At 44.8% G+C, this 130,814-nt stretch overlaps 1 protein-coding gene across 4 annotated transcripts; it reads left to right on the forward strand.

Moving 5' to 3' along the window:
- The first annotated feature begins 12,750 nt into the window (after window positions 1–12,750).
- Window positions 12,751–100,536, forward strand: GPR160 (G protein-coupled receptor 160). Of its 4 annotated transcripts, none has more exons than XM_073626173.1 (3): window positions 12,751–12,898; window positions 58,939–58,997; window positions 99,328–100,535. In XM_073626173.1, exon 3 carries the CDS (start codon window positions 99,373–99,375, stop codon window positions 100,438–100,440), a length of 1,068 nt encoding a protein of 355 aa, XP_073482274.1. In that variant the 5' UTR covers window positions 12,751–12,898; window positions 58,939–58,997; window positions 99,328–99,372; the 3' UTR covers window positions 100,441–100,535. The 4 variants fall into 4 exon arrangements, with proteins under 4 accessions (XP_073482274.1, XP_073482275.1, XP_073482277.1 ...); XM_073626175.1 differs by having other exon boundaries at window positions 12,796–12,894; window positions 99,328–100,536; XM_073626174.1 differs by lacking the exon at window positions 58,939–58,997 and having other exon boundaries at window positions 12,758–12,898.
- The last annotated feature ends 30,278 nt before the right edge of the window (window positions 100,537–130,814 follow it).

Below are 130,814 nucleotides of genomic sequence, written 5' to 3' on the forward strand. Positions count from 1 at the left end.
TGTTTACCAGATAACCTTTAACTGTCAGAAAATAACCCTCCCTGTCCTTAACTACTTTCAGTTCAGAAAAGGACAATTGTTCAGACATACAGAGGGCAACGCCTCATTTTTTTCCATTGCATTAGTTTACTAGCAGGTAGGAAATTGTTTATGGAAATATTTTGGGGCAAAAGATTGCAGGAGGTGAGTTTCCCATAATGCTATTATGTCCAAACCTATGGACTGATAATATGTGAAAGCCTTTTTACGCTTCAGCAGAGAATTAAGACCTTGAACGGCTTCACAGCCTGGTTCCCTACTGTGCATGCGCGAGTCGCGCTTCGCAATCCCACTGGTCCCTGCTGTCTTCTGGGACCTGTGTGTCTCCCAGAAGACAGCGGGGGGGCGGAAGAGGCACCGGACAAGGCGTAGATATCCGCGGATACTGTGGCTATCTATGCCCGGAAGTGGGAGCAAATACCTGAATTATGCAGGTATCTGCTCCCCCCTGAAAGGTGCCAAATGTGACACCGGAGGGGGGGAGGATTCCGAAAAGTGGAAGTTGCCACGAAGAGTTAATCCAGCTCTGAGCAATCCTCTTATCTTTTTTCAGTAAGATAAAAATGGACACACAGAGAAATGGGTGTCCATTCTTCCCCCTTGCTGTGACAGACAGGTGATTTCCTTATCTCATGAACTAGCGTGAGAGAGGCATTCTGTGTACTTCACATGCCGCTCCTTTCTTCTGCAGCTCTCCCAGGATTGGCTGTTCCACACCTCAGCATGATTGGACACAGAATCTGGATTTTTGTGGGGCTACAAACAGAAAAAATGGGAGATATTTGACAAGTAAGGATACATACAGGAGGCATGTATATCCTTAGAGATAAGCACTATGGCAGTCGTTTTTCAATGATGAGAGTGGGTTTACATCCAATTTAAGAAGGATATATAAAATACAAGACTGAAAAATAAAGAGTAAAGGTTAGATGGCAACCAAGCACTGAAAAAAGAGCAGTAAACAAAATGAACATAGTTAAAAAAACACAAGATAAAAACCAACGGTATAAACAATTTTAGTCATCAGACTTCCGTATGTGGTCTGGAATGTGTACAATTCAAGAAGTGAGAGGAGATTTACCAAGATACCCCTGCCAGCACTAAACGTAGGTGAAGGTAGATCGTAGAATAAAAATGAACCGGTATGTCCATGGAGGAGAGGACTAGTATCAGTAGATTCCACAAAGGTGGATCATAAGATGCTCCCCACTGGAGACCAGGAAAATACAGTATTCACTGGAATAGGCAGCACAGTAAGCAATGTTCCTTGCAGCATGTGTTTCAAAGCAAGCAGACAGATGAGCTGGGAAGGAAGTAAGGAAACAACTTTATATTGTATAGGTTAATCTCTCCCCCTTTTCGAACACATCAGCCCCCTGTCAGGCAGATTACAGTAGACATAGTGACTTATTGGGAAGATATGGTTCCTCATTTACCCAAATTCCACAAACATGGAAATTTCCAATAATCGTGGCATGCTGCTGTTGCTCACGTGACCCCCACATTGATATGTATTGAAAGGAAACCGACCATAGGGTGGGTGGACAGGATATGAACTCAAAAGGAAATTCAATACTGACATTAAGTAGAGAGATGAGATAAAGGTGGTAAATTGTTGTGAAATGCACACGCGACAATAACAGCAACAAGTGGATAGTTCAAAGTTCTTCTTTTCGTTTAGGCTAGATGTGCCTGTTTGAGAAGGAGGCCCTACCTCTTTCACCTATGCTGTGTATGTACATTTATGTTCTCTATGTTGCCAGTCGTAGCCCCTGCGTGGGGGGACTAGGTGTGTTTGTATTACTGTATATTTTTGATATACCTACAATTAAAATTATTGAACACGAAAAGTTCAAAGTTCTTGGAACATTTTTTATTTTAATTAAAAAAAAAATTGCCTTTACAAATCACTTTGAATTAGAAGACACTAATAATGAAATATTAACACCCTCATGTAATGTTATTTTATTCTGAGGGAATTGAATTTATATTTTAATATTTTTAGTGAAAATGTAACTCATTTTGTAACTGCTGTTAACAAGATAAAACTTGGTGGAAGAGTTGCTTTCAGTGTGTAGACTATATTGGAGAGACTACTACTGTATGTCACAGACTGTGATACTTCCCCCTTCTTCACTCACTCACAGAATCTTCTGTGCCCAGACACTTTTTGCAAGTGTTTAAATTATTTATGTAACATGTGCCAAGCACCTGTGGCTTCAGTAAGTGCTTCAAGTTTTACTGAGAATTAAATTAAACCATGCAGAGGTCCCCCAAAGCTTACAGCAAAGTCAACTAAAATGTAAAACTGTGGTTCATAATCTGTTTTGGTTTAGGTACCTTGCATGCATCTGCCAACTCCTTGATTAAACATGTTCATTTTGTTCAGAAAAAATAGGGTGAAATGTACTACACAAACAGCTTTTTATTTGATGTGATTATCAACCTCAAATTGATTGAAAAGTGTATTTTATATATTTTCACATTTTCAGCTATGCTGAATGCTGAAAGAGGCCCAACAACTTTTGAAAAAAAATAACAAAGTTACCAAAAAAGTATTATTTTTTCCCTTTAGGTCGGTTCATGCTGGAATGAATGCGTTCCTGTCCGTTCCCACACATTCTTGTTTTGACACCCTATTAACTTCAGTGAGTTGCTAACCATATTGGAAAGTGGAAAACATAGTGCAAGCACTTCATCTTCAGATACTGCCGCACCAAACTGCAGTACCATGTGGTTTGATGGCTGCAAACTGGAGAGTTTAATAAAAGACCAGTTGGATTCATGAAAGACAGAAGTTGTCAAACAAACCTAATTTCTTTTTATGAGGAGGTAAGTAAAACCTTGGACAGAGGGGTGGCTGTGGAATGGTATACTTGGATTTTGGGAAAGCGTTTGACACAGTTCCCCACACACGGCTCATGTGTAAGGTAAAGTCTACAGGCTTGGAAAGATCAATTTGTAAATGGATAGAAAACGGGCTAAAAGACAGAATTCAGAGAGTGGTGGTTAATGATTCTTACTCTGGTCTAAGGTTATCAGTGGTGTACCCCAAGGTTCAGTGTTGGGACCCTTACTTTTTAATACCTTTATAAATGATATAGGGTCTGGGATTAAAAGTACCATTTCCGTCTTTGTAGATGACACTAAGCTATGTAGTGGAATAACATCCTTACAGGATGTCGCCAACTTACAAGCCGACCTCATTGCACTAATTGGGCAACTAAGTGGCAAATGAGGTTTAATGTTGATAAATGTAAAGTTATGCACTTGGGGCCTAATAATATGCATGCATCATACATACTAGGGGGAGTATAACTGGGGGAATCCATAGTGGAGAAGGATCTGGGGGTTTTGGTAGATCATAAGCTCAATAATAGCATGCAATGCCAAGGTGCGGTTTCCAAAGCAAGCAAAGTCCTTTTTAAGAGAGGTATGGACTTCAGAGCGAGAGATATAAATTTGCCTCTGTACAAATCATTAGTAAGAACTCATCTGGAATATGCAGTTCAGTTTTGGGCACCAGTTCTCAAAAATGATATCGGGGAAATGGAGACAGTGTAGAGAAGGGCAACCAAACTGATAAGAGGCATGGAGGAGCTCAGCTATGAGGAAAGATTAGAGGAAATTAATCTATGCCCTCTTGAGAAGAGATTAAGGGGGATGTGATCAACATGTACAAATACATAAGTGGTCCATATAGTGAACTTGGTGTTGAGTTATTCACTTTAAGGTCATCACAGAGGACAAGGGGGCAGTCTTTATGTCTAGAGGAAAAAAGATTTCATCTCCAAATACGGAAAGGTTTCTTCACAGTAAGAGCTGTGAAAATGTGGAATAGACTCCCTCCAGAGTTGGCTCTGGCAAGCTCAGTAGATTGCTTTAAAAAAAGGCCTGGATTCATTCCTAAATGTACATAATATAACTGGGTACTAACATTTATAGGTAAAGTTGAGCCAGGGAAAATCCGGTTGCCTCTTGAGGGATCAGGAAGGAATTTTTTCCCCTGCTGTAGCAAATTGGAGCATGCTTTGCTGGGGTTTTTTTGCCTTTCTCTGGATCAATTGTGGGTGAAGGATTGTGTATATGGGATTGTATTTTTATTTTTTTTTTTGGTTGAACAGGATGGACTTGTGTCTTTTTTCAACCTGACTAACTATGTAACTATGTAACAAACCCAGCACATTTGGGGTTCCCATAACAATGAACTGACACCCGCATGCGCCTCGCAAGGGCAGTACATTCACGCTCAGTGCGGGAAACACGCATGGATTGCATCTTTCCCACAGCGCATTCTGGTGTGAACAGGTCCTCAAAGTGGAGTTCCGGTCATAAATATTCTTAAAATTGTCCCCTCCTCCATCCTAACATCTATCTTTACTAGCCAACAGCTGTATACTTGTCTATCTTCAGGCTGCCGCAGTCCAGGCACATGATCCGGCTCAGAAAAGGTGTTCAGAGCCCAGTGTGCATGAAACCAAAAAAGAATTCCATTTAAAAAAAGAAACTCCTTGATACATCATATTATATAGTATAAACAAATTCATTTTACAAGACAATTTTATCAGTATTTTTTTTAATAGTCGCCATGCATTAGTGAGTTCCTTTCCTACAACTTCATTCTTATTATAGAGATGCATCTTTTAATAGCAAATGTGTTTCTAAATACATTCTAAAATATTGTTAGTATCATCAAAAAAATACAGTTTTTTTTTTTGTGGATTTTTTTATGTTAAATTCCAGTCTTTAGAAATTGTAAGACTAGGTTCACATCTATGCATGTGCCATTGATGCGTTTTCAGCTTGTTTTGCTTTTTTTCATGCATGTTTTTGATGCATTTTTAAATTAATTTTGTGTTTTTTGGGAAGTGATGATGTTGCTATGAGGAGGTGTCTGTAGCAACTGCAAATGCACCAAAAATGCACGTACATGCATTTTTAATGCACTTTTGATGCAATTCTATTGAAGTCTATGGAGCCAAAAACGCACCACGCTGCGTGTAAAACAGTCCCTGCACCTTTCCAAAAAATGCATTGCAGGAAACTGGATAAATGTGAATGGGACCCATGGAAAAGAAAGTTAAATGGATTGTAGTGTGTTTATGTGGATCTGCAAATGCACTAAAAACGCATAGATGCAAACCTAGCCTAAATGTCCCTTTTGGAAATTATACATATTTGCCAACCATGTACCATTTTTTCCCCAATGTTGATCTTTGCAAGGTGATTTTAAAAATGGATCCATCTTGCTCATGACAACTCTCCAGAATACATGACCTCTAACTTGTTGTGTTACAGATATAATATCAGCAGGAAAAGACCAACAAAGAAGCTAACCCATGAATATTTCTTCAGTCTTATCTGTGTAGCAACTACTGTATTTGGTTTTGTTATATCTTACAGTAGAAAATGGTATTTGCTCTGTAAAGTTACGCAAGGCTTGGCTTTATTTAGTAATGCATTATACAGTATAGTGCTTAACAGTTCATAGTAACTGTACAATAATCATTAAACTCTTAAAAAATGAAATGTCATTATTTTCTAGGGGTCACTGCATGTTGCACAGCATTATTTGTTCTTTCATTGTATAACCAAAGGTAAGCTGTATTTGCTCCTGAAAATGCTAGTTGCCTGACTCCCTATCCTAAGTATCCTGCCTAACCTGTATAAAAAAAAAGATATGTGTACTTACCCATTTTCAATCCGCTCCAGTCTAAGGACCACGGCTATGGAACGCTCTACCTACTCACATCCGCATGGAAGAAAACCATCAGGCCTTCAGAAAGAAACTCAAGACCTACCTCTTCTAAGAAGCTTGACAACACAGGATGGATCCAGTGCCTTGAGGCAATTCAGTTCGCAACTGCAGCGCTATACAAATCATTCATTCATTCATGATCCTGTGGCTCTGTGTAAGGGAGCACTCAACAACAGGGGTGAATTTCGGGTGCCATAACCCAACCATTGGGGTCCTCCCTCCACTCCCCTGCAGCAGCTGCTCACTGACACACGGAAGCCAGAGCTGTAGCAACACATGATCAGTCCAGAGCAGAATAAAATAGGTAAGTAGATACATCTTTATTTATACAGGTTTGGCAGGATAGGTAGGAGGAGGGGGAGTGAACAGTTTTAAGAATAGTTAAAGAGCTTTTCTTCCACTTTAAGGATGCCATTCATGGCTAGAATTTAAGCCGATTCAGCACGCAGGCTAAGCAAAAGAAATTTGTGCACTTATGGCCAGCTTTACTTAGCTATAAAGGGCTTCCAGTCATGTTGGAACTCCCTGATCAGCCAACTTGTTATGAATCAGCAACTCGGGAAGTAATGAAGTCAAAGGACAGCCAAGGCCCCTTTCTGTTCCAAACAGCAGGGGATCATCTTACAGCATTGCTGTATGGGCAGCCGGGAGTAAATGGACTCCGTTGTCCGTTTACACTCGACTACTCCTGATCCGCTCGGCTTAAACGGAAGAGGACCCGATTGGACCCGGAAGTAGGCGGGTGTAAACAGGACAAAAATTCAATTTACATTTGCCTATCCAGAGGGATGAATGGACCTTCCGATCTAAAAAACTGACATGTGGACCTGATCGGAACACCTGTGGGAAAGGGGCCCTAGTATTTTCAGGAGGGCGTAAATTGGAGCCTGCATACAGTGCCCTGAAAAAGTATCCATACCCCCTGAAATTTTCCACATTTTGACATGTTACAACCAAAAACGTAAATTTATTTTATTGGGATTTTATGTGTTAGACTAAATAATTGTGAAGTGGAAGGAAAATGATAAATGGTTTTCAAATGTTTTTATAAATAAATATGTGAAAAGTTTGGCGTGCATTTGTATTCAGCTCCCCTGAGTCAATACTTTGTAGAACCACCTTTCGCATGCATCTAAACACGAAGTGCATTTGCGGGTGCAAAAGCACCTTGCGATTTCTTGCTCGACCAACCAAGCCTTCAATTTCACCTCATGTGGCCACAAAAAAGAAATATTGTGGCCAGGAATCTTCTTTTCGATTTTCGATTGTATTTTTCACATGATTCTTCCATGATTGATTAGAAATTTGTTTGTTTTTAAAAAAAATTCTAACATGCCAGATCACTCAAATTCAATGACTGCACGAAATTGGCCGTTGCTGCAGCTCACTAATGGTCCGAAATTTAACAAAAACTCTTAATTTCGATTTTTGAAAGAAATTTTGTTGGAATTCGACCCATGTATGGCTGACATTAGTTTGTAAAATCAGATCAATTGGGATCAAGTGACGTTCAGTGTAGTTTAGCTAGCAGGCTCTGCAGGCAGAGTCTCTATTGCCTTCCCCTGGCTTTTAGTAAGTTCCGGAACTTAGTAGGTGGGGGTATGATGATGAAAGCATGTCTATTCAAGGGATCTCTCCACCTTCTGGTTAAGGACAGGCCAGAAGGTGGCGAGATGGCCCTTAAATTTTGTAGAGCCTGGCCATGTGGGGAGAGATTCCAGGATCCAGAGGCCTCGAGGGGACCCCTAATGACCGACATTTGTTCAAGAGACATGCTGGACATCTGACCAGCATCAGATCAACACATGCTGCCAATGGCTGTGAGGCCTGATCAGTGTATTCTGGTAATAGTGTCCCCTTGTCAGAATACAAAGGTACAGCAGGGGAGATCGCTGCACCAACATTGCTTGTGTTGGTACAGCGATCTGTCAGTTTTTTTTATTTTGTTTAACTCCCTGGATTGAATGAAAAATAAACTTGCAGTGTGTACCAGACTTAACTCTTCCTTCAACTCTATGCACTGCAACATGTTGTGACACTGTGGTGACATGCGTTGAGTAGAGAGAAGCCTGGTTGTCCTCCTACTTCCTCTTTGGTGACGGGAGCTATCAAGGAAGAATTAACCCTGCTCATTCCTCAGCATAGGCTCAATGACCTTCTGTTCATTCCTGTGACTACATCTGTCTACATTACAATAAAGACATTTTTTTTGGCCGCGGTGTGCGGCTGCCTATTCCATGTTTCCTTGTTTGTTGAGGTGGCAAGCCAGGCAGCACCTGTGGGGTTACCTTTGGGATATCCTTGGCTCACATGGACCTGTAGGGTTACCTGCTGTGGGATCTCCTCGGCTCACCTTGACCTGTGGGGTTACCTGCTGTGGGATCTACTTGGCTTACCTGGACTTGTGGTGTTACCTAATGTAGGATCTCCTCGGCTCACCTGGACCTGTGCGGCTACCTGCTGTGGTATCTCCTTGGCTCACCTTGACCTGTGGGGTTACCTGCTGTGGGATCTCCTCAGCTCGCCTGGACCTGTGGGGCTACCACCTGTGGGATCGCCTCGGCTCACCTGGACCTTTGGGACTACCTGCTGTGGGATCTCCTCGGCTCACCTGGACTTGTGGGTTTACCTGCTGTGTGATATCCTCAGCTCATCTGGACCTGTGGGGTTACCTGCTGTGGGATCTCCTCGGCTCACCTGGACTTGTGGGGCTACCAGCTGTAGGATCTCCTTGGCTCACCTGGACCTGTGGGGTTACCTGCTTTGGGATCTCCTCAGCTCACCTGGACCTGTGGGGCTACCAGCTGTGGGATCTCCTTGGCTCACCTAGACCTGTGCAACTACCAGCTGCGGGATCTCATCGGCTCACCTGGACCTGTAATGTTACCTGCTGTGGGATCTCCTCGGGTCATCTGTACCTGTGCGGCTACCAGCTGTGGGATCTCCTCGGCTCACCTAGACCTGTGCAGCTACCAGCTGCGGGATCTCCTCGGCTCACCTGGACCTGTGAGGTTACCTGCTGTGGGATCTCCTCGGGTCATCTGGACCTGTGTGGCTACCAGCTGTGGGATCTCCTCGGCTCACCAGGACCTTTGGGACTAACTGCTGTGGGATCTCCTCGGCTCACCTGGACCTGTGGGGCTACCTGCTGTGGGATCTCCTCGGCTCACCTGGACCTGTGGGGCTGCCTGCTGTGGGATCTCCTTGACTCACCTGGACCTGTGGGGCTGCCTGCTGTGGGATCTCCTTGGCTCACCTGGACCTGTGGGGTTACCTTTGGGATATCCTTGGCTCACATGGACTAGTAGGGTTACCTGGTGTGGGATCTCCTCGGCTCACCTGGACCTGTGGGGTTACCTGCTGTGGGATGTCCTTGGCTCATCTGGACCTGTGGGGTTACCTACTGTGGGATCTCCTCGGCTCACCTGGACCTGTGGGGCTACCTGCTGTGGTATCTCCTTGGCTCACAAGGACCTGTGGGGTTACCTGCTGTGGGATCTCCTCTGCTTACCTGGGCCCGTGGGGCTACCTGCTGTGTGATATCCTCAGCTCACCTGGACCTGTGGGGTTACCTACTGTGGGATCTCCTCGGCTCACCTGAACCTGTGGGGCTACCAGCTGTGGGATCTCCTCGGCTCACCTGGACCTCTGAGGTTACCTGCTGTGGGATCTCCTCGGCTTATCTGGACCTGTGGGGCTACCAGCTGTGGGATCTCCTTGGCTCACCTGGACCTGTGGGACTACCTGCTGTGGGATCTCCTCGGCTCACCTGGGCATGTGGGGTTACCTGCTGTGTGATATCCTCAGCTCACCTGGACCTGTGGGGTTACCTGCTGTGGGATCTCCTCGGCTCACTTGGACTTGTGGGGCTACCAGCTGTAGGATCTCCTCGGCTCACCTGGACCTGTGGGGTTACCTGCTGGGGGATCTCCTCGGCTCACCTGGTCTTGTGGGGCTACCAGCTGTGGGATCTCCTCGGCTCACCTAGACCTGTGTGACTACCAGCTGTGGGATCTCCTCGGCTCACCTGGACCTGTGGGACTACCTGCTGTGGGATCTCCTTGGCTCACCTGGACATGTGGGGTTACCTGCTGTGGGATCTCCTCGGCTCACTTGGACTTGTGGGGCTACCAGCTGTAGGATCTCCTCGGCTCACCTGGACCTGTGGGGTTACCTGCTGTGGGATCTCCTCGGTTCACCTGGACTTGTGGGGCTACCAGCTGTGGGATCTCCTCAGCTCACCTAGACCTGGGCGACTACCAGCTGTGGGATCTCCTCGGCTCACCTGGACCTGTGAGGTTACCTGTTGTGGGATCTCCTTGGGTCATCTGGACCTGTGGGGTTACCTGCTGTGGGATCTCCTTGACTCACCTGGACCTGTGGGACTACCTGCTGTGGGATCTCCTCGGCTCACCTGGACCTGTGGGGTTACCTGCTGTGGGATCTCCTTGGCTCACCTGAACCTGTGGGAGTACATGCTGTGGGATCTCCTCGGCTCACCTAGACCTGTGGGTTTACCTACTGTGTGATCTCGGCTCACCTGGACCTGTGGGGTTACCTGCTGTGGGATCTCATCGGCTCACCTGGACCTGTGTGGCTACCTGCTGTGGGATCTCCTCTGCTCACCGTGACCTGTGGGGTTACATTTTCTGGGATCCTCTTGGCTCACCTGGACCTGTGGGGCTACCAGCTGTGGAATCTCCTCGGCTCATCTGGACATGTGGGGTTATCTGCTGTGGGATCTCCTCAGCTCACCTGAACCTGTGGTGTTACCTGCTGTGGGATCTCCTCGGCTCACCTATACCTGCGGGGCTGCCTGCTGTGGGATCTCCTCGGCTCACCTGGGCCTGTGGGGCTACCAGCTATGGGATCTCCTTGGTTCACCTGGACCTGTGGGACTACCTGCTTTGGGATCTGCTCGGCTCACCTGGATCTGTGGGGTTACCTGCTGTGGGATCTCCTTGGGTCACCTGGACCTGTGGGGTTATCTGCTGTGGGATCTCCTTGGCTTACCTGGACCTGTGGGGCTACCAGCTGTGGGATCTTCTCGGCTCACCTGGACCTGTGGGACTACCAGCTGTGGGATCTCCTTGGCTCATCTGGACCTGTGGGGTTACCTGCTGTGTGATCTCCTCTGCTCACCTGGACCTGTGGGGATACCTGCTGTGGGATCTCCTTGGCTCACTTGGACCTGTGGGGCTACCTGCTGTGGGATCTCCTCGGCTCACCTGGACCTGTGGGGCTACCAGCTGTGGGATCTCCTCGGCTCACCTGGACCTCTGAGGTTACCTGCTGTGGGATCTCCTCGGCTTATCTGGACCTGTGGATCTACCAGCTGTGGGATCTCCTTGGCTCACCTGGACCTATGGTGCTACCAGCTGTGGGATCTCCTTGGCTCACCTGGATCTGTGGGCCTACCTGCTGTAGGATCTCCTCGGCTCACTTGGACCTGTGGGGTTACCTGCTGTGGGATCTCCTTGGCTCATCTGGACCTGTGGAGCTACCAGCTGTGGGATCTCCTTGGCTCACCTGGACCTGTGGGGCTACCAGCTATGGGATCTCCTTGGCTCACCTGGATCTGTGGGCCTACCTGCTGTAGGATCTCCTCGGCTCACTTGGACCTGTAGGGTTACCTGCTGTGGGATCTCCTCGGCTCACCTGGACCTGTGGGGCTACCTGCTGTGGGACATCCTCTGCTCACCTGGACCTGTGGGGTTTACTGCAGTGGGATCTCCTCGGTTCACCTGGACCTGTGAGGTTACCTGCTGTGGGATCTCCTCGGCCCACCTGGACCTGTGGGGTTACCTGCTGTGGGATTTCCTCTGCTAATCTGGACCTCTGGGGCTACCTGCTGTGAGAGCTCTTCGGGTCGCCTTCTGACCCCCACAGCTCACTGGACTAAAAAAGGAAAAGCACACGTTCAGCGTCCGCTGCCGCTCTCCCTATTCATGTGCCCCTTTCAGGATGCCGGACACATGAAATACTATGGCGTGGATATGTATTTTGAAGCACGTGATTAGAGCCAGAGGTTCTAATAGGCTTCAAAATAGAGTGGGCTAGGGGTGCAGAGCATTGCGTCCCAATCCCACCCTGTTGTTTGAAATAGCGAATTAATTTTTGCTATTTTCACACTAAGGTTCCTCCCTGCCAATCAGGAGGCATGTCAGTGACAGTCGGGGATGCGCCTGGCTGCATTTGATGGCACAGAAGCTGTATTTGATGGGCACAGTGACTGCATATGATGGGCACAGTGACTGTACTTGCTGGGCACAGTGACTGTAATTGATGGGCACAGTGGCTGCATCTGATGGCACATTGGCTGCATTTGAGGGGGACACAGTGGCTGCATTGGATGGCACAGTGGCTGCATTTGATGGGCACAGTTGCTGTATTTGATGGGCACAGTGGCTGCATTTGCTGGGCACAGTGGCTGCAATTGATGGCACAGTTGCTGCATTTGATAGGCACAGTGTGGCTGCAATTGATGGGTTTTTTAGTCATTTTTGAGAATTTTTCAGTTTGTTTGCGCCTCCCCAAAAATTTTGAGCACCAGCCGCCACTTTTCAGCATTCATCTAGAGAGGAGTGCAGAGGATGCCAAGTTCATGTCTAGTGGTGACTGGTGAGGTGCCTGCTAAAACATAGACAGGCTGTATTTTCATTCCCTCATCTCTATGCACTGTTATGGTATAAACAAGACAGCTAAAAAAAAAAAAAAAAACATTGACTATGTGTTTTTGCATTAAGCCTATGCTGATCTATGTAATAAGTGTAACTCTAGGAAAAGCTTGTTCCTAGTGTGTGACACAGACAGGAAGCTCCTCGGACCTCATTGTATACACTGGGAGTGGGAGAAGAATGGGGTGTACACACAGGACAGGTGGATGGGGGGCGGAAGGTTACAATAGGAGAAGGAAAAGGTGAGCTGTCACACCTGTGCGGGGACCGCCCCCCACACACACAGCTCCGCCCACCCCAGCACATCACTGGGAGCGCCCTGCTATAGTAAGGAGGGGCGGGACGAAATATGTCCGTGTATCTCGGGTACGAAAGGCAGAAGGAGCCGGAGCACGATGTGACAGGAGCGGACACCTTGCTGTAGGTAAGTGACAGGCCGGACTGGGGGAGGTGTCATGTATGAGGACCGAGGTCAGCACAGCACAGAGGAGGACGGGGGTTTCTTGTACTCGGCTCTGGGCTGCCAACATCGAGCGATGTGTTCCAGTAGATGTGAGGAACCTGGAGAGTGCAAAATCTGGTGCAGCTGTGCATGGCAGCCAATCGGCTTCTAACTTCAGCTTGTTCAATTTAACCTGGAAGCTGATTGGTTGCTATACACAGCTGTACCAGATTTTGCAGTCTCCAGTTTTAGTAAATCAGCCCCACGGTGTTTTACCCACCTGCTGACAAATGCGATACTGATTTACTAAAGGAGGTGAGGATCCTTCTAGAGTAAATTGGGTGAATCTTCATACCTTGGATAATTTTGAAGCTTGGTTCTCAAAGGGCTTTAACAGGCAGTGTTAGAGATGAGCCTGGACATCCTTCCAATGCCTTTCTAACCCAAACTTCAATATTTTTTTTATTTTTTTTTTGTACCTTGGGTTGAGTGTCGGAGGGGGGGGAGGGGGGGGGGTCGGTCTCTTACCCTGGGCTGAGCATCGGGGGAGGTGGGTCGGGCTCGTACCCTGGGCTGAGCATCGGGGGAGGTGGGTCGGGCTCGTACCCTGGGCTGAGCGTCGGAGGGGGGGGATGGGTCGGGCTCGTACCCTGGGCTGAGCGTCGGAGGGGGGGGGATGGGTCGGGCTCGTACCCTGGGCTGAGCGTCGGGGGGGGGGGATGGGTCGGGCTCGTACCCTGGGCTGAGCGTCGGAGGGGGGGGGATGGGTCGGGCTCGTACCCTGGGCTGAGCGTCGGAGGGGGGGGGATGGGTCGGGCTCGTACCCTGGGCTGAGCGTCGGAGGGGGGGGGATGGGTCGGGCTCGTACCCTGGGCTGAGCGTCGGAGGGGGGGGGGATGGGTCGGGCTCGTACCCTGGGCTGAGCTTCGAAGGGGGGGGATGGGTCGGGCTCGTACCCTGGGCTGAGCTTCGGAGGGGGGGGGGGGATGGGTCGGGCTCGTACCCTGGGCTGAGCGACGGTGGGGGGTCGGGCTCGTACCCTGGGCTGAGCGACGGTGGGGGGTCGGGCTCGTACCCTGGGCTGAGCGACGGTGGGGGGTCGGGCTCGTACCCTGGGCTGAGCGTCGGGGGGGGGGGGGGGTGCGCGTTTTTGGTCGGGCTCATACCCTGGGTTGAGTGTGGGGGGGGGGAGGGCTCATACCCAGGGTTGAGTCTACTACTTTAAACCTGCTGCCACCTTCATTCTAAGTCTACTAACCTGTAAAGCAAAAATATCTATACTTGCTTATTCTGAGGACACTCTTGTCACGTGATGAGCTCCCTGGAACAGCTGACAATGGTAAGGCAATTGTTGGCAATTTCTCCTCTACTGGCCATTGGAGAGATCATGTGGCTGAACCAGAGTGCCCTCAGCATGGGTAAATATACACATCTTTCTTTTACACAGTGTAGTTAGAATGAGGGTGGGAGCATGTTTAGGTATAGTTAGGATTTGACTGGGCTTCTGCTTTTAAGTGGTTCTACAGGCAGAAGGCTTATTTCCTCTAATACATTCTCTGCATTAGGCTGGGTTCACAATATTGCCACATGCGGCTCACAGCAGGGTTTCGGTGTGTCCCAGTTCACCATTTCAGGTCCGATTTCAGCCTGAAATTTTGGGCTGAATTTGGACCTGAAACAGACCCAAAGATGCACATGACTCCTGTTCAATGTTGCACCGGAGCCGCAGTGAAGATATGTGAACCCGCTCCATAGAGAGCCAGTCACAATCTCCTACCATGCGAATTGGATGCAGTGAGCACAGCCTCAAGGAAATAAACCTTCTGCATGTTCCTGCCACCCTCTTATATTTCTCTGAGCCCGATCTTGATGGACACACAAAGTGGGACTCGGTAAAACAGCACATTTTTGCATGTGCATGCATCCATGTTTATGCATGTGCCTAGAGTTGATACAGAATTATGGCCATTAGAATGCATTAATGTCCGTTTAGGCGCTTTTGAGCATTTTTTAATGTCAAAAGCTCCAAGTTTTAGAGGCAGAAAAAAACACCCCTCAAATGCCTGTACAAGCAGTGTGCATGAGGCCTAAAAATGCTGCATGCTCTATTTTTTTTTTTTTTTTCAGTGCACATCAATGTACTGCATTGGTGTGAACTGAAATAAAAGGGCATAAGGCGAAATGCTTTGTCTATGCGTTGGACAAAGCTGCCAAGTGCATATGTTGTAAATGGGCTCTTAGTAAATCAGCCTTGTTGAAAATGGTGGATGGCACATCTGATAGACTGAAATGATGCAAAAAAAAAATAGAGCTTTTTCCCACGTCTCGTTTAAGAGCAGGGAGGAATAGAACATTTTGAAGTTTTTGTTTTTTTTTTTCACCTTGGTATCGTATTTTAAGCTAGGTTTGGACCTCTACATGAAGAAAAGGTTCAGTATAATAAAGGTGATCCATGCTGGGAGGGGTTCTTTGGCAGGCAAAGGCCATGTGCCTACATGCTCCAGAGATGGAAATGCAGGCCATGGCCACCATTAATGGAACCTGTATTTCTCAAATGTGTATTTTAGGCAACAAATGATTTCTATGTCTGACTAAAGCCAAACTTGTTTTGTTCTTGAATGGAATGAGGAAAGGAAATCTCAATGTTTTCAAAACTAAGAGAAAAACATATTTGGAACTCTCCTTTGGGTGTAGATAAACAACTGATTCACACACCATGGATTGTTCAACGCAAGGGCTGTGCCACATGGGTGATTATGCTGCTGTTGACACTTTACCAAAAGTGGAATCCCCAAGGAGAGGTTTTCGCTTATCTTAAACAATTGGCTGCCTAAATGGCCTGGAATGCTACCCTCTTGCTAATGTGGGAACCGTAATGGAGCTGGTCTGGCTAGCGAGGGTGTGAACCCCCCCCCCAATAGTCAATGTTAATGCTCTGTTAATAATCTTGTGGCTAGCGAGTTGTTGCCAGCAATTGGGTTGCTTGTGTCATATGAGCTGTAGGCTTGCTACCGATGAGATGTTGCCCATCCTTTTTTTTTTGGGACCCAATCCTTTCGCCTGATGGACAGAAGGGACATACAGCCAGGTAGTGGGCGAGAAGAGGAAAAGATCACACTTGTTTCATGGCAGGTATTTGATGATAAATATTTCTAATGTAGAAGGTGGTGGTTGTTACCCTTTAGATATCCATACGTTGGTCAATGAGCTTTTCATGAAGCTGTGAAAAGGATGGGATCAGGCTGCCTATGGCCTCAATGCAGATCTGTAATCAAGTTCTTGTATTTGGTGTTTTTGTTCACCCAAAGCTCTGTCAGGACCTTTTTAAACAAAAAAAAAAAAAAGTCAGACAACCCAGCCTGAGGTGAGCATGAGCTAGGCAAGCTTAATGGTGGTTGGTGTTCCAAGGACTTCTAAGAATCATTTGGTAGTCCGCATAGTCTTCAGTGGACTAACACTTTAAAGAACAAGTGAGTTTTACAGATTCCTGTATTTTGTCCATAGGTGTACTGTCAGTGTCTTCATCCCCATTCCAAGAATGATGGTTCCACCAGCGCTTGGATTTTGAAACTTCTATAATATAAGCGTAAAAAGATGGTATGCATACACATGGCAACTTTTTCAATTTTTCAGCCAACTTTCACCAAATCAAAATGGTTTTTCAGCTCTTTACCGCCACCCTTTGGTCAACTTCTGTATTGTTGTCTGATCTTTTGCATTGGTTCTGAGCATGTGTGTTTGTACTTTGGACTAAAGTCCTATGGACTTGTGTACATAAGATAGGCTTTTGCACCATAGGACTTTTGTTGGCGGAAAGTTTGTCTGTTTGCACAGCCAACATTTGTCCGATGAAAACCAAAAAAGTTTGACCGATGGAGCGTACACACGGTCGGATGTTGCCTTAAAACAGGTAATTTGCATGTTTGTTGTCAAAAAGTCAGATCGTGTGTATGGGCCTTTAATCTACTAATAAAAGGTATTTCCCAAGGAGTCTTTCAGGACAGCACCTGAGATCGTGACTCCTCCCATCGGAAACCAGGAAACTCCTCCTTTCTCCAAATCTTTTAAGGGAAGCTCCTGCCTACCATCCATCAGTTTGTGTGTTTCCTCTGGCCCAGAGGGAACATCCGTGGGGGGGGGGGAGCCATGGTCTCTCAGGTGCTCCTGGGGGGGGGGGGGGGGGGGGAAGGAGTTCCTCAACCCAGGCTTTGGCAGCGGTATGTTCTGGCTCCTCTTCCCCTTTGGTGCTTGGGGAGAGCCACAGTGGGATCCGGCCGCCCCCCCTCTGCTCCGGCCAAGTGTCGGCTGCGCGTGCAGCACTGCCATTTTGCAGTGGCTGAGAAGAGTCTTGGCCGTGCTGGAAGTGACATCAGTTAAGGGCGGGTCGGCGTCATTTCCGGCGGCCAGACGCAGGAGGAGGAGGCAAGGTTGATGCTGACAACTATTTACGGTGCAGTGGCACTATGGGAGTCCAGGAAGCGGAGCGTAAAGTCACGAGTGAGGCGCTGCACACCTGCGATGGAGGACATGGCGGGCTCTGCAATGGAGGGGACAGGCACAGGTGCCTGCAAGGCCCAGGTAGGAGACAACTTAAATTTGCCCATTCCTTTACTTGGGGTTTTCAGTTGTCTCCACCCCCTTCCTCTTTTTTTTTTCCCCCTGGTGTCGGTGGTCTGTCTGGGCACTTTAGGTTGTTTCTATCCTTTCTTAAAGTGCACTTTGGGGTGGTCCACAGGTGGAGACTGGGTCTCAGCAAAGGCCTCCTAGTTTGTGTGTGTGGTGTTTTTTTGTTTTTTTTTTTTTTTTGTTTCTTTTCTTAGGCCAAAAGCTCTGATTCAGGCAAAAGGAAATGCCCCTCATGCAAAACCAAAATGGGGGAGAATTGGAAGAAAGCCTTATACAGCACCTGCATTGTTTCCTTAGTTAAAGAGGAATTGGCTTCCGTTTGTGATGACTTGGTTGCCTCAGTCAAAAAGGAGCTGTATGCCAGGATTCAGTCATTCCGTGATTCATTTACTAATCTGACGGCTAGTCAGCTCTCCACATCCGAGTCTTCCCAGGTTTCTCTTTCTGTCCCAGAGAACCTTTCGGAAGACCCTTCTACCAGGCAATCCCCTGCTTCCATTGAGGGTTCAAAAGAGGAGATGGGTAAGGGGGTGGTAGCCCTGTCTAAATTTAAATTGTCCCTGGGAGAAGTTTATGGGCTTCTTAGAGCCATACATATGTTACCCTTGGCCTAAGTGAAGAAAAAAAGGAACTAACATGGCACGACCGCATGTATACAGGTCTAGGTGATCCTAAGGATCTGACTTTTCCAGTTCATTCTGTCATTTCAGACTTAAGGAAGAAAAGCAGGTCAGGAACCAGAGAAAAAAAACTCTTAAAAGCCCACAAGAGATGTTTTCTGTTTGTGGAAGACCCCTCTGCGGTATGGAACAAGGTCCCCAGGCTGGATGCTGCCTTCTCCCAGTTCTCTAGATCCACCAACCTGGCCTTTTGAAGACATGGGGGTCCTAAGGGATCCAATGGATAAGCGTATAGATCTTTTGCTCAAGAGATCTTGGCAATCGGTCATGAGCAATTTAAAGCTAGCTATGGCCACGAAATGTGCAGCCAGGAACCTGGAGTATTGGGTTAACCAGCTAAAAGCTCATACAGTAGCGGATTCACCCAAACAGGAAATTTTGGATTCTTTTTCTATCTTGTCCTCTGTGGTAGCCTATATAGCGTATGCTTCAGCCGAAGCAATTAGAATGTCGGCTAGATCAGCAGCCCTAACAAATTCGGCAAGAAGAGCATTATGGCTGAAGACTTGGCCAGGTGATGCAGCATCAAAGAGCAAGCTCTGTGGGATTCCTTTTTCGGGGGGACCTTCTCTTTGGCCCTGATCTAGATACCATTCTAGACAGGACTGCCAATTAGAAAGAAGTCCTTCCCGGTAAAGAAGAAGCAACCCCCAAAGCGCTTTTTTTTTTTTTTTCAACCTCCAAAAAGTTCAGGAGCAGGACGACTAGTCCCAGGGGAGGAGGAAGAATTGGTCTGCACAAAAAGCTAAAGGCAAAGGTGGAATCCTTTTCCATCCTCCTACACAAGCTGAAAAATCCCAATGACTCCACCCTGCGGGTAGGCGGAAGGCTGCAAAATTTCCTTCCACAGTGGTCAGCCATAACATCAAATCAATTTATACTGACCACTCTTTCTCTGGGCTTTGCAATACAGTGTTAGGTTCAACTTTTAAACAAGTTGCTTAAGTTTATATTGCTTTGCCAAATTATTGCTTCTATAAGAATAATGACACGGAGTCAGGTATGTCTGTATCACAGTTCTGAGCATCCCCAAAAGGACTGCTCCCTTTACTTCTTTTATAGGCAGTTCCAAAAGCAGTAATCTTATCGGCATTACCAAATGAGGTTAAGGTACAAAGAGTTTCTCATCAGCGAACATGTAATGATTATTCAGCAGTTCCAAATTCCATCTAGATACAGATTGATAGAACAATTGATACGTACATAGGTAAGAAAGGAGCACAAACAATTTAAATAGAACAATTGATACGTACACAGGTAAGAAAAAACAGAAACAATTAAAGTGGAACTCTAAGTCATTATTTCAACCCTATCAATTTCCCCCTTTGATATCATCCTCTCCTTCCCCCTGGGTCCTCATGAATAAGTTCTAGTCAGTTTTTCCCCAGAGTCCTTTCCCTGACCGCGAGTTGTCAGAGGGGTAGAACCCATCCCCCTAGGTATTACCAACATCTTAAAATTCAAGAAGAGGAGTTTTATAGGAGTAGGGTGATGTCAATACACACTTATCAGTATACCCTGTCTATTCTCCTAATTTTCCTATTTATTTTCCTGTATACACATATATTCGTGATTGTAAGTGATATTAATATTAGAATAATAATTACCATTGGACTTAACAACCAGTGAAAGATATTGGTTGCTGTAGAAGACATTCCACTAAATATATCCCACCAATGTGGTGCAGTATCCTGTTGTATCTGTGAGGAAAGATGTACTAGTCTACCTTTGTCAATAATAATTTGCTACTTTAGGATCATCTATAGCCCATTCGAAAGTTGTTGTTTCCTCTACTTCAAGTACATTAATACCAGGAGTCCATGCATATATTTGTAAAACAACAATCTTCAACAAAAAATCTGTAAGTAGATATTTCATCATGTTGTTTTCTCGGGTTGTTTCTTGCAATGTGATGCGTGTATCCAGGTAGGTTTTCCTTCCAGCTTTACTGAGGTGGCTGTGGTCAAGAGTACTTGGTAAGGACCTTCAAACCTGGGTTCCAATGTCTTTCTGGTGTGTTTCTTCACATATACATAATCCCCTGGTAGCAGAGTATGTGTACCTGTTATTGAATTAGGGTCTGGAAGAGAAGAATACACACTTTTGTGGATCTTAGTTAGACGTTGTTGTAATTGTATCACATATGCAGTCAAACTATCACATTGCAATTGCATACTCTGTGGAAAGTATAAACCCAATCTAGGTGCATTCCCAAAAAGTATCTCATATGGGGATAATCCTGTCTTTCCTGTTGGAGTGTACCTTATAGAGAACAAAGCCAAAGGCAGGCATTCTGGCCAAGGCTTGTTTAACTCTTGCATGGCTTTTTGTATTTTTAACTTTATTGTCCCATTTACTCTCTCCACTGATCCTGAACTCTGTGGGTGGTAAGGGGTGTGAAAACTTTGTTGAACCCCTAACATGGTCATCACATTCTGCATGATTTCTCCTGTAAAGTGTGTCCCCCTATCTGATTCTATGGTTTCAGGAAGACCAAACCTAGGTATTAACTCAGTGATCAGTTTCTTAGCTGTGGCTTTAGCTGTAGCCGATTTTACTGGATAACTTTCGGGCCAACCTGAGAATAAATCGATACACACGAGGACAAATTCAAAAGGGCCGCTCTTAGGCATTTGTATGTAATCAATTTGCAGTCTCTGGAAGGGGTATTGGGCCCGGACCTGGTGTTTTCGTGGGGTTTTTACTCTCTGTCCTGGGTTATTCAGGAGACAGATTTGGCAGGCTGCACAGTAGTTTCTTGCAGTGCTACTGAATCCAGGGGCGAGCCATCCTTGGTTCACAATCCTATACATGGAATTGGAACTGACGTGTGTGGGTAGGTGAACTGCCGCTGCAATTTCTGGGTACAGAGAGGCAGGCAGGCATATTTTGCCTCCTTCCCTCCATACATTGTCAAGGTCTGGTGCTGCTCCCATCCTGACCCACTTATCTTTCTCGCTCTCCCCTGCTTGCTCCTGTAATTTACTCAGCTGCTGCCATGTTGGTTCTGGGATACTCACCTCTACCGCTGCTAAGGTCTCAGGGCTTCCTTCCCCTAGAGCTGCCTGTTTTGCAGTCAAATCTGCAAATGCATTTCCTTTTGCCTCAATTGTTTTTGCGCTCGTGTGTGCCGCTATCTTCATAATGGCTACTCGTTTAACCTTTTGAAGATTGTTCAGGACTCTCTTAATCCCTTCTCCATGTTTTACAGGTGTACCTGCTGCTGTCAGATAACCTCTAGCCCTCCATATGTGGCCATAATCGTGCGCTACACCATAAGCGTAGGCAGAGTCAGTGTAAATATTCCCTTCTCGTTCTTTTAAGTATTCTAGGGCTTGTTCTAAAGCTTTTAATTCTGCTTCCTGTGCTGACATGTGGGCTGGTAAGGCCTGTGCTTCAATCACCTGCGTATCAGTCACTACAGCATACCCTGTGTGATATTTACCCTTGTCATCAGCAAACCTACTACCATCTATATACAAGGTGTGCTCAGCATTTAAAATCGGTGTATCTGTAACATGTGGGAATCCCATTGTCTCCTGTTCCATGAGCTGAAAACAATCGTGCTGATCTACTTCTTTAAACAAAAGAGTGTCAGTGTCCTCATTTCTTTTCTCACTAGTACTATTAGTACTATCATTCCCCCTTGCCAAATCTGGTGACTGAAGAGGCAAAAAGGTGGCCAAATTTAAGGTTGTACAGCGCTGAAAAGTAACATTTGGAGGTAAGAGTAAAGTACACTGTAATCTTAATTGCCTAGCCATTGAAATGTGTTTGGGCTGTACCTGAGACAAGATTGCATGTATGTCATGTGTGGTATGCACTACGACTGGATTGTCTAGAACAATCTCTGATGACTTATCTATGATAATTGACACTGCAGCTACCGCCCGTACACAAGACGGTGAACCTCTAGATACTGGATCTAATGCTGCTGAAAAGTAAGCGACTGGTCTTTGTTTTACATGTGCCTGTGTCAGAACACCTGTGGCGTGTCCAGTGATCTCAGCAATGTACAGATTAAATATCTTGGTGTAATCTGGTATACCAATAGCCGGGGCAGAAATCAACAACTTTTTCAAAGTGATAAACGACTCATAAGCTACTTCTGTAAGCACATACGGTACAATTTTCAAACAATCGTATAATGGCTGCATCAAAGCGCTAGCATGTGGTATCCACTGTCTACAATATGACACGATACCTAAAAACATACGCAATTGTTTGAAATTCCGTGGGGGTAACATTCCCTTTATCACTTGAACCCTCTCCTCAGTGAGATGTCTCGTACCCTGTGATATACAATGTCCCAAAAAGATAACTTTTTCCTGACACACTTGCAACTTTTTCTTATTAACCTTGCAACCTTTTTCTGCCAAAAATCGCAACAAATTAAGGGTGGTGTGCAGGCTTTCAGTCTCTCACTTATCTGTGGAATTAATCCTTCCATAAACTGTCTATTGAAGGCTCAGATCGTGACTGGCAGCTCTAAATCCATTCCCTCATCTGCCATCATACTTTCAATAGATAAGTAAAAGTCTGATACAGTCTGTCCTGGCATTTGTTTCATGGGTGATATTGACCCCCCCTCTTGTTGTTTTGCCTGACAAAAAGCTTCTAATCTAGCAATAAAAGGGGCCCTTGAGTCTATGTGTCTGACGTGTGTCCTGTCTCTAAATTGCCATCCCCCTCAGCTTGGTCTGCAGGTCGGTCATAAACTGGTTAAACAGGGTCAGAGTCATTTTATGTCTGCATAAATCCTCCCCATCCTGCCAGGTCGCTTCATGTGTATTCATTAACTGTGTCACAAATCTACAAAAAGCAGCTGGCTTTGCTACCGGGTCTGGGGTGCTCTGTATTAATGCCATAAGGGTGTCTGCCGACCATGGTGCCCAAGTCCTTATTTGCATTCTACGAGTGACAGTAGGCGGGGCATTTGGATGGGCTGCTTGTCCAAATTCTGGATTGTTTACCTGAACAATGCGTGTATCAGTGCGTACGGGAGCTACAGTTTCTGGATGAGGTTTTTGTGCCCCACAATGCACACATTCTACTGCCCATTCTGGGTTTTGTGCTCCACAATCCTGACAAACCCATCCTCTCCCCTCAAGTACCGGATATATCTTGTGTGGTTTGCGTTCTACGTCGGTGTATGGGGGTGGGATGGCTGAGCTGGGAGCCTCGACATTTTTTGTTCTTCTATCTTTCATATCCCAACCATCACAATCTGGATTATACTTCCACCCCTCTTCTTTCGCTCTATTTGAGACCTTAATTAAGCATTGAACCTGACGCATCCATTGCTTCTCTAACACCTCTCCTTGTCTGTCCCTTTTTATTTCACTCCATACATCCGGGTCTAAGCCCGCTGCTCCTTTCACCTTAAATTTACGAAGGACATCCTTTAAGTCCTGTGCTTCGGTTTTCCCATAAATGTTCTTAATTATCTGTGGCACCGTATAGTGCGCCACAATTCCCTGACGGGGTTTTGTGTTCCTCTGGCCCATTCTAACAGTCCTGCCTAGGTAGCGTGTGGGACACTTAGGCTCTGTTTCCACTAGTGCGACTTTTCATGCGACTTGGGACTGAAAAGTCGCATGACAAATTGTTTCCTATGATTTCCAATGAGTACCGTTCATATCTGTGCGACTTCAAGTCGCAGCGACTTCAAAGTAGTCCCTGCACTACTTTGGTCCCACTTTGATGCGACTTGAGGTCTATAGATACAGGCATTGCTTCAAATCGCGGTAAAAAGTCGCGGTAAAATCGCGGTAAAAAATCGCGGCAAAATCGCGCGACTTTGGGGACGCACTAGTGGAAACCTAGCCTAAGTGTACAATATAATGCGGCTACAACATATACAAGAATGAATAATTACTTTATATGCTAGCCCAATAGCAAACCAGCTAAGTTACACTAGTTCCTCGTTGCCTTCCTCCTAGGGTGCTAGAATTCTAGAAACCTCTCCGGAATGAGATTTCTGAAACCGAATTACTTTATATGCTAGCCCAATAATAAATAATTACTTTATATGCTAGCCCAATAACAAACCAGAATGCGGCTACAACATATACAAAAATGCGGCTACAACATATACAAGCATTCCTTTAAGTGGCCAGGTATCCGACTAGATCTCGGGACTTTGTTGAGACCTTATTCCCTCCCCGTATCTGGGAATCCCTCTCATACACTCTTATCCCTGCTTTATGGAGCAGACAGGGCTTATACTCTCAACCTGTCTATGGTTTATGAGTTAGATGTGAGGTTAAGCATAAGCGTCAGACCCCCAAGCTCACAAGCCCTCAGGTTCCCAATCGTGTGAGGTAAGGCGCATTCCGTTGCTTAGTTCGGCAATCCCCTTCTAACTCATACCATCCTTGACAAGGCTCATTCACTTTCTCAACAAGACAGACAAGACAGACAAGACAGACAAAACAAACAAATAATTCCAGCAATATAAACTAAAATATCCAGTAATTCTAGACTCACCACTACAGAGGCTGGTGTTTTAAAACCAGGAGAACCGTAACTGACAGAACGGATAGGCACAAATCAGGGGAGCACAGAATATAAGAAAAATAAAGCTTTTTCTTACCTGCGCAGGTTTTTTTTTTTGATCTGTGGTTCCCGGAATGCCTGTCTTTTTGTTCCGTCAGCCGCGTTCCTCCACCTCTTGTAGTATCATCGGTGAGTCCCTGTTTCGGGCGCCAAAATGTTAGGTTCAACTTTTAAACAAGTTGCTTAAGTTTATATTGCTTTGCCAAATTATTGCTTCTATAAGAATAATGACACGGAGTCAGGTATGTCTGTATCACAGTTCTGAGCATCCCCAAAAGGACTGCTCCCTTTACTTCTTTTATAGGCAGTTCCAAAAGCAGTAATCTTATCGGCATTACCAAATGAGGTTAAGGTACAAAGAGTTTCTCATCAGCGAACATGTAATGATTATTCAGCAGTTCCAAATTCCATCTAGATACAGATTGATAGAACAATTGATACGTACACAGGTAAGAAAGGAGCACAAACAATTTAAATAGAACAATTGATACGTACACAGGTAAGAAAAAACAGAAACAATTAAAGTGGAACTCTAAGTCATTATTTCAACCCTATCAACAGTTTACGGAATTCCCCCCCAAGAAGATTTCTTGTGACAAATACCCCAAAGAATCAAGTAAAAGCCCTGGCCATGAAGTCCTAATTAAAGGAACTGATGCAGCAGGGCGTAGTGATTCAAGTGCCACCAGAAGAGTGGCAACAGGGATTTTATTCTCACGTTTTTTTGGTAAGGAAGCCAACCGGAAAATTGGGATTGATCCTCAATCTAAAACCTCTGAACAAATCTGTCATGTACAGAAGGTTCAGGATGGACTTGTGTGTTTTTTTTTTTTTTTTTTTTTTTTTTTTTTTCCCATTTAGAAATCTGCTGACCCCAGAATGTTACATGGTGTCAATAGATTACCTGCATATCCCAATCTCGCCTCAGTCCCAAAAGTATCTCAGGTTGGCGGTAAAGATAGAAGGCGTGATTTATCATCTGCAATTCAGGACCTTGCCGTTTGGACTGTCATCCTCACCTCGGATCTTTACCAAGGTGATGGCGGAAGCCCTAGCTCCGCTTTGTCTTCAAGGAATCGCAGTGATTCCCTATTTGGACGACCTACTATTCGTCGCCCCCTCAAAGGAAAGGTTGCAGGACAACTTGGGCAAAGCACGTGACCATCTGGAATCTCTAGGATGGATCCTAAGCCCCCAGAAATCCTCCCTAAACCTGTCACCGAAAGTTTGCTTTCTGGGCTACCTAATCAATTCAGTGGAACAGAAGATTTTTCTTTCTCCAAGAGAAAAGGGACAAGGTTCAGTGCATGGTGTCGATGCTGCAGACCAACCAGCCTATAACGATAAAGCAAGTTATGTTGGCATTAGGGGTACTGACCTCAACAATGCTGGCTATTCAGTGGGCAAGACTGCATTTCAGGTGTCTATAAACTTTTCTCCTGAGGTCATGGGATTACAGCTTAAGATCCCTGGACATGCAGGTGAAGATTCCAACTCGGGTGAAGAGGTCACTTTGGTGGTGGAGGAGTCAGGAGATCCTTTTAAGGGGTCTAGATTGGGCCTTTCCAATCGAAAGAAGACTGACCAGATGCCAGCACTTGGGGATGGGGGGGGGGCTCACCTAGAGGAAAGCTTCGCCCAAGGAAGTTGGTCCAAGAAGGAGGCGACAAGGTCCTCAAATTGGAGAGAGCTGAAGGCGATCGCCTTATCTCTATTATTATTTGTGCAGGATCTCCAGTCTCGCCATGTTCAAGTGTTGACGGGCAATGCCACGGCCGTGGCTTATCTAAACGGACAGGGGGAACAAGGAGCAGGTCCTTACAAGCACTGGCAATGGAAATCCTGCTGTGGGCAGAGAGGCACTTGCTATCCCTGTCAGCAATCCACCTATAAAGGGAACCCTAAACGGAGTGGTGGATTTCCTGAGCAGGCACCCCATTCAGGAGACAGTGGTCTTTGAATCCGGAGGTCTTCGCCAACAATTGCCAGTATGTGGGTCCAGCCAGAGGTGGACCCGTTTGCCTCAAAAGGGAATGCACAGGTTCCTCAATTCTTTTCCTTTTAAACAATCTCGAAGGGTCACTAGGGACAGACACTCTGGCGTATCCATGGAGATTTCACCTTTGCTACCCCCCCCCCGTTATTGGTTCTTCCTTAGTATTAAGGAAGAACCAACAGTTAACCCCGCTAGTATTAAGGAAGAACCAATGGGAGAAGGTACCAGTCATCCTAATTACTCCATTTTGGCCGAAAAGGGCCTGGTTCTCAAGCGTTCTAGGAATGGTGACCAAGCCTTGCTGGCATCTACCTCTCAGGCAGGATCTGCTAATCCAAGGTCCAGTAAATCATCCAGAAGTAGCCAGCCTGTCTCTCGTGGCCTGGTATCTGAAGAGCAGCTCCTAAAAAGCAAGGGGTTTTCAGACCGTTTAGTTACCCTTTTCCTGCTTGATAGTATAGATGGCTCAACATTACTAAGGTCTATAATTCATGGTGCGATTCATCTGCCCAAGACCCAGGGAGCCTTGTTTCCATCTTGGAGTTTTTGCAAGATGGAGCAGATAAGGGACTAGCAGTTTGTACCTTGAAAGTACAGGTTTCTGCACTAGCAATGTTCTTAGAAGGGGAAAAAAAATTAAAAATCTGTTGCCTCGGAACCACTGGTAGTCTATATAATAATATAATGAGCTCTTACAAGATCTAAACCAGTACCGGTCAAAGGTTTCCCTAAATGGGATCTGTCAGTAGTCCTACAAATCCCTAGCAAAGAGTCCATTTGAGCCTCTGGAAGAAGCATCTCTCAGATGTCTCACTCTTAAAGCTGTGTTTCTGATCGCTATTACTTCAGCACGCAGGATCGGTGAGCTACACGCTCTGTCAATTAAGGAACCTTACCTTCTTACATTATAGGCTGGACCTCACATCTGCCAGCTACCAGGCATTTGTCAGGAAGGTCCTGCAGGCTGTTGTCCCGCCCTAAGGGGGTAAGTCTCTGTTATCCTCTCAGGTGCTGTCCTGAAAGATGCCTTGGGAAAATTTCAAGTTGGACTTGCCAGTAACTTGTTTTCCAGAAGTCTTTCAGGACAGCACCTGAGAGATTGTGACTCCTCCCATTAAACCAGGAAACTCCTCCTTCCTCTAAATCTTTTAAAGGGAGGCACCTCCCTACCATCCATCAGTTGTAGAAGAGAAGCTCCGGCTGGAACACATGCTGTGACTAAACATATGTGCTTATGTGTTGGGGCCGGAGGTTTCCTTTTAGTACAAAGTACAAGACTTGCCTACAAATGGAGCCCTCCAGTGCTGGGTTGTCACGACTCCCCCGATCCCTGGCTGCTTCCATGTTAACCCGGTCTTCTTTCTGGGTTCCGAATCTTCTGCCACTTGATTGGCCGGTCTGTGGTGACATCGCTTACACGCATGCGCAGGGGAGTCCCAGGGAGAAATAACTTATGACAATTTTTATGGAGAAAAAAATCTTAATTTTTGCAAAGAATTGTGGGGAAAAAAATGACAACTTCAAAAAACTCATGCCTGCTTTCACACATAATGTCTGTTTTTGACAGACTCCATTTGCTAAGCAGGGATTGCTCTGTTGGGTTTCCATCCATCTCAGTTTAGCGGAGCAGATGTCAGCGGACATGTCACCGCTGACGTCCGTCGCTCCATAGAACTGTATGGAGCATCCATTCAGGTCTGCCAAAAAAAAAAAAAAAAAACTGGCAGGCGGACCTGAACGGTCCACATGTGTGAAAGGGGCGTAACTATATATCTTGGACTGTCTCTACTTTCCTGGCTTGTTGGCTACTTTCACACTGAAGCGTTGCTGGCGGTAAAGTGGCGCTATATTTAGCGGCGCTTTACTGTCGTTTTAGCAGCCCTATTCGGCCGCTAGTGGGGCAGTTTTAACCCCCGCTAGTGGCCAAAAAAGGGTTAAGCCCGCCCGCAAGGCGCGCTTTGCAGCAGCGCTTTGTAGGCGGGTTTGGAGCGCTGCCCCATTGTTTTCAATGGGAAGGGGCGTTTTAGGAGCGGTAAATACACCGCTCCTACAGCACTTCAAAGATGCGGCTTGAGATTTTCTGTTAAAAAAAAAAAAAAAAAAAAAAAAAATGCGGCTTGAGGACTTTTTAGACTGCCCTGCAAGCGCACCGCTCCAGTGTGAAAGCCCTCTGGGCTTTCACATTGGAGTGCATTGAGCGGCTCTTTCAGGGGGCTTTACAGGCGCTATTTTTAGCACTTTAGCGCCTGCAAAGCGCCTCAGTGTGAAAGGGGCCTTAGGGTCTCAAGAAATGGGTTAGGCCGTCAGTACATCAGGTGTGATCAATTTTCAAAGATTGGCACCATAGCTTGTAGACTCTATAACTTTCACAAAGACCAAATAATATACACTTATTTGGGTTATTTTTAACAAAGATATGTAGCAGTATACATTTTGGCCAAAATTTATGAAGAAAAACAACAAACTTGCTAAATTTTATAACAGAAATGAAAACTTCTTTTATTTTTATTTTTTTTTTTTTTTTTCATTTATAATACAAAAACTAAAAAAAAACCGTGATTAAATACCATCAAAAGGAAAGCTCTATTTGTGTGGACAAAAATGTCACATGGATACAGTGTTGCATGACTGAGTAATTGTCATTCAGAATGTGAGAGCACTGAAAGCTGAAAATTTGGTCTGGTTAGGCAGGGGGTTTAAGTGGCCAGTGGGCAAATTAAAAAAAAAACAAAAAAAAAAAAAATAATTTTAACCAAAACCGTATTGCATGCATACAGTCACTAGATCCACACAGTCATATACTGTACAGTCTTACTCATACGTGCACACAATCACATACTGTACAGTCTTACTCATACATGCACACAGTCACCTTTTCAGGAAATCGTGCATTAGGAACACAATTGAGGGGACATTCATCCCTTGAAGATACCTAGTTTTATCGCTATCTTATTCATGAGCATTATAATTGAGACCGTTGTCTCATTTTTACATAAAAAGCCATAACTGGCATGACTTTAATTTTATCATTTTAATAAAAATTAGACCACTGTTTCAGTTACAATACTACTAAATGAGACCGTTTTTATCGCTAGGGGTTTTCCTTGAAATGGCTTTACCAGGATGAAAAATATGAAGGGTTGATGATATATTTTTTAGGCAAACTTTTATGATTGTCTGGGGCTTTTAAAACTAACTTTAAAAATCGGTGCTGGTCACGCTAAAAGGTCTCTCCCCTTCCTGCTAGTTCCCGGGTGCGGTACCAGTACTTTAGGTATGGGGCATTGTTGGCTTCCTTATGAAAATGCTATGTACCCGTCTGTGTCTGACTTGAAGACCCTGTCTCCAGACCTTTATTTCAACAAACTATATGTACCTGTAAAAGCTTCCTTTGTGTAGCCGTCCAAAATGCCTGATGCTGGGTGCAGCCATTATGAATGTGATGTCGTAAGCTAGTGCCACCTCAAAGTCCTCTAGTGCCAAGGGTGAAGATGCCAAACTGCATCCATCCTGTCTCTGGTATATTATGCATGAGTGTCTCTTTTTAGGACAAAAAATTAAAACCACACACACCTTGTTTCATTTGTTAATCACCATGCTAATTACTTTTATATAAAAAAAAAAAAAAAAAAAAAAACCTTGCTGTTTTGATGACCTGCCTTAGTTTAGACCCTGTGTCCTCATCACTGGCTCTTGTGCAGGCAGATGTAACAATGTGCAACACATGTAGTATGTGGTGGTACATTCAGAGTCATGTAAGCTTGATGTTGATCAGTAACGGACTACAACCACAGCTCACTCTTTGTCCTGTCTCACCCTTAATGTTCACTAGCAGCTGCCCTGGCCTCCTGCCTCTTCCCTCCACCCTGTGCTCTTCCTCCTGTTGGCCTCTTCTTTCCAGTGTCCAAGGCTCCCCTGCTATCAAGATGTCCATGGTCAAAAGTCCTCATGATATCTAAATGCCACATCCATCATTTCATTGGTTGCTTGTTTTCTACCAATTGCTAATTCAGCAGAAAGGCAAATTCTGGGATGCTGGGTGTTTGTGCTATTGAGTTGAATGAATTGGGGAAATCAATATATGGGTCTCTGCATCAAGTCGGGTCATCAACCCCCAGGATGCGGCCCACTACCAGGCTGTGGCCTGGCTGCAGCCAGGCCACGAAGGCTGCACTGTCTGACGTACGGAGCTAGCAGAGAGATGGCACCATCTCTCAATGGCTGCATGACCGCTGTTCCGCCCTCACAGCGGGGCCGCTACACTATTAGAGATGAGGCAAGCGAGCAAAGAGATGAGATCATCTCTCGCCTGCATCACCACTCTTCTGCGCTCACATCAGGGCTGCTATACTACTGAAGGTGAGGTGGAGCAGAGAGATGAGATCTCTCACCGCCTGCCCCCTATCACTGCTCTTCCGCCCACACAGCATGGCAGAACACCTCTACACTGCTGGAGGTGAGGCAGTGGAGCAGAGAGATGAGATCATCTCTTACCACCTGCCCCCCGATCACCGCTGTTCTCCCTCATTACCCAATACTCCAGGCTTGCCTTTGAACTAATGCGCACGCCTGTGCTGCCACCACTGCAGTGACAAGCCACATCTGATGGCAGGTGACAAGCCACATCTGGTGGTAGGCAAGGGACAAAACGCATCTGGTGGTAGGCATCTGGTGGCAAGGGACAAAACGCATCTGGTGGCAGGCGACGTGGCAAGGGACAAAACGTATCTGGTGGCACATTCTGCATTATGGGGAGTTGAACTATTTTATCCTATATTACAATGTAATAATAGAAATCATGCGCTTCAATCATCTTGACACCATATTGATAAGGAGATTTTTATACCTACCTCACTTATATGGAGTGATTAAACCTTTTCCTATATAAGAATTAAAAACGAACGATAACAGTGCGAAAAGATAAACAATTACATTTATTTATACAGAAAAGGAACGTTAGAGACCAAATACAAGGTGGAGGATACAACCGTAAAACAGGGACCAATGATACAAAATATTGCTATAATGGTCATACACATGCTAGCTAGAGATTAATAATATATTAAGGCAAAATCCTACAGTAGAAAAGATTACAGAAAAGAAAAGAGACAGAAGATAATGGAGATACATTGTATAGAGAAGTCTTACGTAACCATCCTTCATCTAGACCGTCAGCACAAGAGAATGGGCAGTGATCTGTGCTGCAATATATAGACTTGTAAACTCCCCCCCCCTTCCTTCCATATGCCAAAACTGCTACATTGAGTCAATGGGGGTGGGGGGCTCTCTTACCAGCTACCATATCATGACCAGGTTATTCCTGTTCCCTTCACACCTCACACCTCCTTTGAAGTGACACTGTACTATCAAATGGTCAGATAGCCACTCCAGATAACATTCCACAGCAGGGCAAGATGTCTTTGTTAATTCCAAACTAGGGTTCTCAAACTATAGTCATTGAAAAGTCAATGCAAGTAACATTAATAATAAAGTCCATCACCTTCAGGGCCCAAATCTCCACCACAGTCCCCCCTGAAGTTCATTCTTGAACTTATGTCCTCCTTCAATGATTCCGTACCCACCCACAACAGCCCAGAAGCCCCGACCCTTCCCCACCACCACTGCAGCCTCCTCTTCCTTTCTTGAACACGCCGGAACTCCTCAAGGTAGGCTTAAGATAGCAAAGAAATTCTGGTGCCTTTGAGACTTCACATCCAAACCATGAGTGTCTGTACTGCAATGTTTCATCGCCCCTCTGCCTTGGAAGAGCGGAACTCCAACATTGATGGCGGGATCCTGGCATGTCTAGTCCTGTAACTTTGTAAGACCATGTAATGGTTGCACCAATTGGATCGGACCGCGAGACAGCACTTTTCAGCATGGTGAAGGAAAGTTCAGGAAAGTCTTATTCGTGACATATTTATCTCAAGAAATAAATTGGTTGTCGTTGCTTCTTCAGGTGGGGGTCGGGCGGGCCTCCAGACAGTCGTGCATGAATACAAAAAGAGAGAGGAGAACGTTAGTGTACAGATATTGGAGGAATGCCGGACAGGAGCAGAGTGTTGGCCATTAAGACTAAATACTTATAAGGGGTGTAATGTGGACGAGTATCCCCACAGGGTACAGAGTCTGAGCAATAGCCAGTATCATCCATGGCCCTTGATGGTAGGGATAGTCAACACTGCCTGTTATTGCCAGGTCCCTGGGTTCACCACACCTGCTCACGGGGCTCAGATTAAAGCAGTAGGTAGACTAGGGGAGGTGGAATTACATTAAGACATAAAAACTGGATGTCCAGGGATACTTTAGTTAAAATATGATACTTGCGGGCAGGCAAAGTCGTTTTTAAACAAAATGATATGTCATTATCTTGAGAAGATAGATGATAGAAAGAAGGAAAAAGAACGGAAGAGAGGTGAGTAATGAAAATGAACAGGAAAAATAGTGGGAATAATAATGAAAAACACAAAAAAACGAAAAAAACTACAGATTGAACGCTGCTCCAACCAAGACTGTTAAAGAGCCTTGAATCTGTATTAAAAAACAAATACATTGGTTGAAAAAAATAATAACACAAAAAAATAAATAAATAAATAAAAAACAAAAACAAATGTTTTTCTTAAAAAAAAAACCTCCTCTCCCATTAACAGTATTTTTGCAGGTCAGGTACACAGATATTAACAACAAAAGGGAGAGAAAAAAATAATAATAATAATAATAAAAAATGATTACAACTTTTAGAATTTAGGTAAACCTGACTGCACTTTATTACTAAAAATTAAAGAGGCTTATCCCTGGAACAAGAAAAATATAGTTCTAGGGTCCTCTCTTAAATGCGCAACTTCTTTGTACTGATCTGGATTGGATCTGGCTTCCTCAGAGATTTGTTTCTGAGGTAGTGGCCTTTCTGTTCCTTGAGAGAAGATACCTTGTTGGGATACACATTCTCATAGCTTTGGCGTTCATTCTCCTGATAGTAATGCACATTATTACCTGCATCAGGAAAAGCAATTAGGCTGCACAGATTAGGACAGCAACAGGGTGGAGCAAAATGTTTAGGAAAGCTGTAGCGTTCGGACTATACCCAAATAAACTTTCCCACCAGGAAATCTTAGCGTCTGCGTCTAAAGCATGGGATACTTGGATCAATCTATTTTGATCATGGGTGAGTTGTATGGTGGCTTGTTTCTCAGCATCTCTTAGTACATTTAATATTTCATCCTCTTGTCCGAAATCCATCAGCCAAGCTTTTAACTCAGCCCCAAATCCCAGAGGAAGTTTCTGTAGGTGTAAGGGGATGTCAGGTTTGCTATAAAACCTTTCTTCAGGGGTGATCGGGGTATACAACCCGGTGTTCCTGCTATATCCATGCCACGAGCCAGAGGAGGTGTACCATAGACTCCCCGACGTAGTGTACCCTGCTGAGTACCATTTAACCTGATGCTGAAAACAGTGCATCATTAGACATGTGATACTAGCACCAGTACCCTGGTCTCCAGTCTCAAGTAGTTCTAACTTTGTTTAGGACCAGTTGGGACACTACCCCGGCATCCATTAGACATGACCCCCTCCTGTGCCAGCATTGTTGCCTTTTCCAATAGCACAACCCCTACCTTCCTCTAGCACTCATCAGTACCAGTCATCTGAGGCTGTCCATACTCAAACCATCAGAACAAGATGGACTCCAGGGTGTAACCCAGTAGAGTCTGATAGGATAGTACCCAGATTGACCGTGATATCTGCACAATGTTCCATCTCTGCCATTAGGGATGAGAACGGTGCAAGTAAGATTTTTTGACGATCCTGGAACTGAGTCATCCACCAATCTATTACGACTCATAGACAACCTGGATACTACCCCCCCCCCCCCCCCGTCTGTCCTTGCAAAGTGATGCTGGACAGAGCAAGTTGGCTTTCCTAACCCCTTCCCTGATTTGTAGCACGAGACCCCCTCAATGTGATCCTGAATATCTCCAGCTCCATAGTGCTTTAAGGTACCCAGTGCCCCACCTCCAGCTCCAAAGACAGTCTCCATTAAGCCTCTCTTTCCTAAGGATGGGAAATAGTCAGAATACCCGGATTGAAAACCACCTGCCACCAGGTACACTTGTCTCTTCATAGAGGCTGCACACCTTATGGGGCACTGGTCTTCCTGTCATGCAGGACACAGACCACTAGCTAAGGTACGCAAGGAGTCTAGGATAGAAAGGACACCTATGGGTATCCACTGAGGAGAATACAGCGTGCCCACACAACTCCATCCCTGTGCCTGGATTTCAGAGACCATGCCCAGGGTATACAATGCACCTCTACCTATGGTTAGGTTCAAGGAACCCTCTAGTTCCATGACTAATGTTACGTCGGTATTCTTAAGCACTGGCTGGGTGTGTAACTTAATACCATAACCGCAGGGGGGTTAAGCAGTCTTAAACAAATCTACACAAGTCAGCATAGCCACTGATTTTCTAGAATTGGATCAGAACATACAACACTTAGGTAGTCAAAAACACCACCGAATGGGCTGACAAATAGAAGCATCAACTAGATAATGGTGCTAAAACCAGGAAAAAAATTGTCTATGGAGGCTGTGATCTTCTTTGTTCGGAAAGCCGTGAAACCCAATTATCGAATCTGAGGGATAAAACACCGATAAAATTTAGTAATAAACATTCAATTTTTCGCCTAGAAACAACGAATCAATGGTTATACCTGTAACAAGACATTAGCATATGAAACACAAATATACATTACATTACATAAACGGTGCACTTTTTTCTTAAAAATACCAAAAATTGTTGAGCTCAACTTATCATTAATATGTATTACTTAATACACATTAATACCACGTGGATTTTTTGTTTTATGGTATACCAATAATTCCCCCAAAAAAATGTATTCACCATGGTTGAAAAAAAAATTAGCAATCCGTAAAAAACCTTTTAGCAGTACCATTTGTCAACAGATCATAATACCTCACCACAAAGAACCTCTTCAGTACTGTTTTCCTGGAAAACAAACTCATTTTAGTACATGTATCTTTCAATTCACTAGTACAGATAATTATCTTAGCTCAGGTCATTTGCATGTCAATACAGTTCGCTGTACCTTTTCACAGACCTGGTGAGAAAGAAGGGGGGTCATTTGGGTGGGCTGTCAGCAGCTGAGAACAAACGTCACACAACACGACATATATTGCATACTCCACACATACCCTCACACCATTGGCTAGGTTAAAGATGACCTCTAGACAGCACACATATCAGCATGTTTTCTATAATAACCTGTACTTCTTCTTAAACCCATAACATCTGTTTGGTAAGGTTGAAATTCTTACAGCGATCCATCCCATTTTGTTAGCCCCTTTTCAGCCTGTATGGACGCCTTCTCAGGAGTTTGGAATGGGATCCCTGACCCAGGTGGTCCATACTTCCTACACCTAGGCCATGTGGCGAAGCGTGCAGAGTACACTTCAAAATCACGTCTTGTGGTCCTATATGGATTATGCTTACCGACTTTTTGACTGGAACTGAATAGACAGAATCTCGCGATGTGACCCAGTAAACCGCATAAGTGGCATTTTATCTTAGTTAAAGTGGTACAACATCTCTTAACAAAAGGCTTTGTTTTAGACGACTGAGAATATGGGATGGCCTCTTCTGGATTAGTAGTTTTTACCTGCGGCTTACAAAATATAGGGGCAATTTTTAAAGAGCTCTTACCTTCCTGGGATTTATTCTTGTTGATACATACCTTAGGTGTGGAGGACGTCCCCCTAAATTCAGACCTATCCAAATCAGTTACCTTGTTATCTTCTCTATCTGAAAACTGATCCAATGGCTCCTGGCAGCTGACAGATAATGGTTTCACCCCACCTTCTGCATCCTTCAGCCTTTTTCCCAACTGATGAATGTCCTCCTGTAATCTTTTGTTTTCTAGTACTAATTGCTGGTGGGTAGCCTCAGAATTTAACATAGAAGCTTCTAAAGTACGGATGGTACCTTTGGTTATTTCTAGCGCTTCTTTCAGGGATGTAATTTGCACTTTCAAATGTTCATACTGATTAGCTAACCACCTGGCCACAAAGATTTGCGGCGTTTTTTCCGTGCGCTTACTTAAGCTTCTTTCAGTGAAATTTAATTCCACATCCTCTCCCGTCAGCGGGACAGAAAGTGTCCCTTCTGACTGGAAACTTTCCTCCCTTAATGCCAGCATGGCCATTTCCTCTCCATGTCGTGGTGGCCTACTCTGTCTTGGAGCTGTACACTCCCTCTTGAAGTGTCCGGGTCTGTGGCAGTTGAAGCAAACTGGTTTCCCTTTTGGTTTTTGGCCGAGATCTGCACTGTTCAACTGATCAGTGACAATGCAGATCCTTTGAGGTTTCTGTGACTCCCAATCTGCTATATTGCTTTCAATCGCAGTTGCAAGTGACAACAAAGAGGAGAGGGGTTTATCTCTCCAGTCTGGATTTGCAGTCATCAATTTTTCTCTGATGTTTCCTCTCAACCCGGTCATGAAGCTATGTATCAATACGGGTGATAGGGCACTGTTAGTAATGTCCTCACCAGCTGATTCCACGGCTTGTTTAAAGTGATTGTAGTATGTCATACAATCTTCCTTTGGACCTTGGATCACTCCTGACACCTTGGTCCAAGACTGGGGAGGGTAGACTGTTTTAATCAACTGTGCTAATTGTTTAGTGAGTATATCTCCTTGATGGCTGGAGTCCACATACAGGGTTCGTGGAATATTGGTTTTACTAAGGATTTCATCCAAGTCCCCATCTCCACAAACCCTCTTCATTATTTGAAGCATATCACTCCAGTTTGCATGGTAGCTTGTCTGGATGTCCAGCAGCTCTTTGGCAAATTTAATGGGATCTGTTCTTGGATGGGGGATAACACTCAGAAACCCTTTCATCTCAGAGGGAGTCCACGGCACGTGATGTGTCATCTTTCCCGTGGATCTCCCACTGTTGTCATAAACCACCTGTTCTCTTACAGGATAGACAGATACGTCATCTGAGAAAGATATCAGTTGTGGATTGGTCTTTTGGGATTCTGTCACAGAATCCCAATAAGACTGTGGAAGATTGTTGCTGCCAGGTGGGGGCACTTTATCCAACTGCAAAGTACCCTGAAGAGTGGCATTAACAGTCCCATGGTACACCGGTGTGCCCACATTGGGTGATATCCTTTCACCCTTAGAGTGACACCACACAGGTCCTTGCTGTGGGGTGCTAGTTACTTGGGGGTATAGAGGTACATAGGCCGTGTACTCAGTAGCAGAACTGCCCATATTGCTTACAGCAGCAGAATGGCTAGTTAACTGACGTCTAGGGGAGAATGCTGGCTTGCAGTCAGTAATATGGTCTCTGGAACTGGGGAGACTTTTCTCCCATGATTCCAGCATTCCCTTCCCCTGGCTTGATTCGCTATCTCTTTCGTTTTGTTTCAATTCTTCACATGAAGAGTTTTTCTGTGATTCATTGGGGGTTTTAAATGGGGTGTTAAACTTGGCAGCAAGTTGTGGCTTCCCCTTTTTGTCATCTGTTGATAGATGACAATTACTATCAGCTTTTGAGTATTTTGCCAACAAGGACCGAGCGATTGTATAAGGCCCCAATCCTGACAATTCCTCATCGTCCCCCTGTTTATCACTGTCACTATTCTGGGGATGTGGGTCTAGTGGCTGTCCCTGCTTGTTCCTACTACTCAGCATCATTTGGTGTGTTTTCTCCTTAACTCCCACTGTAAAAACATTAATTTCCTCCGTCTTATTCACCGACTCAAGCATCCATATAGCCCAAGTATCTTTTTCATATGGCCGTGTCATCTTTTTGTGATGAGCACGGTACAGACTTTCCCATACTTTTGGCTTAAAAGTACCTCTCTTAGAATACTTCTTCCCAGTCCAGCGATCCCAATTTTGAATATATTTCACAACCCAAGGTCCATATTTATCTATCATCTCTTCCCTTGGGGTCATTTGACTCCATTCAGACCCCCTCTTTGAAGCGATTTGATTACCCATCCTTACGGACACTGGACCTCGAACTGATTCCCCAACCTTTTTACAGGTTGCCTTTACTCCAGAGGTAGCTACTCTCTGGCCAAGAATTGGGGTGACAGGTCCCGCCCCTGTCAATGTTGCCGCTTTTTATTCACTACTTGCCAGACCAATTCCCTGTCCTGGCTATAGTCCTTCAAAACATTAGCCTGGAGATTTCCCAAACTAAATAATAGTTTAATCCCCCCCCATGGACTTTTCTGAAGTACTCTAAAAGAAATGCTTAACGAAAGGCTTTTACTTCTGTTATATCAAGAATTATTAGCAGGAACTTGGATAATCAGGACCCTATGCGTGCTTGTAGTACAGGAGGCAGTTAACTGATGCACCCCTAATTGCAATATGATTTGTATATGTTACATTATAGCCACCGTTCCCAGGTTAACTTACAAAGCTTACAATCCCCAGTTAGTAATTGTAAAGAAGAAAGATTCATACCTAAGATCGTTCAGTGTGATTTAGTCTCCGTTTCCACTGATGCAATTTTTTTTTTCCCATGCGACTTTGGACACAAAGTCGCATTACAAGTCGCAGCCCATTGATTTCAATAGCACCCGTTCCAATCTATGCTACTCAATGCTGCAGCAACTCTGAGAGGGGACCTGCACCACTCTGATGCGACTCTGGATCAAAGTTGCATTCAAAGCCACACCACAGTCGCATTAAAGTCGTACCTCAGTCACACTCAATCATGTGAGTTGCATTAGTGGAAACGTAGCTCTATGCCCACTGTGCGTTTCAATCACAATTGAACAAAGGGTCAACTGAAATTGCTTTTTGGCAGAGAGCACATATCCTTTTCCTCTCATTATTCGCACTTACAATTTCATTATATATATATATATATATATATATATATATATATATATATATATATATATATATATATATATATATATATATATATATATATATATATATATATATATATATATATATATATATACAATACTCAAAATCAGTCTCATCAAAATATTTACATAGACAAAAGGTAAAAAAAAAGGAAAGATCTGAGAAGTTTTTTTTAGTCTGGGTATTCAGATGGGAGACAGGTAAACACAACACCAGCTCTGTCTTCCATACAAATCGCATTCACCCCAACATTAAACTTCCTCACACAAGGAGGCACCATCTGATAAGGAGATTTTTATACCTACCTCACTTATATGGAGTGATTAAACCTTTTCCTATATAAGAATTAAAAACGAACGATAACAGTGCGAAAAGATAAACAATTACATTTATTTATACAGAAAAGGAACGTTAGAGACCAAATACAAGGTGGAGGATACAACCGTAAAACAGGGACCAATGATACAAAATATTGCTATAATGGTCATACACATGCTAGCTAGAGATTAATAATATATTAAGGCAAAATCCTACAGTAGAAAAGATTACAGAAAAGAAAAGAGACAGAAGATAATGGAGATACATTGTATAGAGAAGTCTTACGTAACCATCCTTCATCTAGACCGTCAGCACAAGAGAATGGGCAGTGATCTGTGCTGCAATATATAGACTTGTAAACTCCCCCCCCCTTCCTTCCATATGCCAAAACTGCTACATTGAGTCAATGGGGGTGGGGGGCTCTCTTACCAGCTACCATATCATGACCAGGTTATTCCTGTTCCCTTCACACCTCACACCTCCTTTGAAGTGACACTGTACTATCAAATGGTCAGATAGCCACTCCAGATAACATTCCACAGCAGGGCAAGATGTCTTTGTTAATTCCAAACTAGGGTTCTCAAACTATAGTCATTGAAAAGTCAATGCAAGTAACATTAATAATAAAGTCCATCACCTTCAGGGCCCAAATCTCCACCACAATATCAACCATGGTGCCGTGATGACTGAAGCACTAACACCAGCCATTGCTGTGGAAAAGCCGCATAAACACACCCTCCCTGGCCTTGGCACAATTTTCTTCCACAACGCCGGTCGCCTGTGCCAAAAAGTAAGTGAATCCTTTATTTCGGGAGCCCATGGTTCTGCTGGGATCAAGCACATTTAAAGCGGGACTTCACTCTCTTAATCAACATTGGCTATTTTTAATCCTTATGCTGCTACCATTAGTAAATAGCTTGTAAAGTATATTATATTTACATGTTAAAAAAAAAAAAAACTTATAATTTTATTATTACTTACATTTCTTTAGTTGCATCCTGGCTTCTCTGCCTAGGCAAATTATGTCATACATCCCAGGAGTCTTCGGGGGGGGGGGGGTTGGGCGCTTTCTCAGCTAAGCACACCCTGAGCTAAGGGCAGATGGATTCGTGCACGCCTGAACTAAGGGCAGATGGATTCCAGGAAGTAAACGCTATATGGATCAACTCAAGATGGCCAAGCCCAAAAATGCTAGGGGGGTATTTCTCAGTGATTTCTCAACAAAATAAAGCACAAGGGGCGGGGGGCACAAGAATCACAAATGAAAGATGATTTAGTTCAGTCAAAGGTAAAGAGATATATTTTTGTTTTACTATGAGGCATTACGTGTAAATCTTAATTTGGGACTTGTTTTGACTGTCATTCAAGAGGCTTTCGTTTTACTTTATATACCGTATTAAACCCCAAACCATAATGTAATATATTGCAGCTTACCAATTTATTAGATGTGGTGGCTGCATCAGTTTCCCCTTTTTTTTTTTTTTTTTTTTTTTTTTTTGACTTGCTGGAAGGATCACCAGATGGAAATAGACTAAAAGGAAACTAATGCAGCCATCACATCTTAGAATTGGTAAATTGCAATATGTTTGCTTTAGGGAATAATACCTCTTTAACTGTCCTTATAGCTATATTCAAAAAAGCAATGGTACACGGTCATATCACTGTTTATACCTTTTTATAAATCGCAGCAATGTGATTTAAAATTGTGAATTGAGCTCCGTCAGACATCCGAAACTCAGCTCATGGAGCACAATAGAAATGAATGGGTTGCCAATCACAATCTGTCCTGCTCTGGAAAATGACGTTTTGTCGTGTTCATTTTAAACACTTGAACCTAATTATTGGGTGTGTACAAAGGACAATTCTTAGTACTGACACTTTGATAAATGAGACCAATAACTATGTCCAGTTTCTCTTCCAACTGTATATGACAATGTGCAGCTATACTATGTAGTTCTGAAGGGAATAATCCAGTGTCTAGTAGGATCTAAATGTCAGTCTCATTTCAAATTTATGTGCAGGCTTGTTACTGAGAGAATTGATCATGATAAGCTGGGTTGGAGCTGCACAGAACTAGGTCTCTCTCTTACACAGGCTGTTTACTGAGAGAACTGATCATGATATGCTGGGTGGAAGCTGCAAAGATCTAGGGCTGCTACAAGGTAATGTGCTGTACATGTTTCAGCATGTAGTTCCAGTGTTTATCACAGGCAGCAAGCAAAACAGCTTCATAAAATGCAGTAGCAAAATTATGACCGTTTCAGAACAGGAAAGGTTGGGGAAATTGATATAACGATGAACTGTCTTGGTGGGTAAAATGTGCAAGAGATTCCGCCATCTCTCCTATAACCACCAAAAAATCTATTTTGTGCCAGTCGCTCAATGCAGCCAAGTCTTGTATCTCCGCCTACTGAAAAAACACATCCCCACCCTATATCCAACTGTGGGCGCATAGAGTAGATGAAATTCAACAAATGGAAGACCTGATTATTATTATTATTTTTTTTTGTGTGTTAGGCTAGGTTCACACTGCTGCAGTGCGAATTTAGCGCGATTTTGATCCGATTGCGTTGCAAATTTGCATTGCGAATTCTTTGTGTGTTCTTGCGATTCTACTGCAAATTTTGCAATCTATGGAGCTGAATTTGCATTGCACACGGATCAAACTCGGACAGGACCCTTTTTTTACGCAGGTTAAATTCGCAACGCATTGATGTGAACAGCACTCATGGAAAACAATGTTATTAAAATGACTTGCGAATTTGAGCGATCGCAGCGGCTCAAATTCGCAATAAAATTCGCAGCAGTGTGAACCTAGCCTTAGGGCTAATTTAGACCGGAGCCATTTAACCTACTGGCATGTCTTTGGAGTGTGGGAGGAAACCAAAACAAGCATGGGGAGAACATCCAAACTCCAGGCAGGTAGTGCCGTGGTTAGGATTCAAACCAACAACCTTAGAGCTGCCAGGCAGAAGTACTAACCATTTAGTCACTGTGCTGCCCATATTGTACTTTACTGGAATGTTTTTTTATGTTGCTACCTTCTTAAAATTTTAAAGAATTTTACAAAAAAAAAAAAAATGTTGGAGAGTAGGCATGTCCATGTACAGAAGAGGCGGTCAAACAGTATGAAGGGGACACATGCAAAGAAGAAAAGTGTAAAGTATATGATGGGGGCAGTATGTGCAGAAGTGGAGTATACAGGGTATGACTGGCACTATGTGCAGGAGAGGAGTGTGGAGGGTACAACAGGGGCAGTATGTGTGGATGAGTGAGGAGGATATGACGGCAGACAGAACGTGTTGGAGAGGAGTGCATATAGTCTGGCAGTAAGTGCAAAGGGAATGGCATTAACCAGAATGTGCAAGAAAAGATTGTAGTGGGTAAGATCATATGTGCAGGAGTGGAGTACAAAGGTCTAGGTCTGACAGCAAGTAGTATGTTCAACTAAGGAGAGGTGTGCAGAGATTAGGGGCAATATGTGCAGAAGAGTAGTTCAAAATGTATTCCAACATCGAGTATATGCAGGAGGAAATGACAGTGGGCAAAAATTTGCAAGAAAAGAGCGCGGAGGGTAGAATGGGCAGTTAATGCAGGATTTATGGGGGTATGACAACAAGCAATATATGCAGAGTGTATGACAAGACAGTGTGCACTAGAGAGGAATGTGGCAGGGACGACGGTGGACTTTATGTTCAGAGGTGGAGTGTGGATGGGATGATGGCTGGCAGTATGGAGAGTTTGCGTGCAGAAGGTATGGCAGTGGACAGTGTACAGGGGAGGGAGTGCAAAGGGTATGGGTGGTGACGTTTTTATATTCAGGAAAAGTGTGTGTGGAGGATATTACTGGGCCAAGAGTGGAAAGGGAGGCTGAGAAGTGTTGTGGCTTTAGAGGATGCCTGCCAGTGGGGGTGGGTAAGGTGGTTGTGGAGATATATATTTTTTGCAGGGAGAAATCACTTTGAAAACCAGCTCCTAGCATTTCTGGTGATGGTCATCTTGAGTAATGGCAGATTATTAATATAGCATCTACCCATAGCTCAGGCTTGCATGCAGAAGGGTGTGCTTAGCTGAGAAAACCCCTCTTGCTCCTCCTAATGATTCCTGGGTTGTATGACCTCATTTACCTAGGCCTGGAAGCCAGGAAGCAGACATCCCAAGTCTCCTGCATTTTTGCAGCACCTCGTGATCTCCCAGGAATGATCGGTGCGGCAGGGAACAGCTGTGAACACTGATCTCCTTTTGTATAGATTTTTAGCTGACAGCCGCTTCTCCTTCTCTCCCTCCCCGCTGTCAGATAAAAAGCTATACCTCCTGCCACACCGAATATTCCCAGCTGTTTCCTGTGTGCTCCTCCCCCGACCCCCTCCGTGTCCTTCTCTGCCCCACCTGTCCTCCTCTCCGCCCGCAGCGGGTTCCCCTCCTCTCCCACCGGTTGCAGGGAGGAACAAATATAAATTGTAAAAAAAATCAATTATTAAAACTGTCACTGTCCACTGCCATATACCACCCACCCCCTTCCCAAGAAGCACTGTGAAAAAATATTGAAAAAGTGATTTAAAAAATATTTTCCGCGGTGGGGGAGAGGGGGGGGTTTGCAGGTGCGAAGCGCCACCTCCCTGAAATTCGTTTTTGCAGGTTGGGATGTCTAAGGAAGTAACTAAAGAAATGTGAAAAAAAAAAAAAAAAAAAAAAGTTTTAAACAAGTGAATGATGGGAATGAGTGAAATTCTACTTTAACAACCCTGGAAGGCTCAGCTCCGCAATCCTTGACTGCTCTACTTGGCTCCCTGCACCTTGCTCACTCCCCAATCCACCTTCAGGTGATTGGACACTGGCTAAAAAGCTGCGTCCCCTGCATGCTTGGGTAGACTGGGAGCTTTTCTTTTTGCTTCAGTCTTTAGACTGGATTCACACCTATGCATTTTTTGTGCTTTTTGCATTTTGCAGATTTGCACTACAGATCCTGTTCCATAGGAAACAATGTTAAATGGACTGTAGTGCAAATCTGCAAAATGCACTAAAAATGTATACGTGTGAATCCAGCCTAATGCTGTTAAATTTTAGCTGCTGCATTTCTACTGCAGCTCTTTCAGTAGCTTTTAACCCCTTCCTGCCGACCGTACGCAGATATGCGTACTAGGCTTTCCAGGGTTATACCGGGATGATGCCCGCAGCTGTAGGCATCATCCCGGTACCGTTGTTTACAGCGGGCGATCGGCTACCCGTGTATAACAACCGATGCGGCTAAAAGCCGCTCGGCTGTTATACCGGAGGAGCGGGAGGGGACATCTCCCCCCCCCCCCCCCCCTCCCGCCGCCTCCCGCCGCTGTTACCAGGCCTCCCGTGCGATCGGGAGGCCCGGTGTCCATTCGGCTGGGGGCGGGCTGGAACGAAGCTGTGAGCGGCTTTGTTCCAGCCTTCTCGTTGTAAATGCGGAAGCGACGTCATGACGTCACTTCCCGTTTACTCAGCTGCCAATGGCGCCGAATTTAAAAAAGTACACAGTATTCAGAATCGCCATTTTCGGCGATCTGAATACTTTGAAGTGTAAAGGAGGGATGGGGGGTCTTTTAGACCCCCCCCATCCCTCCATAAAGAGTACCTGTCGCCACCTATTACTGTCACAAGGGATGTTTACATTGCTTGTGACAGCAATAAAAGTAAAAAAAAAAAAAAAAAAAAATTTTTAAACACAATTTATAAAGTACAAAAATAAATAAAATAAATTAAAAAAAAAAAAAAAATTTTTAAAGTGCCCCTGTCCCTGCGAGCTCGCGCAGCGAAGAAAACGCATACGGAAGTCGCGCCCGCATATGTAAACGGTGTTCAAACCACACATGTGAGGTATCGCCGCGATCTTCAGAGCGAGAGCAATAATTCTAGCCCTAGACCTCCTCTGTAGCTCAAACCTGGTAACCGTAAAAAATTTTTAAAGTGTCGCCTATGGAAATTCATAGGTACCGTAGTTCGTCGCCATTCCACGAGTGTGTGCAATTATAAAGGGTGACATGTTTGGTATCTATTTACTCGGCGTAACATCTTTCACATTATACAAAAAAATTGGGGTAACTTTACTGTTTGGATTTTTTAAAATTCATGAAAGTGTCACTTTTATAAAAATTTGCGTTTAAAACACCGCTGCACAAATACCGTGTGATAAAAAATATTGCAACAATCGCCATTTTATTCTCTAGATTCTCTGCTAAAAAAATATATATAATGTTTGGGGGTTCTAAGTAATTTTCTAGCAAAAAATACAGATTTTAACTTGTAAACACCAAATTTCAAAAATAGGCTTAGTCATGAAAGGGTTAAGATCCGTTGACTCTTCGGCTAATCTTTGGGAGACCTTTATCCAAAACCCCACCTGGAAGCAGATGCAGGACCCACCTGTAACTTTGCTTAGGGCTTTGGATCCTGCATGGGTGCTCACCTTGGCATGTAGTGCATCGTGTTTAGTTAGCAGCAGGGTGCTTTTACAGAGCTCTGTTCAGCCATTCGTAGGAACCCTTGTATTTTATGTATTCTAATTGGCTGAGGTAGAGAGGTGAATGGAAGATATCCCAAGTTCCACCTCAGCCAATTGGAGGAAGTCTTGTATTCATTCAAAAAAAACTCTAGGCTTCCTATGAATGGCTGTACAGCACTCGGGCCAACTATGTTTTGTTCCAGGAATAGGATGGGAAATCCCCCATACCACTCCTGGAACACAGCACTGTATACTATACTCTTTCTAGCTGATGCTACATACATTTTATACAGCACTGACCGCTTTGCCCAAGTAAACTTATTTAATGTCGTACTGAACCTGGAGTTCAGCTTGAAGGATACCATTGCTACCTTTTTATCAATATAGTGTGCTCATCCCTGGTTTTGGAGAAACCGGAGTTTGCCCACCCTAAGGTCTTATGCATGGGTTTCAAAAAAAGACCAAATCTGCTAAGACCTTCCCAGTTCATTGGCTCATATAACTCAGTGTTACTCCAGTCCTCAAGGCACCCCAACAGGTCATGTTTTCAGGATTTCCCTCAAATGAAACGGCTGTGGTAATTACTGAGGCAATGAAACTAATCAACTCACCTGTGGAAAATAATGGTAAGCCTGAAAACATGACCTGTTGGGGCGCCTTGAGGACTGGAGTTGAGAAACACTGATATAACTTATCTTGTATGGTGCTTGGCCTTGGGCTCCTTTCACAATGGGCGGGCTGCAGCTGCAATCTGCTTGCTCAGCAGGGGATCCCTCCGCTGAGCAGGCGGGTGACAGGTCAGTGTCCACTCCACTCATGTAGAGTGGACAACAGACCGCTCTCCTCTCCCGCTCACCTGACTGCCATCTGATGTGCTCTGCTGGACGGATCCCCATCCATCTCTTTTTGGCGGATCGGATTGGATGTAGGTGGGTGTAAACAGACAAATTTCCGTTTTACACCTGTCGCTCCATAGAGAAGATTGGAGGTTCCGATCAGGTCTGCCTGAAAAATGGACAGGTGGACCCGATTGGAAACTTCTGTGTGAAAGCAGTCTTATCCTGAAGAGTGTTTTGTCCCTCCAAAGCATTTTGCTGAGCAATATCCTTTTAATGGAGGGTTTCCTTAAGAAATGGGCAGTCTCTGAGGTTGACCCAGCCATTTACCACTTAGGCTCGGTTCACACCTAATGCTGATGTGGCTCCCAGCAGGGGTCCTGAGCGTCCTGGTTCACCGGTTCAGGTTCGATTTCAGTCCGAATTTTGGGCTGAATTCAGACCTCAAACGGACTAAAAGACGCACAGGGCTTCTGTGCAAATTCGCACTGGAGCCGCATTGGAGATATATGAACCGGCTCCATAGAGAGCTGGTCACAATCTCCTGCTATTCGAATTGGATGCTGGGAAGCAGGCTTTTTCTGGCACTTTTTTTTCACATGTAACGACCATTATTTATTTATTTATTTTTTGCTAGAAAACAAGCAGAGGCCCTAGAAAATGGTGCGTTTTGCAATTTTTTTTTTTTTTTTTTTTTTTTTTTTTAATGCAACCCCCCCCACAGAAAATGGTGCGTCTTGCAATATTTTTTTTATTTATTTATTTTTTTAATGCAAACCCCCCCCACACAATACATAACCCAAATTGTTTGTAAAAGATGTTACGCTGAGCAAGTGCCAAACATGTCACGCCTGTACAACGGTGACAAATTATGTAAATTTTTCTAGCCATAGGTGACCCTTTGAAAGCCTTCACAGGTTACCACTTTAGATTTACAGAAGAGGTCTGGTGCTAGACTTGCTTCCCATGATCTGACATTCACAGTGATACCTTTCATGTGTGGGACGATCGCTGTTTTTTATACGTGCGGGATCGACACACGGGTTCGCCGTTGCGCGTGAGCACAGAGGGACAGGGCGCTTTTTGTGGTGTTTTTTTTTTTTTTTTTTTTAATTGTTACAAGGAATGTAAACAGCTTTGTGATGGCAATAGGCATGTGACGGGTACAGTTTATGAAGGGATCTGGGGTCTGTAAGAGTCTCTCCTCTGCTCTTAAAAACATTTAATCACACCATAATCGGCAGCGCTGGCTGGTCGATTGGGACTCCCGGTGGAACGGGAGACCTTGATCAAGCTGTGGGGGGGGGGGGGGAGAGAGAGTAATAGCGGCCGATCTGTTTGCTATTACAAGAAAGCTGACTGTCGGCTGCAAATACAGTGCCTTAAAGTATCTATACCCATTGAAATTTTCCACATTTTGTCATGTTACAACCAAAAAAGTAAATGTATTTTATTGGGATTTTATGTGATAGACCAACACAAATTGACACACAGATGTGAAGTGGAAGGAAAATGATGATTATTTTTTTTTTTTTTTTTTTTTTTTTTTTCAAATATGTGAAAAATGTGGGGTGCTTTTGTATTCAGCCCCCCTGAGTCAATACTTTGTAGGACCACCTTTTGCTGCAATTACAGCTGCAAGTTTTTTTTGATATGTGTCTACCAGCTTTGCACATCTAGAGTGACACTTTTGCCCGTTCTTTGCAAAATTAAGCTCTGTCAGATTGGATGGAGAGCATCTGCGACTAATTGGAATTGCTCTGATGCGTCCTGGAAGCCCTACAAAAAGGGGCAGGAGTTTCAAATCCTTGGACCACTAAACTGGCTGTGTGGGCACGGATGGTTCATCCACGGAAGCAAGTACAGCAGGGACCAAGGGGATAGGGAACCTGTAGAGTGTTCCCTTTTTTTTTCTTATTAATAATACGAAGAAAAAGCAGTATGACAGGAACATAAGCTTATCATTGTGCTGCTTCGCCTTTCATTGTCTAGTCCAGGGGTCTCAAACTGGTGGCCCTCCAGCTGTTGCAGAACTACAAGTCCCATCATGCCTCAGAGTCATGCTTGCAATTGTCAGCCTTGCAATGCCTAATGGGAATTGTAGTTCTGCAGCAGCTGGAGGGCCACCAGTTTGAGACCCCTGACCTCTAGTCACTGGGGCAGGGGCAGGTCCAGGAAGACCTAGGATCAGCGGAAGTAGGTGGAATGATGCTTGCCATCAGACTGATCATCCAGAGGCAAAGAATACTGCATGGGGAAATCTGTAGTTTCAAGCTGAAAATTGCAGCAAAAGCGTGGGTGTTTATTAAATTTTTTTTTTTTTTTTTTTTTTGTGGGTGACGTTCTGTTTGAAAATCGCATTTGTATTGACTCCACAAATGGGTCCTTGGTGTTCTTTAAGAGCCAGGTCCTTCAAAATGTTTCTTAGCCAATGTTTGCACACATCAAAAGTTTTAAAATTTATAAAATCAGGCTGATTAATAAAATAAGTTGCTACATTTTTACACCTGTAAATGGAGGTTTGGCTTGATTTATATGAGAACCAGAAGACCCAAGGCAATCGCTGCAGTTGTCAGTCACGTGCCTTGGTAAATGGAACACTGGGTGCTTGGTACATACTGTATTTTAAAACTGTCCCAAACCTGGTTCCATGGTGGCCATAAACCTATGAAAAAAGAAAAATGCAGTACTCAAATATATAAAATGGTGAAAAATTAGATTGTGTGTCAACAATGCTAAATAAATGTGTAATAAAGTCCACCACGTGAGTTGTAGCAAATCATAAAGAGGCCTGGTATCAAATGTCATTGGATCAGCATCTCTAATGCCCTGTACACACGATAGGATTTTCCGATGGAAAATGTGTGATAGGACCTTGTTGTCAGAAATTCCGACCGTGTATAGGCTCCATCACACATTTTCCATAGGAATTTCCGACACACAATGTTTGAGAGCTTGCTATAAAATTTTCCGACGACAAAATCCCTTGTCGGAAATTCCGATCGTGAAGTGCCACGCATTCTCAGAATAAAGTAAGACGAAAGCTATTGGCTACTGCCCCGTTTATAGTGCCGACGTACGTGTTTTACGTCACAGCGTTCACAACAATTGGATTTTCCGACAACTTTGTGTATGCAAGACAAGTTTGAGCCAACATCCGAATGTCCGATCAATATCCGATCGTGTGTACAGGGCATAAGACATCTTTATGGAAGATGGCATCAATGAAGACATGTTGAAAAGGAATATTGAAAAGGGAAATCTTGTGAAGAGACCGCCACCAATTTCATGAAGGCTTACCGGAGATAATGGACTTAAAGGGGCATATACCCCTTAAGTCAACAAGGCTTTGTAGTGATAAACACCATATGGAATGTAAACCATCAACAATCCAGATATCCTCGGTCACAGTAAGGACTTTAAACGATACTGGTTAGTAGCATGTTCACAATAAACGGGCAAATGTGGTTCGGATAGGGAAATGGATGGCCAGAGGAGGTTCGCATGCTCACACGATAAAACCAAGAAATGAAAAAAGGTTCCACATAGTGTGATCACGTTTATGCAAATGTTTAATTAAAAGATAAAATTGGACACTCACATTTTAGAAGCAGTAAAAGGCTTATAAGGTCATTAAAAGGCGCAGTAGTGATGGCAGAACTTGATTAGACGTCATCTAGGGTACCCACATTTGCCCATTTATTGTGAACACGCTGCTGACCAGTATCATTTAAAGTCCTTGCTGTGACCGAGTCTATCTGGATTGTTGATGGTTTACATTCCATATGGTGTTTATCACTACAAAGCCTTGTTGACTTAAGAGGTATATGCCCCTTTAAGTCCATTATCTCCGGTAAGCCTTCATGCAATTGGTGGCGGTCTCTTCACAAGATTTCCCTTTTTCAATATTTCTTTTCAACATGTCTTCATTGATGCCTTCTTCCATAAAGATGTCTTAGAAATGCTGATCCAATGACATTTACTGTTTTATATATTTGAGCGCTGCATTTTTTTTTTTTTTTTTTTTCTTTTTGGTATTTGTGCTGTTTGTCTTTAGCTTTGCTGGTTGCTTTAAAATTGTATCATTTAATACAGCACGGTTTATGCTCTTGACCTATTTATAAACTAGGAAAATCCTGTTCTGTATTGAGGTTGTAAAATATTTTTATTGTTGCAAAAAACGTGTACATTTCTAAACAGGCATTTGAGTGCTGTAAAATTTGCAGTATTTTTTTTTATTCGTATTTCAATCTGTTTTATTAAAAAGGTTTTGGATGTAAACCAAGGAAGACCAGATATAAAACTGGAAATTTTGTATCCATACAGAGACATAAATAGAACTGACAGTTATAGGCAGACAGACTCCAGTCACCTTAAACTAATAACATAGACAAACTGATTCCCAAAGCAGCAGTTTAAAGTGATGTCAGGGGACTGGAGCAATTGGTTCACAATCGTAAACAGAAGACCTCATCCGTCGTCATCCCTTCATAACCTAATTGGGTAAAAAAAAAGTGAGAAAAAGAAAAATGGAAGGTTACCACAACTGGTGAAGAGGGCATTCCCAAGGTGTCCTCGGTCAACTCATCCAGGGGTCCCAGGTCTTATCAAACTTTTTTCGTTTTGAAGGTTGCATGTGAGTTTATCGTTGCTTTATTATCCAATTTATGTACTTTTAACATGGTCCACCAACATCAGTCTGCTTCCAGTACCTTACTATAGCTGGTAGAATTATTTAAGAAATTAGCTACAATTATCAGAGTTCATTTTCTGGAATAGGGTCACTTCAGGAGTCTGGGGATATTTATGCCCCTTACCGACCAGATAATCGTGAATATTTTAATCCAAAATCTGGTTAATTTAGGACACTGCCACTATATATGGTACATAGTGCCAGGTTGGCTACACCATCTGAAACAAGCTAAAGACATTGATGGGTGCATCTTTGCATTTCTGTTGGGCCTTGAGTACCATCACAATAGTTGTGTGTTTTTAGATTCAAAAACGTGTTGATTAGGTATTTTTGGACAAGTCGTTTGCATTGTCTGGCCAATCAGGTAAGTCATAGGAGACATTCAAGTCCTGTTCCTACAACTTCATATAGGGGAGTTACTGATTTAGTAATTTAATATAGAATAGAGATGCATCCCCGGTGGGGGCGGGGTGTGTGTGTGATTGTTTGCTAACCCCCCCCCCCCCCAAAAAAAAAAATAAAAAAATATTGAGCACCAGCCGCCACTGGTGAGGCCTAAAAGCTTTAAGAACTTTTTTTTAATAATGTATTGGGAAATCATTAAATAGAATGAATGTTGGCTTTTTCGATGAATGACCTTCACCCTGCACTTCTTTCTACCAGGTACATAGAATGGATGTTGTACTGTAGATCTTCATATAGTGGGGACAGTTACATGATGGATATGTAATAAGAATAACCCTAATATCTGAGTATAAAATCTCTAAAATATGGAAACTAAAACAAACTTTATCCAGGAGTCAGTAGACTGTCTGTTAGATCAAGTTGAACTGAGAATAGGAGTCCCTGTTTGGACTGTGGGGAGCCCTGGCAATATGAAGTGTGTGGTGTGACAGGAAGGGTTCACATACCGAGGATTGAAAGATGGAAGAGCTGGGGGAATGCTGAAGTAGCGACAAATGAGAGTCGCACTAATGTAGTGCAGTGTTTACCTAGGTACTGCACCGATGATGGTACAAGCAGAGTTTTTTTTTTTTTTTTTTTTATTTCTGGGCCAGTATATTTAGTCCCTCTCCTTCTTTCTTTTTTTTTTTTTTTTTTTTTTGTAGATTTTTAAGATGTGCTGGGTTGTTTTAGGTTCAACCTTTTTTCGATCATAATTTTTGACCATACCGTGATATTTTAAACCTGCATTCTGTATCTAGAACTAAAGACCGTATGGGAGTGTAGTTTGTCTAATGGCAATCCAAGAACATATATTTGAGTTGCTGGAAAAGGATATGTTTTACTGAAGTGAGAATGACTGACTGATGCATTGTATTTGAAAACCTATAATCTAGTTGATTTAAATTCGTTTTATTGGTGTATTGGGTTTATATGCTTGGATGTCACGGTTGGGAATTAGAACCATTTCCTAATCTATACCTGCTTTTTAAACCGCATTTATATTTACTCCAGTTTTCAGTTTAGTCCCAAAATGGGGCATTCACTGTCTTAAGACCTAGGTCTTCAAGATGATTCTTGGCAAAGGTTTGCTGACCTCAGTCTGGTACTAAACTAGGTTGCTACATTTTACACCTGTATATGAAGTTTGGACTCATTTTTATTAACATTCCATCCAGAAAGCCCATGGCCAACACTGCTGTTATGTGTTCAGGTGAATTGAACACATTTAAAACAAGGCCAATCCTTGTTCAATAGTAGTCCTAAACTAGCAAAACCATGTTATGGATCGAGGTTAAAAAAAGTTATTGTTGCAAAACATGTTTACATTTTGTAAATGGCATTTGAGTGCTGTGAATTTTTCCAGTTTGTTTTTTTTTATTGGTAATTGATTAAATAGAATGAATACTGGGGGGGGGGGGGGGCTGATAAAAAGTGAACCCTTGTCAGTAGTAGTATTTATTTCACCTCCCATTGGGGAGACTTCCTTTCCTGTCCCTTAGACACAAAAAGTGAGGGAAATCAATGCAAAAACCTTCTCGCTTTTAGAAGATTTACAGTGGGTATAGGAAAGAATCACCCCCTTTTTAAAATCACATTTTGTTGCTATGCACTTCTGCATAGAAAAACAGGCAGTCTGCCAAGTATCACAACATTCCTCAGCCCTGAGCTAATATAAACATTGTAACGTTTTGTTCTGAACTTCGGTCTGTAAATGAGGGAAGTTTTTTTTAACCACAAGACTAAACCTTTTTCTGACACTTGCTAGTTTCAAGTTAAAATTATTATTTTCTGCTACAAAATTACTTAGAGCCCCCCCCCCCCCCCCCCCAAAAAAAATGTATTATGTGTGTGTGTGTGTAATATATGTAGCACTAACTCTCGGTGGAGCTGCTGGTTTAAAGCTGGCTGTTACCTTCACTCTTTACACCTCTGTTGCACCGGGTCTAGGGTCCCATTTAGTTTACCTCTGGATGATGTAGAGACACTAACACTTGAGTAGATTTTCCAATGCTTTAATGAACAAATAATAAAGGAAGTAGCAGGAAAGAGGCAGAAGGAAAGTTGCAAGGAAGCTCAAATACCTTTCTTTAGTATTCTTTAGAATGTTCTCTGGAATTGAACACTTGCGGTTGAATGCGTTCCCCCTTGTGGGACCCAATCTTTGCCCACCTGGATAGGCCTCTCGCTTACCTAGCAACCAGTACGTAGCACGAACAAAAGTCTCTGCCACAGACTTGTTTGGAATAAAATCCGTACGATCCTCTGCCACAGGATGTATTGGTTTGCAGTGAATGTCAGACACAGTACTTGAACCTTTAAGCCAACCCGGCAGTACTATCCAGTAGAAGATTACTTCAGGATACGTCCTCCAACCGAGTCACCAGGCCCCTCTCCAGACCAGCACTCTGCCTGATCCTTGCATGATGGGTCCTCCCCTGGGATCTTCTCGGTTGTCCAGCTTCTTCATTCAGGATAGACCCCTCAGGACCGTTCCTCTGCCGCTGTGGTAGGCCCCAGATAGGCTTCTGGGCCCACCCACATGCCGCAGCGACGTGGTCCTCCAGGACGGAGGACCACGAGGTGGTACTCTTAACGCATACCTGTCGGCCAGGAGGGCCAGCAGGTGGCTGAAAATGAACCCCCGAACATGGCGTCTGTCCCATAAATACCCTCTCCCAGAATGCAACGCAGTGAGAATTGTGATCTTAATTCTAAGCAAAAAAAATTGTGATTCTCCTTTTGGCCAGCATTGTTTTGAAGAAAAAAAACAATGTGGTGTGTGTGTGTGTGTGTGTGGGGGTGTTTTATAGCAGAAAAAAAAAAAAAAACATACCCAATGAAAAAATCGAGCTTATTCATCAATTTAGGCCAATATGTATTTTGGTACAAAAAAATCTCTATAAGCGTATATTGATTTGGTTTGCACAAAAGTTATAGCGTGTAAAAACTATGGGATATAGTTATGGAATGTTTAAAAAAATTTCATCCGCAATTTTTCAGAGACATCTGTGCAGGTTTCTGTACAGATGTCAATGTGAATCGCAGCCCGAAATCACAAAAAGTAGTCCAGAAACTACTTATTTAAATCGGTGCGGCGCCGCAGATGCAGCGTCACACCGATTAGGACGATGCCATTGCCGCCGATTTGTCAAATCGTACCAATGTGAACCAGGGCTAAGTAAAACTTTTTTCGTGATCAGTGCTAAAAAAAATGCACTGTCACTGTACTAATGACACTGGCAGGGAAGCGGTTATCAGAGACGATCAAAGGGTTAAATGTGCTTCTAGGGAGTGCTTTCTAACTGTGTGGGGGATGCTTTGACTTGGGGAAGATAGATCGCCACCTTCCCCTCTGACAGAACGGCGATCTGCCTTGTGTAAATAGGCAAACCGCCGCTCTGCCTCTCCAGAGAATGATCGCGAGGTGCCGGCGACCATCAGGTCCACCGGACCCGCTGATTGGCTCCCACTATGTCCAATCACAGTGGGAGCGGATCGCTGGCGGTGCACGCTCCTGCCCCAGACTCAGTGCACTAAATCACGTACAGCTACGTGATTTCGCACAGGAGGGCCACCCTGCCACAGTAGATCTGCGTGGGGTGGTCCCACGCAGATCTGTGGTTAAAGAAAATGACAGTTTTTGAGACCAAGGAAAAGGGGTAGAAATTCCAACAAGGAAGTGACTACTCTGGGCTTCAACAAAATTGCGGCTTACAGCAAGAAGAAACGGGAGCAATGCTGGAGGCAATTTAGAACACACATTAATTTTGGTAGTATAATTAATGTGGAATGTGCGTTCTTTTGCCATCAAACGATTATGGGTAAAGTTCTGCTTTAGGTTATTCAAGAAGAGTAACAGCTCATACTCTGGTCTCTGTAGGAATAGAGATCGCAACTACAGCTGCTTTTGTGTGAAACTGCATTTATTTCCACACACCACCGATACCTCCCTTTCTCATAATTAAAGCACAGCTACAATGAATGCAATGGTTTCTATACCCACCCCATGCCATTTTCTTGTTCTTTACTTGCTGCTACAATTACTGTGTAAGGTAACTGAAGATGGCTGAGCAACAATGACTGTATCCAGGCAATCATTCAAAACTTGCCTTGTAATTGTTGAACGTCTTTATTTACCCAAAGTGTGTGTGTGTGTGTGTGTGTGTGTGTATTTTAATGATATTCAAATGAGTATTGCCAATTTTGACTATTTTTGAGTTGATCTGTCTGATAAGCACGATTCTAGGAATCCATGCAGTTATATTTGGACTTGATTTTATGCAGAATGCAAAAATCGGCAGGATTATTATGGGACAGGGTCAACAATTTTCAGTTCCTAGTTTGGCTGATCTGTGAGCAGATTCATTTAGTCATAAGTGTGTTTTGTATATGTAGCGATAAAGAAAGAAGCTGTGCTCGTCTGAATTTAGAGGGCAAGCTCTATATTAGAGAAAACATAGCAAGCCCTAAGCTGGCCTTATAACTATCCATATGTACCATTTCTGATCTCCTTTAGATTTACCACAACTGTATAATATGAGGACAAACCTAACAATGCTTTACAATTGTATCAAGTCAGGTAGCCCCTTATACTACATAGTTGATGGTAGATTCTGTGGAAATTGTACAGTGTATAGTCACCTTTTAAAATGGATGTGGACTGCCTTAAGCTTCCCATACTTGGAAACAGCCAATTCCCACATCCACACATTCTATGTAGATGCAGGAATCCTCACTGCTGTTCCATTGTATTATGACAAAGACTACCCTGCCTTCTTGCTGTCAGAATACACTGATCTGCACCCTGTTGGCTGCAGCACTGATCAACCTGAGATTTGTCAGCAGTTTCATTCATGAGAAGTTGATCGCTATGAACTGGAATAGCCAGCCATTCATTGATTGAAGTTCACCTGGTTCCTGCTGAACTGGCCAAATTTAATCCATGCATGGCCTGAAGAGCTGCACAATTAATCGTTAAAAAATCGTGATCTCGATTCAACCCCCCTGACGATCTCTATTGCAGAGTTTGCTGATTCTTTCATATAACAAGTGGAGAGACTCATCTGCTCACTCAGCTGTCAAAAGAAAACCTCAGCAGTCTGCAAAGTTTTTAACATGAAACATTGTAACTAACATTTCCTTCTTGGATCAAAGGGATACACCTCTGTGTAAAGAAACTCCAGGCAGTCTGCCAAGTTTTTAACAGAAGTTTAACCACTTAAAGTCTAAATCTTTTTCAGACATTTTGTTTCTTAAAGCGGGGTTCCCATTTAAAAAAAAAAAAAAATAAACTCAAATAATGCAGCTGCTGACTTTTTTAATTGGACGCTTACCTGTCCCAGGGTCCAGCGATACGGGGGATCGAAGCCCCGCTTGTCCACCCCCCCCCCTCCGCTCGTCGGTGCTGGCATTTCAACTGTTGGCACCCGGATGTGGCTTCACAGCCAGGCACCTACTGCGCATGTGCGAGCTGCGCCGTCACTGGCCCCGCAATCATCTGGACCGGTCACGTGTTCCAGATGATTGACAAGTCCCAGATGATCTCCCTTCCTGCGCCGTGGGAAGTGACGTCAGGAGCCCAGGCACCGAAGGAGGCAGACTATGAGGGACCCCCCAGCAACAGGCATTTAGAGGTGAGTTAAAAAAAAAATGTCTCCAAATGTTTTTTTCTTAAATTTGTTTTTTTTTTAAGAACATTACTAATATTTTTTTTTTTTTTTGGGGAGGTGGAACTCCACTTTAAGTTAAAATCAATATTTTTTGGAACAATCACCATTTTATTCTCTAGATTCTTTGCTGTATGTATGTATGTATGTATGTATGTATGTATGTATGGGGGCTCTAAGTAAGAAATTTTCTAGCAAAAAATCGGATTTTAATTTGTAAACACCAAATGTCAAAAATAGGCTTAGTCATGAAAGGGTTAATGGCCAGCTTTATTAACCGTTTAAGTATCTGCTTACCTAGAAATGTCCTACATATGGTGCTTCTTTCATCCCATTCTGCCTATCCAGTAACTGTGCCAGAGTGTGGATGCAAGCTGAGGGTAGGTTCTTCTCTAGGATGACTCTTTATCTGTAAACCCAATTGTGTTTAAAAATGAGGACATGGCTGATGTTCACACTGTATACTTTCACACTGAAATTGTTGGCTATGCAGTTCATGTTTACTAAATCTATTTTTCCAGCATATACTGTAGCTACCCTTAAGTATAGGCCCAAAATGTTTCGTCTTAGGCAAGGCTTAGAAATTATGTACAGTGTAGGTTTTAGTTTTGCTGTTTGGTGTCACCTGGAACAGAAATTAAAAGGTTAACATTTTTCCAACAAGGACTCGGTAGTAAAAAAATATCTATGTTCTAACTCTGTCCTACTTGCATGTTCTACTTTAAAGCATGTAATGTGCAATAGATCTAAAAGCTAGCACACTCCCATTTTTTTTATTTATTTTAATTAAAATTTAATCCTTTTCATTTCAGTCTGCTCCAGTCAACATCCTGAACCAGCAGTGGCCTAAGCAACATTTAACCACCCAAAAGTAAGTGCAAGCTTTGATAAAGGACTTTTTGTGTTTATACAGACCTGTAATGAGTTGTGCTTAAAAAGCTGCTCCCTCAAAATATATATTTAACAGCTTTTTTTTTATACATGATGAATTAAACGATGCAGTAAAGTGGAACTTAAGGGTGTCTGAGCACCACAAACTGAAAATGCTATTAAATTTTTAATTATTCAAATCAAACGCTCATAATCCCCGTCTCCATGCTTTTTGTTGAGAAATCACTTTGAAAAACATCCCTCAGCATTTCTAGCCATGGCCAACTTGGAGTAAGGGCGATTCATGATTCATGTAGCGTTTGCTTCCTGGAATCCATCTGCTCTTAGCTCGGGCAGAAGGGCATGCTTACCTGAGACAGCCCCTCCTCCCAGATAAGAGAAGAAATTGTCCACGCAGACTCATGGGATGTATGACCTAATTTTGGCCTAGGCCAGAAACTAGGAGCAGAGTACAGCCTATCCATGACCTGAAAAAGGCTGTGCGCTGTTGTACTCGTGTATACAGCGGTGCTATCATCAACACAACTACAGCATTTGTGCATATGCAAAAAATAGTAAGCTGTATTCATGTACTTCAAGTGGAAGTGTTGTAGGTACCTGGTTTTGACAGGTACCCGCTCCCACTTCGGGACGGATTGCGGCGTTGATCCGAGCAGACGTTTGACCCCCCCCCCCTCCTCCTTCCCTTGCAGCCTTCTGGGACACGTCATATAAAAATGTATTCTAGGGGAAGTCACAAGAGAGGGCACCCCCCAGAAGAAGACGGCTACTAAGGCTATAGTGGGCAATGATGGGAGAGTGAGTAAAACATCAATCCATAATTTATTGGGTATCAAAACTACAACAATAAGAGATTTCCTCTCAGCAATAAAAAGTTATGTAAAGCTGATCTCACTGGACATCAGACAGATGGCACACCAAATGCAAGAAAGCATACGATGCACCAAGCAGACCGATGCAGACTAGAACAAACCATACACTCACAAATAAAACAAGACCGGTCCAGGCGCCTGTATTACCATGGATGCATGGAAACCCTCCTGGCCAATGCGCCAATAGGGAAATAATGAATAATAAATGGGTACACAGGGAAACCATGCATGCGTGGCCCCTGGGGATATGGAGAGACTACTGAAGGTGATGTTGCCAATGAATTAGCTGCCAAACACACAAGTGTTGCCTGTCTAGTTTGTGTCAGGTGTTAAACAAAGTCTCCAAGTTCTACTGACAATTGATTCCTTTGGGTTAGCTGAAATGAGTATAGCATATGTATTTGCGTGTACATGCAGAAGACATTCCATCAAAAATATCCATTCCTGGAAGTAATAATGCAGCTGAAATAAAGTTCAAATGTCATTAGGAGATTAGATTCAAATGTAGAGCAATTAGCGGTCATACGATGCTTCATGACAGCTGCCAGATGAGCATAGCCTTGATCAAGATTAAATGAGTTGTTCAGGTACTAGTTTCCTTTTTAACATAATTGAGGCATAGCTATCATAAGCCCTATACCAATCACATCAGGCTATTCCGGGATCATGCTCAGTCCCTGGGTCATGCAGTTAATACATTGCAATGCAGTCTCTAATAAGACAAAAGCCTAAGTGTGATGGTGCATTAATACTGGCCGAGATTCCTTATGCTTTCAAACAGCAGGGCAGTTCCATCACATCCTCGTCCGCCACAAAGGGGATCAAACACTGGGCGCAATTACCATACGATCTGTTTGCGGATCTCCGGCCGCGCTGCAGCGGTATTAGTGGACAGGTAGCAGCTCCACATGTACAGGCTAGATATAATATTCAAAGTTCTCCATTCTCCATTTGAATTGGGGGATCACTGAGACGGCGTCTCCAGGCCGTGATTACGTTGATGCATTTCACGTAACTTCAACTGGATGTGGGAGGGGTGGGCATGCACCTCTTCCTTTTATTGCATCGAGGTGTAGCCGCCCCTCCTTACATTGATTTCTTCATGAATAGACTGACAGGGACGAGCTAAAGGAAAAAGCTCGGATGAGCCACTCCCATGTATCTGTTAGTCGGTCTATGCTTTCCAAGTAGTCAACATTGATACAGCCCAGCCATCCTAGGGGGCAACTCTTAACAAACAGCGCTCACCTTCACCATCTCACCCAATGGAATAAACATAAAACATACATAGTATAAAATAAAACCTAGGAAATGTTATTATCATCTTGAAAACCAAAAGGGGGAGAGAGAGAAGGGGGGAATGGGGAAAGACAGAGGGTATGGAATCGGGGAGGCCAAGGGAACATGAGAGGGAATGGAAAAGGAGCGCTAAACAGTAATGGCATAGGACATATGGTGGGAAGGGAACTATGTAGGGAGAGAGTGAAGGAGAGAAGGCCATACCACAATCCAAAATAGCCGGATTTCATTGATCTAGGAATGGCTGCATGTTCCGTTCAGTATTCATACCCAGGGGTGAGAGGGTTTTCAAAGTGTATATCCACCACATTTTCCTTTTGCAGTAGAATAAGATTGAAGTCCCCCCCCCCCCCCTCCTTGCTGGTAATTTCAGGGTATAAATACCCTTTACCTTAAGTCCATCAGTTTTGCCCTGGTGATACTGGAAAAAATGTTTGGCCACCGGTCTTAATTCTTTTTTCTCCTTTTTCTCTAAAACTCTCTCCTTTTCCCTCCTGATGTCCCTGATGTGCTCTCCTATCCTAACCTTAAGGGCTCTTTTTTAGTCTTGCCGATGTATATTTTAGGGCAGGGACAGGTGACCATTTACACCACATCTCATCTAAAAATACATAGGTCCTGTCAACGAAGGGACACACTTGGCACTTTGTACAAGGGACCATCCCATTTACATTGTGGGTACTCAGACAGCCAGGTAGTGTCTTGCTGTCTAATGAACTCAGAGTGGATAAGGATATCTCCCAGGTTCCTAGATCTACGCGCCACCATTTTTGGGCCGCCCCCCACAATGTTTGTCAGGCCTTTATTGTTCCTAAGGATACTCCAGTGTTTCTCCAAGATTTTGCGCACGGAGCCCCATTGGGCACCGTATGCGGTGATCAATATTACTGGGCCTGGTTCTATTGTCTTTTGTACTTCTAAATTGTGGTCCATGAGGAGAAGGCTTTCTCTGCTTCTTGTAGCAGCCCTACGTTTGGCATTCCGGATCTGTCTGTGAGAATATCCTCGTTCACGGAATCTCGCATACAGATTTTCAGATTCCCTTTTTGAAGGTCAGTGGTGCTAGAACAATTACGTTTTATCTTCATGAACTGCCCAGTAGGGATTCTATCCTTTAGCCGGGGGGGGGGGGGGGGGGGTGGCGACTATCCGCCTGCAGTAGGGTGTTTTCTGCCGTCTCCTTACGGTAAGTGCATGTGCTGATCTTGCCATCCTCCAATCTTATTGAGCAAGCCCTGCACGGGTGGTGCCCCGATTTCTGCAGCTGAATCAACTGTAGGAGACTGTTCAGGTGCTTGCTGGACTTTCTTGGGCACCCTGAAGCCTCCTTCACAAATGCAGTGGAAATGTGTGTTTTTGGGGATTAACCACTTGCCTACCAGACACTTACATCCCCTTCCTGCCCAAGCCATTTTTCAGCTTTTAGCGCTGTCGCACTTTGAATGACAATTGCGCAGTCATGCTACCCTGTACCCAAACAAATTTTTTTTTTTTTATTGTTTTCTTCACACAAGTAGAGCTTTCTTTTGGTGGTATTTAATCACTGCTGTGTTTTTTTGTTTTTTTTTTTTTGTAGTAAAAAAAACCCCCAAAAATATTGAAAAAAAAAAAGATGGGCGACACTGGGTATTGACAACATTGATGGGCAGCACTGATAGGTGGCACTGATTGCCAGAGCTGACTGGCATCGCTAATGACCACTGATTGTTGCCATTGGTGGGCACTGATAGCTGGAATTGGTGGGCAATGTTGGGCACTGATTGGTGATGGTGTATTGCACTATTGTAATCAGGGCACTGATGATCAGTGCCCTGATTACATTCCTACATGCATGTGAGGAGATGCCGCTGATCGGCTTCTCCGAGGCGAGAGCCGATTACCGGCACTTTCCAGAGATCGGGGTTGCGGTGTGTGCTAGCAACATGGCGTGGCCGCGATCGCCGCCGTGTTGCGTGCAAGAGCGGCTGTTCTGGGACGCCGTCATTTGACGGCAGGCAGCAAGCAGTTAAGTTAATTTTCATATCAAAGAGGGACTTTGCTATTCATCTGATCACTCTTCATAACATTCTGGCGTGTATGTAAATTGTCAAAAAAACTGAGGCAGCAGACTTTGTAAAAATTTTAATTTGTCTCCATTCTCAAAACTTTTCGCCATGGCTGTAGGTGGAAGCACCAGCATGGTTTACCTAACGCCTATCTGTTTAGATATTTAAAGCTTAGATATGCCTTTTAATACTTTGATAACCAGTCAGTTGTTCTGGATAACCTGTTTTCAGAGACGAGTCAATAGTCAAACCTTTGTCCACCATTTATAAAGTTACTATTATCGCTTTCATACAGGACTTGAGTCCCTCAGAACTAAGCGGCTTGTTGACTTTCCTAAGTTAGATGAGGAAGATTGGGAGGAGATGTGGAAATGCTCCTTTTCACTATTGGTGCCACCTGGGATAGACTCATCCAGTTTAAGATACTGCAGAGTCTACCTTACCCCCAAACATTTGCATAGGCTATGCCTGTCTGTCCCAGCCAACTGCTGAAGGTGTGGGTCAGTCTCAGTGGATTTCATCCATGTCTTTTTTGCAGTGTCCCCAAATCCAGATCTTCTGGACAGCCGTGACTTCATTCATTCTCTGTCACCACCATTCAGGTGCCCTTTAAGATTGAGGTGTGTCTGCTGGGACTGGTAGATTCTCTAGCCCAGTGGTTCTCAACCTGGGGGTCAGGACCCCCTCGGGTCGAATGATGATTTGCCAGGGGTCACTGAATTCTGGGCTGTTCCTGAAGCCCACACCGCTCTCCCAGCCTTTTTGTGGCCGCCCAGAAGGGCTGTTCCTGGAGCCCGCGGCTGCCCATTTAGCCTCTTAGCAGATGACCTTGGTCAAGAGCACCTAAGTTGTCTGATCAGAACTCCCCCCAGCATTGCCACTCATCCCAACTCCCTGCCAGCACTGCCACTCATTCCATTCGCCCCCCACCAAGGAGTAAGAGAAGGAAAAAAATTAGAGAATACATGAAAGGGAGACGAACAAAGAAAAAGGGAGAGAAAGACTAAGAACAAAGACAGCTAGAGAGGGATGGGGGGGGGGGTAACAAGAAATTAGAATAGAGAGAGATAAAAGGGAAAGAAAGGAGAACAAAGAGGAAGAGTGGTACATCCTAAAATGTAACGTAACATAAGTGGTTTTAATACTGTACAAGTGGAAGGGACTCAGGCATTGCTAAATGTCCATGGGTTAGGGGCGCAAATTACTTGTCTTGCCTTGGGCGCTGACAACCCACACTACGAAAATAATTTTACTGTTAGGGGTCCCCACAACTTGAGAAATTTTATCAAGGGGTCACGGCACTAGGGAGGTTGAGAACCACTGCTCTAGCCCCTTTGAGGGCCTCCAGAACTCTTTTGGGTTTATTACTTTATCATACCCATGAAGCTATCGTACTTGGGTGGAAAGCCACCTCGCCTCCTTCGCTAAACTTTTGGAAAAATCTGATTTAATTTAGGTTTACCACTCTATAATGCTACTTGCATTTTCTTGTGGCTGCACCACGAAGTATGGGATATCTGGGTAGAATCCCCGTCTACGAATGCTGATTCTAATATGCCTGATTAACATGTATACCAGCGTAATTAATGTGTTCCATAGAAATGGTATTGTTCTTTGTGATGTAGTGCCTGGCTAGGTGATTTACACCTGGTACAATGCCTTGTTTATCATCCTCCTTTGTCCCTAAGCCATGATTTCAGGTATGAACTTACTGTGATTTCAATCTGTTTCTGTGGTCTGAGCGTATTATTTTTTCTTTTTAATTTGTTCCATGAGCCTGGGTTTGCCAAATAGACTGTTTTGTACTAAACTTCTAAACTTTTGAAACTTGCATTTAAAGTGTGTATGTGTGTGTGTGTGTATAGATACTGTAGATCTCTCTATCTCTCATTGGAGGAAAAGAACACCCCCCCCCCCCTTCCCACAGCATAACTGTGTTGTGAATAGATGAGCTCCCTGCTTCTCTTCCTCTCAGACACATTTATCTGAGGTTTAAAACCACTTTAAGGTTGTGTTTAGCTTGTTGGCACTTGTGGTTCAGTGCCTTTGGCTGTTTGAGTTTACATATTTGCCAGCACACCATGGGTCGTCTATTACGTCAGATTCTTTATTGAAGAATGATCACATCACAGAAGACCTAGTGCAAAGTTTCAGAGCCGAGCAGGATGCCTTCGTCGGGCATCTGTGCGTCTCCTAAACGTTGCACTGTCTTCTGTGTTGTGGTCATTCTTCAATAAAGAAATGGATGTAATTGACGATCTGTGGTGTTCTGGCAAATATGTACATCTTGATCTGTGATGTTTCCAGTTCCAGCTGGTTGTTGCTACAGTACCTGCTACTCCTAAAGCAGGGGTGCCCAACCTTTTTGAGGAGTGAGGGCCACTTTAGCAACTTGGTAACCGGTCACAATGATTGGTTTGTGTCCACTCTGCATACTCAGAACACACATGGACACAGCCCGCTCTACTCTATGGGCCCCCCGATCTGATCCACCCAGACAGGAGACTGATCCCATTCTGGGCTTTTTTAAGTGGATCTGAATTTTAGAATTGGAGATAGGCAGGTATAAACAGACACAAGTTTGTTTACATCTACCGCTCTTCAGAGGTGAATGGAGGGGCCGGCTGGGTCCGCTTAAAAAAACAGACAGGCAGACCGATCGTGTGAAAGGGACCTAAGGCTGCCTTTACACTAATGAACTGCGGTTTACCTGCACCTCAACTGACCTCAATCTTCACTTCTTCCTTAGGATTCCTGCAGGTATCGCTGGCTGCTGCTGTCCCCCAGGCGGGTCCTGCTTGCTGGTGGTGCTGCTGGCTGGTTCCCAACCCACCATCTCCGAGCATCAGTGTGACAGGAGCTGGCACTAGAGGAAGCATGTTGCTGCAGTAGAGAGCAGAGCCAATGCTGCCTGTATTGCTCCTGTCACAGGCAGAGTACATTTGGTATCACTCTGCCTATGACAGGAGCAATACTGGAAGCATCGACTGCTTCCTTTAGGGCCGGCTCTGTTCTTTACACTGTGCTTGGGGATGGCAGGTTGAGAACCTGCGATCTGGGCTTGCCGACCCGCCATCCCAGAGCATGAGGTGGCGGGGCCACATCAAAGGGCAACACGGGCTAGCGGTTGGGCACCCCTGTCCTAAAGCCTTATCTAGGAAAGTGTGCTATGGGAATATCGATACTACTTTAGCTGTTTTGAAGGAACAGCACAAAGTATCAAACATATACAGATTGTGTTAACAACATATGTCTTTCTTTTCTTTTTTTTTTTTTTCCCCCTTTCTTTTATAGCACTGGATATTTTGTAGTTAAATTCAAAAACAGTAGAGGTATAAAGGTATTGGGTATGTTAAATTGGTTCTAAAAGCGGAAGGTGTTTTTAACTTGATGCATTCCATGTAGTGCTTTTGAACTTTAGTTCTTACCAAAAATGGGCAGGGCATGTACAAAGCGATGCATTGTCATCAAGCATGCCTAGGGCGGTTTGGAGTATAAATATGGCTCTGGCCATGTCAAGGCCTAGGAAGACTTTGACTTCCAAAGCATTTAGGTGCAAGGCAGCTAGTTCCCTGTCCTGCCTGTGGGTTTGAGCTGACTTAATTTTTGCAAAGCTTTTTATGTATTTGGGGTTGACAGAATGGTATCTTGTTGTGTAGCTGAAAATGATTTTTTACTTGGTGTAACTGTTATTTGGTAAAAGTGAGAACAGCAGGGTGGGACTTTGCATGAGGGTGTAGGGGCCGTTCAAAACCCCTCCTCCATCCCAATTAAGTAGTGGAGTATGGAGAGAACAGGTGTGGGACTTTATACAAGGCACATGGGAACAGAGGTATGAGTTGGGTAAAAATTGAAATTTATTAATGAGAAAAAAAGTTTTACAAAAATTCATACAGTACATAATTGAGCATAAATAGTACATAAGTAATTTTACAAAAATTCATACAATACATAATTGGGCACATGGCTCTGCATATGTTGGCACTCAGCTCTAAGGTAGTATATATTAGGTATTGAAAGTGTAATGGAAAACTAATGCATCAAAAATGACAAATATAAATAAATGGATACAAGTATATAGGAACGTGTTATGCATATGGGTTCATGTAGTGTACACCTAGCGGTAGATTGGAGCTCTACGTCGTTTCGGGGCCTTAAAGCCACTCATCAGGAGCGATACCGAGGTGGTACCTGTGAGTTGGGGAAATAGCGGTAATGAATGGTGGGAAAATGCAAGGGAAAAAAAATATATAAGTCATGAATATCATGTTATTGGTAGTAGCTCTAGACTCACAGTAGTGTCTGCGCAAAGGCGACGCGGCCCAAGGTGCCACGCCAACCATGGATGCCCCGTCCCGAAGCTGAGGGGGCATGGTCCGACAGGCGAGACCAACACAACGAACCCCCCAGGTGGGGTCAAAGTGTGAAGACAAATGTGTAGGTAGGGGGTGGTCCCAAGATGAGGGAGGATAGGCGCTGGGTGTCTGTGTAAGAAGAAACAAAAATAAAAAAGTAAAGTGTGAGGTTGAATGGAGTGAACAACTGGGGCAAGGTGGGGTGTGGGGTAAGACAAAAAAAAGTGTGGAGAAAGCCGGAGAGGGGAATGGGGAGGAGGGAAAGAGAGAGAGAAGGAGTGAAGAAGGGGGAAAAGGATAGGGGAAAAAAGGGAATAAAGAGGGAGAGAAAAGGAAAAGGGGGGGGTTTGCAGCGGGGAACTGAAAGCAGGGACAGAAGGTGGCAAGAACAAAAGAGGTAAAGTAAGACAAGGGAGCACGATAAAGGAGAGGGGGAACACAGAAGAAAAGTGAGGAACAACATGATGAGAAGAATGAGAGGGAGAGAAAAGGAGAAGGGGGTGGGTGTTAAAGGTGCAGAAAAAACATACCTGAACAAGTACAAGTAGGGGCATGAATGCCGGCTGTGAGATGTGCAGATGGCTGGTGAGGGCAGGAAAGACAGAGGAGGGGACCACAACCAGGAGGGACGATGCCGCGGTGAACGCCGCCAGAGAAGGCCCCCAACGTCAGGCACCAGCAGCCCAGAGAACCAGGGGGAGAGCCCCAGACCCCTGCAGCTGGACACAGAAACTGGCCAGCCGTGGGGCGACCCCCTAAACTCATCGAGCGCTGGAGAGTGGAATCCCAGGCATCAGCTGATAAAGCGTCACGCTGGACGCTGAACAGCTGGTGCAGGAGGCGTGACGTCGACGCGCAGTGGGGGAGACCCCGCCCACCTCCTCCCAAGGAGGGAGGGGAAAACCACAGTGCGCGTCACAGCTTCGGGGAGGGACAGAACAGGCCGGCGGGGACAAACAAAGGGCCCCGTCAAACACGCACACACACTGGGAGCAAAAATAATTTTTTTTGGCTGTGACGCCAGGGAAATCCTGGCACAGTATAAGTGACTTAAACAGAAGCTGTAAATATGTGGGTATAGAGTCTGGTCTGTCGTATTAAAATGAAATGGGCAAATAGGATTGAGAATAATACTTGGGAAAGATGGAAGTATCAGAGGATGTTTAAAGGAAATGTGTATTGCTCAGTATAGCGCCCATGTGCCTCCATCCCTAATTGTATGGTAAAAGTGAGAACAGCAGGGTGGGACTTTGCATGAGGGTGTAGGGGCCGTTCAAAACCCCTCCTCCATCCCAATTAAGTAGTGGAGTATGGAGAGAACAGGTGTGGGACTTTATACAAGGCACATGGGAACAGAGGTATGAGTTGGGTAAAAATTGAAATTTATTAATGAGAAAAAAAGTTTTACAAAAATTCATATAGTACATAAGTAATTTTACAAAAATTCATACAATACATAATTAGGCACATGGCTCTGCATATGTTGGCACTCAGCTCTAAGGTAGTATATATTAGGTATTAAAAGTGTAATCGAAAACTAATGCATCAAAAATGGTGTAACTGTTATTTGTTGCCACATATTACTTAATATGGCATTTGTTTTATTTTATTAACCGAGCACATTTCTTGTGTTGTGGGTGCATTTTAGTGTTCAGCCTTTAGGATTCACGCTTTTTACAGTATGGCCAATTTACTAACTTCCATATCCCTTTTTAGAATAGAAATTTCTAGAAATTCACAAAGTATATTCTCATATTACTGGTAGACAAGTGCTTCTAAAAAAAAAAGATATAGGTCTGGCCTGGTGGGAAAATGCAATAGATTCCATAAAGCCAACTGAGCTTTTCTCATCAATTCTTAAAGTGGGCTTTGCACTAAACTAGCATAGCAAGGTTCTCTGAGTGGTGAGGGGTTAGAGCCATTGTCGGGGTTTTATTGTCTGTGCCCCCACTGGTCTCTAGTTATGATCAAGAGTCGGTGGGATGGGTTTCCAATCAAGTGACCACTGTGACAGCCAATTAGTGATCACTTAATCAGAAAAGTCAGTTCTGCTCCCCTTCCTTGCCATCCCTAGCTTATGACCCAGTTAAAAGGCTGCAATGAGTGGGCAGGAAGGGTTGACTGAAGAATAAACCCTGTGTAAGAAAAGTTAAATATATTTGTTTTTCCCTTGGCTTCTGCCTGCGGGCGCCATCCTGGAGAGTGTTAAGCATCTCAAAACTCACAGGAAGATAATCCTGCATTGTGCTGCAGCGAGGTTTGGGTCTCTGGCCAGTGCAGTGATGCCACTCCCAGGTGCATCTGCACTATTTCTTTCCTTCTTCCTTCTTCCTTCTTCCTTCTTCCTTCTTCCTCCTTCCTCCTTCCTTCTTCTTTTTCCTTTTTTGCTATTTTAACTGGTAATTGCGTGGTCATATAACACTGTACCCAAATTAAACTGTATATAATTTTCCCCTTTCGTCTTTCAGGACAGCCACCATGAGAGAGAGTCTCCTCCTCTTCCTCTAGGAAACACTGCGCCAGCCCATAAATTCTTACTTCCCCCTGCCAGACCTCTGTATTAGTGTTTCCTCCGGTGGGGAGACACTGCAAGGAACCAGGCCATTCAGTCAGGGTGACTGCGGCTGTTTATATTTTTTGGAGCCTGTAATGGGAGCAGGGGTTTCCTAGGGCATAGGGGGGACTTACCCCTCGTTCTATTGCCACCACTTCCTAGCCGAGTGCGGCTTCAGGTTGGGGGGACTCCCTATCGCAGCTACAGGGCTGCAGCAGGCAAGCGTTCACCTTCCCTGTATTCCATACAGACCGCTCTCTTTTTTTTTTTTTTTTTTTTTTTTTTTTCTTTTTTTTTGGAACTAGGCGGGCCGGACGACGGGCGACGTCATTTCCGGCGGAAGGGCGAGTGCTTGCCTTTGACCCACGACTTCCGGTTCCGGGTCGCGGCGCTGATAGGGAAGCCAGGCACAGGCTGGAGACGAGTCTGGGACGCGCACAGGCAGCGTGGGACTCGGTAGTAGCAACCACCTGCAAGTCATGTCGGAAGCAGATGCTCAGCCAACGGACACTACCTCCAGCCTTCCTAAGGTAAGAGTGCCCTGGGGAAGAGTACTCTTTTATCTAGGATTGTCCCTCCATGTATAGTTCCTGTCATGGGGGGGGCAGACACCCTGGGTCGTCAGGGGAGGGAGGCTCAGATCCCCACATATTAAGGAGGGTCTTGTGCACTCCCAGGGTTGTATCCTTGTTTTTTTTTTGAAAAAAAAAAAAAAAAAAGAGTGACAAAATGTTTTTTTCTTTTCATGTATTTCAGAAAGCTACAGAGAAGTCTAGGTCTGCACATAGCTCTAAGAAGAGGTGTGCCTCTTGCAGGGACACTTTAGGGGAAACATGGACAAAGGTCTTGTGTAGGGAGTGCATAGACTCCCTTGTTAAGGAGAGGGACTCTGAACAGGAGTCAGGACTTGCAGCCTCGGTTAAGGAGCTTTCGTCCACCTTCTCTTCATTTAAAGCCTTATTTGAAAGGTTTCAGCCTCCCTTTAGTCCAGTCCCCCAGGATACAACCTCGCCTCAGGCTCAGGGCTCTGCTCCTGCCCAACCTGCAATTTCAGTTAGGGCAGTGGAAGCTCCAGGGCCCTCCGGAGTGGAACAAAGACAACCAGACAGTTCCTCCCCCTTTCCCAGGATGGTTCAGAGGGAGAGGACCTGGACGGGGAGTCCAGGAAATCCTCCAGATATAAATTATCCCTGGAAGAGGTAGAGGACCTCTTAGGGGCTATTTATACAACCCTCGGTATTCAGGAAGACAGGAAACCCCTGACCCTTCATGACCAAATGTACAAGGGTTTAGGGGAACAAAGGAGGAAAGTTTTTCCAGTACATGAGGTACTGGTTGAAACTATTAAAAAGGAGTGGCAGGATCCCGAAAGGAAACCCTTTTTTTCTAGATCCTTAAAAAGGAGATTTCCATTCTCGGATGATCCTACATCTATCTGGAATAAAAGTCCCAAGTTAGATGCTGCCTTCTCCCAGGCATGGGGGCCCTGGTGGATGTCATGGATAAGAGAATAGACTCTCTTCTCAAAAAGACTTGGGATTCAACAATTGGTAATTTAAAACCTGAGTTGGCTGTCACAGTTGTGGCTCGCAATCTGGAGCACTGGCTCTCTAAGATTCAGGAGCATATTGAAGCTGGAACGGCAAAAGAAACCATTCTATCTTCTTTCCCTACGATTCTGCGGGGTATCGCCTACATAGCTGATGCCTCGGCAGAATCAGTCCGTATGTCGGCCAGATCAGCGGCTCTGGCCAATTCGGCCAGGAGAGCCCTCTGGCTAAAAACTTGGCCGGGCGATAGCGCCTCTAAGGCCAAGTTGTGCGGCATACCGTTAACGGGAGACCTTCTCTTCGGCCCAGGGTTAGAGACCGTCTTGGACCGCACAGCAGACAGGAAGAAATCCTTCCCAGTTAAGCGGAAAACCCCTACACAGACAAAGAAGGGGTTTTGTCCGCAAAAGCGTAAAGAAATCCCAAAGCCGGAAGGGCAAAAGAAATTCTGGGGTCAGAAGAAGGGCAGGGGAGGGGCGATTTTTCGCCCTCCTGAACAGCCCCGTAAAAACCAATGACTCCCCAACCAGGGTGGGGGGGAAGACTGGGGGGCCTTCCTCCCACAGTGGGAAGCGATATCCCCCAATCGCTTTATCCTAGGGATTATAAGAAGGGGGTACCATATCGAATTCACAAATCCTCCTCCACGGAGATTTCTTGTCACGCACCTACCCAGGTGTACGGCAAAAGCCGAGGCTCTGTTGGAAGCATTAAAAGATCTGGTAGATCAAAATGTGGTTCTCAGAGTTCCAAAGACCGAGGAGGGAGAGGGTTTCTATTCACACATCTTCGTAGTGAAGAAACCCACAGGGAAATTCAGACTGATTCTGAATTTAAAGCCCCTGAACAGGTCAGTGACGTACAGGAGATTCCGTATGGAAACAATTTTCACAGTCAGAGCCCTGTTGCCCCGCAACTGCTTCATGGTATCTCTGGACCTAAGGGACGCGTATCTACACGTTCCTATTACAGAAGCCTCGCAGAGGTTTCTTCGGCTAGCGGTAAATGTAGGTGGAACAACGGTACATCTACAGTTTCAGGCGCTGCCTTTCGGGCTATCCTCCTCGCCCCGCATTTTCACCAAGGTCTTGGCGGAGGTGATGGCCTTTCTTCGACTCCAGGGAATATCAGTGATAGCATACCTGGACGACCTGCTCCTGTTTGCACCGTGTCCACTGCAGTTAGTCAGAGATCTAGAACTAACAAAGAGAGTTCTTACAGGTCTAGGGTGGCTAATGAACTTGGAGAAATCCAGTTTGATTCCCTCTCAGCGCATCACGTACTTAGGCTATCTGTTGGACTCAACGCTACTGAGAGTGTTTCTTCCAGCAGAAAAAGTACAAAAACTGGACAGGGCAGTGGCTGTTCTCCAGTGCAGCAGTCAGGTCTCCATAAGAGTTCTGATGTCGGTCCTGGGACTATTAACCGCTACCCTCCCAGCAGTGCAATGGGCAGGTCTGCACTTTCGTCCCTTACAGTCCTTTGTCTTAAGGGTGTGGGATCACAGTCAGAAAGATCTGGACACCTTGGTACAGGTTCCACCCCAAGTAAAGAGATCCCTCTGGTGGTGGAGGAGGGTCTCAAACTTGTCGCAGGGTCGTCTGTGGTTCATCCCAGTTTCTCAGGTGGTAACCACAGACGCAAGCGGCAAGGGTTGGGGGGCGCATCTGGGTTCCCTTTTAGCACAGGGCACCTGGGAGGGCGACGAACTAAGAAGGTCGTCCAATTGGAAGGAGCTGAGGGCAATCGGGCTAGCACTCAGGTTCTTCAAGGAGGAGCTATGGGGCCACCATGTTCAGGTGCGGTCGGACAACTCGTCCGCCGTGGCCTATGTAAACAAACAGGGCGGCACGAGAAGCGGAGTCCTGTCAGCCTTAGCATCAGACATTCTGAACTGGGCCGAGATTCACACTCTCTCACTCTCAGCAGTCTTCCTGAGAGGAGAAAAGAATGTGATAGCAGATTTTCTCAGCCGAACCAAACTGAGAGAGGGCGATTGGATCCTCAACCAGGAGGTTTTCAATCTCATTTCAGAAAAATGGGGTCCTCCAGAAGTAGATCTGTTCGCGTCAAGAAGCAACGCGAAAGCCCCTTGTTTTTTCTCCCTAAACAGAGGGGAGGGAGCGCGAGGGGTCGACGCATTGATCCAGAACTGGCATTTCAGAATCTGCTATGCCTTCCCGCCCCCAGCATTATTACCGGCAGTTCTCAGGAAGTTCCAGATGGAAAACACGTCCCTGATTCTAGTAGCACCACATTGGCCAAAGAGGGCTTGGTTCTCAGTACTCAAGCAACTAGCGGTCGAACCTCCCTTATTCCTGCCACCTCGAGAGGATCTCCTCTCACAGGGCCCAGTCCTCTGTCCACAGGTTCACCAATGGCAGTTAGCGGCCTGGCTACTGAGGAGGGTATGCTAAGAGCTAGGGGTTTTTCTGAGAAATTAATCTCCACCCTCCTCAACAGCAGGAAGAAGGAAACACGCCAGATTTATAAAAAGGTCTGGGTGCGTTTCAATGAATGGTGTGCGGAAGGCTCCTTTGCGGTACACAGTCCCACAACGGTGTTGGAATTCCTTCAGTGCGGGGCAGATAGGGGTTTATCCATAAGTACCCTTAAAGGTCAGGTGTCAGCACTCAGTGCTTATTTAGAAAAGCATCTGACCACCAACCCTTGGGTGGTCAGATTCTTTAAGGCTCTGTCTAGACAAAGACCGGTTCAGGGCCCTCCCTTTCCCAGGTGGGACCTATCTTTAGTTTTACAGGGCCTGACGGGAACCCCCTTTGAACCTTTAGAGGAATGTCAACTAAAGGATCTTACATTAAAAACAGTTTTTTTGGTAGCAGTGACAACTGCCAGGAGAGTCAGCGAGATTGAGGCCTTATCTGTTAGACCTCCCTTTTGCGTTATTTTTCCAGATCGGATCATCTTCAAGACTGATCCAGCATTTTTACCTAAGGTTGCTTCTGGTTTTCACAGAAGTCAGGAGGTAGTTCTACCCTCATTTTGTCCCAACCCCTCGGGGGGAAAGGGAATTAAAATTTCATTCGTTGGACGTAAGGAGATGTATCCTTCAGTACCTAGAGCTGACCAAGAGGTTTAGAAAGTCAGACTCTGTTTTCTGGGGCCAGAAAAGGATGCAAAGCGTCTCGACGCACTATTGCCAGATGGCTCAGAGTAGCCATTGGCCAGGCCTATACATTAGCAGGGAAAGAAATCCCAATGGGTATAAGGGCACACTCTACTAGAGCTATGGCAGCTTCTCAGGCAGAGAAGGCTGGAGCAACACCAGAGCAGATATGCAGGGCTGCAACATGGTCCAGCTATTCCACTTTCGTTAAGCACTACAGAGTGGACCTGGTGTCGGCTAGTGAGCAAGCCTTTGGGTGAAAGGTGTTGCAAGCTGTAGTCCCACCCTAACTGGTAAGTGCTCGTTCATCCTCTCATGGTGGCTGTCCTGAAAGACGAAAGGGGAAAATTAAAGTTACGTACCGGTAACGTCTTTTCCAGTAGTCTTTCAGGACAGCCCTAGTTACCCACCCGAAATTTTGGGGTGTCTTATAAAAGACCAGAACGCAGCATGATAATGATATGGAATAGTATGTTATTAATGTGTTCTTGTGTCTCCCCAGCTGACCGGAGGTAATCTTGGAATATACTGAGGTCTGGCAGGGGGAAGTAAGAATTTATGGGCTGGCGCAGTGTTTCCTAGAGGAAGAGGAGGAGACTATCTCTCATGGTGGCTGTCCTGAAAGACTACTGGAAAAGACGTTACCGGTACGTAACTTTAATTTTTCACACGAATGGAACTTTTTTAGTTGTTTGACCAGCACTGGGTTTTTTATTATATAAATGGAAAAAATACCGACCATTTTGAAAAAACAAACTTTACTTTCTGCTATAAAACATATCCAATAAAAATTGAAGTCAAATTTCTTAATTTAGTCCAAAATGTACTCCTGTATTTGTGTAATGTGTGCTTCTTTTTACTAATCTTTTGTTTCTTCTCCCTGCTTTGCCTCTGTACAGAGCCTTGTGTTGATTGTCAACACAGGGCTCTGGGCTGTGATTGGACACAGGCAATCAGCAGGTCCTGGCCATGAATTATTGGCTGGGACCTGCTGATAAAATGTCACTCTGTCTAATCACAATGGCAAACGGCAGGGAGGATGCGAGCCCTGTACCGGGAAGAGGCCAGCGATGTACAGGTGCGCGCTGTGCCTGTACAGACCGTCCGTCTACATTGCGGCAGTCCTTAAGTGGTGAAAGTGGAACATCAATATTGACTATTTTTAATCCTTCTGCTGCTAGCCATTAGTACATGGAAAAGTATCTCATATTTACTTGAACGTGGTGTGTGTGTGTGTGTGTGTGTGTGTGTGTGTGTGTGTGTGTGTGTGTGTGTGTGTGTGTGTGTGTGTGTGTGTGTGTGTGTGTGTGTGTGTGTGTGTTTTTTTTTCTTTTCTTTCTTGCATTTCTTCAGTTACTTCTTGGTTTTCAGGCCTAGGCAAATGTCGTCATACATCCCAGGCGTCTTCAGGAGGGGAGTAGGAAAGACTTATTCATTTGTTATTTCAGATATACCCCCAGCAACCGTTTATAGTCGTCTTTTGGTGATCATCTTACTGGAGCAAATCTTGTTGGCCACTTTTTGTTTCTACAATATACTCTTGCTGTTTGGACGCCTATTATTATTTCAATAAACCCAAAATGACTAATTACTATAATGACCTTCTCAATCAGGTTTTTTCTGGTAGTTACTGTATGAAGTGACCTGACTCCTTTCAGATCAGACTCCTGATATGAGAAATGAGAGGTCAGTCAGCTGTGAAAAATTCTTAGTCTTCTAGTGATACTTTAACTTGGCGAGATATTATCTATCTTGTTTTATGGCGTTAGAGGTTGTAAAGTCATACACAATTGTATCCAGGGCTTTTTTTTCTCAGAAAAAAGGTGCCCAAACTCACCTCCTACCCGCCCCTTTAGAGAACAGGGAGCCAAGTATAATTTGGGGGCTATACAAGTAATTAACTTGTATGGAATTTCATAAAAACCAATGCAGTAAAATGTGCAAAAATTTAGACAACCCAGTCCAGTCCACAGCACATTAGAGACAGCCCAGTCCCATTCAGCAGCATTTTGTTAACACCAGAAAACTTGTCTCCAGCACAGACTAGTGAACATGATGCTAGTGAGGACAGCCTGGCTACCTACCAAGTCCCACGATCTATCCACGATCATCTGCGCTCTCAGTGACACACGGCGCCAAACGAGCTTCCAGTCAGTCTGCACTGAGAGGCAGGGCAGAGTACAGATCACTCCGCCTTCCGCTCTCGCAAGCTGTAGGGCTGAGGGCAGTGTTTAATATAGGCAGCGCGCAGCAGCCTACATAGGAGGAGGATTACGCACAGGATATATGGGAGTGCTCTGGTGTAGGTGCCCCTCTGTTTGATCCCTCCGTGGGCAGCAGGCTATAAAGGTTAGGAGGAGGGAGTGCTCTGGCAGAGGTGGCGGAACAGTGTTCCACCAGGAAAAAGCCCTGCTTGTATCCTCTCCTGTTTAAGCCCCCTTTCACACCAAATCTGATTTTGAAATTCTGCGATTTCACTTGAAATGACAGGATTTCAAAGCTGTGACTTGGCTGACATCTATGCGACTTCATGCACTGATGTCTATGGAAGTTGGACCTGGAATCGGCAAAAATAGTGCAGGAAGTTTTTTTTCAAATCGGTGCGGCACCGCAAAAGTCTGCATTGCACTGATTTAAACAGTTCAATTGCCAATGATGGGATGCGATTTGGACCTGTCTTATCGCATGACAAGATGCATCGGTGTGAACGGGGGCTTAGCAAGATATTTTGCACAGCTCTTCTGTGCAGTCACATTATCTCCATCTGCTCTATTTCCTTGATCTAAGAAGAGTAGGGGGAGGGGCTGAGATTTCCTCTGATGCCAGTCAGCAGAGGGAGGTCATGTAACTGCACAGAGGAGCTGTGCAAAATGGTATTTAGGATTATAATTAAAAAAAAAAAAAAACCCTGACCTATTGTACTGAATATCTTGCTAAAACAGAGGATAAAAGTAATTGTGTTATGTATTACATTGGAATAGAGGCAGGAGGAGAGGGGAGGGGAGGAGATTGACTGTCACACACAGACCAGAAAATCATAGGAAGGGAGGGGGAGAAGGAGAGATTGTACACACAGCAGGATGAAGGCGGCATGTAAACTGACCATGGTATTATCAGTGGTGTAGCTAGCGCATCTGGCAACAAGGGCTGGACATGGCTCTGCACTAATAGACATGTTATACTTACCTGCTGTGTGCAATGGTTTTGCACAGAGCAGCTTGGGTCCCTCGCCGGCACTCCTGGCCCCTCTCTCTTTCTGGGTGCCCCCACAGCAAGCAGCTTGCTATGGGAGCACCCAAGCGGACACGCTTCAGAGCTGAGGCTCAGTGTGTCCATTCACACACGTAGCCATGGCTCGACTCTGCTCCTTCCCTCTTCTAGGTGAGATTGACAGTGTGAGCCAATGGCTCTCGCTGCTGCCAAAAACCAATCAGGAGTGCGAGTCCCCAGACAGCCAAGGCTCTCGTGGACATCGCTGGATCGAGGTGGGGCTGGGAGGGGGGCTGCTGCACACAAGGTTTTTTTACCTTCATGCTTAGAATGCATGAAGATTTAAAAAGCTTGTGCCTTTACAACCACTTTAACAAAGTATGTGCTGTACTTAGAATGCAGTAGACAGTAATAAGAAATGTAAAACACAGTGAGGGCAATTTATCAAAACTGGTGCAGTCAGAATTTGGAACAGCTGCGCATGACAACTAATCAGCTTCTATCTTCAGATTGTTCAGCTTTAAAAATGAAAGCTATGAGCTGATTGCCATGCACAGCTGTTCCAAATTCTGTCTGCTCTAGTTTTGCTAAATTCCCCTAAGGGTCGGTTCACACATGGGCAACACGACTTTAGCGCGACTTTGTACCGCGACTTCAACGCGGCTTCAGCGCGACTTTAGCGCGACTTCAGCGCGACTTCGGCAAATTATGAGGCGACTTGAAGTCGCCTCCATGACAGGCGACTTCGCCTGTGGCCAATCACCTCTCTGGGAGGGAGGGGGGAGGGAGGGGTTTTCTCTGCAAAGTCGCTTGAGAGATCCGACTTGCAGGCGACTTACATTGAGTTGAATGGGTACAAGTCGCCTACAAGTCGGATAGAAGTAGTACAGGAACCTTTTTTGAAGTCGGAGCGACTTCAGTAGTGTCAGTTAAGACGGTTCAATTCACTACAATTGTAATCTAAATGCAAAGCGACTTGGGGCGACTTGGGGCGACTTGAGGGCGTACAAGTCGGATCCCAAGTCGCCCCAGTGTGAACCGAGCCTAAGGGCTCATTCAGACAGGCGCTGAGACAGGTCCTGTATGCTCAGCCACTTTTTGCTGCATCTGCATCCACCAGAGAGCTTCATCTATAGAAGTGGGTGCACAGATCCGAATGCAGACGCGTTTGGATACTTGCATTCCTTGCAGTCTGCACGTCAAATTTTCCTTGTCAAAAGAAGTTTATTGAGTATACAATGTTATAAAGATACATAAAGTAAGTTTACAAGGATCTATAAAGTAAGCTCATTGTTTTACAGTAGGGTTTATATAGGTAAATATCATGAAATTTCAAATATTAAACATTGGGTTCACGTAAACCTAAATTAAAGATATATATCATTTCCTTAGTTACTTTTGTAGGTATTTTAAATGATTTATACCTACTATACATATTGTTTACAAGTAGAGTGTATATAGGTCAAATAAATTCTGATAATGAGCTTTAATCGTAAGGTGGAGAAAAGGAAAGAGAAAGAAGAAAAAGGGTTGAAAGGTAGAGGTATGGTCCACAAGGTTGTCCCGCTCGTCAGTTTATTATTCTTTTTAGTTCTCTTTGAAGCCTTAGAATGGGTGTCTCTGTAAGTCATTTAATCTGTTACCATGGCAACAGGACAGAGTCATTGAAATTTGACAGGAACTGTTGTTTTATCCAAGGGTGCCAAAGTTTTTCAAATTTTGGAATTTGATTTTGATCGATGGCTACCATCTTAGCATGGGACATTGTATTATTCATTCTGTGAATTGTTTCTGCTAGTACCAATGTAGGAGATTTCCATGCCTTGGCCACTGTTTTTGTTTTGCAGCCGTTATTAGTTGGATCATAAGTTTGAATTGAGAGAGTGTTAACCATTCCGGTTTTAGATTAAGTAAAGTTAAATATGGATCTGGTTGTATTATCTTTTTAAATATTTTAGATGCAATCACGAAAACTTCCTTCCAGAAGGTTTGGATTACTGGGCACGTCCACCATATGTGTAAATATGTGCCTATTTCTGGGCATCCTCGAAAACAAAGAGCTGAGGTATTAGGTGAATATTTTGCCACTCTAGCGGGTACAAGGTACCAGCGAGTTAGGACTTTATAATTTGTCTCCAGTGCTAAGATGTTGGGTGAAGATGACTTAGATGTGAGCCATATGTTAGACCAGTCCGTGTCTTCTAAAGTTCGTCCCAGGTCCTCCTCCCACCTCTGAACGTAAGAGGGTCTATTAAGATTTGCTACTCCATATAATTGATTATAAAGTGATGAAATTGTACCTTTAGCAAGTGGATCTTTTGTACAGATTGATTCAAAAATGGATAATTGGGATAATGGTGTATCCCCCTTTAGGAATGGTGTATAGAAATTTTTGATTTGGAGATATCTAAATATCTCAGAGTTTGGTAGATCATATTTTTCTCTAAGCGATGGGAATGAAAGGAATGATTTAGATGCTATGAAGTCCTTTAGTGTCTGAATGCCTGATGTTGTCCAAGCTTTAAAAGAATTTGGGTAGATCCATGCCGGATAAAAGGCCGGATTTCTGATAAAAGAAAGAGGATTGTGTGGAGATTGTAACTGATATTTGGTTTTTAGTTTATCCCAGAGAGATAAGAAGTGTTTAGTTATGGGATTATGAATTTTAAAGCGGTCTTTAGGATCAAGCCATAATAAATTTGATATTAATAGAGGGTCATTTTCTGAAGCCTCTATAAATACCCATAATGGGATTTCCTGTTTTGCATGGTATTTGGACAGACTGGCCAAATGTGCTGCTCTGTAGTAGTTAGTAAAATTAGGGTATCCCAGGCCTCCTTTATTTTTGGGAAGATGTAGTGTGTGTATAGGTATACGTGGTTTAGAAGAGCCCCATATAAACGAAGTTGCTCTTTTTTGTACTATTCTCAAAAAATAGGAAGGAATTGGAATAGGGAGGACTCTGAATAGATAAAGCAATTTGGGTAGAATAGTCATTTTGATTGCATTAATTTTCCCTATCCAGGATAAAGGAAGTTGCGACCATTGTTTTATTAGATTTGTGATCTGTCTTAATACAGGAGGATAATTGGTTGAGAATAAGTCAGAATGAGATGCTGTTAAATGAATTCCAAGATATGGGATTGATTTTTCTGCCCATGTGAATGGGAGTGCAGCCTTAGCCGGGATCAATTCCATGTTTGTGAGTGAAATATTAAGCACTAGGCATTTCTTAGGATTAATCATAAGGCCGGATAGGGCTGCAAATCCATCAAGAGCTGGTATTAAGTTAGGACCAGAGACCTGTGGTGATGATAGAAAAAGTAATATATCGTCTGCAAATATACATAATTTGTGTGTAATACCTCCTACTTCAATGCCAGTTATAGTTTGGTTTGTTCTGATGTATTGGGCCATGGGTTCGAGTATAAGGGCAAATAATAAGGGAGATAATGGGCAACCCTGTCGGGTACCTCTTTCGATATTAAAGGCTTCAGATTTGTATCCAGCATATTTTATATAGGCTTTGGGTTTATTATATAATGCTTTGATCCATGTTAAAAAGTGGGGTCCAAAACCCCATTTTTGTAATGAATATTGCATATATTGCCAGGATACTGTGTCAAATGCCCTCTTAATATCGAGAGATAGAAAACATAAAGGGATTTTCCGTTTTTTAGCAATATGTGCCAATAACACTGCCCTGCGTATATTATCGCCTGCCTGTCTATTTGGCATGAAGCCTACTTGATCTCTATGTATTAATTTTCCTATAATGCTATTGAGGCGTTTTGCTATTATTTTTGCTAATAATTTAATATCGAGGTTTAACAGAGAGAGAGGCCGATAATTCACACAGGAAGTATCATCAGAAAGGGGTTTTGGGATCATACAAACAATTGCCATTAGTGTTTCTTGCTGAAAAGAATGTCCATCTAGAAGTTTGTTAAAAGTTTCAGTGAGAATGGGAGAGAGTATTTCTGAGAATGTTTTATAGTATAAAGCCGAGTAGCCGTCTGGGCCTGGTCTTTTGTTAAGTTTTAGGTCTTTTATGGCGTTAGCAACTTCATCTATAGTTATAGGCTCATCCAAACTGCTTTTTTGATTCTGAGATAACTCAGGTAAGTTTATTTTTGAGAAGAAGGATTCAGCTTCTGTAGGATTAAATTCATTGTTTGTCTTGTATAAAGTTGCGAGATGTGAGTGAAATTTATGGACTATTTTAACTGGATTACAAGTGTAAACATTTTTTGATAATTTCAAACGTATTGGTTTGAAAGATTTGTTAGTTGAATTTAATGCCCGAGCCAAATATGTACCAGGTTTGTTTGTATTCATGTAGAAATTGTGTTTGGAGCGTTTGAGGGATTTATCAACTGACTCAGTGAGAAATAGATCATATTCCAATCTAGATTTTTCCAGATGAGATTTTGTACTCTGAGATGGATTATCTTGAAATGATATGTAGGCTGCATTAAAATTAAAAAATAGTGCCATTTGTCTTTGTATTGTACCACGCAAGACAGGCTTATGAGCTTCCCACAGTGTTATTGGGGAGATGTCTGTTGTATTATTAATTGATATGTATTCCTTTAAAGCTTGTTCAATGGCCATCTGATGTAGTGGGTGTTTGAGCATTATGTCCGGTAAGTACCATGTTGGGTCATGCGCTTTTGGTATGGCTGAGGCTATAGTAGTGTATACTGCATTATGGTCAGACCACGGAATCGGAATTATATCTGATGCAATAATTTCTGGTATCATTCCTATTGTTAGAAAAATATGATCTATTCTGGTGAAGGTTTGATGAGGGTGCGAGAAATAAGTGAATTTCTTTTTCATTGGGTTACTTTCTCTCCATGAATCTACCAGATTGTATTTGGAAAGAAGTTGAGAAAAAGGTAATCTAGAGGTTATTTTGGATGGTGTAAAAGGTGATTTATCTAGAAATGGGAGGAGGACCTGGTTCGAATCCCCACACATTATCACTGTTCCTATTTTGTGTGTATTAATCACTTGTAATATATGTGAGAGGAATGGTGTAGGTTGTTTGTTAGGAGCGTAGTAGGAAATCACAGTGATTGCTGTATCCATTATATAACCCATGAGTATCAGGTATCTACCTTCTGGGTCTTTAATTTCTGATGATAAGGTGAATGGTGTGGATCGGTGAAATGCAATTAGAGTTCCCCTTTGCTTGGTACAGGCAGAAGCCGTGTAAATTTGTTGATAAAAAGGAGAAATATATTTTGGAGTAGAATCTTTGGTGAAGTGTGTTTCTTGGAGGCATACTATGTGAGCCTTCTTGTTATGGAAAGTACGGAAGGCTTTGGTCCTTTTTTGAGGGACATTTATTCCCTGAACATTCAGGGAAAGTATATTCAGTGGTGCCATGGCAATAGATCAAATAGTTTTGACTTACTTTTTGTTATGCAGAGCTGACTGCGCAGATCAACCTGTGTGGACTGAAGAGATGAATAGATAGAAAAGAAACCAGTGAATTCTGGAGTAAAGAGTAAACAAAAAACATATGAGATTAAATGATACATTGTATAAATTATTTTTTGCAAGTAATCACAATTTACCCGTGAAAGAGAGTAAATATCTCTCTCAGGGGAATAAGTGCCTTCGTCACACTCCCACATAATATGATTGGGAGAATGAGGAGGGCTAATGGGGGTACACGGATCTTCCGCTTACAGGAGAGAAGTGCTATGTCAAAAGACATCAAAATGATGTTTCATTAATTGGAGTGCAGAATATAGTTTTTGTTGAAATTATTTATTCCAGGGTGGTTGTATATGGTTAGTCTTGCCCTAGGCTAAATAATTCAGTTAGAAAGGTACTGTTAATAACTTTGGTATTGATGAAGATAGTTTGAATTATTTTGGGATTTTAACCATTTTAGAGTAAACAATTACATATTTTATTCATATGCAACTGTTTAGATATGTTAACTCATAAAATTGAGGTTGTATTGCTTCAGATTAGAATAAACAAAAACATAATTCTAGGAACTAGTTAGATAATAATATATTTGTTTTAAGAAAAGAAAGAAAAAGCTTCCATTACTTCTGGATTATTGAACATATTTGTCCTAAAAAGTAATAAATCTATTATTACCTGATAATATATAACTGAACAAGAATTTCCTTATTTCACTTATATATTCTAAGGCTATATGAATCAGAAGTAATAAGAAATATAACTGGAATGTAACATGATCCCACACAGTGTGTGACTATCAGAATGCAGTTACATTCAGTTATAAATATAGGTTTTTTTATAGAGAACCATCTCTTAGTATAATAAATGAAGAGATATCAGGAATTAGGATGTCAGTCCATTGAATCTTCTTGGTCCATGGATGATGTGGCATAACGGCCTCTTTTGTGAGAATGATGATTCCCATTTTGTTCTGAAATTTTCTGGGTGCTGCCTGAAGGTGAAGATGACGCCATTCTTCTGCGTGTGGGAGAGTTGCTGCTTGTGGGTTCTGTCAGATTTAATTTTAAAAGGGTTTGTTGTAGTTCATCTGCTGATCTGCTTCTGTAAATTGTACCTTGGTAGTTAAATCTGACTGAAAAGGGGAAGCCCCATTGATACATAATGTTGTGGCGTTGCAGTTCCATTAGTTGGGGTTTCATGGATCGTCTTTTAGTAATAGTAAGTTGGGATAGGTCAGCAAAAATTTGATAATTGTGTCCTTGAAAATTAAGTTCCTTTTTTTCTCTTGCAGCAATTAGTATTTGTTCTTTCGTTCTGTAATAATGAAATTTTGTGATTATATCACGTGGGGGTCCATCTTTCTTTTTGGCTGTGAGGGCTCTGTGTACTCTGTCCAGTTCTAAACGTTCAATAGGGATATCTGGCTTTAGTTCTTGTAATAGAGCAGTAATAGTAGATTGCAGGTCTGTCACAGTTTCAGGTATTCCCCTTATGCGCAAGTTTGAACGTCTGGCTCTATTTTCGTAATCTTCGAGCTTAGTTTGAAGTGTTAAATTCTCTTTTTTTAATTGTTCCAATTCTGTTATATTTTCTTGGGTTGTAATTTCAATTTCATCCATTTTTATTTCTAAGGCTGCGGTGCGGTTTCCCAGCTCTCTTATTTCTTTGGTTAGGCTTTTTGTTATTTGGTCTGAGGTTTGTTTTAAAGCCTTATGAAGCATCTTTTCAAATTGTAATAATATTACTGGGGATGTTGAGGAGGCTTGTGGAGAAGTTTGTGAGAGGATTTGTTCTGTATCTGACTCAAATGGAGAGTCTTGCTGTGACATTTTCTGTCTGTGAGAGCGCCCTGATGCTGTATCTTGTGAGGTGACTGGAGCTGCTTCAGCTGCAGTGAGTGCCTGTGAGCTCTTTGTGAGGTGATTTTTATTTCTGCCACGGTTTCCTCCCAGTACCATATTTCCTGCCCAAACTTTCACAGTTTGTTCTCTGGGGCAAAAAGGTTCAAATGGATACCTTTTGAGCCTGCAGGCTCCGCTTTGTCCTTCTCTTCTCTCCTCAGCGGTGTGGAGCTCTAACAATGCATGTCTGCTCTGCTAGGCTCCGCCTCCTGCCCCCCGCACGTCAAATTTTAACGTTCAACTATATCCATGCAGCTGCTGCGTCCCAATTAACTGGACTGCCTGCACAGGGATGCACAGGACACCATGCATCCCCACACAATACATGGCCATCACACTGGGCATTAACGCATATGCTCCATGTGAATGAGGCCTAATTGTCGTCATGTGGACCGAACAGCAGGAAAGAGGAGATGTCAGGTAATTAAAAGAGAAGTATGGGAATTTTATTAATGAACCGTACTTGCCTAGGTAGGTGCCGCATCTGTCCACCACCGCCTATAATGCTGAGAACTGAGTAATCAAACAGCCGATCACTCAGCTCTCAGTGCTCCCTGAGCAGAGAGCTGGTGGCCGTCAGTCTGTCTCTCTGCTTTGATCGAACCACGGTGTTCACTGAAACACTGGGCTGTGGAGGGAGCAGGAGTGGCCAGCTCGGGCTCTGAAAGGCTGAGCTGGGTGCCTGTCCAGGTATGCGAGTGGATCCCAACCATATGGTTGCAATCTTTCCCCAGCCTGAACCATCTCTGACATCAGCCGACAGCATGCTTAAGCCCGCTGTCAGCTGAAAATGGGTCACAGGAGTGCAAAACAACCTGCACTGCTGTGATCAACTGGAGAAGTACAACCAAACAGGCTTTGGCTGTACTTCTCCTTTTTAATAAACCTATCACACAACCTGTCTCTCTGCTCCTGTTTATCATTACTTGTGACAATTGATAAATGTCCCCGTTTATGTTGTGAACTCTCCCTCCAGAGCCCAGGCAAGCTCTTCCTCGGCCCAGGCTTTAGATTCAGGCTCTTTCTCCCTGAAGCTGGAAGGTCCTTCAGGCACCCTCTTTCCTAGTCCAGAGGGCCTCCACGATCCCCCTCTCATAGTCCAGGACCTCCAGACACCCCCTCTCCTGATCCGGTACCTCCAGGCAACTCCTCACTTAGTCCAGTATCTCCCTTGTACCCCACTATCCAGGCGCCTTTGCCGCACCAACCACCATTTCCTAGTCGATGGCCTCCTCTGCTCCCATCCCCTAGTCCAGGGTCTCCTTTGCACTCCTCTCCTAGTCCAACTACAGCCCACTCCAGAGCCTCCTCTGTACCCTGCTTTCCAAATTTATCAAATCAAGTCCAGGGCCTCCGGTGTACTCCCCTCCTAATCCAGGGCCTCTTCTTCTCTGGGATGCCTCACGCAAAAAAAGAATAGGCTGTCCCTAGGAGGGAGACCTGCCTGTCCATTACACTTGATCAGGCAGCAGCAGTTCCCTGTGCAGGTGGAACCCCAGCCACGCCCCCCCCCCCCCCCCTATTTTGGCCCTGAGTATCATGGATCAGCAGCCATGATTACCATGGTCAGCACACAAAGGGGGACACAGGAACAGGCAAGTATTTTAGATTAAAAAAAGGGACAAATTACACTGCAACAGCGCTAAAGGAACAGGCGCATTTTTTTTTTTTTTTTTTTTTTTTTTTATTTTACAACCACTTTAAAGTGAACCTAGTTTCAGATATAATTTTTTTCATGTTAATGAAATTATAATGCTGTGTACACACAGTAAGAAACAAAGAAAGGAGGCGCCTCTGGGTGCAGACTTAAAAACAACTTTAATAAAAAGAGCAGTAACAGAGATTACACTCACATTTGTGTTGAGTTAAAAAGGCATATGAGAGTCCCAGATGTAACTGGAGGGGTCCGTGAGGTCGATCATCCCTGCCATGGATGTGTAATCAGACTGGTCTTTCAGATTCACTGTGTCCACCGGCTGGCAATGATGGAGGAATACCAGAATGAGGCTTGGAAGGCAAACAGCAATCCAGGGGAGTGGCGATGACATCACACACATGGGACGCGTTTCCTGAGTCAGCAAGCCGTGAATGGCATGGCAGCTGCACTCCTTTGTCAAGCTAGTTACTATGGGACTAATGCAGAGAATATATGGGAGGAAGTGAGGAGTGGTCATGAGAGGAAGCTGTATGGAGTAGGGGGAGTGGTCATGAGAGGAAGCTGTATGGAGTAGTGTCAGCAATGAAGGACGTGTGTGAAAAAAAAAAAACGGCTTTTGTTAAAGTGACATCCTGGTAAACCAGTATGCCATAGTGCAGATTGCACTGCATAACATTCTTCCCCGGTCATACAGGTCAGGGAAAGTGACATGGGGACCCTGTAGTGACACTTCACATGTTTTTCCAGGTTCGTAAGAAGAAGGGAAGGAGAGTGGACATTCAGCTCCCTCCCCTACCCAGTGGCACCCGCCATGGCAGTCCTGGGCACGCTAAAAGGTGCATGCAACCTGCTGTCTTTACGGGGGGGGGGGGGTTGGAGGCAAAGTGACCAGATTGCTTTCATCCGACAGCTGGCTTATCAGATTTAGACACACTTCTGGTGGTTGTGTGGCTGTGTAGTTTGTGTGTGTGTGTTAAACCCCCTGCTGACAAGCCCATACGATGTATGGCCCAGGCTGTAAAATTGTTAAGAGAATCTGTAACACATGCAGGTTTGCCTCTCGAATTGATTTTGTAATTTTGTTTGTTGTGGTTTTTGTTTGTTTTTTGTTTGGGATAGAACAGGGAATGCTACAACCTCCTGTCCTGTCCTGTTTTCTGTGTCTTCTGTGTCCCATTGGTGAGAAGTTCTTCACTTCCTGTCCTACAAACACAATACGAAGGAAGAGGAAATCTCTGACAGTTGTCACCAAAATAAGTGTTTCTTTATCGTACATCATGGGACACAGAGCACCATAGTAATCACTATGTGGGTATATAGGCACCTTCAAGTGATGGACACTGGTATACCCAATACAGGAAGTTCACTCCCTATATAGCCCCTCCTCGTCCTACCAGGAGTACCTCAGTTTTTTCGCCAGTGTCTAAGGTGTTGGTCACAAGTGAATATGTGCTCTGAGGAGCTCCAGGAGGGATCCATGCTGGATTTAAATAGTCTCCACAGACCGGATCCATCCAAAGTGCCACTGCGCTCAAGGTGGAAGGTACCCGGGCCTCGTATACGAAGCACGAGGTTTTGCCTGTAACGCCTCTTTGCAGGGCTGGACCCTGGGACCCAGGGCATTATGGTCATGCTTGCATTACCTAAAGCTTTTCCTGGCGGGGTGCTAATACAGGTCCAAGGGAGTGGAACCCCTATAAAGGGACCCGGTCCTTGAAGGTTTGCTAAACGCAGCCCGCTGTGATGGGTGAAGTTTGGATCTGTCTGTTACAGCAGTATCCTGCAGCGAGGAAAATGTAAGGGAAGAAGCCTAGGAACTGAAAAATGTCCACCTATGGGTTTTTTTTTCTTCTTCCATGTGTAAAAATGTTGTCATGCCTTAAAGTCTCCACTAGGAGTAAATGCAGAGGAGACAACGGTGGATGAACCTTTTTTTCAGCCTCGCAATCTGAGAAATTGCTGGTACAATCTCTTACGGAGATGGTTCATTCTACTTTCAAGCTACCCCTAACGGAGTCAGCTGAAAGTTCTATTTCTTCTTTAGGTTCCTTTAAAACCTTCACAGCCTTTGCATGCATTTCCTGTCCATGCATTACTAGAACAGCTTATTTAGGCTGAATGGGATCACCCGGATAAGCATTTTCCCTCTCCAAAGAGATTCACAGCACTCTATCCCATGGAGGAGAAATTCACCAAAAAATGGAATGTACCAGCAGTTGACGCTGCGATTTCCAGTGTGCCTCAGCCTGCAGTCGCTGCAATAGGCATCTGTCAGTCCCTAAAGGACCAGTTTAGAAAGGCCCTTAAGGAGGTTCCTGCACAACAAGCCCGGGATTTGGCCGAACTACCAAAAGCATTATGTTTTGCCATAGACGCCATGAAAGATTCTATTCACCAGGCGTCCCGCCTTGCGCTTGTGCTAGTACACATGCGTAGGATCCTGTGGTTAAAAAAATTGGTCAGCTGAAGCACCATGCAAAAAGCTCCTCACTGGTTTTCCTTTTCATGGGGTTTGGCTATTTGGGGATGATTTGGACAAATGCATCCAAATGATTTCTAGTGGGAAAAGTACTCTTTTTTTTTTTTTTTTTGCCAGTCAAAAGAAAGTGTAAATGCCCTTCATTTAAGCGGACTCTTTCCCCTGCTCTAGGGTCATCCGCCTCTAGGCAGTGGCAACGGCCTACGCTGTGAGACTCTGGAGGAAATCCTCAAGGTCAGGCCCAGGCACAAAAGAAGTCCTGGGGGCAGCAACCTGCAAAGCAAAATTCCAAAGCCTCATCGTGAAGGGGCGCTCCCCCTCGTCAGAGTGGGGGGAAGACTTCTGCAATACTCAGAAGTCTAGCAAGAGGAAATTCAGGACATGTGGGTCATCTCCACAGTGTCTCTAGGGTGCAAACTAGAATTTCTGGAGTTTCCACCGTCTCTCGTTTTCTGAGGTCGAACGTTCCCAAAGATCCAGGGAAAAGGCAATCTCTGTTTCCGGCACTAGACCGATTACTGGCTCCGGGGTTGATCATACAAATCCCCATAAAAGAGCAAGGTTTGGCGTTTTTTATTCAAACCTCTTTACGGTACCAAAACCAAATGGAGGTGTCAGAACCATTTTAGATCAAGAATCTAAATCCGTTCCTGAAGATCCTCTCCTTTCGCATGGAGTCGATCAGGTCAGTGGTGTCTATCCTACTGGCATCTATCGACATCAGGGATGCGTATCTGCATGTCCCTATATTTCCCAGCTCACCAAAGGTTTCTGTGGTTCGAGGTAGAACAGCAACATTTCCAGTTTGTAGCCTTGCCCTTTGGGCTAGCTACAGCACCCTGGGTGTTTTACAAAAGTCCTGGCACCACCTCTAGCCAGGTTAAGGGCACAGGGCATAACAGTCTTGGCGTACCTAGACAATCTATTGCTAATAGACCAGTCGGTGGCTCGTTTGTAATGCGCACGCTTTGCTCCAACCAGTTACCTGGAATATCTGGGTTGGATTCTCAACCTAGAGAGGTCTTCCTTAAAACCACTAAAAAGGCTGGAGCACTTGGGTCTGATCATAGACACAGCCCAGAAAAAGGTGTTCTTGCCTCAGGCAAAGATCAACTCCATAAGAGAGCTTGTGCGGATGGTCAAGTCAAAAGGAGATCCTTTGCATTAGGTAGTTAGGAAAGATGGTGGCTTCATTCAAAGCGGTTCCCTATGCCCAGTTCCATTCGAGACTGTTGTAAAACAGTATCCTGTCTGCTTGGAACAAAACTATTCAAACTTTAGACTTGCCAATGCGGCTATCCCCAAGGGTGTCCCAAAGCCTCGGTGGTTACTAACCCAAAATCTGCTGAAAGGAAGATCCTTCAGACCAGTTATCTGAAAAGTGGTAACAGATGCCAGCCTTTTAGGCTGGGGAGCAGTACTAGAGAAGACAACTGTCCAGGGACAGTGGTCAAGAACCGAAAGAGCCTTGCCCATCAACATCCTAGAGATTCGGGCAGTGCGTCTGGCTCTGAAGGCCTGGACTTTCAGGTTACGGGATTGTCCTGTTAGGATCCAATCCGACAATGCCACAGCTGTGGCTTATATCAGTCACCCAAGGGGGCACCAAGAGTCTCACAGCACAGACAGAGGTGAGCCATATTCTAACTTGGGCACGAAACATTCCTTGCCCATCGGCAGTCTTCATTCCGGGAGTAGAGAATTGGCAGGCGGACTACTTGAGTCGCCAGCAGTTATTCCCGGGGGAATGGTCCCTTCACCCTGACATCTTTCGGGCTGTTTGCCAAAAATTGGGGACTCCGGATGTAGATCTTCTGGCGTCCAGATTCAACATGAAGTTGGTCGACTTTGTATCCAGGATGAGGGATACACTCGCATGTGGAACAGATGCGTTGGTGACCCCGTGGGATCAGTTTTCACTGATTTATGCATTTCCCCTATTCAGTTGCTGCCACAACTTCTTTGCAGGATTAAGTTGGAAAGCAAGCCGGTAATTCTGGTAGCCCCAGCGTGGCCCAGAAGGTCCTGGTATGCAGAGATCGTAAAGATGGCGGTGGAGGATCCATGGTCCCTTCGACTACGGCCAGACCTACTTTCACAGGCGCCGATATTCCATCCTACCTTACAAATGCTAAACTTAACGGCTTGGCTATTGAAACCCACATTTTGAAAAAACGTGGGCTTTCTGGGTCAGTTATCTCTACCTTTTAATGTAAGGAAGCCAGCTTCCAGAACTATATATTATGTTTCCTGGTGTAAATCCAAGGGTTGTCACCCTCATATGCAGAATTCTTGCCTTTCTACAATTAGGGGTAGAGATGAAGTTGGCCTTGAGTACTATTAAGGGCCAAGTCTCAGCTTTATTGTTTTTTTTTTTTTTTTTCCCCAGACAGCTTGCTAGACATTCTTTAGTCAGGGGTTTTATGCAAGGGGTGATGCGGCTTAATCCACCAGTTAGACCTCCTTTGAACCCTTGGGACTTGAACTTCATTTTGTCAGTGTTACAAAAACAGCCATTTGAACCGATACAGCACATTTCCTTAGTCCTTCTGACAAGAAAGTTAGTATTTTTGGTTGCTATATCCTCAGCAAGGAGGGTTTCGGAATTGGCTGCTCTTTCTTGTAAAGAGCCATACTTATTTATGAGGACAGAATGGTGTTACGCCCTCATCAAGATTTTTTGCCAAAAGGTCTCCAGGTTTCCACCTGAACCAAGATATTGTCCTGCCATCGTTTTTTCCAAAACCATGTTTCAGGGAAGAGAAATCATTACATTGTCTTGATGTGGTGAGAGTGGTCAAAGTCTATTTTTAAAGACGACTGCTCAGATTTGGAAGACTGATGTCTCATTTGTACTGCCAGAGGGTCCTAAGAAAGGACAGGCAGCATTGAAATCCACTGTCACTAAGTGGATTCGGCAGGTTATAATTCAGACGTATGATTTAAGGGTTAAGATTCCACCTTTTCAAGTCAAGGCGCACTCTACCAGGGTGGTTAGTGCTTCTTGGGCAGTGCGTCACCAGGCCTCCATGGCTCAGATCTGTAAGGCCGCAACCTGGCCTTTAGTACATACAGCCACCAAGTTTTATCCGGTGGATGTAAGAAGGCGCGAGGATATCGCCTTTGGGTGCAATGTGCTGTAGGCAGCAGTATAGGTCCTCAAGTCTGGGGGTGCCTTATGGGTTGTCTACCTCCCCTCAAATAGCATTGCTATGGGACATCCCACATAGTGATTACTATGGTGCTCTGTGTCCCTTGATGTACGATAAAGAAAATAGGATTTTCATAACGGCTTACCTGTAAAATCCTTTTCTTGGAGTACGTCATGGGACACAGAGGTCCCTCCCCTCTTTTGGGGTTTAGGTATATTGCTTTGTTACAAAAACTGAGGTACTCCTGGTAGGAGGAGGGGTTATATAGGGAGTGAACTTCCTGTATTGGGTATACCAGTGTCCATCACCTGAAGGTGCCTTTTATACACACATAGTGATTACTATGGTGCTCTGTGTCCCACGATGTAATCCAAGAAAAGGATTTTACAGGTAAGCTGTTATAAAAATCCTATTTTTCTCATTCGTTCATTGACAGACATAGCCTTCTTTATTCAGAACCATATGGTTATATCGCCCCCTACAGGAGTAGGACACTAGGCAGAAAAAAGACTTGGCTACGCCCACGGGCAGTCCTAGGTGTTATACACACCCCTCTCTGCTATAGGCCTTCAGGTGTTTTTTGTTTGTTTTTTTTTCTGCCTAGTCAGGAGTGACGGGCTGGACATTCGATCTAGTGGTCACCCCAGTCTGGCCAGCGAGTGTGTGCAGACCACAGCTATGCGCTAGGTCGGCCACGACATAGCCCTACTGGACGGGGGCTGGCTCTGCGAGTTGAACGTCTCACGAGGTCGCGTACGACCAGGTCTCGGCTTGAGTCGCAGCGTCCCTCATGGCCGACAGCCCCCCACTTCGGTGGTGAGGAGGTTCTGTCTAGAGCGGTGCCCGCTTGGTCCTGGTATTGTGAGTAAATGTCCCCCTCTCCCCTTTAGGGAGCTTTTGTGGTGGACGCGGACCCCTCCCTGGGTCGGTCGGTCCTGCGGGTGCCCTCTGTCCCTGCACCCTCTTTTCCTGGCCCTGGAGGTCCCTTGGTAACCCCTCTTTCCCCCTCCCCTCTCCATATGGGGTAGTGTGCCTGTGGTTGGGTCCTGGGGGATGGGGTTGAGTGCTGGGGGTGCGCGCCACCTAGGTGCTGTGCTTACCGGAGGGAGGCACTGGGTCCGGTGCCCGGATTCATATTCTTACTCGCTCTCAATCTCTCTCTCGTGTCTGTCGTAGTCTCAGATAGCAAGGCCGGCGGCCATTTTGCCGTAGTCGGCGTCCTTTTACCTAGTGCCTGACGACTTCCTGCGACCATGTCTGTGTAGCTCGGCGGCCATGATATGGTGGATTTTGGCTCAGGCAACGGCGGCCATTATTGTGTAGCCCAGGGCCGTGTTTTTGGCAGGTGGAAGCTCCTCCTTTTTTAACCCGGCGCTGACTCCTGTGTTTTCTTCCCCCTTGGACGCCACGTGTGTGCAGATCTACATCTGAGGAAGCAAGTACTATGCTGGTGGAGTGGTGAGTCTGGGGGCTCCCCCCTCTCTCTGCTGTGGGGTGTCCTGGCGGTCCGGTACCACTACCGGTGTGGGGGTGTCCAATTGTAGTGGTCACTCTTGGTGTGGGGCTCTTTCTTTCTTTCTTTCTTTCTTTCTTTCTTTCTTTCTTTCTTTCTTTCTTTCTTTCTTTCTTTTTTTCTTTCTTTTTTTCTTTCTTTCTTTCTCTTTCTTTCTTTCTCTTTCTTTCTTTCTTTCTTTCTTTCTTTCTTTCTTTCTTTCTTTCTTTCTTTCTTTCTTTTTCTTTCTTTTTCTTTCTTTCTTTTTCTTTCTTTTTCTTTCTTTCTTTCTTTCTTTTTTTCTTTCTTTTTTTCTTTCTTTCTTTCTTTTTCTTTCTTTCTTTTTCTTTCTTTCTTTCTTTTTCTTTATTTCTTTCTTTTTCTTTCTTTCTTTCTTTCTTTCTTTCTTTCTTTCTTTCTTTCTTTCTTTCTTTCTTTCTTTCTTTCTTTCTTTCTTTCTTTCTTTCTTTCTTTCTTTCTCTTTCTTTCTTTCTCTTTCTTTCTTTCTTTCTCTTTCTTTCTTTTTCTTTCTTTCTTTCTTTCTCTTTCTTTCTTTCTTTCTCTTTCTTTCTTTTTCTTTCTTTTTCTTTCTTTCTTTCTTTCTTTCTTTCTTTCTTTCTTTCTTTCTTTCTTTCTTTCTTTCTTTCTTTCTTTCTTTCTTTCTTTCTTTCTTTCTTTCTCTTTCTTTCTTTCTCTTTCTTTCTTTCTTTCTCTTTCTTTCTTTTTCTTTCTTTCTTTCTCTTTCTTTCTTTTTCTTTCTTTCTTTTTCTTTCTTTCTTTCTTTCTTTCTTTTTCTTTCTTTCTTTCTTTCTTTCTTTCTTTCTCTTTCTTTCTTTCTTTTTCTTTCTTTCTTTCTTTCTTTCTCTTTCTTTCTTTCTTTCTTTTTCTTTCTTTCTTTCTTTTTCTTTCTTTCTTTCTTTCTTTCTTTCTTTCTTTCTTTCTCTTTCTTTCTTTCTTTCTTTCTTTCTTTCCTCCTATGGAGTCTTGAGCATGTTTCCCCACTTGACCCCCTGTCGGAGGCTGCAGGTCCCTCTGGGTCCCAGTCATATGCTGATGCACTGACGGCGGCCCCGGAGTCCTTTTGACTTTCCTTTTTGTCCTCTGCTTCATCTGTCTCGTCAGACCTTGAATCTGATTCGGCTGCCGTGGATAGGGCCCACCCTGTGGGGTCTGCAGCCACTCTCCTAGATCTTTCGGACAGTGAGTATGGTTCCTCAGCGCCCAGTGGCTGCGCACGAGAAAGAACTAGTGGACGCACTGATTGCTTCTGTGCGGGGAAAAAAAATGGAGATGCAGCCACAGCTGCGGTGGAGGTGCCGGTCCCCTTTGGCACTCACACGCTGCCTCACGCAGCAAAAGTGTTCCCTTATCCCTACTTTTTTGACAAGTTTGTCTATAAGAATGGGAGCGTCAAACTCCCTTTTGTGATCCCAAAGTGTTTCGCTGTGCGTTATCCCTTTTGAGGAGAGTTTACTCAAAAAATGCTATCCTGTGGTGGATCTCCCGATTTCTCGGTTGAACAAAACCACTATAATTTCCGGTTAAAGACCTGGCTGACGGGAAGGCAGAGTCTCTGAGCCTCAGTATGTTCTCTTTTGTGGGTTTGGCGCTTCGGCTGGTTTTGGCTATTTCTCTGGTGTCCCAAACGCTGACGGAATGGGCGAAGCTGTTGCGCTGTGATCTGGAAGGTGACCAGTTTCCTCCTGCCTTCACAGAATTAGCGGACCAACTGGTCCATGGGCTGCAGTTTGTCTGCGATGCCTCTTTGGACGCAGCTCCCTTGCTTTCTAAGCTACCTGTTTCAGCGGTAGTGCTTCGACGGGTATTGTGGCTGAAGTACTGGACTGCGGACCAGGCCTCTAAAGGCCCTAGGTGATCTGCCTTTTTCAAGGCGATCATTTGTTTGGGGCCACTCTGGATGATATCATTAAGAGTGTCACAGGGGGGAAGAGTACTTTTCTTCCACAGTCTAAGAAGGGGAAGGAGCCAAGTCACAAGCGTGGTCCTTCTTGGCACACAGTTTGTTTTTTTGTTTGTTTTTTTTCTCCCTCAGGGTCCACTGACAAAGGCTCCAAGTCTTTCAAGCCCCCCTCGGGAGGTCGCAAGTGGCCCTGGTCAGGCAAATCGAGAGAGAGAAACCCCAGACAAGACTCCTTCGGTATGAAGAGGCATCCTCACCCGCTGTCCGGGTAGGGGGGGTGTCTTCGATGGTTTCGGGGCCCGTTCTCTGATAAACGACAAGTGGGTCAATGAAGTGACTGTCAGGTTACAAGATCGAGTTCCAGACTTGTCCCCCAAGCAGATTTTTTTTTTTTTCCATCTGCATCTGTCTCTGGATTGCTTGTTAGCCCTCCGGGACGTGGTGCAAGGCCTGTTGCTCAAAGGGGTGATTGTCCCGGTTCTGGTATCAGAACGTTTCCAGGACTGTTATTCAAACCTATTTACGATCCCCAAAAAAGAGGGTACGGTACGTCCGATTCTGGACCTCAAGACCCTGAACCGCTATGTGCGGGTGCGGAAGTTCAGAATGGAGTCCATTCACTCCATAGTGGCATCTCTTCATCAGGGGGTCTTTCTTGCCTCCATCGACATCATCGATGCTTACCTGCACATTCCGATTTGTGCACAGTGCCAGCGGTTCCTCCGCTTTGCTGTGGGAGAGGAGCATTATCAGTTTGCGGCGTTACCCTTTTGGTCTTGCCTCCACTCCTTGGGTCTTCACCAAAGTGTTGGCCCCGGTTCTGGCACTGCTGCGCCAGCGGGGGATTGCTGTTCTAGGGTACCTGGACAACCTGCTGAGAGCAGATTCCCCAGCGTCCCTGTGGGACAACATAGAGATCACTGCTCAGACCTGTTTGCTCAGTTCCATACGAGACCCCTGCAAGGGGGGAGATCTTGTTGAAATGGGACACATTTTTCCGAGTCTCTAGACAGTCCGATTTGGCTCAGCAAAGGAACCAAAGGGTCCCTGATCTGGTGGCTTCGTTCCCAGGCATGAAAAATCTTTTCTCCCGCTGTACTGGACGGTGGTCCCCACCGATGCCAGTCTGTCCAGGTGGGGAGGAGTCCTGGGCCTAAGCTTGGCTCAGGGTCACTGGACGCTGGAGGAATCCAGGCTACCTATCAACATCTTGGACCTCCGGGCGATCAGACTCTGTCTGGATCATTGGACACATCGACTTCGGGGGCTCCCAATACGGATCCAGTCAGACAATGGCACTGCGGTGGCCTATGTCAACCACCAGGGAGGAACAAGGAGTGTGTTAGCCGGCCTGGAAGTAGCTGGCATTCTGCAGTGGGCAGAGTGTTTCGTCCTGTCCATCTCCACCATTCACATTCCGGGAGTGGACAACTGGCAGGCAGATTACCTCAGTTGTCAAGTATTGGACCATTCAACAGATCTGTCTACGCTGGGAATCTCCAGAGGTAGATCTGATAGCATCCCAAATCAACAGGAAGGTGCAGAGGTTTGTAGCCAGGTCTTGGGACCCTCTGGCGGATGCCTCAGACGCTATCTACGCCTTTCCTCCTCTCAAGCTTCTGCGGCAGCTGTTGCACAAGCTTGAGGACGAAGGAATTCCGGTCATTCTAGTGGCCCCGGACTGGCCTCGTCGGCCCTGGTACACCGACCTGGCGGCTGCCTCTCAGGGAGGATCTGCTATCCCAAGGGCCTTTACCATTGCTGGCTTTAACGCCCTGGGTATTGAAAGCCAGGTGTTGAAGGATAGGGGCTTATCTGTGTCGGTCATTCCGACGCTGCTCAAAGCTAGAAAGTCTACTTCCAGGAAGGTATATTATCGGACGTGGAATGCGTACATTTCTTTGTGTGAGTCAGTGGGGTTTCACCCACGTTCCTTTTCGGTGGCTCGGATTTTGACTTCTCTTCAAAGGGGTGTTGAAAAGAATTTTGGCCTTGAGTACTGTCAAGGGCCAGGTGTCGGCCTTGGCTTTTTTCTTTCAACGTTCCCTGGCTTCGCATTCCCTGGTGCGTACCTTCATTCAGGGAGTGCGACATGTGGTTCCACCGGTGCTATCTCCCTTGCCACTGTGGGACTTGAGACTTGTACTTTTGGTTCTACAGAAACCTCCGTTTGAAAATATATGAGAAATTCCCGAAGAAAGAAAGAAGGGGCTATCTGCTTCCTCGGCGTCCAGCTCTAGATGGATCAGGAAGATGGTGGCTGAGGCCTATTCTAATAAAGGGTCGGGTTCCTCCCTTCCCGGTGAAGGCGCACTCGACTCGGATGCTGAGTACCTCCCGGGCCTTCCGTCATCGGTTATGGAAGTTTGCAAGGCGGCCACCTGGTCGTCGGTGCACACTTTCACAAAATTTTACAAGGTGGATGTGCTGGCATCTGCGGATGCTTCTTTTGGTCGCAAGGTTCTGCAGGCTGCGGTCTAGAGGTGTGTGTTTTTTTTTTTTCCCCTCGTGAAGGGGATTTTTGTTTTCTCTGGTTCTGAATAAAGAAGGCTGTGTCTGTCAATGAACAAATGAGAAAATAGGATTTTTGACTTACTGTAAAATCCATTTCTCTGAGTTGACAGACACAGCACCCATTCCTCTATGGAATTTTAATACTTCTAATACTGCTTGTTACATAACTGAAGGCCTATAAAGCAGAGAGGGGGGTGTACATCACATAGGACTGCCCATGGGCATAGCCAAGTCCTTTTTTTTTTTTTTTTTTTTTTTTTTTCCCTGCCTAATGTCCTACTCCTGTAGGGGGCGATATAACCCTATGGTTCTGAATAAAGAAGGCTGTGTCTGTCAATGAACTCAGAGAAACAGATTTTAGGGTAAGTCAAAAATCCTATTTTCTATTACAAGATTTCCTGTTACCTGTTCAAGTATTTATTTTTTTATTGCTTGGGCTTTCTGTCCTAATGATTACCAGGATGGTAAATCACCCCAGGAGAAAGGACCTTTTACTGGGGTTCTAATCACTTCTTCTCTATCCAAAAAAGAGACTTGCTTGCTACAGAGACCAGACATATTGGTAGAATAGTCTGGGAAGATCAGTAGTTTAAAATGAAGGAAAAGTAGCTGGCTTTCTACTGGTGGTCTGACGGTCATGGATAATATGATTCCATCATCACTAGAAACATAGATATGTTCATTATAGCAAAGCATTTTCTACATGTACACATAACCTGTTTTTATTGTTCTAGAAAGAAGAAACTTGCGAAGCAAACAGCACATTCTTCTGTCTCGCCATGCCTGACGAGATCCTTTTCAAAAGCATATCGACTGCAGACAACACATCAGGTCTGGATGTAATGAATGGATATGAAGTGCTTTCAACAGAGCCACAGCAGCTGGAGCCGAGCTGTATACTCATCTTGATCATAGCAGGCAAAATAATTATGAACTTCTTAATTTTTGGGGCAAGGCACCGGAATGTAAGCACCAGCTTCTTGAGCTATTTCTGCATTTCTCTCGCTGCTATGGACTTTGGTCTCTTATTTGTTATTGCTTTCATCCACTACTTCCAGGACTTCTCCTTTTTAGGATTTCGAATCACCAACTACCACATTTGTCTGTTTACCCAGATTATCTCTCACACATATGGTATATTGCACTTTCCAGTTTTCTTGGTATCTGGACTGGATTACTACCTGACTATTGTGAAGTCTATAAAGATTTCACAGATCTACCCTGGAATACTATATTGTATTTATGTTCTGCTATTATGGATTACAGCCTTTGCCTATGTTCTTCGCTCTCCCATTGACACTCCTGCAGTGGACAGCTATGAGACGACATACCTGTGCACATTCTATATCAGCAGACAAAGTTTCTACTTATCAGTTGCCCTGGTTCTCACAGTTTTCCTGGTGTTAGCTGAGTGCTGCTGTGAAATTGTGTCGTTCATAAAATCACTGAAGGTTATTTCTAATGCCAATGACACCATAGTATTGTTTTCTTTTCCCTCTGGAGACCAGTGGCCCATTCAAGGACGAAAACCTTTCTTGGCTTCTCTCTTGTTCTCGTTTTTGGGCACATGGAGTCCCTTTGTTGTTTTACAGATAATCATATTTATATTGTGTGCTCACATCCCAGCGTACATGGACATGAACATTCCTTGGCTATATTTTGTGAACAGTTTCCTAATAGCAGTGTCTTTAGCACTAAAGTATCCTGATCTACCAGAGACCGAGAATATTTTCTCTACAGACCCATTTGTTTGCTGGAAATATTCTGCCCTGCCCTTCATGGTGGCTGAACAGAAAAAAGACATTTCTTTACTAAATGAGCTGCCATCTGCAGTTATGAATGTTTGAGATTTGTATATGCTGGTTTTATTTCCCCTTTTTTTTTTTTTTTTTATATAAATGTGAAACTACTCAGGTGGCATAAAATAAAGATTCTTAAAGTCGACTAACTTGTATAGGCCTCCCATTGTATCTTTCCTCCTGCCCATGCAAATCTGATAAGAATGGCACTTCTTTCTAAGCATCTGTTGCTGGTTGTTTATCGCTTTTTTAACTGAAATGGTCTCAGTGCTTGTTTTCAGAAGCAGAAAAATCCAAATTCTTGTAACTTGGTCATAATATTAAGAATTGTCTTAAATGGAAAATGAAAATGAAAATTTAAGTAAACAACAGACAGCATATAAGCCAGCATAGGTTTTAAAACTTTGAAAGTTCTGCGTATGAGAACTTTTAATAGTATTTATAGTATTATTCAGGATTAATATAGCTCCAACAGTTTGCACAGCACTTTACAAAATGAGGGCAGTTACAATACAATTCCATACAGGAGGAATCAAGAGGGCCTTACAATCTAAAAATGCTGGTGAACTGTGTATGGACTTTATGGCATCTATGCTGAAAATGTATTGTATTGCAGCTTGCCAATCCTTTTTAGATGTGGCTGCATCAGTGTGTTTCCCAACCCCCCCCCCCCCCCCCCCCCTCCTCTGTTTTTCACCTGGTGATCTGGCCAGTAATACACCACCTGTATTAGTAAGACAAAACTCTGAATAAATGGGCACAGGAAAGACAGCAGACAGTAGCATTGTCAGTCTGGCGTGGGGGGAGAGTAGTTGTCATGATCAGGGGTCCAACTCGAAGACCAGTTGATATAGCAGTAGTGCAATTCCCACCAACCAGCAGGATGGGTACACAGGCAGTCACCCTGGCGGGTGTTCACCAGAGTTCCTGATGGTGGAGATAAATTTTGCTGTGCATTAGTACCAGGTCACGGCCCTCTGGATTGCCCCACCAGGAGGTGAGCAGGTCGGGGTCCAGTAGCGGATAGGCAGGTAAGGATCAAATAGAAGCATGGTCAGTAACAAGTAGTTGCAGTTTGGGATCAGGCATAAGCATGGTTCAGGAACAAGCCAAAGGTCCATAACGAGTGGTAGCAAAATATGGATGGCAGCAAGAAGACGATAGCAAAATACTTGCTGAAGAGATTACAATAATCTGGCAAACAGTAAGCGCAGACACATGGTGTAAATCAGTAAGTTCAGAGGAGGAGCAAAGCGATCAAGGTTCAGCAGAAGCCATGGCACAATGCAGGGTTGTCCAGTGGATCAGACAGCATCTCTGGTAATTCAGCGAGAAGAGTCATTGCCAGACATAACAGAGGTCCCGGGTTCAAGTCCAGGCCCTGACAGTAGTGTTAATGTAATTAAATCTGCTAGTACATTTAACAAATGGAAGCCAAACGTCAGCTCTTTTATAATCACTTACAACTAGAGATGGGAAGGCCTTGTGAAAAAAATGTTTTACTTAGTTTTTTTTTTGTTTCTGAAAAAATTGGGAAAAGTGTGGAATGTTTGTTTTTTTTCTTTTACAATGATAACTCAACATATCTATGACATGGTATTCAAGCTATATAACATGAAAAGCAGCGCTATTGTAAAGTGAAAAATTTACATGATATCAAAAGTTATAATAGAAAACATTGTGACACTGTAAAAAAAAATAAACATGATAGCAGTTCAAAATCCTCAATCAAAAAGTGTCCAGAAAGAAGGAAGCAAATGTGATGTAAAAGGTAGCAGCTTACCAGTATGTATTGGCCTCCAAACTAATGGAAAGGCCAAACGAGCTGTAGGGAACACCCTTTCCCAAATATATCCACAGTGGTGCTGGTTGTCCTGGCGTGCTCCAAATCAAAATCCCATTCACGATATATGCATAACTAAATATAAAAGATCATAGCGTGATTCTGTATAAATGGGCTATTTATTGTGTAAAGGAAATACACTAACATATATCCACATTAAAAACTAGCATGTATTTTTTTTTTTTTTTTTGATTTTGAACTTGTATCATGTTTAATTTTTTTTAATTGTTTTGTGCTATAACTTTTTTTTGATATGTCACAATTTGTTTACTTTTTACTGCACTTTATATAGTGTGATTTTCTAGGTGTTTTTTCTATTGGCCTGTTCTAGTAGCTGTTGGTTCAATCGCTTATTTTGTTTTTATGCACATATCTAGCGCAGATATTTTTCAATTTTTTACAACATGAAGACCTTTTAATGAAAGATTTCTGAGAGTTTATGTAAAGTCTTAAATTATTGCAAGTTCTCTCAGCTGAAGACAAACAATTCCTGGAATACAGTTCAAGTAACACTGTACTTGATGCAGTTCTTAAACAAGAAATATGCAAATTTGCAACTAGGGGGCACTGCAGGGGTAAGGTTCCAGTTTAGTTTGCTTGTGAGCTCCATCTTGTACCTCCTTCAGCTGTATGATTGTTCGGATACAGTAGATGATAGTTTCTGTTCCCTCAGGCCTTAACCGACAGGTAAGAGGGTACATTTTGTCTGACAAATTTAGTTTTTGTTAACCTTTAATGATTCCCATTAACGTTCTCCACCATGACAGCATACTGTTTACCTATAGTCTGCTCCATAAATGGTTTCACTATTTTACCCAAGAGAAGGAAAAGAGATAAAACTAACATCTAGAGTTTGAAAACCATTCCACAGTGCAATTTCTGCTTAGAGCAAAGCTACAATTTGAAAATATTGTGAAAATTAAATATTCTTTTCCAGATGCTACAGGGATTGCAAAACGCATCCTGGCATGCCAGACGTGCCCTAAAGACATTAAAAAATACTTTCTGTAATGAAAGTGAGTAGCTTTTTCCCTCCAGAGTTCCCTTCATTTAGGCTACTTTCACCCTGGGGCGGCGGGTCTGTTTAAGCGGCGCTTTTCGGCTGCTAGCGGGGTGCTTTTAACCCCCATTAAGGGGTTAAAAGCGCCTGTTTTGCGGTGCTTCCGATTCGCTTTTTCTGTACTCCAGTTCTTATGTTTTAGTGCATAGTTAAGTCACTTGGGCCCCTTTCACACTGACTTTTTCTGCGACTTTGAACATCACAGGCACATGACAAATTGTACCCCATGATTCCCAATGATAACCATTCATATCTGTGTGACTTCAAGTTGCACCTGTACTACTTTGGTCAGACTTTGATGCGAGTTGAGGTCCATAGACCTCAAGTTTACCCAGGCATTCCCTAAAATTTTGTCAGTTGTGGCAGTGTTAAAGTCCCACTACTGTCCTCCAGTTCTTAGTAAGCATGATGTGTCTTTCATCTGCTGCATTGTTCCCTTGGCCAACCACTGCATCTACAGTCCTCAGTGTGGCCCGTTTCTTTGTGCTTCTTCAAATGAGCTTGAACAGCACATCTTGAAACCCCAGTCTGCTTTAAAATCTTTGTTTCGAAGAGCTCTTGCTGGTGCAGGAAACCTACTTTTGTGTCTTGTTCCTATGTTCTGTTTTGCCATGGTGTATGACCTGTGACATGAAACTGGCTTCCACAATCTCACCTTAGTAGCAGAGTTTGGCTGTTCCTTACCCAGTTTTAAACCTCCTACACAGCTGTTTTGTTTCAGTTAATGACTGTGTTTCCACCTATGTATGAAATTGTTGATTGTTGGCAACTGCTTGGTATAATTTGTTAGGCCCCTTTCACACTGGGGTGGTGGGGGCAGTGGCAAAACAGCGGTATAGCCACGCTGCCCCATTGATTTCAATGGGCAGGAGCGGTGTATACACCCCTCCAAAAAGATGCTGTTTGCAGGAGTTTTTATTTTCCTTCCTGCCAGCGTACCGCTCCAGTGTAAAAGCCCTCTGGCTTTCACACTGGAGACACAGCAGCGGCAGTTTTAGGTTGGTTTGCAGGTGCTATTTTTTTAGCACAATATCGCCTGCAAACCGCCCCAGTGTGAAAGGGGCCTTAATCATGCACCTCACTACTTCTACAAAATCCCTGACTTTGTGTTGGTGTACAAAGTGTAAGAATTGATGCTGGTTTGAAGCCAAGGGGTAGTCGCACCAAATATTGATTTGATTTTTCTTCTGCATGTTGTAAATAAACAAAATATAGATTTTTGAAAGCATATTTATTTTACAGCATTTCTTCACCCCTGCCTAAAAGTTTTGCACAGTACTGTGTTTTCTGCTCACAGGCCAAAAAGAACTGACTGCCTTAGAGCTGACTTAGTGCAGAAAGCTATCTGTTTACATGTTGCTTTTCATAAACCGCCATACCTGAACCAATGTTACAGTCCCTTTATTCACATGATACTGCTATTATAACATTGCTGCTAATTAAACTACCTCATAAACGTAGGGCTGATGTCTGATGGGCTACTGCGCTGCTAATGATAAAATCACCAGCCCCAGAATCATTAAAAGATAGCTTGTATGTCACTATGGAAAAGCTCCCTAGCCATCTGTGGCAGATGAATCTCCTCCCTGGAATCTTAAAGAATCTTGATCACTAATGATGGGAGCAACATCTTGTTCCATCAGTTAGCAATGTAGTGATTAGATAGGGGCAATCAGCCTAGTGCTGCTAATATTGATACATACCTCCATCAATCAATGCTGCGAATATTATGTTGCTATGATGATTTCATCAACCCAAACTGAAAACTTATTAACATAGGCCCTTGCTGCTATGCAAAATAATTAATCAACCTGATGCTGGTTTACTACATTGCTGCTATACCAACTATCTCATCCACCTGGTGCTATTATTACATTGCTGTTATACCAACTACCTAATTTCAGTTATGCTGATACTACTTAGCTGGGTAGAAAAAAAAAAAAAAAAGTTGGATGGGGGAGTTTGTAATTGGGCTTTTAGGATTTGCTAATGTCTGTCATGTATTTGGTATGTTTCCTGGCAAAATGCATGGACCCTGCATTGGAGAAAAGGCTCAAGCTGCATTTTGAGGTGCTGACTTTTATCTAAAATACGTCTGTCTATTGTAGTCCAGGTTGAGGATCTAAATGCCCATTCTGGTAGTGGTACATGCATCCTTCAAACTACAAATTCCTTGGCAGTTAAAATAGTTTGTATTTTAAAGTGGAATTCTAACCTCCCAAAACTGTCCCTTCCACCTTCCTACCATCTATGCTAACTAACCTGTGTAAGAAAGTTCTACACCGATCAGCCATAACCTTATGACCACTGACAGGTAAAGTGAAAAACATTGATTATCTCATTACAGTAGCATCTGAAAGTGGGTGGGATATGTTGGCCGGCAAGTGAACATGTCGCTGAAGTTGATGTGTTGAAAGCAGAAAAAAAAATGGGCAAGTATAAGGATATGAGCGACTTTGGCTAGATGACTTGGTCAGGGAGGCTCTAAGACTGTAGCTCTTGTGGGATGTTCCCAGTCTGCAGTGGTCAGGAACCACCAAAAGTGGTCCAAGGAAGGAAACCTGGTGATAGGGACCTGGGCAGTCAAATCTCACTAATGCACATGGGGGAATGAAGGCTGGCCCATGTAGTCTGTTCCAGTGGAAGAACTACTGTAGTTCAAATTGCTGAAAAGTTAAGGTTGGTTCTAATAGAAAGGTGTCAGAACACACAGTGCATCAGTTAGTTGTGTATAAAGCTGCTCATCAGTCAGGGTGCCCATACTGACCAAAAGTACCTGCAACTGGCATGTGAGCATCAGACTCGACCATGGAGCAATACAAGGATGTCTTGGTCTGATATATTCATAAATGGTTTGTGGAACACAACAGTGAGTTTGAAGTGTTGAATGCCATATTCTCCAGATCTCAATCCAATCGAGCATCTGTGGATGTGCTGGAAAAACAAGTCTGAAAATGCCAGCCTCACCTCACATCACTTAAAGAATCTGCTACTGATGGCTTAGTACCAGATAACACAGCAAAAGTCTAGTCAAGTGTATTGTTGGGTTATCCTACCTCCCAACTTTTGAACTTCAGAATGAGGGACACTCAGAATGAAAAGCTTCCATTACAAATGGTTTTGCATGACCTATGGAAGTGTGCGTTACACAAAGTGCAGAAGAATTCAGGAGTCCATTACGCACAGAGTTCAGGACTGCGTTACATACAGAGTGAAGGGCTCAGGAATGCGCTATGTGCAGTGTTTAGGAGTGCACTATGCATGCATTATGAGTTGTGTGCTAGGTACACAATGCAGAGATTAGGAGTGCACTACGTACATAGGGGAGGGATCAGGCGTGCACTACATACACAGAGGAGGGATCAGGAGGGCACTACATTCAAGAGCCCTTGTTAGTAAAGTGTGGTAAACCTAGGTTTAGTAGAATGGCACCAGACAATATCCTGTCATTTTTCAATACGTTCTTCTTGTATGTGACACCATCATCTTTAACATAAATGTTGCTGGATGGATGGACGGAACACTCAGACATCCCAGATTATTTTCTCCCTGTCAGAGTCTCTGCAAGTACCATATGACTTGTGCTGGCAGAAAGGAATACAGTCTGTCTGTGTTCTGTATGCCCCACAGAGAAACTTTATCACAAGTCTTGCTGGTGTCGGCATACAAGCCTGGAGGGATTGGATGAACGATTTTGTTCTCTGCAGCTCCATGCTGGCAGCAGTGCAGGGTAACACAACCCACTGTTTGTCAGTACTGGGGCTGAGGAATCTGTCTGCTTCTTAGTGTGTCCCCATAGCAGGCTATGTTATCTCCTCTCTCTCCCCCTTCAGTGCAGTTGCCGACCTCTCCTCTTCTTAGAAGTCAAAGAAGGCGGGCTGAGGAAGGGGGTGGGTACAGTGTTTCCCATTGGCTGAGGAGACAGAAGAGCGACTGTATATCAATCTGTCTCTGCAATCTTCTTGCTGGGTCCAAGTAAAGATCATCGGCTTATGTGGCCAGGCTGCTGTATCCCTCCATAAGCATAAAAATAGTCCCCAGGCAACAATAGAGTATATGCAGGCAATGACATAAAAAAAAAAACACAGTAACATCTGCAAATACTAACGTAAATTTTGGGGGTGCTTAAAGAATTTTTTGAGGGATCTCGAAGTACAAATGCCTCTCTCCCTATGCAGTGGTTGCTTGACAGAGGGGGCAGGTCTGGGTAGCAGTCCCACCCACACCCGACATCCCAGCTTGGATCTGACAGCTGCAGTCTCTCATGGGGGCTGCACAGTGCACACCCAGCCATCTTGCTCACCAATCCCTGGCTGTTCTGAATGTGCACACTGCTGCAGGTCCTATTTAGCTAGAAGGCAACATTAATCAACAGAATAATGTGGCACAAAGCCCCTGCACAGCAGGACAGACTTGTAAATGCGGGAAAGTCCTGCCCAATCCAGGACTGTTGGGAGGTATGAGATATGGTGGGTGGTCATAATGTTATGGCTAATCAGTGTGTGTGTGTGTGTGTGTGTGTGTGTGTGTGTGTGCGTATGTGTGTGTGTGTGCGTATGTGTGTGTATATATAAAATAAAAGGTATAGAATCACACTAAATATTCAAAAAAAGACATAATGTCCATAGGGGAGTCTGTATATATTGAAACTCCATAGGTGAATCCGCATGAAAGGTGATAATAGATCAAAGCCTCCTTAGTGACAGTATCCACCATCCATCACCTAAAACTCAGTGCTTCCACCAACCGCTGTAGAAACTGCTTACCAGCTCCTGTGGACCCCTTGTTACAGGGGTGTCGGTCCACGCCTGTGGCTTAAAACCCAGCCCGGGCTTTTCTCCATATCTTAGGGCTCCTCCACAATTCAGATGTCAATCTGTGAATTGGATAGGAAATTGTTACCCAGAAGAAACAAAAGGCATTCTTCGGGACACGAGGGAGATGGTGACGTCAGAGTGACACGGGTTTGTTTGTGTGCACCAAACGTGAGGTGTTTTTACTACTTACTGGTGTAAGTGCAATATTTTTTATTACCCAATAAACCAAGGATTTTACACTATATGGAGCCTTTTGTTTCTTCTGGGTAACAATTTCCTATCCAATTCACCGGGTGACATCTGAATTGTGGTGGCACCCCCCATTCCCCCCCCCCCGTAACAAGGGGTCCACAGTAGCTGGTAAGCAGTTTCTACAGCTGTTGGTGGAGACACTGCGTTTTAGGTGATGAGTGGTGGATACTGTTACTAAGGAGGCTTTGATCTATTACATTTCATGCGGATTCACCTATGGAGTTTCGATGTATTATTACAATGTGTACGGACTCACCCTTTGGACATTATAAAATCTCTATTTTGAATACTGAGCGTGATTCTATACCGTTTTATTGTGACTGTGTTACACAATAGAGTTGCTGCTTAGTTTTTTCAGTGATAGGCAAGGTATAGTTTTATCTTTTTATATCGGTGTATATATTAAACTATTTTCAGGCTGCTCTGGTCCAGTCCGGTCATGTCACCTCCCATGTCAGCCAATGGTGGCTGAAAGGGGAGAGGAGAGAGCGCTTTGTCAATGGCTGGTAAAAGCATTGAGCATTGAGCAGTGAGGTTGCCCATAGGCTTCAATGGCCCACGAGTTTGGTGCTATTTCCTCTCCCATTAAACCAACCTGGCTGACTCAGTGTAGCTGAATCAAATGACCAGACCGAAGCGAGCTAAAAATAGGTAAGTATATACACTACATTAACAAAAGTATTGGGACACCTGCCTTTACATACACATGAACTTTAATGGCATCCCAGTCTTAGTCTGTAGGGTTCAATATTAAATTGGCCCACTCTCTGCAGCTATAACAACTTCAACTCTTCTGGGAAGGCCGTCCACAAGGATTAGGAGTGTGTCTATGGGAAGGTTTGACCATTCTTCCAGAAGCGCATTTGCGAAGGCACTAATGTTGGACGAAGTCTGGCTCGCAGTCTCCGCTCTAATACATCCCAAAGCTGTTCTATCGGGTTGAGGTCAGGACTCTGTGCAGGTCAGTCAAGTTCCTCCACCCCAAACTCACTCATCCATGTCTTTATGGAACTTGCTTTGTGCACTGGTCCAAATAATTTGGTGGAGGGGAGACTATGGCGTGGGGTGTTGGGCTTGGCCCCTTAGTTCCAGTGAAGGGAACTCTTAACCACTTAAGCCCCGGACCATTTGGCTGCCCAAAGACCAGAGCACTTTTTGCGATTCGGCTCTGCGTCGCTTTAAGACCCCTTTCACACTGGAGCATTTTGCAGGCGCTCTAGCGTTAAATATGGCGCCTGCAAACAGCCCCAAAACAGCTGCTCCATTCACTCCAGTGTGAAAGCCGAGGGCTTTCACACTGAAGCGGTGCACTGGCAGGGCATCAGAAAAAGTCCTGCCAGCAGCTTCTTTGGAGTGGTGAACTCACCACTACTCCACTGCTGCTCCCCATTGAAATAAATGGGGCAGCGCTGCGATACCACCGGCAAAACGCTGCCTGATTTAACCCCTTTTCGGTCGAATAGCGCCGCTTTACCGCTGACACCTGGGTGTCGGCAGTGTGAAAGGGGTCTAACTGACAATTGCGCGGTCATGCGACGTGGCTCCCAAACAAAATTGATGTCCTTTTTTCCCCACAAATAGAGCTTTCTTTTGGTGGTATTTGATCACCTCTGCGGTGTTTATTTTTTGCGCTATAAACAAAAAAAAGCGACAATTTAAAAAATAAAACTAATTCTTTACTTTTTGCTATAATAAATATCCCCCCACAAATATTACCAAGCTGTGGGTGTGGTGTCCTAGGTGTCAAGGGATGGAGCGGAAAAAGAACAGATTTATCCCAATTAATGCGAATCCCCGAGTACCCACCAAATCTCTTAATGAGATCGAGCGCAGTCTGCAAAGAGGACGATGCATAAATAAAGATAAAGCAGAGCGTCATCCACGTACAGCGATAACTTCTCTTCAATGGGACCCACCTGGAGTCCCCTTACCCCAGGGGCCCTCAACAATATAGCCAGGGGCTCCATTGTCAGAGCAAATAAACCCGGGGAGAGGGGACACCCCTGTCGCGTGCCACGAAACAGTTGGAACTTCCCCGAGAGGCATCCATTGGTACGTATTCTAGCTGAGGGGCCATGGTATAGCATGCGGATCCATTTCATGAAACCCGGGCCAAACCCAAATTGCGAGAGCACTTCCCATAAGTAGCCCCACTCGATGGAGTCAAAAGCCTTCTCCGCGTCGAGTGAGGCCACCGTTCCTTTAGTCACCTCATCTGCCCTGTCTATGTGAGTATGGAGGCGTCTGATGTTAATGTCAGCTCCTCTCCCGGGCATGAAGCCGGTTTGATCCCTGTGGACAAGAGCAGCAATGACCAAGTTAAGCCTATTGGCCAATACCTTTGCCAGTACCTTTGCATCCACGTTCAGAAGGGATATAGGGCGATACGAGGAGCATAGCGAGGGGTCTTTCCCTGGCTTGGGTATCACCACTATGATTGCTTCGCTCATTGTGTCCGGGAGTTTCTCGAGGCGCGTCGATGCAGAGAAGAAGCCCTGAAGTTTATCAACTAGTTCTGTAGCATATTGTTTTTAAAACTCCACAGGGATGCCATCTGGTCCCGGTGTTTTTCCTGTCTGCATTGATTTGAGTGCCTGTAGTATCTCCAGGGATGTAATTGGGGCGTCAAGCTTGTCACGATACGTTACTGTAAGGGTTGGGATATCAATGTCATCTAGGTATGCAACCAGATCCTCCCCTCTATAGTCTACCCTGGACCTATAAAGGGATTCGTAGAACTCCGAAAAACAGCAATTGATTCCTTCCGGTGTATGGATCAGCTGTCCCGAGGAGTCCCTAATTTGCGAGATGTTCATCCCTCCCGCCTGTTCCCTGGAGAGCCAGGCCAACAGACAGCCCGACCGCTCTCCCTGCTCAAAAATCCGTTGGGATTGAGCCAACATTTTCTTCTGAGTAAGGGAGGTACGGAGACGGACCACCTCCTTCGTCATGAGTTGTAGATGCGAATAGTGCACAGGGTCTCGGGTACGAACAAAAAGAGCCTCTGCACTACTCGCCTCCCCCTCAGCCTTAATCAAGTCTGCCCAACGCTCTCGTCGGACTCTGGCAATGATGGTCTGGTAATGTCCCCTGGTCGTGGCTTTAAAGGCATCCCACACAACTACGGGGTTAGCCAAGCCCACATTTACAGCCCAAAAATCAAGCAATTCCGCTGTAAATTGGGAGTCTACTGCAGTGTCTGTAATACAAAATCTGGAGAGCCTCCATATCCTTTCCACTGAGCCAAGGGAAAGGTCCAATGACAACAACAGGGGTGCGTGATCGGAAATTCCCCCTGGCAGTATTTGTATGTCTGTGACCCGGGGGAGGACCTGACTCCCTGCGAAGGCCAAGTCCATGCGGGAAAACGTTCTATGAGAAGCCGAGTGGCACGTGTATGCCCTGGTCTGGGGGTGACGCCACCTCCAGAAATCAGTCAGGCCATAAGTATCCACCCACTCAGCCAACCCAGGGTAATGATGTCCTGCAGGAGTTAGCCTATCAAAATCCGGGTCAGGGACCAAATTAAAATCACCCAAGATAACATATTTGTCAGATGCAAAGTCGGCCATCTTGCCAGTGATCTGATTGAGCACCAGCAGGGAAGCCGGGGGAGGCAAATATAAGCCCACAATGGTCCACGTTAGAGAGTATATTTTAGCATGAATAATAACATACCGACCATCAGGATCCAGGGCCAAATCCAAGAGCCGAAAAGGAAGTGACTTCAGTACCAGTATAGTGACACCCCTAGAGAAAGTGGAGTGGTAGTGGTGGCCTACCCATGTTTTTTTTTTTTTTTAGGGCCAGAACCCTACGTCCTGTTAGGTGTGTCTCTTGGGGCACACATATATGTGGGTTATAAGTTTTAATGAATTGGAACACCAGGGAACGCTTGACCGGGGAGTTCAGTCCCCTGGTGTTCCATGAGATGATGCTAAGGGAGGACAGGACTACCAGGAATAATGAAAATGTTAGGATCTTTGCATTTAACGGCTCCTGGACTGGACCCCAGGACCCGGAGTGGACATAGCTGTAGACATTACAATGCTGATGAGTCAATTATTTTAGTACAAATATCAAACAAAACCAAACTAAAAGCAGATAAAGGATACCAATATTTAAAGTAAATGAAACAAGCCTCGTTAGGGGAACATACCCCTCCACCCCACCCGACCCCCCAAAACTGAGGCGGATTTCAATCCCAAACTTATTCAGCTCGCCGGCTGGAACAGGGGGTCCATGGAAGAGGCGAGCCCACCCCCCCCGAAACTTCACACGGGGGGGGAGGAAACAGCAGTTCAAGCGGCTTACACCCGTGAGATCTCCGCTAGTGATGCAACAGGCTGTGAGGACTTAGAAAGTCAGACCAAGGGAAGTAACCCATAATGCAACCTCACAATGAAGTCGATCCATCTGAGGATGGAGGTACAGAACAAGAACTCCATCACTCCTCGAGGAAACAATCAAGTGTAAAGGAACTTCATATTTCAACGGTCTCCTGACCAAGTTCTTTGGCAGGGGCTTTAGCTTAGAACTTCCCTGGTGGGGATAGTAAGCATCCCTCTCCACCGTGTAATAAGGCGACCAACGGGCCTCGGGTAAAAGGTCACGCAGCAGACCCTCTATGAAGGAGGTAGGGTTGTTCCCCTCCGGTAAACCAACAATGCGAAGATTATTACGCCGGTTCCTGTTCTCCGCGTCTTCGGCTCTGTATTCGAAGGCCTTTACTTTGGTTTGAAGTGTACGGAGTGATGCTCCATGTTCCGCAGTGGTGTCTTCCCTGGTACTCAGTCTTTGCTCCGTTTCGGTGACTCGCGATCTGATTTTTGTCTATATCTTGGTGAATTAGACCAATATCCAGTTGAACAGCTTCAATCTTTGTTGTTAACGTGGATTGGCAAGTAGCAATGGCCGCCATGACATCAGCCAGCCAGGGGGGCTGAGAGTCATCCGACTCCATATTGTGTGTCCGCGGGGCTCTGTGAGCGCTGCGTGTATTAAGGGCCTCCACAGGGGGACAGGTGGGTGTCTGGGGGAGTCCGGCTGTGGTGGGAAGGTTAACCTCTCGCCCCCTTTACTGTATTTTGCGCTAGAGTTCCTGCGCCTCATTCAGGTGTTGGTGGCCCAGGTCAGGGCAATAATCAACAACCGTCTGTGGGAGTCTGTCCTCAGAGTCAGGGGTAGTCAGGCAGCAGGTAGTGTAAATCGTGTGTCCCCTTAGCAGTCTTCCCCCTCACCTGCGGGATGTTCAGCCTAGCCTCCCCTCTCTACATCCGGGGGGAGAGGGATGTAGTTGATCCAGGATCTGCTCCAGATCTTAGGCAGCTGTCCCAAGCCTTCACAGGGCCTCCTCCACTATGCCAGCAGAATCCGACACCCCCCCCGTCAGTCCGCCGGGCCCAGGTCTCCAGGAAAGGCTGCGGTCACGGCCTAGTAAAACATGGGGGGAGAAAGAGAGACAAGGCCCAGAGTACGGCCTGTAATCAGTCCAGGGGCATCTCTCCCGCCCCCATCCTCGGTCCGTGGCAGTCAGTGGGACCTGTGTGCAGAGGCAATCGCGGCAGGGGCCGCCAGGAAAGGCCGCGGCTTCGGCCTAGTCGCCCGTGGTAGGCCGGGAGCGTGCGGCGGACCCCGATTTCGGCCCAAATTCTCCTTGCCCCTCACTGGATAGGGAGTCCCTGAGTCCCCCCTGCTCAGCAGGGATGAAGATTGCCAGATTTAGAAGCCGATGGATCCGGATTAGCTTACGGATTTAGCGGAGCTCACGGAGAAAGCAACAGCTCACATCGCCATCTTGGCCACGCCCCCCCGCAAATCACTTCTTAAAGGACAACAAACAGGTATGTTAATCTGCCTGTACGTGCCCTTCTGCCGACGTATATCGGCGTGAGCCTGTCGGCAAACGGTTAAAGTATCAGTATACCAAGACATTTTGGACTATTTCATGCTCCCGACTTTGTGGGAACAGTTTGGTCATGGCCCTTTCCTGTTCCAACATGTGGACAGCCTTCCCAGAAGAGTTTAAGCTGTTATAGCTGCAAAGGGTGGGCCAACTCAATATTGAACCCTACGGACTAAGACTGGGATGCCATTCAAGTTCATGTACGTGTAAAGGCAGGCGTCCCAATCACCGTCGCTGAGGACGTCATGTGAGGAAGCGCGCACGACGGAACCACGCTCTGCACGTCACCTCCGGGCACACGAGAGGGTGGAACGCAATCTCAGCTTTCAGCTGTCATATCCCCCAGCTCGACATATGCCCTGGATATAGTGACCTTTTTAAACTGTTTTTTTAAACTTGCTGCATCTGTCGGGAACTGTTGTTATCCTGTCCCAGTGACAAACTGGGCAGGAATACATAAGTTTTTGGGATCGTTTTCGTTAATACATGTTTTTTAAGGAAAATAATGTTTTTTTACTTTATCACGCTATGGAAGCTCTTTTTATTTTTTGATGCACGAGGGTATCACAACACCTCTACCAATCAGGATACACCGGAGACATCCATCGCAGAAAGCGGAGCGTTCCATCTATAAAAACTACAGGCGTACTACCCCTGCAGGGGTTCCGGGAGCTGCCGTTTGAGAGCCCAATAATGCCCAATATGATCTTCGTAGGAGGAATAAATTGTGTCAAACAGAAGAGTCTACCTAAGACCCTTGGGATCTGAGTGCCAGTATACCATCTAGCGGAACCCTTGAGAGGTGACCCGTGGAGCCATAATTCTAGCAGAGACCCAGTGGCTGGGGGACACAGCCACCTGCACATACGATCTCCTTAATAAGAGATCAAAAGATCTGGTAAGGGGCAGATCGTTTTTAGGTGGAGGAATTTTCCTATCATCACACTCTTCAGGGTGACAACATTGCATGCTTCACATCATCAGAAGAGTGGTGTTTTCTCTCTTTTTATTGGTGAAAGACATTTTCAGCAAAGGAACGTATACGTATGGACTTTGCACAGCATGCTGGATGTCTGATTGTTCATATTTATAGAGTAATCACATATGTTTCAATTTGTGGCAATTAAGTTTAATATTTGTCCAAGTAATTTTTATTCTTGGTTTATGATCACACTCAATTAACAGCAGCGCAGCTTTTCTTTGTACAATACAGGTATGTTAATCTGCCTGTACGTGCCCTTCTGCCGATGTATATCGGCGTGAGCCTGTCGGCAAACGGTTAAAGTATCAGTATACCAAGACATTTTGGACAATTTCATGCTCCCGACTTTGTGGGAACAGTTTGGTCATGGCCCCTTCCTGTTCCAACATGTGGACAGCCTTCCCAGAAGAGTTTAAGCTGTTATAGCTGCAAAGGGTGGGCCAACTCAATATTGAACCCTACGGACTAAGACTGGGATGCCATTGAAGTTCATGTGCGTGTAAAGGCAGGCGTCCCAATACTTTTAGTAATATTGTGTACATCTTTCTTACACAGATTAGTTAGCATAGCGGTTAGGAGGGGGTTGTGGACATTAAGACTAGTTTATATGTAAGGTAGATTTAACCACTTGCCTACTGGGCACTTAAACCCCCCCTCCTGCCCAGACCAATTTTCAGCTTTCAGTGCTCTCACACTTTGAATGACAATTACTCAGTCATGAAATACGGTACCCAAATGAATTTTTTGTCCTTTTTTTCATACAAATAGAGCTTTCTTTTGGTGGTATTTGATCACCTCTGGGTTTTTTATTTTTTGCGCTATAAATAAAAAAAGACCGAAAATTTTGAAAAAAAAACGCATTTTTCTTAGTTTCTGTGATAAAATTTTGCAAATTATTAATTTTTCTTTATAAATTTTGGCCACAATTTATACTGCTACATATCTTTGGTAAAAATAACCCAAATTAGTGGATATTATTTGGTCTTTGTGAAAGTTATAGAGTCTACAGGTTATGGTGCAAATCATAAGAAATTGATCACACCTGATGTACTGGTGGCCAATCTCATTTCTTGCAATCCGAACAAGTCAGGAAAGTACAAATACCCCCCAAATGACCCCTTTTTTGAAAGTAGACATTCCAAGGTATTTAGTAAGATGCATGGTGAGGTTTTTGATGTTGTCATTTTTTCCCACAATTCTTTGCAAAATGAAGATTTTTTTTTTTTTTCCCCACAAAATTGTCATTGTAATAGGTTATTTCTCTCACATGACATGTGTATACCACAAATAAAGCCCCAAAATACATTCTGCTACTCCTCCAGAGTACGGCGATACCACATGTGTGGGACTTTTTCACAGCCTGGCCACATACAGAGGCCCAACATGTAGGGAGCGCCATCAGGTGTTCTAGGAGCATAAATCACACATCTAACTTGTTGACTACCTATTACACTTTTGAAGGCCCTGGAGCACCAGGACAATGACATGTGACACTGATGACAGATGGCACTGATACGTGGCACTGATGACACTGACGTGGCTCTGATGACAGATGGCACTAATATGTGGCACTGATGACAGATGGCACTAATACGTGGCACTGATGACATTTGGCACTAATACGTGGCACTGATGACACTTGACACTGATGACAGATGGCACTAATATGTGGCACTAATGACACGTGGCAGTGATGACAGATGGCACTGATGACAGATGGCACTAATACGTGGCACTGATGACAGATGGCACTCATGACAGATGACACTAATACGTGGCACTGATGACACGTGACACTGATGACAGATGCCACTGATACGTGCCACTGATACGTGGCACTGGGGAGGGATGGCACTGGGGAGGGATGGCACTGTGGACAGATGGCAGTGGGGAGGGATGGCACTGTGGACAGATGGCACTGGGGAGGGATGCCAGTGGGGAGGGATGGCACTGGGGAGGGATGGCACTGTGGACAGATGGCACTGGGGAGGGATGACAGTAGGGACGGGTGGCACTGGGGAGGGATGGCAGTTGGGACGGATGGCACTGGGGAGGGATGGCTGTGGGGACGGATGGCACTGGTGACAGACAGTGGGGAGGGATGACAGGAGACACTGACGACTTTTTTTTATTTTTTAATTTTTTTTCCCCACTCACCGCTGCAGCGGTTCGCTCTCCCTCCTCACACGCTGTCTCTGTGCGAGGAGGGAGAGCCGGCGATGAGAGATGATCTCATATGTTTACATATGAGATCCTCTCTCATTGGCACCGCCGATCGCACTGTAAACGGCCGCTGTCATTGGCCGTTTACGGCGATCTGTGACTGGCTGTGTCCGAGGGACACGGCCAGCACAGAACTTCCGCGATGCGCGCCCGCGGGAGCGCGCATTGCGGAAGTAAACAGCTGGACGTCCAGGGACGTCCACCCAGCAGATAGCGTCCGCGCTGCAGCCGTCTTTCGGCTATAGCGCAGGCGCGAAGTAACCACCAGCTTAATCCAAGTGTGGAGATGCACATTTAGAAGCAGAAAAAAACCCCCAAAATTATAGGCCTTATGTCTAATAAAAAAATAAAAATAAAACAAAGAACAAAAATAAAGCTTTACATACTCTGAGCAATTATTTTTTTTTTTTTAATTGATAAAGTACCTTACAATCTGTATAAGTTACAATTTCAGTACATACAATGATCAAGGTGATCCACTTAGCCAAAAGCTAAATGGCAGCACAATACAAATACAGGAAATGTGTAATACAGATAAAAGCAGCGGTTACATGTAAGCTGCAGGGATTGCCATAATTATACTCTTTACCAAAGTTAAACCTGCTTTAGCTAATTAAAGATTTATTACTATAAATATGAGACTGACATTAAAAAATAACAATTTATACCTGCAACTGCCTAAAGAAGTAGCATATATAAAACAACAAAGATAATGTTATTAAAGTGGATCTGTTGTAAAATAGGAATTTATATTAGTGTTTGTGTAACAAAAGCATAATGGGACTTTTATAATCACATTTCTTCTTCGTCATCCATATAATAATCCACACAAAAACATCCTCTGTGGATGCATCCATATTTGTTCAGTGACATCCACTTTACCCAGCAGCATGTGAAACAGGATGGTTATTGACCACTTTGATTAAATGAAAAGCCTGTACTCTGTTTAATACAAAGATGTGTAAAAATTCAATGAACACAGTAGTAGAAATAGCAGAAACAGATTATCTACATTGTTTCTCCACCCTGCAACTATGTTACTGCCCTGTCCACTTCATATGATGACCTCCGTAGCCCCTTTTTAAAATGCAGTTAAGGTAATATTTTTTTAATGAACATTCCGCAGTAAAATATTTATTACAAGTTTTACTCTAGCAGTTGCAGTTTACAACTTTCAATGTGCTTGGTTCCTGCTCACTCAGTGCTGCTTCCCTGAACTTCCAGTCTTCACAAGAAAGAGTTAACAGTGGTCAGACTCCAATGAGTATATTAGTTTAATGATGCTCAAGGTATGTAGGAGTAGGGAAGTACTTTGTATCCTAAGCTACCTGGCTGTATCTTTCTTTTGGTGCACACAATGTAGAGAGACACAGCTCTAGTCCTTGCATGCAATGGTGGCTCCATAGGATGCTGCAACAGAAAGGAGCCACCCTGAAACAGGAAACCTGGGGCAGCAGTCATGTAAATAGCTAAACATACTGTAGACATTAAAACGTTAAAGCTATAGAAGCTGCATACTCGGTGATTAAACCAGCTGCTAACAGTGCTTACACTCAGAGGGGTTAATATTTCTTTAAATAACCAATGTTGGGAAGTGTGCAGGACAGCCTTAGACAAACGCCAGTGCAAATGTAGTATGAGGCTGTCACTTAATGCTATGTAATTGACCCACTTGCTTCAAAACCAGACTACAGGCCCTTTCACATGAATGTTCAGTCTGAATCTAAGGTTTTTTAGATGGATCCAGACTGAGCCACAATGTACTGTATGCCTATGGGCAGTAAACAGACAAATGTCCATTTTACATCTGCTTTCATGTCTGCAGGAAAAAAATGTTTAGGTTTTTTTCTGTTTCTGTGGACATAAATGGATGTAGTTTTGTTTATGCCTGTTCCGTTTATGTTTTTAGGCTTTAAATATATATTTTTGGTTATACTTTTGTGCACCTATATGACTATTTTTTTCAACAGCTGAAAATGTAAAAATGGATGTATCTGGATGTGAACTGAAGACGGATGTACAGACTGATAAAAAAAAGGATTTCGATCTTCATGCATTTTTTGTAATCAGTATTGTGGCTGAACTGATGACGCTCGTGTGAAAGGACAAAATGGGTTGCGCCAAACAGTTGATTCTTGAGTTTGTGTGCAAAGGCTTCAAAAATCATTTTAGATTTGAGATCAGTTAGCTCTTTGCTTACAATGTAATGCATGTAAACACATAGTAAGTATATCAAACAACCATAAACACTAGCCCTTAATCTCTTAAGTCGGGTACACACGGGCAGAGAGACAACAGTCGGCTTAAAAAAAAAAAAAACGTCCGACACTCGGGCTGTGTGTATGTCTGACCGACTCCTGATCAGCGCTGATCGGAGTGTTCTTGGGGTGCTGTCCCCATGTCAGAACACAACAGCTCAGTGGGGGAGATCTCTGAACTAACCTCCAAAAGGTCAGTACAGCAGCTCTGACAGGGCTTCCAGTTTTTTTCATTCGACTCACGGGGTTGAACAAAAAAAGAATAGTGTTTACTGGGCTTTACTACAAACTGACTTAAACCTGAATTATACTGTATCTGAGCACCACAAATCAAAAACACTCAGGCTGGGGTCACACCTCCAACAGATGCAGCTTGCAGCAAGGGTTCCGGTGCGTCCCCGTTTTCCATTTCAGGGATGAATTTTCGCCTGAATTTGGCCCTGAAACAGAGCCAAAGACACACGGTGTTCCTGTGCAGGCCACTCCGCAGATATGTGAACCAACTCCATAGAGAGCAGGTCACAATCGACTGTCATGCGAATTGGATGTGGAGAAACCCGCAACCAATTCACATAGGTGTGAACCCAGCCTAATTCATTTTTAAGATTCCAATCAAACTTCCCCCATCCATCCATCCATCCATCCATGTCTCCATGCTTTATTTTGCTGAGAAATCACTTTCAAAACCATTTGCTAGAATTTCTGATGGTGGCCATCTTGAGTAGGGGCAGATGATTCATTTAGTATTTACTTCCTGGAATCCAGGCAGGAGGGTGTGCTTAGCTGAGAATCCCCTCCCCTCCTGAAGACTCCTGGGATATATTACATCATTGTCTAGGCCTGGAAACCAGGAAGTAAATGAAGAAATGTAAATCTAAATATCTACTTTTTTTTTTTTTTTTTAACAGTAAAGTTTTTATTTTATTAAACATTTAAGACAGTACAATACAAACAATGTCAGCATTTGTTGAGGATCCGACATGAATCAACAGACTACAAACTTATAGCAGTACATGTGTAAAACATAAACTCCTCCATTCCATCTGCTAATATAATAAGCATAAGCTTGATCAAAGAAGCAACCGGGGGGCCCAAGCCTGTACAGGATGAGAGATGTGTTATCGTCATATAACTTTTCCTTGATGGGATAATTTGAGAAAATCTTTACATACACCATTAGTGTGCTATTGATCACTCATCCCCACCACCTCCCGGACTAGGGAGGAGGGGGGGAGGGGAAAAGAAACATAGGCGCCCGTGGTCCCCCCCAACCCCTGGGGTCAACCACCTGCACCCATCCAGCTCGACCACACCTTGTCGAATTTCTGAGGACAGTTCCTGCTCTCGTAGGTTAAGCGGTATAGCGGCAGTGCATTGTTTACCGCCGCCTCCCATGCCCCTTTAGTAGGGGCCTCTTTGTTCTTCCAATTAAGGAGAATTTCTCTCCTGGCGTAGAATATGGAGTATGTTAGGCATTGTTTAATATATCGGTCACCCTCTATGTCCTCCAAATGACTGAGTAATAGGACCGATGGGTCCTCTGGTACCTCGGCTCCACACACCACCCCCAGCTTGTTTGCCACCGCGCTCCAATATGGGCGGAGCTTGGGACAGGACCAGACCATGTGAAAGAACGTTCCCACTTCTAGTTCGCATCTAGTACAGGTGGGGGGCTTTTCAGGATATATTTGTGCTAGTCGCTGAGGCGTATAGTAGGCTCTATGGATAAATTTTAGTTGAATAAATCTATCTTTGGCTGCAATCATGGAGGGGATAAACGTGGACAGGCACTCTTCCCATTCCTCCTCCCCCAGCGAGGGAATATCTGTCTGCCATTTGATTCTGGTTCTGTCGGTTTTAACATCGTGGGCCACTGTTAAATACAAGTAAAGAGAAGACAGGGGTTTCTCCAGCATCCCGGAGATCAAGAGACGCTCGATTGAATCTGGCTCTAGCGTCACCTGATCAGGAAACTGGGCCCTGAGGGCGTGCTGCAACTGTATATATCTGAAAAGGAAGGAGCTTGGTAGATTATGGGCCTGTTGCATCTCTCTAAATGACAGAACTCTCCCCCGTGACATCACCTGTTTTAATTTGGTGATGCCTCGCCTTGCCCATATTGCCGGGTCTGGGACAGTGAAGAGGTGCGGGAGCATAGGATTGGCCCACAGTGGGGTATGTGGGGACACAGTGGCTGGTTGTAATAGAGCAGCCCTAGCGGACCTCCATACCTGAATGGTGGTCTTCATGGGGCCTGTAACTGCAGGAGTGGCCTTCATTCCTCTGTACGGGAGGTTGGAGAGTGCCGCGTAAGAGCCCATAACCGCCGCCTCCAATGTGACAGCCGGATTTTGGCGGGGCTGCGAGAACCACCACCTCACCGTTACTAGGACAGCCGCCCAGTAATAAATTAGAAAATTCGGCAGAGCTAATCCACCCCCCGAAAGAGGAAGATACAATATAGCCTTAGCAACCCTTGGCGCTCTCCCAGCCCAGATGAAAGCAGTCACAGCACTCTCTAGCCTGCGGAAAAAGGATTTAGGTATTAAAACTGGGGTTTGCCTAAAGTAATATAGAAATTTTGGTAAATAGATCATTTTCAATAGGTTCCCCCTACCCACCGGGGACAGAGGGAGAGATCTCCAAGTGGAGCATTTTTGTTGCAGTTGAGGCAGTAATGGGTAAACATTCCTGTCCAGGTACTCCTTTAACTCACCCCCCACACGTACTCCCAGGTATGTGAATTCTCTCACCCACTTCAGTGGAGTATTTGTGTCTATAGGTGGTAGGGAACTGCTAAGGGGAAAAAGTACCGATTTGTTCCAATTAATGCGGATGCCCGAAAACCGACCGAATGTGTCGAAGAGGGCCAGAGCTGCCCTCAGGGAGTTCGAGGCATCCGCTAGATACAGGAGGGAGTCATCCGCATACAGCGAGATTTTCTCGGTGACAGCTCCTACCTGTATCCCCTTGACCATTTCCTCTGCTCTAAGTAGGATGGCTAGCGGTTCGAGTGCCATAGCAAAGAGGGCTGGGGAGAGCGGGCACCCCTGCCTCGTGCCCCTCTCCAGGGAGAATCCCTCCGAGAGGGTGCCATTTGTGCGGATACGGGCCGTGGGCCTGGCGTACAGCAGTCGGAGCCATGTCAGGAATTTAGGCCCAAAGCCAAACCTAGAGAGCACCGCCCATAGGTAGCCCCACTCGACGGAGTCAAACGCTTTCTCCGCGTCGAGTGAGGCCACCACTCCCGAACCCCTCGACTCAGCCAGAGCTATATGCGTGTGCAGTCTACGAATGTTTATGTCTGTTCCCCTGCCCGGCATAAAGCCTGTCTGGTCTGGATGAATTAGGGCCGTAATCACCATATTTAGTCTGTTGGCAAGGACCTTTGAAAGGATCTTAGTATCTACATTAAGTAGAGAGATGGGGCGGTAGGATGAGCATAAGGTCGGGTCCTTTCCCGCCTTGGGAATGACGACAATCACCGCCTCATACATAGAGTCAGGAATAGATTCCGCGGCCAAGGATTTTGACAGTAGGGATTGGATTTTGGGGGCCAACTGTTCTGCATACATTTTATAAAGTTCGACTGGAATGCCGTCCGGGCCAGGGGTTTTGCCCGTCTGCATCATTTTTAATGCTTTTAGAATTTCCTCGACACTAATGGGAGCGTCTAGTTTATTAGCATAGGTAGAGGTAAGAGTTGGTATATCAATATTGTCCAAGTAAGCAGTCAGCTCCGCAGGGTGGTAATCCACCCTGGAGCGGTATAAGTTCTTATAGTAGGAGGCAAATTCCTTGTTAATGTCATCTGGGGAGGTGAGCATAGATCCCCCATCATCACATATTTGTCCTATTGACATCCCCCCCGAGTGTTCTCTAGAGAGCCACGCCAGGAGGCGACCCGTCCTCTCCCCCTGCTCAAATATCCTCTGTTTTTGGTGCAAAAGTCTCTTTTGGGTTAGCGACGTTCGCACCATGAGGGTCTCTCTCAGAAGCTCCTGCAGTCTCCCGTATGTCTGGGGGTCAGGGGAGCTAACGTAGAGAGCCTCCTGCCTTCCTGCCTCCTCTTCCAGGCGTGTAAGTTCCCTTCTCCTGTCCCTGCGAACCCCTGAGATGATGGTCTGGAACTGTCCCCTGGTGAACGCCTTAAAAGCATCCCAGACCGAGGCCGCCGAAGCAGACTCCTCGTTCTCCACCCAGTATGTCTCCAACTGCTGTCTATACAGCGGCTCCACCTCCACATCCGAGATCCAATACCTCGACAGGCGCCAGAGTCTGTCAGATGGGGCCACCGAGGCATCTAGATCCAGGAGAAGCGGGGCATGGTCCGAGATTCCCCGGGGAAGAATTTTAATTTCACGAACTCTAGGTAGGACAGAACCCCCCGCGTAAACTAAATCAATTCTCGAGAAGGTTCTGTGCGACGCAGAGTGACAGGTATACGCCTTTTCATGTGGGTGCTTCCATCTCCATAAGTCAAACATACCATAGGTGGCCGCCCACTCCGCGAGCCCCTGCGAGGTCGCACCAGTGGGGGTCAGTCTGTCCAGACCTGCATCCGGCACCAGATTAAAGTCTCCCAAGATTACTACGTTTTCTGTGGCAAATTCCGCTATTTTCGCAGTTATTTGATTCAGTATTTGAAGGGAGGCCGGGGGCGGGAGATATAGGCCCACAATAACCCATGGAACATTGTAAAGCAGGGCATGCAACACCACATATCTACCCCCCGGGTCCAGAGCCAGGTCAAGGAGCTTGAAAGGGAGTGTCTTGAGAATTAATATGCTTACTCCTCTTGAAAAGGAGGAGTATGTCGCATGATAATGATACCCCACCCACGGTTTTTTAAGACTAAAGGTCCTTTTCCCCACCAAATGTGTCTCCTGGAACACACACACATGGGGTTGGTAGGTCTTAACAAACTGAAAGACCAATGAGCGCTTCACCGGAGAGTTCAGGCCCCGTGTGTTCCAGGAGAGCAGTCTAAGGGAGGTCATCTATGTTGTAGAGAAGTATATTAGGATCAATGGGAGGTATCAGCTCCTTGGCCAAAGGTCTGGGCCCAGATGGGCTAAACCAGGACTTTAAGCAGCATGGAATGATTTGTAGGTAATCTGCCTGTAGCACTGTCAAAAGCAAAAAACTTATAAAAACAAAAAAAGCAAAACAACACAAGTGGGTCTGCAACTGCAGGCCATTTAAACCAAACATCCCCCCCCCACCCCGCCCCTCCTCCCAACATGGCAAGAGGGGCCTCATTCCCATCCAACAAAAAAGGGGAAGGCTTAAAGCCATCATGAGGGCAGTGTGCAAACGGCGCTCAGCCTGTCAAACCAAGACCGGATCAGTTAACAAGTTCCAGGATCACCATTACATGGCCTCTCCCGAGTGGTACGATGAGACAAGGTGAACCCTGGGAGGCCAAGTTAACCTCCCTGGGGAGTTGCTGCATTAAGTTTGGTCCTCTCAGACTTTATATGGTGCACATGCACCTGTATGAAAAGGTCTCAAAAAGGGATCAGTCGCGCATTTCATCAGGCACATGTGTGGGGGGGGGCCCCAACCCAGGATTCAATCAGAGGGGCAGCACATGAATAGAGCAGAGTGAGCGGGATTTAGGGGCGAAGAGTCTCAGCCCACGCTGCAGCATCCCTGGGCGATGTGAAAAATTGTACCCTCTCTCCATCCTGTACCCGTAGCTTAGCGGGGAAGAGCATGCTGTACTTCACTCCCTTTTGTCTCAGCATGGCTCTGACTTGGTCAAAGGATTTGCGGCGGCGTTGGGTCTCCACTGAGTAGTCCGGGAATATAAGCAGGGTTGCATCACCCACCTTTAGGTCTCCTTGCACCCTGGCTGCGCGGAGGATCGTGTCCCGATCTCTGTAATGCAGGAGCTTGAATATAAAGGTGCGCGGTGGGGCTCCCGGAGGTCCCCTAGTCGCTGGCATCCTATGGGCTCTCTCTATAGAGAAGTGGGGAGAAAAGGTGGCCCTGGGGAGCAGCTTAGGCAGGAGGTCCTCCATGAATGCGACCGGATCAGCCCCCTCAGCCCCCTCAGGAAGGCCAAGGATCCTCAGGTTGCTCCTCCGATTGCGGTTCTCCGCGTCTTCAGCTCTATTTTCGAGGTATTTGACTTTCAGTTTCAGGGCCTGAATGTCCGCATGATGCTCCCTCTGAGTATCTTCCACATCTGATACCCGTCTTTCCGCCTCGGTCACCCGGTCCCTGAATTTATCCATGTCCCTGCGGATGAGGGCAGTCTCCGTCTGTACATGGTCAATTTTGGTGGTTAAGGTTGCCTGGCAAGTAGTTATGGCCAGCATTAGGGCATCAAAAGCCGCAGAACCCGCCTGTATAGCTCCGTCAGGAGAGGAGGCCGACGGCGACGCCATCTTGGACGCCTCGTGTGCGGCGGATCTCGGGGCAGAGCGGGTCTTCACCGGGGTGTTAGTGTACCTGTGCTGGCTCGATTTCCTCCCCGCGGGCATCGCCCAGTCCACACACCAGAGCCTCCGGGAGCGATAAGGTCCAATTCTGCGATCCTTCACACTAGCATAGCTGTAGGATTGATGGCCGGAGACGGGAGCTCAGCTAACACACGTCTGCTCCCAGCGCCATCTTGGACACGCCCCCCCTAAATATCTACTTACTAATGCTAGCAGCCTAAGGATTAAAAATAGTCAATGTTGATTGAGAGAGTGTAGTTACACTCTATCCTCTTATTAACAATCACTATACCCTATTCAAATCAAGTTGTGCTTTGTGAGGTTATTGTCTACAGTTGATTACGGCCCCTTGTACATGGGGGTCATCCAGCTACAGTGCATCACTCTCAGGGCTTTACTGCACCCAGGTGAGACAGGTGTGCCATGTCTTCTGTGATGTGATCATTCTTCAATAAAGATTTGGATGTTATTTGACGATCCATGGTGTGCTAGCAATTATGTGCATTTTATCTGTGATGTCTCCAGTTCCAGCTGGTGGTTGCTACAGCATCCGCTACTCCTAAAGCCTTATCCAGGAAAGTGTGCAATGAGAATATCGATACTACTAAGCGGACCATCCAGCTCAGCACAAGATGCCTGTCAAAGTCTATGGCTGAATGGGGTTAAACGCTGCAGCAAGGAGTACCTGTGTTTAGGGCCCTGGAAAACAGGTCTTCATAGACTTTGACAGGTTGTCTGCACTTACACACAAGCGTCATCAGATCCATCACAGAGACATATACGCATTAAAGGATAAGTTCACCTTTTGTAACAAGTTACACCCATATTCAGGTGTAACATGTTACAGATGCACCAGCCCCCCCCCCCCATCCCTCATTTTGACAGCCAGTGGGGGATCTTAACCCCCCATTTGATGTCACAATCTAAAGAAAATGTGACTGTGCGGAGCTCCACCCGCCCACCAGCATTGTTCACTCAGTGTTCTGTGAAAGTGAAAACTACAAGTATCAGCAGCCTTTGCAGTTGTCGGCTTGCAGTTCTCAATAAACTACCAGGGCACTTGTGAGGGCTCTAGTAGTTCATTGAGTCTTCCTGTGACAGTGTAACTGCCTGTCCATATCAGAAGTAAGGGCAGACAGCTACACAGACAGTCTGCAGGACCGTGGCATTACACCTACGATCTGCTGATCATAGGTGCAATACTTTACAGGTCCCTAACAAAAATAATAAATGCATAATTTTTTTACCTGCAAAAAATGTGCATTTATTTTATTTTTTTGTAAAGGTGAACTTATCCTTTAAATCTGAATCCTTTTACATCAGTGTACTTCAGTATTTATCTGTTTTTCACATGTCTGCAGACCTACATGGAAGTAGACCTCTTCTGCTTTTTTTCTGATGACATAAACTGACATGGATGTAAATGGACATACGCCCGCCCCATAGACACATAATGGGGTTTAGTCTGGGAATGCTGGATCCTAAGCTTTTATACTTAGTGTGTCCTTTAACCTTTAAGAGGCCAAGATCTCTGCATCTAATTTCCCAGGTCTGCCTACCTGCACCAGTTGTTGTGCGTTTACATTAGGAGTGATGCAAGACAACTGAGACTTGGGAAATACCATCAGCCTCAACAAGACATACAATGGATATGGAAAAGAATCACCCCCTTTAAAATAATCACATTTTGTTGCTTTGCAGTCTAAAGCAAAGACAGACACAGTTTTTGTTTTATCCAGCTGTATTTACTCAGTGCAATTTATAATATCCAAGTGAACGATATAACACCAACATGTCAGGGAAAAAAATGTCAAAAACAGAATCACTGAGTTTAAAAAAGAATCACCCCCCCCCCCCCTAAAAATGACTTGTAAACTCAATCAGGTGTAGCTAATCACCTCAATGACACCCAAAGCTATTTGACTTTCAACTGTGATCAGCTGTGGTCATTTTGATTAGCTCAGACCTTTCTTGAAGCATTTTAGTTTCTGGTAGTGCAAGTGAAGCAAACAATCAACTATGGGTGGTAAGGCCCTGTAACCGGGACCTCCAGTTTAAAGTTGTGGACATGCACAAGTCAGGAGATGTACTAAATACCTTTTTTTTTTGTATCCAACACAGACCCTCTCTGGATCAGGACGTTTCTCCAAACTGGATGAAAGAGCCAGGAGAAAACTGGTCAGAGAGGCTACCAAGAGGTATACAGCAACTCTGAAGCAGTTGCAGGAATTTATAACACAGAAGGGTCATTGCGTGAATGTGACAACAATATCACAAATTCTCCACAAATGTGGCTTGTATGGGAGGGTTGCAAGAAAAAACACTCCTCAAGAAAGGGCACATGCAGTCAAGACTGAGCTTTGCCAAAACACACCTTGAAGATTCTGAGGTCACATGGAAAAAGGTGTTATGGTCAGATGAGACTTAAATTTCATTATTTGGCCTCAACACCAAATGATATGTCTGGCAGAAATCCAATACACCTCACCATCCAAATAACATCCATTTCTTTTTATAAAGGTTTATTTTATTAACCACTTCAATACAGGGCATTTATACACTCTTCCTGCCCAGACCAAAAAATTACACATCTAATTTCCTAACCTATTACATTTGTGAAGGCCCTGGAGCACCAAGACAATGGAATTACCCACAAAATGACCCCATTTTGGAAAACAAACACCCCAACGTCTATTCTATGATGCATAATGAGTCTTCTGACTACTTGGTTACTCTGATGGGCTGGTGACAGGTACTCGGTTACTCTGATGGCCTGGTGACAGGTACTCGGGTACTCTGATGGGCTACAGATAGGTACTCGGGTACTCTGATGGGCTGGTGACAGGTACTCAGATGAGCGGTGACAGGTACTCAGATGAACTGTGACAGATATTCAGATGGGCTGTGACAGGTACTGAGGTACTCAGATGAACTGTGACAGGTGCTCAGGTACTCGTGTACTCAGATGAACTGTGACAGGTACTCAGATGAACTCTGACAGGTACTCGGGTACTCAGATGGACTGTGACAGGTACTCGGGTACTCAGATGAACTGACAGGTACTCAGATGGACTGTGACAGGTACTCGGGTACTCAGATGAACTAACAGGTACTCAGATGAACTGTGACAGGTACTTTGATGGCTGGTGACGGGTACTCTTTATTAGAGGGGGCAATCAGTGTGATTGGTGTACACTGTAAGTGGTAACGAGATGTTACCACAATCTCCTTCTCACACACACGATCGGTGTGTGAGGAGAACCCGGTAACATTTCGTTACCGCGGTTTGTTGCCTTTCTATGACCAGCTGTAATTGGACACAGCCAGTCACGTGGTAAAGAGCCAATTACATTGGCTCTTTACTGCGATCAGGGTTGGGCTGTGTCAGGGTGACAAGCCTCATCCCCGATAGCCGCTCTGCGTGTGCCCTAGGGGCATGCACGAGGGCCGTGCACGTGGACAGTACATGTGACTGGCCGTGATTGGACACGTGGTAAAGAGCCATATTTTATTGGCTCTTTACATGGATCTGGGATGGGCTGTGTCCGAGGGACACACCTCATCGCTATGCTGCAGTCCCACAGGAGCGTCGAGAAACCGAGGACGTCATATGATGCCCGCCCAGGATGGGAGATCCCATCTGCGGACGTCATTTGACTATGACCTGGTATTGAAGTGGTTAAGCATTGCAACACAAACAGTCAACAGTTAGATGGTTACATTCTATGGTGACAAGAACAGACCAGGAAAAAAATAAAAATTTACATGTTCAAAGTTCGGCTCCCAAGGCAGCAAAGATCCAAAAATTACTAGCTGAAACATTATGAAAATTCCTACTACAGTACATGTTGAAATAGAATGAAAATATCCAGGCATGCAACCTATTGAGCAAGACATAATAGCTGAGTCTCCATGTATACTTGTAGGTACAGGTGCAATATTTATAATTAAAAAAAGGGGGGGGGGAGAGAAATTGTGCTAACACTGTAACAATCACAGCCAGGACTGTGCCTGGCGACCTAGTATGCATATGGAATAAGTGAGTAGAACAAAGCAAGAGTAGTAGAAAAGTGAGGAACTAGAGTAAGAGCTAGAAATAAAAGCATGCAATCAAATCTTGAAGGTTGGATATGGGCGATCCACGGTTGCCAGACCCAAAGAAATTTTTTGTGAGTGTCAAAAAGTATAGCTGTCAGCTTCTCTTTTACCATAATATCATCCATACGTTTTTTAACTGCTTCAAAGCTTAGGGTAGGGGTCTTCCAAGCCTTTGCAATAGTTAGTTTAGTTGCAGTAAACAGATGTAAGGCCAGTTGACGTTCTGGGCGAAGCAATTTTGCAATTGGTTTGCAAAGAAGAGCCTCGTAGGGGTCTCTTTTAAGATCAGTATGAAATAAATTACAAAGAAGAAGATAGACCCTGACCCATAATCTGCACACCTTTGGCAAATAACATAATTTCTACAGTAAAGCATGGAGGTGGAAATATCCTATTATGGGGGAGTTTCTCTGCAGCAGAGACAGAAGGAAAAATGGATGGGGCAAAATACCGTCAAAATCTGCTGCCCTCTGCCAGAAAGTTGTCAATGGGAAGAAGGTTTACATTCCAACATGACAATGACCCAAAGCGCACA

This window comes from Aquarana catesbeiana, linkage group LG04 (assembly GCF_042186555.1).
Source record: "Aquarana catesbeiana isolate 2022-GZ linkage group LG04, ASM4218655v1, whole genome shotgun sequence".
Lineage (NCBI taxonomy): Eukaryota > Metazoa > Chordata > Amphibia > Anura > Ranidae > Aquarana > Aquarana catesbeiana.

What these genes read in the sequence shown, in the direction of transcription:
- GPR160 (XM_073626173.1), top strand. Translation starts at nt 99,373, where the DNA reads ATGCCTGACGAGATCCTTTTCAAAAGCATATCGACTGCAGACAACACA.